This window comes from Benincasa hispida, chromosome 1 (genome assembly GCF_009727055.1).
Source record: "Benincasa hispida cultivar B227 chromosome 1, ASM972705v1, whole genome shotgun sequence".
Lineage (NCBI taxonomy): Eukaryota > Viridiplantae > Streptophyta > Magnoliopsida > Cucurbitales > Cucurbitaceae > Benincasa > Benincasa hispida.
The window spans coordinates 87,703,305-87,847,483 of NC_052349.1; the positions used below are offsets into that span (position 1 = coordinate 87,703,305).

The 144,179-nt window shown below is 31.2% G+C and overlaps 8 protein-coding genes across 17 annotated transcripts; 5 read left to right on the top strand and 3 right to left on the bottom strand.

Annotated features, from left to right (window-relative positions):
* The first annotated feature begins 12,061 nt into the window (after positions 1 to 12,061).
* LOC120070253 (zinc finger protein BRUTUS) lies at positions 12,062 to 22,762 on the top strand. 3 transcript variants are annotated; one of them, XM_039022144.1, is made up of 14 exons: positions 12,062 to 12,676; positions 13,892 to 14,101; positions 14,529 to 14,723; positions 14,799 to 15,166; positions 15,492 to 15,720; positions 15,954 to 16,122; positions 16,261 to 17,505; positions 17,610 to 17,781; positions 17,921 to 18,142; positions 18,217 to 18,354; positions 20,049 to 20,283; positions 20,390 to 20,449; positions 21,385 to 21,456; positions 22,330 to 22,466. In XM_039022144.1, exons 1-14 carry the CDS (start codon positions 12,365 to 12,367, stop codon positions 22,342 to 22,344), a joined length of 3,642 nt encoding a protein of 1,213 aa, XP_038878072.1. In that variant the 5' UTR covers positions 12,062 to 12,364; the 3' UTR covers positions 22,345 to 22,466. The 3 variants fall into 3 exon arrangements, with proteins under 3 accessions (XP_038878072.1, XP_038878071.1, XP_038878073.1); XM_039022143.1 differs by having other exon boundaries at positions 12,365 to 12,676; positions 22,363 to 22,762; XM_039022145.1 differs by having other exon boundaries at positions 12,539 to 12,676; positions 13,426 to 14,101; positions 22,363 to 22,762.
* Positions 22,763 to 32,355: 9,593 nt separating this feature from the next.
* Positions 32,356 to 33,765, top strand: LOC120086296. Its single transcript, XM_039042865.1, has 2 exons — positions 32,356 to 33,279; positions 33,384 to 33,765. Exons 1-2 carry the CDS (start codon positions 32,671 to 32,673, stop codon positions 33,456 to 33,458), a joined length of 684 nt encoding a protein of 227 aa, XP_038898793.1. The 5' UTR covers positions 32,356 to 32,670; the 3' UTR covers positions 33,459 to 33,765.
* Positions 33,766 to 34,198: 433 nt separating this feature from the next.
* Positions 34,199 to 39,124, bottom strand: LOC120086289. Its single transcript, XM_039042853.1, has one exon. It carries the CDS (start codon positions 38,658 to 38,660, stop codon positions 37,887 to 37,889), a length of 774 nt encoding a protein of 257 aa, XP_038898781.1. The 5' UTR covers positions 38,661 to 39,124; the 3' UTR covers positions 34,199 to 37,886.
* A 16,360-nt stretch (positions 39,125 to 55,484) lies between these two features.
* Positions 55,485 to 58,942, top strand: LOC120082285. 7 transcript variants are annotated; one of them, XM_039037553.1, is made up of 10 exons: positions 55,485 to 55,930; positions 56,153 to 56,248; positions 56,928 to 57,012; positions 57,086 to 57,161; positions 57,817 to 57,841; positions 57,928 to 57,977; positions 58,065 to 58,171; positions 58,271 to 58,348; positions 58,425 to 58,489; positions 58,628 to 58,942. In XM_039037553.1, the coding sequence occupies exons 1-9, from the start codon at positions 55,838 to 55,840 to the stop codon at positions 58,475 to 58,477; spliced, it is 663 nt and encodes a 220-aa protein (XP_038893481.1). In that variant the 5' UTR covers positions 55,485 to 55,837; the 3' UTR covers positions 58,478 to 58,489; positions 58,628 to 58,942. The 7 variants fall into 7 exon arrangements, 6 of the variants coding, with proteins under 6 accessions (XP_038893481.1, XP_038893475.1, XP_038893477.1 ...); XM_039037547.1 differs by having other exon boundaries at positions 55,487 to 55,930; positions 57,086 to 57,207; XM_039037549.1 differs by having other exon boundaries at positions 55,487 to 55,930; positions 58,243 to 58,348.
* Positions 58,943 to 59,498: 556 nt separating this feature from the next.
* LOC120082356 (40S ribosomal protein S7) lies at positions 59,499 to 62,228 on the bottom strand. The gene is made up of 6 exons (XM_039037554.1): positions 62,101 to 62,228; positions 61,572 to 61,660; positions 61,413 to 61,486; positions 61,199 to 61,322; positions 59,980 to 60,162; positions 59,499 to 59,793 (listed from the first exon to the last, which is right to left on the bottom strand). The coding sequence occupies exons 2-6, from the start codon at positions 61,644 to 61,646 to the stop codon at positions 59,674 to 59,676; spliced, it is 576 nt and encodes a 191-aa protein (XP_038893482.1). The 5' UTR covers positions 61,647 to 61,660; positions 62,101 to 62,228; the 3' UTR covers positions 59,499 to 59,673.
* A 19,402-nt stretch (positions 62,229 to 81,630) lies between these two features.
* LOC120088254 (transcription factor MYB62-like) lies at positions 81,631 to 83,815 on the bottom strand. Its single transcript, XM_039045409.1, has 3 exons — positions 83,556 to 83,815; positions 83,337 to 83,466; positions 81,631 to 82,434 (listed from the first exon to the last, which is right to left on the bottom strand). Exons 1-3 carry the CDS (start codon positions 83,776 to 83,778, stop codon positions 81,930 to 81,932), a joined length of 858 nt encoding a protein of 285 aa, XP_038901337.1. The 5' UTR covers positions 83,779 to 83,815; the 3' UTR covers positions 81,631 to 81,929.
* Positions 83,816 to 103,985: 20,170 nt separating this feature from the next.
* On the top strand, positions 103,986 to 105,137 carry LOC120079913 (F-box protein At3g07870-like). The gene has a single exon (XM_039034370.1). The coding sequence runs from the start codon at positions 103,986 to 103,988 to the stop codon at positions 105,135 to 105,137; it is 1,152 nt and encodes a 383-aa protein (XP_038890298.1).
* A 6,928-nt stretch (positions 105,138 to 112,065) lies between these two features.
* Positions 112,066 to 114,200, top strand: LOC120089157 (transcription factor BEE 3-like). 2 transcript variants are annotated; one of them, XM_039046573.1, is made up of 6 exons: positions 112,066 to 112,564; positions 112,670 to 112,792; positions 113,219 to 113,284; positions 113,444 to 113,512; positions 113,615 to 113,692; positions 113,787 to 114,200. In XM_039046573.1, exons 1-6 carry the CDS (start codon positions 112,196 to 112,198, stop codon positions 113,877 to 113,879), a joined length of 798 nt encoding a protein of 265 aa, XP_038902501.1. In that variant the 5' UTR covers positions 112,066 to 112,195; the 3' UTR covers positions 113,880 to 114,200. The 2 variants fall into 2 exon arrangements, with proteins under 2 accessions (XP_038902501.1, XP_038902504.1); XM_039046576.1 differs by having other exon boundaries at positions 113,640 to 113,692.
* The last annotated feature ends 29,979 nt before the right edge of the window (positions 114,201 to 144,179 follow it).

The window sequence follows — 144,179 nt, forward strand, 5'->3', positions numbered from 1 at the left end:
TGCACTATATAATAAACCTTCTAACAATATTGTCGTCTCTTCAATATGTATTTCATGATATTTCTCTCTAATAATAAAATATAGATGTAGTTACAAAACTAACCATTAGTCCCAAAATATAAACATATACAACACAAAGAAAAAATATTTGTAAATATGGCAAAATCTAGATCAAACTCCATGAGTCTGTCAATGATAACACCTATTGCTAATAGAGTCTATAAGCGATAGAATCTATCATTGATAGATTTTTCTATATTCATCATTATTAGAAATGTTGACAAACACTCGATTATTAACTCTAAAAGTGTTATCCATTACAATTATCCTAAAAATCAATCATTTATTCTACATGTAGACGTAATTCACATACTATTAGTGAACTACATAAGTTTTTGTATCGATTTTTACTATTTACATTTTCTTGCTTTCTTTATTCATGAATTTTATAAAATAGGTTATATTTAAGTTGACAAATGAAGAGACAAACTATGTATTGGAGCTAATTATAGATAAACAATTTTTTTTGCTGACTTTTTACTTACAAAACGATTGGATTCTAAAATTTTGAAGGTAAATTATCGAAAACCACCAAATACTTAGTATTTTACGATATATATTTTATGAGTAACGAAAAGTTTAGATATTCTATCTACTCTCTTGCTTTACTCCATTAATTAATAATTAATTATCTTAAAAATCGAAAATTCAAATCTTAATATCTCTACTTATTGAAGTAAAAAGATAACACTAAATAGTCACATTAACGTATTAATATTATATATTATGTTATGTTTTTCACAATTCACGCTAATCAATTACCAGTAAATGTTGAAGTAGACTGGTTCTCTCATATGGGAGCAAGATTTTCCATTGTGGTTAGTTGAAGCTTGTTGACATAGACAAGCCAATTCTTTAATATTCATTAAAAAAAAATCATGAAGGGAAATATTTAAATTATCCAAAAAGTAACGATGAATTGAAGCAATCAATAAATACCTTTTTAGGGGATGAGAATTTTGGAATATTGGAGTGTTTGGTTGCAGGGTTGGCTTGGAAGGGCTCGTGGGGAAGTGGGTTGGTCACGTGCCAACGTTGGCGGTGGCATACTCAGCACGCACCTCTTGTGTGCTCCCAACTCGTTCATCAGTTTTAACCTTCCTTTCATTGGGTCAAATCTTTAATGACTATTAAATTAGACTTTTTTTTTTTTAATTTTACTTTACTGCTTTAATTATTGTGATTTAACGCTTAAGATAAAGTATTGCTGTGAGATATTTTTCAGTTTTTTGTATAGGATCGAGAAGTTTAATGCTAAATTTTGTATTTAATGTTGTAACGTGCCCCCACATTTGTCCAGATTTTGACACATTAATTGTGGGGAGAGAGAAATTTTTGGACAGGCATGGACGTTTATAATGATTTAATTAAATCTTCAATCAAAATATATATATATATATATATATATATATATATATATATTATAGTGTTAACTAATTTTAATTTAAGAATTCAACCATTGTATTTAAGAAATATTCAAATCATTATAAGAATTGTAGATGAAATGAGCTTAATTTCTAAAAACTAAAACAAAAAATCAAATGGTTACCAAACAGAGACTAAATTGTTAGTTTATAATAACAACTAGGCTTACTTTGGAATTTGTTCGATTTTACTAACGGTAATTTTAAATGTTCAATTTTAGTATTTCTACTTTTAATAAATCTAAAATTTATTTACATTTTCCCTGTAAATTTTAGAAATATATTTATATATTTTAAGAAACTGAATTTAAGATTTATTGAAGATATATAGACTAAAATTAGACATTTAACTATATAAAGACTATAATTGAATAAAATAAAAAAACATATGGACTAAAATAATATGTTAACAACAAATTTATTATCCTTTCAATTTTTTTTAGTACAATAGAGTTGGACAATTCGAACCATGGACTTTGTAGTCTCTAACATATCTTAGATGTTAGTTGAGCTATGCTTGCTTTAACTTAAAATTTTACCTTCTTCATAACTTCATAGTATTTTAAAATTTTATGATACTCTTAATCTAAAGTTTTTATTTAGATAACTCTTTTATTTGTTGAGAGATAATTCAAAGAACTCATAGATGGTAACATGAATGTAGCTTTTTCCTATTACCCTTTTGAGATTTATTTTGTGGAAAAGTTTTTCTTTTTCAAAAAGCGTAAGTATAAGAGTAATTTTTTAATGGTAAAATTGTTACAAATATTTTTAAATATAGAAAAATGACACTGTTTATCAGTGATATACTATGATGGACATCTATTAGATGTGGATAAATAGCGATAGATATCTATCGCAATTATAGCGGTTTATCACTTATACACAGTAATATTTTACTATATTTATAAATAAATTGACTCATTTTGCTCTATTCGAAAACAATCCTAAACATAACTTATTAGACTTCATTTCTAAAGTTTTTTTCAAAGAAAATAAAATAAAACTAAGATTTTAAATGTAAACTGAAATAGTATTAGAAAAATAACAAATCTCTATACGATAACCCATTATGATTGATATATTATCCCATCATTCTTTTCTTAAAAGGAAATCTGAATAATTATATGGATAAAAATTTATTAAAAAAAAAAAAGTGATCAGATTTGTATCTTTACCAATTAGAAAATTAACGAAGAGATTAAGAAAAACAAAAGAAAAAAGACCCGACAGTTTCCCAAATGACGTTGGAGAAGAAGGTCAAACGTTACTTTTTAAAAAGAAAAAAGAAAAGAAAAGAAAAGAAAAACCGTTTTATGAATGATTAAGATAAAAAAACGAGTCCTTTCCGCTTAATGCCAAATATTGGAGGGGAAATGTCATGTGTGCACATTTATCCTGATTTCATACGTTTAAATTATTATTTTTTTTTTCAAAGTGAGTTTAATATCACACAACCATAATTGAGATACCTATCTACTTTAAGAATCAAAGATTACATTTTCATCTTTGCAGTTATTGAACTAAAAAAAATGAAAGAAACAGATCGAATAAGAAATTCAAATCTTTGACATCTTTATCGAAATTTCATTCTTTAACCAAAATTTTTAAAACACTGTGTAAAAGAAGGAAGATTAAACTTCTAAATTTAAAATTAATAGTAGATACTTTATATTAGATAAGTCATGCTCATCTTAACTACATGTTTTAACAAATTGAATTATACTCGAATTAACTTTAAATTTTCATTTTTTTTTTTTTGTTAATTCAGTTGAATAATTTTTTATTTATATTTCTTTTCTTTGGATGCTCATTGTAATTTTTTTAAAAAAAAAATTATTTTTGATATACCTAATGGCCAAACATTGTTATATTGAATAAATTTTCATTTACAAAATTTCACATATATTTTATAACTATTTTATTTCTTCTTCGTATATATTTTACAAATAAACATTTTTTTACCCTAGTGTTTTTTTTTTCTTTTTTCCTTTTTTTTTAATCTCACATTTACAAAGATACTTTCCAATTTCTTTTTAGGAGAAATGGAGTACAAAGTAGAATTTTAGGACCTATTTGATAGATAATCTGAAAACAAAAATTTAAAAATATTAAATAAAAATGGAATTGTATTTCATGTTTTCAGATATGTGTTTGATAGCAAAATTCAGAATTTGAATTCTAATTTAAATACTTGCAAATTAGCTGTAATTATCTACTGAATATTAGTTGATAATAAATTGTTTGTAATTTATTTATGAACATGTTTTATGTTTAAAAAATATATAAAATTATTATTTTGTAATAATATATAATTTATGAGATAAATTGAAAATTTTGTCCCTATGGTTTGTAAGAAGTTAAAATTTCGTTCTACGATTAATTTGAATTTATCCCCTATAATTTGATAAAAGCTTCATAGATAGTCCCTATGGTAGAGATTATTTAAAATGATTTAACAAACCATAGAGATTATATGTGAAGTTCTATCAAACCACGGGAACTAAGATCTAAATTTTAAAATCATATGGACTAACTTTTAACTTTATTCTAACCATAGGGACAAATTTTAGAATTTAACTTAATTTATAATATATTACATAGTCAATATTTTGAGTTCTTAAAAATTGAATTGAGTTTATAACATGATATATACTATATTTCTAAATGTTTTAAACATTATTTAATATAATTATGTATTTTAAATTTTAAAATAGATATAATGAAAACATAAAAATGTTGTTTTCAGACTTTACATTGTTTGGATCACATAATCCGAAAACAGTTTTCATAAACAAAATTCGGGTTATCTACTAGACACATATTTACTAAATTCAATAAATCTGAAAACATAAAACAAAATCTGGATTGCGAACCAAACAGACCCTTAGGTTTCAATTAGAAAAATGGCAAAACTAAAATTGAATAAGAATTTTAACAAATCTGTTGTGGAGCTGGTAATCTGACTTTTTCTAATTTCTTATTTGTCATCAATATGATATGTAGTACATACAGTGTAATTGTTGAAGACTGAGTTATTAACATTTATATATATGGTGTAATTATTAAAGTTATTAGTTTTCAATATAATCTGATTAAAGAAAAACCAAAAAACAAATATACTTTGCATTTAAACGAATAACCCTTCATATATGGTTTTTCTCCCCAAATATCTCTCTTCGAATAAATCTCCCAATTTGATTAATATCGCTCTTTATTTTGCATATTTAGTTTTATCTAACTAGTTTTTTTCTTTTCTTTTCTTTTTTTTTTCTTTTTATTACAAGATTCAATGTTTGACTAAATCTTTATTTATTTATTTATACATATTGTCATTTATTTGTTTTCTTTTTTCTAATGTATTCGTTTGTATTCTTATCATGTTTTATTTCATATTATATTAATATGAAATTATGAGATTTAACTGATATATATTTACACAAATAGTGTAATTGTTATGTGAAGTTATAAGGATTTTAACCATCATTATTTCATGCTTCCTAATTATAATGCTATATTGCATCTTTCCAAAACTATATTGATCTCAATATAATATGGTAATTAGCTAATATACATTTACCAATGCAATTGAATAGTAATACAAAATTATTAATTTTAACTAATTTACCTTTACACATAAGTTATGAGGTTTCATGTAACACCCCCAACCTTTCAAAAATAGTTATTTTCAATCAATTCAAATTTAATTATGGATTTTGACTTTCTTGTTTGTTTTTTAAATAAGTGTGAATCCGATAAAATCAAAAGTTGCTTAATTTGACTTTAATAGATGTTCAAGATCTAATAAATTAAAGGGTAATTGCACAATGCAGTATTCTTAAGGATAATAACAACATTTTAAAAAGATTACAAATATAGCAAAGTCTATCTGTGATAGACTTTTATCGCTGATAGACTCTTATCAGCAATATAGTCTATCACTGATAGAATCCTACTAGCGATATAGTCCATCATTGATAGACTATCTAAATTTTATCATATTTGTAATTTTTTCATATTACGCTATATCTGTTAATACTTTGTATTTGATTGCTATATTTGCAACTTTCCTTAAATTAAGTTTACAATATATTAAATCAAAATATTGTAGTTTTCAAAATCTTGAATTAGAGATTTTGAAGGTAAGTTTCATAATTTTGGAAGTTTAATGTATTTATTTTAATTTTAAATTTTTATAATCAAAATTGAGTTTATTGGAAAGATTATCTTATAAAAGGTACGTGAAGATATCGATATATTTGAATTTTATGATAAAAAAGAGAAACTTATTGTTGTTGTTGTTATATAAAGATATTTGAATAAGTTTTTTAAGGTTAAAATAACATATAAAAAATAAAAGGAAGTTAAGAAATGGAGGAAAAAAATCCTTAGTTATCTAATAGCCGCACAAAGCCCCCTTTCCTTCTTTTCATGAAGAGTAACACTCTTTACTTCACACCATTATCCCTGCCATTTCGCTCGACTGTAGTCCACCACACGTCGTCGTTTTTCCTAAAACCATCATCGTCACGGAAGTTAGCTTCAATAAGTGTCATGGATCTTCCTATCTCATTCACTCACTTTTTCTCATTTCCTCTTTCACATTTCAAATCTCTTTTTCACCGCTATTTACCAAACATCATTGCAATTTCCGTTGTATGGTTATAAGAGGAATCGACCAACAGTGTTTAGGTGATTATTAGGGGCTTTTTTTTTTTTTTTTTAGGTTTTTGTTAAAGTTTTGGTTTTTATGTGATATGATTGGTTTCAATTAAATTAAGGATTGTTTTGGAGTTTGGTGGCAATTTTGGTTGGTATCTAACAAAGGGTGTTCGAAGACGTCCGATTTAAATATAATGCAATATTACAGTGTATTCTTTGGATTTGATTTTGTTTGTGATGGATGATTTTTTCAGGTTTAATGTATAGGGATAATTTGAATATTTGTTAATTAGTATTTTTTATTTTAAAAATCGTTTTGCTATTTTTACGAGTGAAAACTTTTTGTTAATTTTCCAAATGAAACCTTAAAATTTTCTATTTATCTTGTCAGCTATTATTTTTATTAGATGGAAAATCCAACATGGGCTTAATTATTGATACTACACCTATGTTTGGATTAGCATATTTTTAAATTTAAGTATGGTATAAAAAATATGTCAAAGAGTTTTAAAAAATACATGATTATAACAATATAGGAAGAAGACTTCCATTCGTCTGTCACTCCTCTCAGCTCTTTTAAACTAAATTCGGATGCGATTGCTTTAGCAAGTGATATGGATGTTGGGGCTATTGTTCATTATTCAAACGTGGAGGTCATGCTTATTTTGGAAAATAATTTTTGGTTATAGAGACCAATTGGATTTACTGAAGTCGTTGCCATATTTGATGGAATAACTCGGACTATTGAAGTTGACATATTTTTTTTTGGGCTAAGACTGATTTTCTTATCATTTGAAAATATTTTGATCGAAAATACTAGATATAGGAATGAGATTGAGGTTTTTATTGACTCTATTCGTGATTTATATTGTAGTGGTTTAGTTCTTGGCTTCCTGCTCATCAATCACTAGAGTAATTATTTTGTGGCACATGAATAAACTTTTCATACTCGTAGAATTGGATTCTTCGAAGTTTGGATAGAAGACGATGGAATATGCTCTTCTTTCTAATTTGTATTCCATTTAACATTTTGTTGTTAAAAAAAGGAAAAAAAAAATCTACGAGTAAACAAATCAAATATTTAAAAATAAAACCGTCAAAGTCTTCAATCTCATCCACTCTCCTTCTGTAAAATAAAAAAGTTGATAAAGAGAATATGGTTGAATAAACGAGGTGGGTGAAAAATGCATGGATGAGGCCTCATTTTCTCTCTCTCAATGTATATATCTTTAAGAAAAACTTATCTCAAGCATATTTGTAGAAAATATATAAAATACTGTCATTTTAAATCTACTTAATTTATTTTATATTATTGTCCATACAAGTCATACATGTAACATTATTTTAATAAAAAAATGCATTAATCATATTATCATTTAAACTAGTAAAAAAATCAATTAATTTGAAATAAAGATCTTAAATTGGAATCTTGTACAATATTTCCTTTTATTCAATTTTGTGGACTACAAAATGAAAAACAAGGAAAATCTAGTTCAATTAAATGTAATTGAATGAATAATTAGTCAACATTGACCTAGCTCAATCGGCATAAAACTTATACGAAATCAATTTTGAGGTAAGATGATCCTTTCTCTCACTATTATATATTTTAATAAACAAAGAATGAATACTTAAAAAGATAATATAAGCAGTTGATGCAATATTTATATATATATACCCCTACGGTCATTTTCATTAATATTGTGGTTCTTAAGTCATGCTTTGTATTTGGTATATGAATATGCTAAAATTTTCTTTTCATTTGCTTTTGCTTTTATCTATTTTTTATTTTTTGTTTAAATAATGCTATTAATTGTTGTACACCATATATTGGTTTGGAAAAACAAATAAAATGTTAAAAAGAAGAAAAAATTACCTTATTTTCTTTTCTTAGATTTGAGTTTCGTCATGTGAAATTAATTATAATCATGTTTAAAATCAATCATAAAAGATGATCATATAATTATTTATTTCTAAAACCAATGATAAATTGGATCATTCTTCTTAGAAAATAAGTATATTCAATTATTCATTTGCATTTATTTTTAAATATCTTTTGGTTACATTTATGTACATTATTTATGTAGTACACTCAATTTTAAGACGTATCCAAAATTTTCCAATAAAATAACATACTAAAATTCAAAGTACTATACTAGCTCTTAACTTATAAGATAAAGTTTGGCCAAGAGAATCAAAATGTAGTAATACTATATAGGTTTGACCGTGTACTTCTTTCTTACCATTTTTTTAAAGTAAGAAGTTGCGAGGAGGGGGGGGGGGGGGGGGGGGGGGGGGGGGAACTACCACTATTATATCCAATTTACATGAAATGCCCCCCATCTTGTTAAATTTTACATGGTAAGAAGATTATGATAATATGCAAAAGGTTAAAAAAAAAATACATTTGGTTCCCAAACTTTCATGAAAGTAACTATTTAGTCTCTAAATTTTAGGTGGTAATAGTTTAGTCCCTGTACTTTTAATGTAAGCAAATTAAATTGTTACATAGTAAACTTCAGGGACTAAATTGTTATAAAATTGAGAGTTCATAAACTAAATCGTTACAAACCAAAATTCATGAACTAAATTGTTACTTTTATGAACGATTAGGGATTAAAGTGATTTTTAACCTGTGTTAAAAGTTGAAAGCCACAAACCTTTATGTTGACGACATTGAGCAATAGTTATATATATATATATATATTAGAACAAGAAAGTTTATCATGTAACAAACTGTAGTTGGACAATGATGTAAGTTGCACAAAGATAATCGCAATTATGCAATATCATCCCTAAATTTGTTGAGAATCACATGAAGCCATGCCACTTTCTAGTTATTTAAATTGGTATATAATAAATGACATTCTATTTTATTGATTATAATAATTTCAATTTATATTCTTGAGCTTCAATTCACCATATATTATTACCTAATACCATTATTTGTTAAATTGTAAGTCAATTAATTATTGACTAAGAGGTTAGAGATTCAGATATCCCTCTTAATTCCATCTATTGTTACATTTAAAATAGAAAATAGTTATTTGTAGATATTTGATTTACATAAACACAAATAATTATTCTTAAATTATATGTAAATCCGTTATGATATAAAATTGAAAATAGTTTAACCATGAAAAATTATCACATACTAATTGTATTATATAATTAAAAAAAACATTTATTTTATCTTTCTAACCAAATTTCTCTAGTCATCTTAACCAACACCAACTTGTTTATATAGATCTCATTTATTATTGGCAAATCTTTATTTCATACACATGGTTTAAAATTATTCAAATCCTCACGTTGCTTGTGGTATAAAGTCTCATAAGGTAGTTGCCCTAGTTCTTTCTTACCAAAAATATTTAATTTTATTAAAAAAAATGTTAATTTGACTTCGTTTTTGTTTGTTAGGTGGACGATCTTGCATAATTTTATGTTTGATTTTCTTTATTAGAAATTGTAAATTAAAATTAGCTTCCTATTATAGAATTGTAGAAAAGTACGAGTAACTAATAAGAAAATAATAAAAATAAATAAAATTTAATAGATTAAATGGCATGTTATAAAAGATAGATACTTCATAGCTTGAAATCAAAGGTAAATGCTATAAAACCAAAGCTAGGCTAGAAACAATGAGGGCAAGAAACAATTGGGAAAATACTTATTGTTTGTCATATCAATATGTTTTTAAAAATACGGTGGACTCACTAACATTAATGGGGTCCACAAATATTTACCAAGATAGATTTATAGTGTGAATATAAAGAATATGATAATATCGAAATATGAAAAATTGAATAAGACGAAAGAAAAAAGTAAAAAAAAAAAAAAAAAAAAAAAAACTAATGGATAAGATTAAGAGCAAAACAAAAGCAAAAGCTATATAAAATAAATACCTAAAACAAATATTCCAAACTATTATGGTCACATATATTTAAGAATGAATATGAAATGGAAATTACTTTTTGTACTTTTTAAAAGACAAATATTTGGGCAGGCTACAATTATCAATATGTATCCCATTCATTCTCAAATTAATACCTACCATTTGGTAAAAAAATGATTTTTAAATTAAATTATTATTTTATTATCATTTAATAAAATGATGGACTACATGGAGATAAGTATAGCCAATACTGCATTTAGTGCATGTTTGAGAATTATTTTAAAATCGTCAAAATCACCTTTGTCATTTTTAAAATCACTCGAAAATACACTTTTAATCACTCAAAATTAATTTAGTTTTAAATTTTATACTTTTAAATGCAATTTTCATATCATCAAAATTAGTTTTGAAGGATTAAAAACATGTTTCAGAGTAACTTTGAAAATGACAAAAGAGATTCTAGTCATTATAAAATCACTCATAAACACGTTGTCATTACTTTTTTTAAAATCACTTCAAAACATACTTTTAATTATTCAAAATCAATTATGATTTAATAAAAATTGCATTCAAAAGTTAAAAAAAAAAAAAAAAAAAAATTAATTTTATGTGATCAAAAGCAAGTTTCTAAAGGATTTTAAACATCGTAAAATTGATTTTAACCATTTCAAAATTACTTCTAAATAGGTATGAAATTGATAAAATGTAAGATATATACTTCTCATCTTTCAAAAATCTTCTTTGACAAAATTATACGAACTCTTTAAAATATTATTTTTATTAATCGAGTCAAGACGAATATTTAAATAGATTATTCGAATCAATCTACCTTGCCCTTGGCCCTATGTTTTTGAAACAAAAAATGATTGATTTAAATCACAATGACATGTGTCAAAGTATTTATTTAAAATAGTATACCTCAATTCTTTTTGTTTTCGACTAAAATTGTAAAAGAAAAAAAATCCTCTATGAAAAATTGTACCGATGGCCCTATGTATTTGAAAAAAAAATGATTGATTTAAATCACAATGACATATGTCAAAGTATTTATTTAAAATAGTATACCTCAATTCTTTTTGTTTTTAATAAAAACTGTAAAAAAAAAAAATCCTTTATGAAAAATTGTACCTGCGACCCTCACTCATTTTCTTTAAAAGATTAGTTTTATAACATTTTGCATATGATATTATGAAGATGAAAGTATATAATGAAACATGTTGTGTATGCATAATAGTATTCCATTCTTATTCTCGATTTTGGTTCTTTGCTATTCACTGTGATCATTAGAGTATCTTCTCCTCACCAATAACCATTAATTTTCTTTTGCCTCGTGTGATCTAACATGGAAACAAAAATTAGGATGGAGGAAACAATGGTGGGAATCGAATTGGGATACAATTTTTGAAGAAGACGATAAAGTGATAGAGCACCATTACAATGCAAAACATGAAATTGAAGACATTGTAATACAATTTAGAGGTCTAACTTGTATCTAAACTTTTGATCAATCACTTATAAGAGAAGAATACTAAAAATCAATGAATGAGGAAGTAATGATGGAAACCAATAATTATTGGTACGTGATAAAAAAGAAACTTAATATTATACGTACCATAATAATTCTCGTTATATAATTTCACTCGCTAACGAAGAAAAGAAAAGATTTTAAAACTTGTATTTTTTAAAAAAGTGGATGAAATTTCACTTAGACTTTTCGCCTCTCGGAGGAGAGTACTCCTAACAAAATAAATAATTTTTTTTTAAAAAAAACCTATCTTCCTAGTAATTTTATTACCACATTTGTTCTGTTTTTAAATACAAAAAGAAATTTTAACAATCTTAGGGAGGAGGAGGCGAAATGTCGTGTGTGTAGTGGCGAAGTATGAATCAGGCAATCATCCGTCCACGTGGCAGGTACTGGTATCACGTGAGCGGAAAGAGGTGACATCAGCATCCACGGTGGCAATGTTTGGGTCCACGTATCACCGAGCCGGGTATAAAAGGCTTCCCTCTCTCCAACCCTTTGGCCAGAGTTGTTTATTCTTATCGACAGCACCGTAAGTTCGTAACCAGGCCTACCCTTTCTTCTCCGTTGAATAATACCAAACAGATAATAAAAAGATTTAGAGAGAGAAAGTTACATGAAAAAGGCGAAAGAAAGTAATTGTAATTCAGATTGAGGAAGAGAAACCAAGAGCTGCAGCAGCACAGAACTGGGAGCTGAAACCATAGTTGGAGCGAGGAAGAACCGGAACGAGAAGAGAAGGAGTTGGATAGGTCAAAATTTAGAGAGAGAGAGAGAGAGAGAGAGAGAGAGAGAGAGATGGTGACGCCGTTGACAGGGCTACAACACAGGGACGGTGGCGGAGGAGTGGCTTTTTTGGCTAATTCTGTAAATAAAATGGATTCCGCTTCGTCTCCGTCGTCGCCCAATGATTGTTTGAGGAGCTCCGAGCCACAGTCTCCGATTCTTATTTTCCTTTTCTTCCACAAAGCAATTCGCAATGAGCTCGATACGCTTCACCGGCTAGCCATGGCCTTCGCTACCGGCCAGCGAGCAGATATTAGGCCGCTATTTGAACGATACCATTTTTTGAGATCGATTTACAAGCACCACTCCAATGCTGAAGACGAGGTAAAATTTCTGATCCATTTCCGTACCGTTTTACACTTGTACATGTGTCGCTCATTTTCGCCTCGTTTGCTTCTCTTTGGAACCTAGCATTATCGATTAACTTCCTTTGAATGTCTGGCTTCTTTTTGTTCCGTGCGGTTGCCGGTTAATTCGTAGGAGTCGGAAAGGAAATGCGGTAATTGAACTTGGTTGGTAATTGAAAATTTCTGCAGAATCAGAACTATAAATCCACTTTGTTAATTTCCTCTGTTTTTTTTGGTCTAGTTCAGTGGTACATAAATCGTTGCTTATGCGTGATAATTTGTTGAACATGTGAAAATTGTGCAGTAGATCTCATTTCCTGTTAAAGACGATTCGACCTTGTGTGACAATCTTCTTTAGGATAATTACTGGATTCTGATGTCCGTTTTGTCCAGTCCCCAGCTTAATTAACCTCTCTTCGTTGTCTGTCTATACGATATAAGTCTGTCAATAAACAAATTGTTCTTTCGAAGGAAAGTAAAATTGAAGAATAACTGAACGTAAGAGTTTATATTGTATTGTCGTGCTCTACTTTCCTGATTTAGATTCTTTTTGTGTTCTTGTTTAATTGTTTAGTTGCATTCTGGGTTCTCTAATGCCTTTTGCTACTTTGTGGAGTTCGTGAGTGGAAATTTATCTTTGTATTACATCAATCTTCACTTTCAAGAATGCAAAAAATTGAAATTGAAAACGTATCTGGTATGACTGGTGTACTTCAATCAAAGCAGGAGCTCTGCTGTTGTCTGTAAGGAAGTAGTTCAACTGAATGTAGTTCGGAGGGGGATGATAGGAATACTGAGGATTCAACAATAATGAGCTTGTACATTAAATTAAATATGAAAGGAGCTATCAAGACAAGAGTCAGTTGTTGGATTTTTTTGATTTGACTAGATATGAATTTCTAGTGGCTTTTGCTGCCTCCTGCTTGAAAAAGGAGTGAGTTAGAAGAAGCTGTCTTACAAAGGCTGCAATGAGCCATGGGATATTATTTTGCAACATTGAGCTTTTTATCCTATATTTTATAAAAATGGCCATGGGGTTCAAACACCCCTTCTGTGAGAGAACAGCTGGATTAACAGAAATTTCTGGGATGGATTATCAGGAATGTTACAATGTTCTTATTTTCCTCTGTTCATTTTCTTCCCACTTGCTGTTACAATCCTTACTTCTAAAAACATATATCTGGACTTGCAGGTAATTTTTCCTGCCCTTGATATTCGCGTGAAGAATGTGGCACAAACATATTCTCTTGAACACAAGGGTGAAAGCAATTTGTTTGATCATCTTTTTGAGCTTCTTAATTGTAATACACAAAATGACGAAAGCTTCCCAAGGGAGTTAGCATCCTGCACTGGTGCCTTAAAGACATCTGTGAGCCAGCACATGGCTAAGGAAGAAGAGCAGGTACTCTATCATGGCAGTCCATGTCTCTTCATTATTTTGTGCAAATCTCTGACCAGTTAGTTCCGTCTTAGAAATGCAGTGTTTAATAGCAGTGAAAATCTAAATTCCGTTGAAGCAATACATGAATTTTGCACACTCAACCCTCAAGAAACAGTAGATGCTGTTAATTTATATTACTAATTATATCTTACCAATTCACGTTCTTACCAAGTATGTGTACTAAAAAATATGAACTTAACATATAATTTATCTGGTGTGATTAAAAGGGACTGGGTGAGAGATGTTTTAGTGTCTGAAAAAATTATTTCAATGGGACAGGAAACTACTATGCTCTATGAGTTGATATACTTTTGGCTGCATGTCCAGTGATACATATGCATTTTTTCTGATATATATTCTGTGGAGCTTCACTATATTCATTTTCCAGGTATTTCCCTTGCTTATAGAAAAGTTCTCAATTGAAGAGCAGGCATCTCTCGTTTGGCAGTTCTTCTGCAGTATTCCTGTGTACATGATGGCTCAATTCCTCCCTTGGCTTTCATCATCTGTTTCACCTGATGAATTTCAGGATCTACAGAAATGCTTGATTAAGGTAGTCCCTGAGGAAAAACTTCTCCAACAGGTAAGTTTTACTTGGGTTCTTTATTCTGATTTGCCAATTTTATTTATAGCCGATTACTGATACTCTTTATTTAAGGTCATATTTACTTGGATGGAAGCGAGAAGTTGTGACGATCTATCAACAAGTTGGTTTGGTGATTCTCTAGTTGGACATCATACAGATCCTGCTACTGATACATCAAATCATCAAACCGAAAATGTAAATTGTGCTTGTGAATTGGCCAGCCATGGAAAAAGAAAATACTTGGAGTCAAGTTCTGAGACATCAGATTATGTGGCAACTCATCCAATCAATGAAATACTGTTTTGGCATAATGCCATCAAAAGAGAGCTGAATGACATAGCTGAGGAGGCTAGGAAGATACAACTTTCTGGGAACTTCAGTAATCTATCAACTTTTAACGAGAGGTTGCAATTCATAGCTGAAGTTTGCATATTTCATAGGTATATTATTCTTACTCTTTATTGCACAGATAGTTGGAGTATGCCAGAGAAAAATTATAGCCCAATCTCATAAAAAGTGCTAAAAGAAAGAAATTGTGGCTAGGGAAATAAATGTGAAATAATATTTTATAATTTGGCTATAATTCTTTGAAAAAGTTCTATAATAAGGACGTACATATACTTCACAACTTTGATATGAATTGGATTTTCATTTTCAAATGTTATTTCCTGCAAATTTTTATTGCACACAGTTCATATTCATTCAACTATTTTCTTGAAATTATTCAACCAAACTTATATTACTCACCCTCTTTTCTCATCACAGTATTGCCGAGGACAAGGTAATCTTTCCTGCAGTAGATGGAGAGTTTTCTTTTCTCCAGGAACATGCCGAAGAAGAAAGTCAATTCAATGAGTTTAGGTGCCTGATTGAAAATATTCAAAGTGCAGGGGCTAGTTCTACTTCAAGAGCTGAGTTTTATGTGAAGTTGTGTTCTCATGCTGATCAAATAATGGATACCATTAAGAGGCATTTCCATAATGAAGAAGTTCAGGTGCAACTTCCTGGTTGATATGGCATCTTCTTGCAATTTTATTTCTCCATTTTCGATGACTGGCTTATACCGTGCAACAAGTTCCTTGTACTATTACTCTAGTATTACACAAACATCAGTTTCCATGAAAGAATAGAATAGTGCCTTTATAGATGATAAATGGGATAACTTGAAAATGAATATCTTGTATTTTCTGAAAAATGAGTTGCTGTATTGTTTCCCTTGGCTTTTAGGTTCTTCCACTTGCTAGAAAGCACTTCAGTTTCAAGAGACAACGGGAATTATTGTATCAAAGCTTGTGCATGATGCCTTTGAAATTGATTGAACGGGTCTTGCCATGGCTGGTAGGATCAGTGAAAGAAGTTGAAGCTAGAGATATACTCAAGAACATTCAGTTGGCAGGTTTGTTGATGTAACTACTTTGTTTGTTCTTTTCAAGTGCCAAACTCTTGAAATTTTGATTGCAGATGTTTATTATATACGTTTATTGCTAATATTAGCATTAGTAGTGTTCTGATAGCATATAATTCTCTGAATCAGCTCCAGCTAAAGATACTGCTCTGGTGACTCTCTTTTCTGGTTGGGCTTGCAAAGCGCGTAATAATGGTTTGTGCTTGTCTTCAAGAGCAGTTGGCTGTTGTGCAGTTAAAAGGCTTACTGACATTGAAGAAGACATTGTTCAATCATCTTGTTCATGTGCCCCTGCATTGGCTGCAAGGGAAAGTCCAAAATCAGATCCCGAAACTAATGGTAATGTCAAGAGGCCAGCCATACGAAATGTATCAATGGCATGCAGAAGCTGTGATGGCCGTATTGCTTTGGAGACTGTTAATATCCAACAGCAATGTTGTAGTGATCAGTCCTGCCATGTTCCAGCTTTAGGAGTAAACATCAAGAATCTGGGGTTAAGTTCTATTTTCACTTCCAAGTCTATGCGATCTTTATCTCCCAGCTCTTGTGCACCATCTCTCAATTCCAGCCTTTTTTCATGGGAAACGGATTGTGCCTCTTCTGATGTTGGGTCTGCAGGACGTCCTATTGATACTATTTTTAAATTTCACAAAGCTATACGCAAAGACTTGGAATATTTAGATGTTGAATCTGGAAAACTTAGTGATTGTGATGGAACATTTCTCCGGCAATTTATTGGAAGATTTCGCCTTCTATGGGGGTTATATAGAGCCCATAGTAATGCTGAAGATGATATCGTATTTCCTGCTCTGGAATCCAAAGAGACATTGCACAATGTAAGTCACTCGTATACACTAGACCATAAGCAGGAGGAAAAATTATTTGAGGACATTTCATGTGTTCTCTCTGAGATTTCACTCCTCCATGAAAGTTTGCATGAGGTTCCGTTGGATGAGAGTTTTTCCAGAAGTATTGTTGGGTCTGTTAATGTGGTGGGGAAGGATTGTAACAGAAAATACAACGAGCTTGCTACAAAGCTTCAAGGAATGTGCAAATCTATAAGAGTCACTCTGGATCAGCATATATTTAGGGAAGAACTTGAACTTTGGCCGCTGTTTGGGAAACACTTCTCCATAGAAGAGCAAGACAAAATAGTTGGCCGTATCATTGGAACCACAGGTGCTGAAGTTCTCCAGTCAATGTTGCCATGGGTAACAGCAGCACTTACTCAGGACGAACAGAATACTATGATGGATACATGGAAGCAAGCCACAAAAAACACCATGTTCAATGAATGGCTCAATGAATGTTGGAGAGGGACTGCGTCGTCTACTTTAAATGGTGAAACATCAGAAGCATGTGTTGCCGGAAAAGGTTTGTGGAATATTCTATTGCTCTCACACTTATTTAGACAATTCCTCAATTGTTTAGTAATGAAGAAAAATATATATCACCTATCTCTCTCTTTCCCCTTCCAGATTCTGGGCTCATTGAGAGCTTGGATCAGAATGATCAAATGTTCAAGCCTGGTTGGAAAGATATTTTTCGCATGAACCAAAATGAACTTGAATCAGAAATCAGAAAGGTTTATCAGGATTCGACTCTTGATCCAAGGAGAAAAGCATATCTCGTGCAGAATCTTATGACCAGGTATGGTTTGATATAATATTTTATCTTAAGCGTTTTGTCAACTATGTTTATCTTACTCCAAATTGAATAGTACATGTTCCTATACTGTGTTACTATGCTGATGAAGGTAAAGTTGATTTATGCTATTCTTTTGAATTAGTCGCTGGATTGCTGCACAGCAGAAATTACCTCAAACAAATGTTGAAGATAATTCCAATGGTGAAGATGTAGCAGGACGAACAGCATCTTTTCGCTGTGCTGAGAAAAATGTGTTTGGGTGTGAACATTACAAAAGAAACTGCAAGCTTCTTGCTGCTTGCTGTGGGAAGTTATTTACCTGTCGATTCTGTCATGACAATGTCAGCGATCACTCAATGGACAGGTATTATTATTTCAGGATTTAAATCACATTCAATTGGTATTTTGCCCCTCTGATATTTAGTCCCATGTTTTTAGGAAAGCAACATCAGAGATGATGTGCATGAACTGTCTAACAATTCAACCAGTTGGGCCAATATGTACAACACCTTCTTGCAATGGATTGTCAATGGCGAAATACTATTGCAATATTTGCAAATTTTTTGATGATGAAAGGTGCAAACTCTGATACTTTTATCATTTTAAGGTTTATGATATTATACATGTGGCTTGATAAGACCTCAGGGGAAGTGATATTGTCAAGCAAGATAGCTAACAAATAATGTTCATATTAACAATTTTGCACATAATATCAGATACAACTGATTGTGTGGGTGCGTGTGTTTTTTGGTTTTATTTTTGTTTTTGTTTTTGTTTTTTTTTTTGTTTCTTCTTCTTCTTCTTCTTTTTTTTTTTTTTTTTTTGAAAAGATACAAATGATTTCTTTGATTGTTAATATTTCATAAAATTTTCCATTCTCAAAATTGGATTCATCGTTTTTTCCCCATTCATATACTTGCATGCTGCAAAGGGGTTGATAAATGGTCACTGAACTCAGATTCATAATCCTACTTTAATGCCTAGATGAAGTGGGATTATATTAGGGATACGTAGAATTTGGGATTAAAAGACTAATTAGGGATACGTAGAATTTGGGATTAAAAGACTATCTTACAATAGTTCTTAGCAGGGCAGAAAGGTATAGCTTGTTGGGATGTTACTTGAGAAAATTTTAGGTTCAATACCTCCTTATGAGTGGTGGATGTCTAAGGCCTCTTGTATTATCGGTTAGATGTTATTCTTTTAGATTTGAGACTATTTTTTGTTGGTTTGGGCTTTTCTTTGGGGCTGTCTTCCTATATGTTCTTGTATATCCTTTGCATATGTTCTCGATAGCCTTCGTACGTGGCTGACAAATAGGCAGTTCTTAGCCGACTAAAATGTTTGTGGATAAAATTCTTGGTTGCTGACATTTGTGAAAAAATGAAGGAGAAACTAATCTCTTTTACTCAGTAGGTAGTTGAGTGAGCAGTTTTTAACTTGAAGAGTTTTGGCTAAAGTAAAATGCCTATCAACCGCCCTAAGAGGCGGCTCCATTGGCAAGGGCTTGGGGTCCCTCTGTCATACCGGCTTAAAAGGTCCCAGATTCGGACGGGTGGGCGAGCTTAATACCCAAAGTCCTTGATGTCTCTCTGGGCGGGTGTGGGTGCCCCCAGGTATAAGGAAGCAAAGCTCCAACTCCCAGTTATATATTAAAAAAAAAAAAAAAAAGAAAAAGAAAAAGAAAAAGAAAAAGCCTATTGACAGGAGTCAGGAAATCACCCAAAATTTAGATGACAGAACAATCAAAATCGTACGGACATTATATTCAAACATAGGTACAAAGATACTCAATTCTAATCAAACAAGACTAACCTAAGAAAGGTCTTATCTAGTACCAAAATGACCAAACTCAACTAAGCTTAAAATATTAGCACCCACTAAAGTAGCCGGAGCTCCCACCTAACCACAATTTTTCAGAAAGCTAACGTAGGTTACTAATTTCACCGTTGATTCAACTGATGGGAGTCCTGTGAAATTGTTGACTGCCTTACATGATGTCTTTTGTGGCTATATCCTCTTTCATCGGATTGTACCAATGGAAATTCTTTAACTCATACAGTTTTGTTGACTCTTGCCTTGTAGTTTCATTTCATCAAAGAATTTCATTTCTTATTTAGTTTTCTAATAAAGTGTTTTTAGAAGAACATGGATCTAGCTAGATCTTTTTTTCTCTTTCTACTTTCTTAAAAGTATACTACTCTCTTTATGTTAATTATAAATTCCTAAAATTTTACTGATGAATTCTCATCGTCACAATTGTGCTCCAGGGCCGTGTATCATTGCCCATTTTGCAACTTATGCCGTGTTGGGAAGGGTCTTGGAATTGATTTTTTCCATTGCATGATTTGCAATTGTTGTCTTGGGATAAAGCTGGAGAGCCATAAGTGCCTGGAGAAAAGTTTAGAAACGAATTGTCCCATCTGTTGTGATTTCTTATTTACATCCAGTGCAACAGTCCGACCTCTACCCTGTGGTCATTACATGCATTCAGCTTGCTTTCAGGTTTGAATTATTTTCTTATGGATCCTGGATATTTAAATGAACTTTGGTTATGTTGGTGTGGTCTTCTGTAAAATGAGTTTGGAATATTGATGTTTGGCGTTTGTAGGCTTACACTTGCAGCCATTATACCTGTCCTATTTGTAGCAAGTCCTTGGGAGATATGGCGGTAAGGGAATTTTCATTTATTTTTATTGATTTATTGTGTTTTTTTTGTCTCACATTTTTTTNCTCTCTTCCAATTTTTTTAAATTTTGGGGTGCGCTTAAACCACTTAACTTTGTGCAAGGATGAAATCCTTAAAGAGAGGTTATTTTTAGTTCGGGTAATTCTGTAAAGAGCAGATAGAGTAATAGTTGTTGAAAACGTTGATTGAAGTTTGAAATTAATATCAATTCCTTCCAATTTCTGGACACCTCAACTTTTCAATTCTTACAAACATCACCTTTTTCCAACTTTCACTTCGCACCACCATATCTTTTGCCGCAGCTCACTATCTCTAGAGTTTTGATCTGAAAAATGGTCAGTATTTGATTTTATTCTGTGAAGTGTCGCATCACTCCACTTAATATCATGTAAAGTATTATGATGTTGTTTGCCAGAAAACACGGATAAATAACAGTGTAATCACAAGCTAAGGAGATATTCACATTTAGTTCTTCTTTTAGTGAACACTGAGACTGTTTATTGAACCAACGAATATCTGCAAAAGGGAGGGTAAGGTGATAGGACATCACCGCAGCCCCGTGGCTAAATCTTGAAATATGTAAGAGCTTCCCAATTTAAAGCGGCAAAGATGCCCACAGTTTTTGGTTTTGTTCGCTGATTGATCTACTGCAAGTAAAGATTTTAAGAAGACATTTCTTGTGTAAGGTTAGGAGAAACAAACTTGTAATGTGGTTTCCTCTGTTCATAAATTTCTCACATTTTATTCGGTTTGGGGGTTTGACTAGTTTTTTCTTTTACGTGTCAAGTTTGTTTAACTTGCGTTGATGTCTGAGATGGAGACTTTTAACATCTTGCTTTTATGTTGTCATTTACACGTAAGTCCATATAAAGAAAAATTGAATAAGATTTTCATATTGTTTTGCCGCACATGCTCAGGTTTATTTTGGCATGCTTGACGCCTTGTTGGCTGCTGAGGAGCTGCCGGAAGAGTACAGGGATCGTTGCCAGGTACATTCTGTTATTTCTTCTCTGTTTGGAATTGGTTTGAGAGAGCTTTGTGGCTTTATTGTTCTTACTCGACTATGTGACTACATCATTGCACGAAAAATAAAACCACGAATTCTTCCTTGCTCCCGACACAAACAACAAACCCACAAGCAAAAATGAAGAAAGTTGTTCACTTTTAAACCCTTTTACTTTTGACTGAGTAAATCTCATTATAGTTTTGAAATTTTAGTTTCATTCCAATTAAGCTAACTGTGCTCTTCCTAGGAGGTACTTAGTTTTCTTAAAGCTAATCGCATCGGTGAATTATATCAAGGCGATGCTTTGATCAAATATAGCAATTTTAAAAGGTTTCAAAGCCAGAGGTTCCAAATTTTTATTTTTATTTTTTTATTTCTGTTAGGCGGGCTGATCAAAACCTCATACCTTGAGGTTGATAATACAAGTTTATACCAGTTGAATTATGTTCTTGTCTATATTAGGAAAAAAAAAAAAGAAAAAAAAATTACCTACCATTTTTCAGTTACTGGTTACTAATAATGCTGCTATTGCGGAAAGAAATATTTGACAGAGGAGTTGGAGAATTTTAATTGGGAAATTATTTCAAATGGTAATACTCTTGAAAATATTTACAAGATACAACAAAATTTTAGAACTATCAATGATAGACGCTGATAGACACTCTATCAGTGTCGATTGTCTATCAGCGTCGATCAACGTCTATCATTGATAGTTCTAAAATTTTGTTGTATTTTGTAAATATTTTGATTTATTTTTCTATATTTAAATACAACCCATTTTAATTTGGGGGTTAAAGAAAAAACTTATAGCTTAGTAATTTTTATGATATTGATATTATTTGAGATTTATGTTAAGGTACAAGTAGTGTAATGATGAATTGGAATCCAGGACATATTGTGCAATGACTGTGAGCGGAAAGGCACATCGCGGTTCCATTGGCTATATCATAAATGTGGGTTTTGTGGATCATACAACACTCGGGTGATCAAGAATGATAGCACATCTGCTGATTGCCCCGCTTCCAATTAGTGAGAGATTTCTTTTACGGTGACAAAAAGTATATATTCACGCCTTTTTATTGCTTTCATTTGTACATATTGATGTCGATCCCTCTCCACCAGGAAACTGGTTTTTTGTTACATCTAATATACACACAACACGTTGTTCATATCGGTCTCTATGTAGATGTCCTTTTTATATGGCTTCAAGATTCATCATCCGAACTGTAAAATTGAATTTACTTTGAAAATTCAATATTCATAGAACAACATCATTGTCTATGTGTTAAGAGTATCAGGTTCATATGTGGTGGTTAGATTCTGGGTTGAAATCGGTAGTTCCTCGACAGTTTTTGTTTGTTGCTTTGCTTTTCGTTTAATTCTTATACATTTATAGATTATTATAGATAATGAGTTCTTCGGCGGAATATGTTTAATTGCTAAATGCTCAATGCGAGTTATCTTTTTCCATAAATAGATTTGTGTCGTCGTGGGACTAACTGTACCAAATTCATGTTGAGTCACACCAGCGTCCCACCTCAATTGACTCAAACTCTCTGTAGTCCCTCAGAGGGTTTTATTTCATTTATTTATCCTCTCTCTCTCTCTCTCTATATATATATATTTTTTTTGGGTATTACTAATTTGCCCAAATTACTTGGGTTTTTTTTAATTATTTAATTATCTTTTATTTTTCCTCCTCCTCTTACTTCTTTATAATAGTTTTATTTATTTATTTTTATTTTTTATTTTTTTATCTTCGTTAATGTTTTGATTTTTTAGTCAAACTCGGGAATTTGGTTTAATAATTATTTGGTTTTTAATTTTAATAAGGTAAATTATAAACGGTAGCAAAATAACACAAGGAGATTTATAAATCTAGTAATGATTTTTTAAATTTGAAAATTTAGCACAAATTTAAAATTTGAATTTTCCCCCCTTTCTTTAGTAGGGGTCATATATGAGAATCTAACATGAAAGAAGAGTAAATCTAGTCCAGTTCAAAATTATTTACAAATATGGTACGATTTTAACTTTTATTAGTACTTATCACTAGTCGAGGTCTTATCATTAATAGACCTACTAATGACTGAGTTTATCTAGATTTATCTTTGATGAATTTGTTTGGTAGACTTATCATTAATTGAGGTTTATCTTTGATGGACTTATCTAATAGACTTCTATATCACCAATTGACGTCTATTAGTGATAGAAGTTCATTATTGATTGTTTGCAGGCTCGTTTAACACTATGTTTACTATCAGTATATTACATCAAAAGGATATTAAATTGACATATAAGAATGGTGTTATTCTACTTCATTTATTTTTATGTGATTTATTGCCTGTTCATCTTTTTTTATGTTTATTATGGGTGAACATTATCAATAAAATAAAAATGCTACTATTATGAATATTATAATAGAAAATAGATGTCCATTGCTTAGTGTCCTAAGGTCATGTGTCACCATTTACGTTATTCATGTGCCATGTAGTTATTCATGTTTGGTGTCCATTAAGTTCACATCCTACTAGTCATTTTGTTTATAAATAGTAGCATTTGGTGGATCTTAAAAATACTTACATTGATGATAATTCTACTTCCACTAATTTCCATATTATCGAATTTCATGGTTTTGGTTATTTTATGTTTTAATTATTTATTTTATAATTTTAGTTTTTATTTATTTATTATTATTATATAAAAATATTATTATGTTATATTTTTCATATCTATATTCCCGTTGTGTTCCTCAATTTTTTATAACACGTTATCAACACGAGCTCCTATCATTTTCTCCGTTAAAGGTAGGTCCTAAAGGTATGTCGGTTTTTCCCTCTTCATTATAATTAAGAAATTAAATGTTATTTTGCATATTTAGTACATATTAAATTTCTAATATAAATATAATATTTTGTGAAGTGTTGCCATGACAAACCTTACAAAATTAGAATTCACAACCCTTGACATTAATGACAATAGTTATTTATCATGGGTGCTTGATGTCGAAATTCACCTAGATGTTATAAGCTTGGGAGAAACAATTAAAGAAGGAAATAAGACATCTAATAAAGACAAAGTGAAAGCTATGATTTTCCTTCGTTATCATATTTATCATGGGTGCTCAATGTCGAAATTCACCTGGATGTTATGAACTTGGGAGAAACAGATAAAGAAGGAAATATGACATCTAATAAGGACAAAGCGAAAACTATCGTCATCGTTTCCATGAGGGATTGAAAATAGAGTATCTTACAATAAAAGATCTCTATATCTTGTGGAAAGATTGAAAAGAGAGGTATGATCATAAAAAAACAGTTATTCTTCCTAAAGCTTGTTATAAGTGGATGCATTTGAGGTTACAAGATTTCAAATCAGTAAGTGATTACAACTCTGCATTATTTAAAATTAGTTCAAAATTGTTGTTATGTGAGAGAAAATTACTGATTCTGATATGTTAGAGAAAACATTTTTTACATTCATGTCTCAAATATGCTCCTGCAACAGCAATATCGAGAAAAAGGTTTTAAACAGTATTCTGAATTAATTTCATGTCTTCTCGTGGCTGAACAAAATAATGAGTTATTGATGAAAAATCATGAATCTCGACCAACCGAAACAACACCATTCCCGGAAGTGAATGCTGAATGCTATGAATTTTAATAATAATTGTGGTCGCGATCGAGGTTGTGATAGTGGCAGACGAAGAAATAAGTATTATTTTCGTGGTGGTCATTTTAATCATTTAAATTTCAAAATGATCACACAAAATGATGATCACAAAAGAAAAGCCTCACAAGATAAAAGTTCAAAGAGTGTTGAAAATAAATGCTTTCAATGCGGAATGACTGGGCATTGATCACGTACCTGTCGTACGTCAAAACACTTAGTTGACCTCTATCAAGTCTTGGAGGAAAAAGAGAAAAATGTTAAAAGCAAATTTTGCATACCAGGATAATGACATATTTGACAAATCCCATATGATAAATTTGGATGTGACGGACCTCTTTGAATCTCCTGAAGAGAAGATTGATACAATTGGTGGCACATCAAGTATTTTTTTTTACTTTGAGAATATCTAGACTTAATGTTGTTGTTTTATTTTATCTTATCTTCATGTTCTAATTAGTAACTTTTGTATATTTTAAGTTTTTTTTTTATTGTAATTATTTTCTTTTAATGAAGAAACAAGATCATTTTAATATGTTAGGTGTTTCAAAAATGAGCAAAGAAGATCTATGTTTGGTAGACAGTGCAACTACACATACAATACTTACAAATAAAAAATACTTTTCCAAATTGACAATACTGAAAGCAAAAATAAATACAATATCATATTCTGCAAACTTGATCGAATGTTTTGGAAAAACAAATATTATTTTGCCTAGAGGAACAAAATTTACAATTGACAATGCATTGTTCTCTAGTCAATCAAAGAGAAATTTTCAAAGTATTTAAGATATACGTTGCAATGGTTATCATATTGAGACTCATAATAAGAATAATATGGAATATCTATATATCATATCTACGGTCTCAAACAAAAAACATATATTGAAAGAGTTGTCTGCTTTATCTTCTGAATTATATTATACTCATATATGAGTAATTGAAATATATGCAACAATGAACCTGAAGTTCATGAATCCAAATATATTTACAATTTGGCATGACTGATTGGGTCATCCAGAATCTATAATGATGAGGAGAATTATTGAGGATTCAAATGGACACCCATAGAAGAACTAGAAGATTCTTCAATCTAAAATGAATTATCATGTGATGTTTTGCTCTCAAGGAAAATTGATAATTAGACTATCACCAGCTAAAATGGGGACTGAATCACCTATATTTTTAGAACGAATTCATGGTGATATATGTGGACCCATTAACCCACCAAGTGGACCATTTAGATATTTTATGGTATTAATAGATGCATCCAGCAGATGGTCACACATATGCTTATTATCAAGTCGAAATCTTGCATTACAAGATTATTTGCTCAAATAATTAAGTTAAGAGCACAATTTTTTGATTATACAATTAAGACCATTTGTCTTGATAATGATGGTGAGTTTACATTCCAAACTTTTGATAATTATTGTTTGTCAATTGGGATAAGTGTTGAACATCTTGTAGCTCATGTTCATACACAAAATGGTTTAGCAAAATCATTTATAAAACGTTTGCAATTAATTGCAAGACCGTTACTTATGAAAGCTAAACTTCCTTCATCTGTATAGAGATATGCTATTTTGCATGCATGTCACCTGTATGCATTAAGCTAGTAACTTATCATAAGTACTCGCCATTACAATTATCTTATGATCATGAACCAAATATTTTCCATCTGAGAATTTTTGGATGTGCAGAATATGTTCTAGAAGTTGGAAAAAGAATGGAATGCATCGTTATTGTCTCATTTAGATCCCCGTACAGATCAATGTGAACTTGAAGTTCAGAAAATAATTCATTTTTCAAAATATAGCAAATCAATTAGCAGATGCATTTATAGATGCAAAGAAAGTAACTAAGTGACATATATCAGCTGCAAATATTCCATAAAAAATTGATATCCCAACATAACAAGTTGTGACTAATGAGTATGAAACTCGTTAGAAGCGTGGTAGACAAGTGGGTTCCAAAGATAAAAATTCTTGAAAACGAAAAATAATTAATAGTGAAAAAGACTTGGTTGAGGATGTAAATACCCATAAAGAAATCCTCGACATGACTAGTGAGGAAGGTGAAATACCTAAAGATAATAATGAAATTTCAATAAACTATGTCATGACAAAAAAAGATGCAATCGAACTAATGTAATTATTGACAATATTTTTGCGTATAATGTTGCTCTTGATATTATATCTGAAAATAAGAATCCTGAACCAAAATCTGTTAAAGAATGTCGACATAGAAAAGATTGACTTCAGTGGAAAGAAGCAATCAAGGCAGAATTAAACTTACTTTCAAAATGTCAGGTTTTTGGATCTGTAGTCCGAACATCAGAAGATGTTAAACTTGTAGGATACAGATGGGTATTTGTGAGGAAAAGAAATGAAAATATTGAGGTCACAAGATATAAAGCAAGACTAGTTGCACAAGGTTTTTCACAAAGATCTGGTATTGATTTTGAGGAGACGTATTCTTCGGTGGTGAATACAATTACATTAAGATATTTAATTGGCTTGACTGTGTATAAAAGTTTGGATATACTTCTTATGGATGTAGTTGCAGCATATTTATATAGATCTCTTGATAATGATATTTATATGAAAATCCCAGAAGGATTTAAGGTACCTGAAACATATACATCAAATTCTCTGGAATGGTATTCAATAAAGTTACAGATATCACTATATGGATTGAAACAATCAGGACGAATGTGGTACAATCGCCTGAATGGATACTTATTGAAAGAAGGATATCAAAATAATCCAATATGTTCGTGTGTTTTTATAAAAAAATCACAATCATGATTTGCTATTATAACTGTATATGTTGATGACTTGAATATAATTGGAACTCCTGAAGAGCTATCAAAGACAATGGAATATCTTAAGAAAGAATTCGAGATGAAAGATCTCGGAAAAACAAAATTTTGCATTGGTTTGCAAATTGAGTATTTAGTAGATAGAATATTTATTCATCAGTCAACTTATACAGAAATTTTTTTGAAAAGATTTTATATGGACAAAACACATCCATTAAATATTCCAATGAGAGTCCGTTCATTGGATATAAAGAAAGATATATTTTGACCTCGAGAAGATAATGAAGAACTTATTGGTTCTGAAGTACCATATCTTAGTGCAATTAGTGCACTTATGTATCTTGCTAATAATACAAAACCAGATCTTGCATTTTCAATAAATTTATTAGCTAGACATAGTTCTTCCCCTATAAAAAGATATTGGAACAGAATTAAACATATATTCCATTATCTCCGAGAAACAATGAATATGAGTTTGTTTTATTCAAATAAATCAAATTTTGATCTAGTTGGTTATGTAAATTCTGGATATTTATTTGATTAACATAAAACTAGATCTCAAACAGGTTATCTGTTCACATGTGGAGGAACTGCTATATCATGGCGATTTTTGAAACAGACTATAACAGCCACTTCCTCAAATCATGCTGAATTCTTGCAATTCACAAGGTTAGTTGAGAATGTATATGGCTAAGGTCAATGACTCAGCACATTCGTGAAACGTATGACTTGTCTTCTAATAAAAACTTTCTAACAATATTATACGAAGACAACACAACTTGCATAACCCAAATCAAATGAGGATATATTAAGGAAATAGAACAAAGCATATTTCATCGAAGTTTTTCATACTCATGATCTTGAAGAAAATGACGACATCACTGTACAACAAATTTGTTCGAACTTATTTTCAAAGACATTACCAACTGCAACTTTTGAAACATTGGTGCACAATATTGGAATGTGGCGACTCAGAGATATTAAGTGATATTTTCATGAGGGGAGTAAATATATTGTATTTTTTTAGGAGTATGTATTATATGAAATATGTACTATTTTTCCTTCACTAGGATTTTTCCCATTGGGTTTTTTCTAGTAAGGTTTTAATGAGACATATTTCATATATATATATATATATATATGGACATCTAAGGGGGAGTATTATGAATATTATAATAGAAAATAGATACCCATTGCTTAGTATCCAAAGGTCATGTATCACACCATTCATGTTGTCCATGTGCCATGTAGTTATTCATGTTTGGTGTCTATGTAAGTCCACATCCTACTTGTCACCTTGCCTATAAATAGTGACATTTGGTAGATCTTAAGAACACACTTACATTGGTGAGAATTCTATTTTCACTAATTTCCATATTATCCAATTTCATGATTTTAGTTATTTTATGTTTTAGTTATTTTATTTTATAATTTTAGTTTTTATTGATTTATTATTATTCTATAAAAATACTATTATATTATATTTTTCATATTCGTATTTCCATTGTGCTCCTCAATTTTCATAACAGCTACATCAATGATATTGAAATTTTATCTTTCGATTTTTTAATTATTTACTGTTAGATCGATTACTTATATTTATATACCTTACCAATGACGGGAAATAGCACAGACACACATCAATGACATTAACTTTCATTTTCAATTTGTAGTAGTTAATATGTTCATTTGCTATTTATTCTATTGCCAATATACTATCAAAATATAAAGCAACACTAACTAATCTAGAAAGTTCTTGAAGTATCAACAAAATGATATAAATATGTAAATTAGGATTTTCTAGAATTATGTTGAAATATGTAAATTGTAAATATAACATAAAAGTAAAGATCTACAAGTGTCCTAGGTAGGGGTGTTCAAATAATCCGACAACCCGAACAATCCGGACTATCCAATTCAAAATGTAAGGGTTGGGTTAGGTTAGTTTTGTTCTTGGGTTGAGCTGAGTTGGGTTGGGTTGTGGGTTGGCCAACAAAGAAAATTGGGTTGACCCANTATATATATTACTCTTTGTTTAAAGTTTGATTACTTTGTATTGATTAATTTGTGAATTTTTAATATTTATTTTTTAAAATTATTATGATATTTGTCTTGTCCAAAGTTTATAGTAAATATCATAGATATTTGGTATTTAGCATTTTAATTTTATGATATCTTATTTATTAGTCATGTGTTGTATATAAATTTATATATTTTTCATTAAAAATAAAAATAATAAGTTATAACCTGACAATCCAACCCAACCAAACCCGAATTTTAAAGGTTGGGTTGGAAACTTTATTTTGGTCATTTGGGTTGCGTTATGTACACATCTAGTCGCATGCTTTCTTTAAATTCAAGGAGAATTCCTTTAGATTAAGATAAATAAAAAAAATAACTAGATTATTTACAATCCAAGAACAACCTAAAAAATCTTTTTACTTGGACTTCAAGAATTTCATGCCTATAAATATGAGGTGTGGTCCCATGTGTAGGGGCGGATTTAGTCAAGGTCTAAGGGGCTTGAGCCCCCTCAACTTTATGTTTTTATGTATTATATGTATTACAAACTACCATGGTAGTTAAGCCTAGCGGTAAATATATCTTTTAACCTTTCTTTAAACCTAGTTTCAAGCCCCATTCTTTACTGCTATCCATATGTGAACCAAGTAAAGCAAGAAAGTTAGAAAAACTTAGAGTGAAAAGTGAGTGAGTGTGTCTTGAGACAGTGAAAAAATATTCTCTCAAAAGTGTACTTCTTTGTACCTTTTTAATAAAAATTTCTTCAAAGTGATTCTCTGTTTCTTTTGTTTCTTCAACATCTATAATGTCAAGGATTAAAAATGTTATATCAATGATATTGATCCATTTTTCTTTATTTTAGTGGTTGTTTACGTATCATCATTCATCAATATATTATACCAAAGATCAAAACATAATAATAGTAAACTTAATATTAACAACAAAAAAATTGATATCAAATAACAATAAATTACTAATAAAAATGTATCACTAACATGTCATTTTTTGTTATGTATATAATTGATAGATAAATATCAATAATAAATATATATCATTTGTATCATTAATAGATATATAATGGATAGAAATGAAAATGTTCTATCAGTGATAGTAATAAAAAAAAATTGCCAAACATGTAAAAATGGTTGTTAATATGCACGAAAATTAATCTATCAATGATAGAAAGCTATCGCAAATGGAAATATTAATAGGCTATCGATAAGATATATAATTTTGTTAATCAACAATTGACATAATGTTATATACATCTATAAGTGATAAAGGTAGAAATGGTTTATCAATGATGCACATAAAAATAGTTTGTTAGTGATAGACTATTAAAATGATCTATCGAAGACAGTAATCTATTACCTATAAACTATATAAATGGTATATCAATGAATGACTCGAGAATTTAAAAAGTTTCATATTTACAAATTATTTAAATTATAATTTGTTTAAGAATTGTTTTTCAATCATATACATTAAAAAAATGAACCAATAGATTGATTTTTAAAATAGTATTTCAAGAACCTTTTCTATCTAATACTATTTATTTCATGTCACACATTTGTTTTTCCTTAAAAAAAAAAAAACTTGATAATTCGCTGTACCCACATAGAAATGTTTATTATTTTTACCAATTCTTTGAACGAAAATTTTAGAATGGTATTTCTGTAAAAATTAAAAAATCAATTCAAGTAAATATATGTGTCAACCATCATAAAGCTTAACTACCAACCCTAGCATTAAAACTTTTTATTCCTTCACTCTACATATTTATAAATAAAAAATAATAATAAATATTTGTAATACTGAGATAAATTTTATAGGTTAAAAATCATTTTTAGTCCCTAGACTTTTATAAAAGTAACCATTTAGTCCCTAGACTTTGGTTTGTAACAATTTAGTCCTTAAACTTTCAATTTTTTTTTAATAATTTAATCCCTAAACTTTATTATGTAACAATTTAGTCCTTATATTTTAAAAATTAGCATTAACATTTAATGAGATTTCTTGTTTAAATAAACTAACAAATAATTAGAGACTCATAAAATAATTAAAGTTGAGATCTAATTTTGATAATATTTTTTTTACGTTAAAAACTAAATTGTTACAAAATTAAAAGTATAAAAATCAAATGGTTACATATTAAAGTTTAGGGACTAAAATGTTACAAAATTGAAATTATAGAGACTAAATTATTACAAACCAAAGTTTATATACTAAATTTTCATGAAAATTTAGGGACCACTGGTGTTTTTTAATTAATTTGATTAGAGTTATATATATATTTGGGGATGAAATTTATTTGAAGAGTGGGAGTACAATATAAAATTTCACTTTGGCGTGTGAAGTTTTGAAGTTTTGCATACCGTTAGGAGCCACATGTTACATCTTTTTCCCCCGAAAAAAGAAAAGCTTGTGTGAGTAATGGCATTGCCAACATTTTACTCTCAGCCACACCCAAAGCCTTTGCCCGTTTCTTTTAACCGACCCACCTCTTCTCCTCTCTCCCTTTCATTCTTTAAGCAATTCTTTCCGCCATTTCCATGACCTCAAGCTTTTCTCAACCCCAATTGCGATTCTCGCCTCCTAACTTCACTAACAAGGTTCTTCAATTCAAGGGCTCCTCTATTTTTCACAGAATTATCGTAGCTTAGCAAGCTCCAAATCAAGCTCATGGCTATGCCGCCTGATAGATCAAACCCACTTCACAACTTCTCCTTGCCGTATCTCAAATGGGGTTCTCAGAGATTCCTCAAGTGTATGAAGGTTTCTTCTAACTCCAGCCCTTCTACCCTTGATCATCCTTCTATTCAACGCCAATCGAAATCCTATCAATTCCGGGCCAGACCCATCAATTCTAAGCCCGTGAACTTCACCAAGCTTTCTTCTCCGATGAACCCAAATCATTCCAAACAGAAACCAACCAACGATCGAAGCAGTTCCATCGAAATCATGCGAGAGAAGATCATGCTCGATATTAGGGAGGAATCGAAGAGAATCAAGTTTTCAATTGCTGATGAAGGGGGCGAGGATGAATCCGCTGCGGCTCGGCCGTGGAATTTGAGGACTCGCAGAGCAGCATGTAAGGCTCCTCAAGAAGAGAAGAATCCGGAATTGGGTTCATCTTCAACCAAGGCTATGATGAACAAGAAGGAGAAGAATCGAACTGCGTTATTTGTCTCGTTGTCGAAAGAAGAGCTTGAAGAGGACTTTGCGGTGCTGGTTGGTAGACTACCGAGGAGACCAAAGAAGAGGCCAAGAGCTGTACAAAAGCAAATGGATGTATGAATTTGGAATTTCTTTCCATTGTTCTTCTGAATTGTTTCATTTTTTTTTTTTTTATCATGGGGTTTGAATGGTTATTGATTTTACTCATAATTTTGTAGGCACTTTTTCCTGGGCTGCTACTGACTGAAATTACTCTAGATTCATATAAAGTTGATGATGTTCCTGAAGCTTGAAAGGTTCCATTGCTTTCTGTGAATTCCCATTTGGGAATTGGATATGCAGGTGAGATCATGAAATCATTTTGCTGTTGTGGTAACATATTCTCAGTTTCTGTTACAATAATGCCAAAAAACAGGATGTGTAAATAATTAGCAAAATAAATGTTGAAGTAATTGTAAATTTTGTTTGCCAAGTTTCTTAGTTGTTCTGCTCACTGTATAACTCTTAACTATCTGAAATGCTATGCAATGCAAGGCATATTTGGTTATTGGGTAAGGTAAACTTTACCTCTATTCAATGGGAGAAAATTTCTATTAAGTACATATTACCTACATTGTTGCACTCTATTTTATTATGAGAAGTGAACCCTTTATGTATTCTTTGTCAATTGCTTTGGTGGTGGCTTTAAAAGCCTGACATGAAAGGTAAAGCCATTTTTTTCAATGGAAGGAAACTAATTTCCAAGAGCAATGGAGTTCCTTAATTTATCGTTATTTTTTCTTTCCATATATGCATTTCTGTGTGAAGCATAAAGAATGTTCATTGCTGCATCGCTTTTCTTTAAAAATTGACATTCTTGATTTCTGAGTTGTTCTATTTTCATTTCTTGCTTGCATCCTGGTGCTTCATAAAGTGCATAATACATTCCCTTTTCTCCTTCTTATCTTTATTTGGGGGTGGGGGAGGAATAGTTGGTACACATTGTTGCCTCCTAGATGAAAAATACTGGGGTGTGTTTTGGGTTGCACCCATATTTTTTTTTTTTTTTTTTTCAATTCATTTAATAGTCCAACCACAGTTTGTCAGGTGGCAAACTCATCTTTTTCTTTTCCGAGTTTTTTCTGCTATGTGGTTGAGGTAAATTGTAAAGAGATAGGTGCAATCCAAGATGCACCAAAGTATTGCTCATCCTAGATATCATTTTAGCCAAGTACATTTGTTTGTAGATTTTTCAGTTTCTATAAGGTACTTGTTGTTAGACAAAGTTCTTCAAGGAGTTTACTCCACAAGGAAATCTTTTACTCTCATTCAAGCAACTGTAGTAGTCCCTTTGAAAGAGGTCTTTAATGATCTTATCAGTACCATCTTTAATCAGTTTGTCAGCAATTTGAGTGAGATCGAGTCTTTTTTATGGGAACAAAATCAATATCAGTTCACTGGGAGATCATTCAATTAGCTAGATGAACGGCTTGTTTCGAATGCTTTCCACATGCGTAAAAACCACTTTTTTTTGCACTTAACACTATATTTTTAAGTACTTGAAAAGTCATTTCAAAATAGCACGAGCATGAACTTTCTTGTATAGCTATTTTTCGAACCTTCTGCAGTCCACCAGCATGATCACAACAGCTTCTACTTCAACATTGGAGTTACCTGATTCAATTTGTTGGCCGCCATGAAGCAGCTTTCAGGTAATTTGTATTTTTCCTCCTTTTTTGGAGAAGAAAAAAAAAAGTCTATTTATACGCCTAAGCTTGTCAATTTATAATAATTTTCAACTTAGACTTCAGTTTAACAAATTGGACTCTACACTTTAGACATACAATTTTTACCTTTTATTCAATTTTCGCTAATGCACCTACTATTGTTAACCAAAAATAAAAATAATAAAAATCTTCCTAAACTCGAGAGTTTCAATAAAATTAAATTTTGCATAAAATAAGTTTAATGGAAATATCAATGTTGATGGAATATCAACATATCGACAGAAATTTAATACCATGGGTGACTTGACTCGACTGTTTATTTATAATGACTTTGTTTTCTAAAGTTAAGTTTAAGAGGATGCCATTAATTGTGAAGTAATAGTAGGGATATGTTGCTGTTAAACAGGGGTGTTAGCTTTACTGTTAATCATTCTGTTTAGTTGGTTGGCTAATTATTCATTGTCCTCCTCTTCATTAAGATAAATCACTGCACCATACAATAATTCTTAAGATGGTAGCAAAGCTTTAAAGCTTACTGTTGCAGAAATATATGAATAGAAGAAAAGGTGGCTATGGATATCCTCCGAGCTCGAGCTTGAGCTTGAGAAGTGAACATAGCCCTGAATCGTATTTGGTATGTACTCTCTGCTGAAGTCGGAGATCCAAATCTTCAAATTCCTACATGTTGCAACAAAAAAAAAAAAAAAAAAAAAAAAAAAAAAAAAAAAAAACTAAAATTGAGCTGATACAAAGGATTCAACTTTGAAGGATGTATAGAACATAGAAGTAAAAACGTTCAAAGGATTCAACTTTATAGAAAGTAGATCAGTTTTGACAGACAGTTCGAATGCATCTTGCTTACAAGTGCATCTACGAGACGAGACGAGTGATTTGTACACTTTTTGGAAAAAAAAATCCTGAAAAAATCAGCTGGAAGTTGTATGGTATTTTCGAAGAGGTAGAAAGTTTTCCGTATGGAACAAGAGAAATGAGAGAAGTAGAGATTGGAAAGCATTTGACGCAATAAATGCATCTTCATCTTTGTTGTGTGGAAGACTTATTCTGAATGCTATCTCAAAACTACAATAGTTAGTTTCTCGCTAAAAATGACCTTCTCTCGGTTTAGTTACATATCAAAGCTTCCATAACTTTAAAAAGTTATCCAATAAGTTTTTGTATCTAATATAGTTTTGAATTTAATAATTTTTTATTTTAATTTTGAATTTAGCGTTTAGTAAGTTTTTTTCTTTTATATATTAGATTTTTTTAACTGGTTGACCTAGAAGGCATAAAATTAAAAGTATAAGACTTAATGTATGCTACTTGTAGTTTGATCTGTCAGACGGACATTTGAGACTTATAATTTAGCATTTTTATAGTATATATATTAAAAATAATATATTACTTTTTCGAAAAGAAAAAAAAAGTTTGAGGTTTAATGATAGACATGAATCACATGACCAAACAAAGATGAAATTATCGCAAAAGAGATGTTATTTGTTATCACTAGTTGTCAATTCGAGCATTATTTAGTAAATAAGACATTAATTATTATATCAAAGATTCGAATGTTCGATCTTCCATAACACAATTATTGGACTATTGAAAAGGAGAATAAAAGATTCACTTGTTTGTGGAGGGAAATGATAAATTGGGGTAAAGTGGTAAAACATGAAACGTGTACCTTTTTACCAGAAGACAGACCCCATCATTTCAACCATAACAAGAGGATCAAATTTAAGAAGACATTAAGAAAATCTTGGCTTTGTTTATAATATATCCCTACGATAGAGACAGAAATGCAATTTATTTAAAAATATAAACTTTGGGGGTAAGAATGACATCAACATTATTTGAATATAGTGTTTTTTAAAATTTAAAAAAAAATAAAAAAATAAAAAAATCAATCGTTCACGGCTCCACATTATCCCGGAAATATGGGTAAAGGCCAAAATATGGGAAGTGAGAAAAAGAAGAGCAATTTTGGGTTGACTGTATTCATCTTTTTGGAGTTCATCTTAACTACACGCATAAAAAAAAATCTTAAAGAGTTTTAAAAAATATAAATAAAAAGGAGTTTTGCTATGCAACAAACTATAACAAATTGATTAGAATACTAAGAGGTTATTATAATAAGTGATTATTATATTAACAAATAGTAAACACTATAATAAAGAAGGATTTGGAATAGTAATAATATAATGAATGATAGATTATAATAATTGAAAACCAACTATTATAATTAGAACTTCAAATGAGTTAGCAAAATTAACCCACTCCATCACTTGAAATTTGGGCCAACTACCTCCTTAAATGAGCTGCAAAAAGATGGAGAGAGACCATGATGCATAAAGTATATTTCAAAAACAAGAAAGGTAGGTTTAGTTTTAGGTAGGAAGGTTTGTCAGTTCTTGCATGACAGTGTAAGCATCCTGAGTAATGGTCCCATCTTCAAAACCTTTCACAAATCAAACCAACAGAGAACAAACAACCATCATTCAAAAATAGCCCACCCCAATTTGATCAACTTTAATTTCTTGGGTGTCTAAAAGCTAAAACCAGCCATTTTTCAAATGAGAAATCTCCAAACCAAAACCAGAAAAAGGCAGCTTGCTTTTCTTTAGATTTTGAATTTCCTATCTGCTTCACACACTCAATCTTGTCCCATCTTAGGAGAAAAAAGGCATCCAAAAAAAGACACCCATCAAAAGTTTTTGATCATTAGCTGTAAACACAGATAAAAAAGACACTAAAAAAATGATCTTTTCAGAGAGAGAGAGAGAGAGAGAGAGAGTATGAACAAGAATGGCAGAGCCAACTTAGGAAGGTGCTGCTGTTTCTCTGTCTCCCAAGGTTTTGACATGTTCATATGCAAGAGAATGCCACACCCTCCAAACAAAATCCACCTTATCTCTTTCAGTTCACATATCATATGGCAAGTAGGCTTTGAGAAATCTAGCCTTTGTGTAATGAATTCAGTTACCAAAAAGCATAACAAAAAGAAAAGAAGAAAAATTACTTTCTGCTCTTCTTTTCTTTGCCTCCACGTAAAAAAGAACTCAACCCAAAGATGTTTGCAGTTTCTTTGGTGATGTAAGGAGGTGGTACATTCAAAATGGGATTCACAGAGAGATTGTTCCCCTTCCCATAAAACCCTCCCTGGTTCTTCTTCTGAGCCTTTTGGAGTTTGGAATATGAATTTGCAGCAGAGTTTGAAAATGGAGATGTAAAAAATGAGGATTTGGAATTGCCTTCTGAAACTGAATGTTGTTTCTGCAGAACAGGATTGTGGCTTTTCACATCCTTCAATGGTGTTCGTTTTGGGTTTTGCACTGAACCAGTAGAATTGCTTCTTGATAAAAGTGGTAGCGAGCAAAATGAAGTCTTTCTACTGTCATATGTAACACTATTACTCCTCCGAAACCCCCAGAAAGATTTGGACCGAGTCTTCTTCTCAAACTCAGAATTCACCCCATGAACTAATTCCTCTGTATTCTCTTTCTTTGAATTCTCTGTTGCTACAACAGGAGGAAGAGGAGGAAGTGAGGAAGGTAAAATTGGACTGTCATGTTGATGGCTTCGTTTACTGTGCACAAACCTGTGATGATTCTGAGTGGGAATGATGACGCCATTGAAGAAGAGCTCATCAGCAGAAGAAGATTCATACTCAAAGCATCCGCTGACACAAAACTCAAATTCAGAAGATTCACGTGGCTGGATGGGCAAAATCTCTGAGAGGACAAGATCATTTGACAGTGAAATCCCAGGTGGGCATTTTGTCGAACACATGGTGGGCAATAGAGTTGTAGAGAGAATTTCAGTCAGAAATGGCAGGGGGAATCATATGGGTTTGGAAAGAAATGGTTGAAAATTGAGAATCAACCAATTGGGTTTTGAAAATCAGAGGGCAGAGAGAAAATAACAAACACAAAAACAAAAAGCAAAGCGACAGGTGTGGGGGATCGAACGAAGAAGCAGAGTTGCAGAGATGGAATGTTGTAATGGAAAAGAAAATGAAGAAGAAAAATGTCGTTCTCGCACACTGCCAGAGGAAGAAAACAAAAGAAAAGGCGTGGACAATAACTGATGAATCTGCAAATTTGGAGACGAAGAAGAAAAGGAAGGTGGAGAAGAGAGAGAGAGAGAGAAAGAAGGGAGCGGTTAAATGGAGTGGGGAAGCTTCTACAAAAGAAGCGTTATTATCACCGACGAAGACCCAACAAATAATACAATCTCCTCTTTTCCCCCATGCCTATCCAAATTTCACAATTTTATCGTCTTTTATGAATATTTCAACAAACAACAAAATAACCCAAATAAAAACGTTTATCCTCAACTTATTTATAAATATACCAAAATCACTCTCTATCTTAATAGACATCACTATATTTGAAAATATTTTCAACAATTTTATTATTTAAATTATCATAGTCAATAAATATTTTTTTTCTTAAAAAGTTAAAAGGTTTATTATCTATATAATATTTATATTAGTGATATTTCAAATTTTAAAACTTTATTATTTTAGTACAATACGAAATTACAAAATTGTATAAGGTTGAAAAAGAAATTTGATCTTTATCATGGAGTTGTTTGAGCAGTTGCCGTTGCTGCAAAGTACAACAAAATCAATTATAGAGTCATTATTTGTTTTCAGTGTTGGAAGTTCTTTTTCTTTATTTTTAAATTTATATTTTCTTAGTTTAAAAAAAAACAAGTATATAAATTAAATGTTCTTATTTTACTTTTAATTTGGTTTAGTTTGATTCAAATTAGCTAAACTTATCATAATTTAAAATTAATAAATAGTGATCATCATTATTTGAGATGCTTTAGTTACCGTAGAGTTTTTGTTTTTTAAAAAATTAGTGTAGAGTTTTAAACAAAAATCACTTAGCTTCTATATTAGTTAATATATTATTAAAAAAATGAAATTAAAGAAAGAAGAAGACTAAGGCCTCCTTTACCAACTCACAATTAATTCATACTCTGTTGCAATTTGGCAATTGGATGAGATAACCTTATTTTTAAATTAAATTATACAAAACACAGTTGAACTTTAGGATTAAGTTAATTTTAATTTATGTCATACGAACAAAAATAAATTATTTGTGCCTTCTCAATTTTGATAATCTTTATCTAAATGTTTAAATTTTCAAATGCTAGAAAAGAAAACCTAAATAGCTTTTTTTCCCCTTCTTGAAATAATAAATGGAAATGAACGTGATAGATAATGTATAGAAATGTAAAGGTTTATGTCATTGACGACTCAAAATTAGTTATAGAAAAGATTTAAAACATATTTCCATATTATTAAAATTGACTTTAGACTAGGGGGGTTTAAAAAATCCAGTAATCCGACCCTACCCAATCCAAATCGCAAGGGCGGTTGGGTTAGATTTTATTTTGGGTTGGATTGGGTTAAAAAATTTTAAACATATTAAATTCGGGTTGGGTCTCGGGTTACCCAATTTCATGGTTGGGTAGACCCGACCCAACCCGGATATATATATATATATAATGAAAACATAAAACCGGCAGATCGTATAGCATTACTCAGCGATCGTGTAGCATTTGGTAAGCCGTCGTATAACATTGAGTAGGTGATCATATAGCATTGGATAGGCGATCGTTTAGTATTTTGTTATTCAACGATCGTGTAGCCGAGCTCAGCGATCGTGTAGCATTTGGTAAGCGATCGTATAGCATTGGGTAGGCGATCGTATAACATTTTATTACTCAGCGATCGTGTAGCATTTAGTAGACAATTGTATAGCATTGGTAGGCGATCGTATAGCATTTGCCAATTGGTAAGTGATCATATAGCATTTAGTAGATGATCGTATAGCATTGGTAGGCAATCGTGTAGCATTTACCAATTGGTAAGCGCAGTGGCCCAATACGGCCCAACCCAAAAATTTTGGGTTGGGTTGGGTTGACCCTCCAAAAATGAACTAATAGGATTCATTATTAGCCAACCCAAATTTTCGGATTGGTCCACAAAATTCTCCCAACCCGGCCCAACCCGAACTATGTATACCCTTACTTTAGACTAATTTTTGGCTTCTTTTGAACCTTAATCTCAAATTAATTAATTAATTAATTAATATTTTGATGGTAATAAATATACTTTTATTTATTAACAATTTGAGTGTTTTGAAGTTTTCATTACATAGAGCTCGGAACAACGGTTCCAATGCAATTTGAATCACTCAAATAAGAGTTCAAATGAAGAAAATATGATCAAAACAAGCTTAAAGGAAAAATATCAAATTGATAACATGACAGAATTTTTCTCATCAAAGTGGACCAATTGAAAGGTACCACTTGTAGCATGGAAGGAAGACACGTGGTGGGTTTTTGAGATTTTGAGATTTTGGATTGGTTTAAAAAAGAAAATGATTTTAAAAGAAAAATGAATTTGATTTGATTTTATGTTTGTGTCTAACGGTAGTTTTGGACACATGGTGGATTCTTACTTTTTGTTGAGTTTTAAAGAAAAGAAATTTAATATTATTTTTTACTTGTGTCTAATTGATTCAAAAAAGAAAAATCTTCACCGTTGATTTTTTTTTTCATTTCCAAGATCTAATGACCCAAATTAAATGTGATGTTCACCAATTTCCCTCTCTTCTTAAATTCTACATCTTCTCCAAAATTAAACAACAATTACATATTTTTGCAATCCTCAAAGCCACCATTGTTATTTTCTCCAAGCTCTTAATTTTTTCTTTTTATCTTATTCTTTATCTTAGAAATAAGTCACTCTTACTTGTTTACTATTTAAGATTGATTATTTCAAAGCGATGACCTACGTAACTTGACCTTAATCCTGAGCTAGCTATGAACTCCTGTTTATTCGAGATTATCCTTAGATTTGCATAGGTGAGGATTGACTCAACAGCACTGACTCAATAAGCCTTTCATTTTAGGGGTAAGACCGGATAGATTTTTGGGACATAAAGTGCAATATGGAATTCACTCCTACTCGCTTTTAGGAATAGTTGAGAGGTTGTTCCCGTAAGTGCTGACTCTAGATCTTGAGCAAGGAGCCTCACCCTCTCATTGGCCCGAGAAGGACACGATTTAGTGATTGAATCACAAATTAACTGTTCAGGACTTAAGGAACAAGATGTGAATTTGGGGGTAAAACAACTTTTGTCCCAACCGTTATTACAAACAACTTGTGAAGGGTTGACTTACTAATTATGGTTATTATCGAGTGGATACAATTGAGGGGAGTGCAACTACTGGACTTTAGTAGGGTGATCCGGTAGCTAACGGATGTTGGTTAATTCGGGTTAAAGAATTTAGCTGGTTAATCTTGGATCGTTGGAGCCCATGATCTATAGGTCCATTAGGTCTCCTTACTAGCTCACAAACGGATTAAACCTTAGGATAGAGTGAAGAGTAAATTGGAAGTATTCAAATTTGAATTAAGGGAATTAATAATTATATACGATATAATTACACGTTTCATTTTCGAATTAAACGAAATTGGAGAATTGGATAATATTTAAATATGATTTAAATATTAAAATTATATGAATGGGGATTCATGTATGTAGAATTGGTGGTGTAAATAATTTAATATTGGATATTAAATTATTTTAATTAATTATTTAAACTAATTTTATTTAAAATTAATTATTAAAATTTTTGAAAAATTAAAAAATTCAATTCAATTGTAGTTTTAATCTAATTTCTAAAAATTTAATTAAAGAAAATTGGATTTAAACTAAAAATTTGAGAACCCCAATTTAGTGGGTTTCTTCATCTTTTGACACTCACAGTTCCATTTTAATATACTCACTTGATGTGGATTTGGTGTCAATTTGTTGTGTAATTTAATTGCACTAATTAAGGTAAATAAAACTCAGTTGATTCAACTGAGATGGAGGTATATGCAAAAGAAAATTCTGCTGAAATTTTGTTGAAGAAGTGTTCTTCAACTTAAGAAGAAAAATTAGGGATCTCCAAAATTCCTTAAATCTAAGCTCATTTTGAATCACACAATTCAATTTAAGATCCGAAAAAATAGTAGGGAAGATCAAGTGGTGGTCTACTACACTTTTGGAGTCAAGATTGAAGTAGAATTTGTGGATTGAAGAAGGTCTTCAAATGTATATCAAAAACCCTCTCTTTTATCTTGTGAACATGCTTTCTTAAATACTAAAATTGATGAATTAGAGCACTTAATGATTTTGTTTGTTTTTACTAATTGCATGCTTTCTCGTAATCGGTATTCGAGCATGATTTAAGCACTCAATTCATGTTAATTTCAGCTTTGTGGATTATTTGCATAGGTTGTATGAAATGGTTGCTAATATGGATAATTTCAGTTTTCGCATTAAAATTCTATTCAATTAAATGTTAGTTATTGTATTTGTTTCTTCGTTTGTGGCCCTTAATGTGTGATTAAGAGTCTCTAAATTTGATAGAGTCAATAGAGTTGTAATTAGGTTGTATTTGAAGAAAGAAGCAAGAAAGGTCAGTTGCAGAAATTCAAGAATGAAGCTGCTACTAGGCAGCGGTGCAACGTTGCCCACAGAGCGTTGCAACGTTGTTCTTCATTTGCCCATGGCGTTGCAACCCTGGAGTGAAACGTCACAATGCTGTTTATTCCAGCCCAGATTGAATGCGCGCGACCTGACTTGTGGTTCAAGTGAACCAGTTCAGCTAGTTCAGGTCAATGAGGTCTGGTTCAACTCCATTTTGGTCGTTCAACCTTTTTTGGTGATTTGAAGGTTCGATTCGAGTCGGTTCGTGAAGGCCTAAAGATTTTTGGAGGAGTTTTTAATTTTTATTGGAATATTTTAGGCTTTTTGCTTCCTTGAAATTTCAAAACTGGTCCATATCAGTGTGTGTTTAATTATTTATGCATTATGAATGTATGTTATAATTAAATAAATCTTGTATGTACATATAGTATGCCATGAAGATTTAAAATCCCTGCATTGAAAGTATGTTATAGAGAATTATAATATATAGTATGCATGTTTAGGGTTTCAAGTGCTTAATATAAAGTATTATATTAAATCCCGAAATGCTTAATGAATGATATGGATGTTCAACATGTCTATTGTTTTATAGTTTTTACAAAAACTGAATTAGATATTTAAAATCCATAACAAAGATAAGATGTATGCTCACCTAAGGTTAACAAATAACAACTTGTTTTAATAGTTCAAATAGATCATTATCTTGTAAAATTTGATTACAAACTCAACAGGTCTATAATCCAGTCTAAGGATTGAGGTATTTAAGTTGACGGTTTACAGAACACCTCCTACTTGGGGATTATAACCGAATAATTGAGCATTGTTAACCCGATTTTATGAGCATGTGTGAGCGTTGTAAGATTTTAAAACTAGTTTATCACCTAGACATCGTAGGTTAAAATCCAAATATAAACGTTATACTTGGATAATCACCAAAACTTAGGTTGTCTTATTAGTCGGAATATACCTAAGTAAATGTTTTCCCAAAACAATGGAACATTTCAGTGGGAGATTGATAACATATACGATATGTTGTTCTTAGCTCTCATGTCCTAAGAGCTCACACCGTGAGATTCATGCTTGGCTTTGTGTCACCCTGGGAGTGACCTCCATTTGGAAGTATTTGTACGGGTCAATAGTAAGGTGAATAGGGGAAGTAGTTCATAGTAGGTGGGTGAAGGATATGTGTCAACGTATCCTGCAGTCTCTTCCATTAGTTTGAACCGTGAGATTCCTATGTTGTACCTGCTTGTCGTTTTTATGCGACATACACTAGCCGTTCTACGGCAGTTATCCCTCGAAGGGTTGTAACATGGGATTCAGAACAACTTAAACTCCATAAATGAATAGGATTTCTTAGGTCGATTCTCAAATTTGACTCTCCAATTCGGTAGCATCGTTGGGGCTAACCTTTGAAGTCTGGAAATGGAGGGTTACATTTACGAGAATTACTAAGTGTTAGTAAGTTCTTGACCGAAAATGGTAACTAAATGACTATAGAAATACGAGTTATTCTGGAATTAGTATTTAGTCAAGAATGTCTTGCTTCAGTGAAGGAGTATTTGACTGCCCCTTGATAGCATCTATTCTAACTCACTAAAGTATCATTGCAAATAAAATAATAAAATTTGGGTACATTATTACTTTGCTAAAACATGATTGGACTTAAAAGAAAATCACTAATAGATTGTTTATACTTTCATAGATGACTAGCTCATTAATACAGTTATTGGCTTTTGAGAAACTTAATGGGGAAAATCAAACCTGAATACAATACTGGTAATAGATGATCCGAGGTTCGTTTTAACTGAGGAATGTCCTCTTAACCCCGACTCAAACACAAACTGAACTATTCAGGAAGCATATGGCAAGTGGACAAGGGCTAATGATAGAGCCCAAGCCTATATTCTTGCCAGCATATCTGATGTTTTGGTAAAGAAACACGATCACATGCATACCGCAAAAGAGCTTATGGAATTTCTGCAGAGGATATTTGGACAATCGTCCTTTTCCCTTAGACATGATGTCATTAAGTACGTTTATAACTTCTATATGAAAGAAGAGGCCTCTGTTAGAGAAAATGTCCTTGACATGATGGTCTATTTCAATGTGGCAAAAGTAAACAAAGCTGTCATAGACGATAAAAGTCATGTAAGTTTTATTATAGAGTCTTTTCTGAAGAGCTTCTTATAGTTTCACAAAAATGCAATGATGAACAAGGTAGAATATAACTTGACCACTCTTCTCAATGAGCTATAAACTTATCAATACCTCTTGAAAACTAAGGGACGGGAAGAAGAGGTAAATGTTGCCACTGCAGATAAAAGAGGGTCGTCTTATAATATAAAATCTGACTACTCTTCTTCTTCTAAGAACAAATGTGTTTAGATGAAAAAGAGTAAAGGGAAGTGGAAGGCTCCTACTGACCGCAAAGGCTAGGCTAAAGTTGCAGATAAAGGAAAGTGTTTCTACTGCAACGAAGACAGGCACTGAAAGAGAAACTGGCCGAAGTACCTTGCGAAAAAGAAAGTGGAAAAAGCAAAACAAGGAAATTAGTTTTTGAAGAATGCTCGTAGATGAAGAGATGACTCTCAAGATTGTGAATAAAGGAATCTATCTTGGAAAAATCAATGGGAGTTATTGAAGTTGTTTTTCAAAAGGTAGATCCATTATATTAGATAATATACTTCTTAATGTAATGAAAAGTCTTGTATCTATTTTTTGTAAGAACATTTGTATATAAGTATCTTTTGACATAAATGAAATGCTCATAAGAAAAAGATGTTTTTTTAATTTTTTTTTTTCTTATAAAAACTTCTATGTTAAAATCGACCAAAGCAGGCCATTTCAAATATTTAGATATTTAAAACGACTGAAAAACAAAAGGTAAAGGTTACTTCAACACTTATCTTTGGCAATTAAGATTTGGTCACATAAATATTAATATGATTGAGAATGGTTAAAAGTTGTCATCTAAATTAGTTAAAAGACAACCTTTTAGCATTATGTGAATCTAACCAAAAGATCTTTTACAAAGAAAAGGTCTTAAGAGCCAAAGAACCTTAGAGCTCACACATTCAAACTTCTATGGTCCAATGAATGTCATAGCACGAGAAGGGTATGAATATTTCATCGATTTTATTGATGATTATTCAAAGTACGGTTTTATTTACCTAACTTGATCATAAGTCTAAAACACTTGAAAAGTTCAAGGTGTATGAAAACTTGTTAGGTAAAACAATTAAGACACTTCGATCAGATCGAGGTAGAATGTACATAAAAATTGAGATTTCCAGAACTATTTGATAGAACATGGAACCCAGTCACAACTCTTTCAAGAAGAAAAACAGAACCCTATTAGACATGGTTCGGTTGAAAGATGAGTTATGCTCAGTTGCCTAAATTGTTTTGGGAATACACAATAATGATTGTTACATCATTCCATTAAAAGCATTTATGAAACTCCACATGAGATGTGGAGAGGTCATAAAAGGTTGTTTATGACATGTAAAGGTTGTTTATATATTTTCATAATTTGGGAACGACCGACACATGTGTTGGTGCCAAATCCTAAGGAATTGGAATATCGTTCAAAATAGTATACCTATCAGTAGGCAACCCAAAAGCAGTATACTTCTTCAACCCAAAAGAAAATCAAATATTTGTTTTGACAAATGTTACTTTACTTGAAGAAGTATACATGAGAGATCATAAATTATTGTATCAAGTTTCCATAGTAGTTATAGAAAATCAACAAGAGTTATTGATTAAGTTGACCGTAAAACAAGAGTTGTTAAGATTGGTCAGATGCATCTTTCTCAAAGAGTTGAGAGTGCCTTGATATAGTGGGAGGGTTGTGTGACAACCTAGCCATAATATGAGTTTAGTAGAAATTCAAGTCACCAATACTTGGTGATAGCATCAAGAATCAAGAAGTATATTGTATACTTATTGGTTTACAGAGGTCCTCTCGACTATCGTGTTTGAGGATCACCTAATGAATCTAAGACTACAGGTTGTATAATCTAGGGCAAGTGGGAGAAAAACCCATAGGTGTATGATACCTAGTAAAGACAAACTATGGGTATGTCATGCCCTAGTTTATTGTATTTCTCTCTAAAAACTCAAAAACTCAATATTATGTGCACAAATGTGTGTTACCACTAGAGTTTTAGTCCAATTGCTCATTTCGTTTATAGAAATAATCTAAATCCAATAAACTAAGATCTATGGCTATTACATGAGTACTTGAACTTTATGTGTAGACATAATGAAGGATCTCTTACCGAAGAGTTCCATGAGCGCATTCGGATTGCTCCGATCTCACCGTGAGCGAAATACACATTATACATTCAAAACATATAGTTATGCAAAAAAAAAAAAAAGTAATTATCGGCATGCTAAGAACAAGATAATAATAAGGGAATGAGTTGCCATACCAGTTGAAGACAGTCTTCAAACTTCGGAACTCAATGCAGCAGAACCCTCCACGCGATCTACCAATGCCCAACAGCAGCGTCAACAACAACAGCACGAATAACCGCACGAACACGAACGTTGCAGGGACGACACCACCAGAAAAGAGCCCCGAGTATTCTCGAAGTGGGAACCCAAAGCGTGGTCTTTGGTGAATTTGGTAGAGGAAGGAGGAAACACGGATCGTGTAGGCGATAAACAAGTAGGAGGAAAAATGCGCTATCGTATAGCAAAATGCTTATTATTTAGGAGAAGCTACACGATCGTGTAGGTTTTATTGAATGGTCATTTAGGAAATGGTATACGATCGTTTAGCAAACTCGACACACTATTCGATCGGTTAGAGAATCTATGCGATTGTGTAGAAACTAGTGTGCGATCGTTTAGACGCGAGGTAGACGAAGAGCAACTATTGTATAGGCTCTCGATTCTTTTAAGCGATCGTTTACGATTTCACCGACGCATGCTCTCTGTTTTTCTTTTGAACGACGATGAACCATCTTTTAAAAAAATGAAATGATTTCATTTTTGTTTATCGATTACAATAACCGACGCATCCCACGTCCAAACGTGATTTTTGAATTAATTATCATATAATTAACCAACTAAAATATTAATAAATATAATCATATTATATTTTTAACCTATAGTTTGATATCACATATCTACTATAGTATTTTCTCCTCTACTTGATATAAATCATATTTATATCTAATTTCCGCCAAAATAATATATCTCATACATTTAGCCAATTATATCATATATAATTAACCAGTCCGATTATATCATATATAATCAAACTTCCTCTTGTCAATTTGAACATTTCGAATTAACCCAAACACTGGTTCTCGACTTTATATAAGCTATCTAGGGGACCTAATGGACCTGTGGCTCGAAACTCCAACGGTCCGTGAACAGCTGACTAAACTCTTTAGCCACGAGATCCACCATCCGTTAACTATCAGGCATTCCACTAAAGACCAACAGCTGAACTCTTCTTATCATAGATATATTTCTGTGTCCATCAGATATAACCAATCATGAGTATGATGACGATGCTCGTAAGTACAATTGGGCCAAATTACCGTTTTGCCCCTGTAGTTACATCTCACTCCTTAAGTACCATTGATTCTTCTAATGAACAATACAACATAGTCCAACTATGTGTGAACACCTCTAGAGCCAAAAGAAGATGTGTGGCACCACATCGTTCAAGGCCCGGAATCAGTCCTTAAGGGAGCTATCTATCTACTTACCTCTGCCTCGGAGAATGAGTGAATTCTATCTTGTATAGCTGACTTCCCAGCTCCCAAATCAGATGAATCCCCAAAATGGTAGGTTTGAATCGGCGACCTGACTACTCACACCCATACAAATCAAAGAATCGCCCTCAATGGCAGGAATTCCCAACTTACTCAGGATTGAGGTCATGTTACCTATGGTCATCCTAGTGAAGTGAAGTTTCTGTCATGAACGATGTTATATAACGAGACATTAACACTTTGTGATCAAGTCTTATACAAACTTTTTGTATAGGACGCCCCCGTTTGCATGTCCTCAACACGAATGATCAGGATCAGACCATTTGTGACAAGTCACAACACTTGTGACCATTCCACAAGGCGGGCCGCATCCGCAGCGTTACCAAAATAAGGTTTTCCTTTTATATCCATATACTACAGACCATTTTGGTTATCATTCAAGACATGATCCACTTGTATGTCACCATATACATGCTTGAGTCACATACAGATAACCAGGAATTTTATGTTTATTGGTTTGTGGTAAAGCAAATAAAACAAGCTAATGAGCAAAAATACAAGATGTGAAGTAAATATCATATATTAACAACACAAATGTTCGTACAAACTATTTACAAACTACAGGACACGAGACTTTAGGGCATCAACCCCAACACATAAGAGTGGATCAAGTTAAAATAAATAGCCACAATTGTCTATAGTATATGGATAAGACTGGATACCTTATTTTGGAGACACTATAAGATGCGGCCCACTTTGTAGATGTTACAATTGTTGTAAAGTGCTACAAACGAAGTGATCATGATTCGTTCATGTTGAAATATGAGAGTGGAGGCGTCCTATGCAAAGAGTTTGTATAAGATGGGCCAAGAAATAAGTCACTTTTACTTTTTTAACGTTGTTTACTACTTAAAACTGACTATTTCAAAGCGATGACCTAGGTAATTTGACCTTAATCTTGAGCTAAATATAAACTCTTGTTTATTCGGGATTATCCTTATATTTGCATGGATGAGAGTTGGCTCAATAAGCCTCCCATTTCAGGGGTAAGACTGGGTAGATAGCTGGGGACATAAGGTGCAAGATGGAATTCACTCCTATCGGCTTTTAGGGATAGTAGAGAGGTTGTTCCCTTAAATGTTGACTCCAACTCTTGAGCAAGGGCCTTACTATTGGCTTGAGAGGGACGTGATTTAGTTTATGGATCAAAATTGTTCATTAGAGGATCAGTGGGACTTAAGGAACAAGATGTAATCTCAGGGGTAAAACAACTTTTGACCTAGCCGTTATTACGAATAACCTATGAAGGTTTGAGTTACTGATTATGGTTATATCGAGTGGACACAATTGTATCTACAGTGAGGGGAGTGCAACTATTGGGCTTTAGTAAAGTGATCTGGTAGCTAACGAATGTTGGTTAATTCGAGTTAAAGAATTTAGCCGGTTAATCTCGGATTGTTGGAGCCATGATCTGTAGGTCCATTAGGTCCCTCTGCTAGCTCACAAATGAATTAAACCTTAGGATAGAGTGAAGAGTAAATTTGAAGTATTCAAATTTGAATTAAGGGAATAAATAATTATATACGATATAATTACACGTTTAATTTTCAAATTAACGAAATTGGAGAATTGGATAATATTTAAATATGATTTAAATATTAAAATTAATATGAATGAAAATCCATGTTTGTGGAATTGGTGATGTAAATAATTTAATATTCGATATTGAATTATTTTAATTAATTTTATTTAAAATTAGAAATTTGAATTTTTGGAAAATTAAAAAATTAAATTCAATTTTAGTTTTAATATAAATTTTCTGAAATTTTAATTAAAGAAAATTGGATTTTGATTAAAAATTTGGAAAAGCCCCAGTTTAGTGGGTTTCTCCATCTTTTGATACTCACAATTCCATTTTAATCTACTCACTTGATGTAGATTTGGTGTCAATTTGCTATGCAATTTGATTGCACTAATTAAGCTGAATAAAACTCAGATGATTGAATTGAGATGGAGGTACATGCAAAAGAAAATTTTGTTGAAATTTTATTGAAAAAGTGTTCTTCAACTTGAGAAGAAAAATCAGTGACTTCTTCTCTCTAAAATTCCTTAAATCTAAGCTCAATTTGAATCTCACAATTCAATCTAAGGTCCTAAAGAATAGTAGAGAAGATCAAATGGTGGTCTACTACACTTTTGAAGTCAAGATTGAAGTTGAATTCGTAGATTGAAGAAGGTTTTCAAAGGTATATCAAAAACCCTTTTTTTATCTTGTGAATATGCTTTATTAAATGCTAAAATTGATGAATTAAAGCGCTTAATGATTCAGTTTGCTTCCACTAATTGCATGCTTACTCCAACAAAGTCTACTCTGGAGACTTGACTTAATCGATCAAATTCATCATGCATAGATGAAAGGCTTGACTTAATCGACCGTTGACCAAAAGTTCAAGGCGCAAAGTCTCTTCTTTCCAAAATGATTCCTATCGAACAATTGTGAAAAAGTAGGCCAAGCATATGGACGGTATTGGTATCAACCAATTTTTCTCAGGGGTCTTAAACACACCTTAACATATTCGATCAAGGAAGGATGTACCATCGTCGAATATTGTTTGTTTCTCTTTTGTTCATGAGATCTCCATGATTGACATCAACACCACATCATAATTGGTTAGTAATTTGATCGACAATTTTTAATCGGAATTTTCGCACTCTAATCTAAATCGATTTCTTTCTTTATGAATGCAATTATTTAGATAAAGTTTTTATCAGTCTAGTCCCCACTTTCTAAACTGATATTTTGGATCTAGAACAAGAAAAAGTATTATTACAGAACTTTGGGTAAGTTCAAAAGCGAGTTAGATGGTTTGGCTAATTGATTTTCAATGGAAGTGTATTTCTTTTTAAGTTTAATATATTTGTTGGGCATAGTTTGGAGATTAATTAAAGTGTATTTTTAGGTCACGTAAATATCTCATTGGAAGTATTGCAAAAAAATTTCAAAAGACCTTTTATGACTACAAAACCCTCATCTGAATTATCGTGTAATGAATTTTTTCCTTTGCACGTTTCTTTTATCATACATCTTTATTTTCTCCTAAAATATCTCTCATGTTTTAAATCATCAAATCATATTGTTATTTTTTTCAAATATCAAAACTAAACCTTTTTTTTCATATATCATTTTATTTATTTGTATTAAATTTTCAATACCTTTTCAACTTATTTTATATTTTTACATTTTGATTTTTTAATTAGTTTGAAAATTTTATATAATCAAATATCAATTTTTTTTAATTAATTTGAAAAATTTAGAGCGAAGAGTGAAGATAGACCAATCACATTTAAAATAGTAGGGTGAAAGAAACTATGGTTGCGATGATAGATTCAAAGACAACATTCTATTCACGACTACACTATTATTAGGAGTTGAGGTCGGTGATGGAGGTTGTGTCGAAGGAGTTGAGATAGAAGAAGATGGAACTGGAGTAATCGCTAATAGCTCCGAAGGAGCAATAAATGAAGCCGATGGAGAAGGTTTCAAAGTCGAAGTTGATGGTGAAATATTGGTAGAAGGAGTAGGAGTCATGTTCGACGAAGCAAGGGAAGAAGACATAATTCAAGTCGGATGTGTCGTCACTGTTGGTGGAGGAGCTGATATCGGAGAGGAAAATGGTGGCAACTTGGTTGGAGAAGAAGTCGGTGGAGTGCTCAGAGCATGGCCATCCGATAGTCTCTAGATCTTTGTTTTAATTATCGTGTAATTACGAATATTTCTTAATAAGTCAATTGCAATCTGATTTGTATGGTTGAGGGTAGCTTAAACTTTTATTCATTCGTTTATGTTCGTAGATAGGATTAATATGCTTTTTTAAATTTTACACGTCAGCTGGCTTGTCATATCAGCTTTTAGAGAGAGATTTATTTATATATATATATAGGTAAGTGAGAATTTATAATTTCGTTAAAAAGAAGTATCTTGAGTGCAAAAAGAACTCATATTTGACAAAAATATAGACTTTGTTTCATGTTTGGGAGGAAAGATTTGGACAACCCTATAAGTTGGTCCAATGTCTAAAACTTTCATAATTTAAATCAATCAATCAATAGTCATCGGTAAAATAATATCACATTCATTTACTCTACTAAAGTTGTCCTTTAATTTTGTTTCATTACATTATCAAAATTATTTACCATAGACTAGTAGGAGGACCACTAAAAACATAGTCAGAAATGTATTAAAGTTATATACTAATAATTGTTCCATAAGTTAGAAACATTTTTCAGACTTTTAATTTTCCAGTGGAAAAGAGAAAAATTAGTAAAAATAAAAGTAAATTTAAATTATAAATTTTGTCATTCGAGTCGAAAGTTTGTGTCTTTTTAATTTCTAAATTATCAATTTTTTTTTTTTTTTTGAATTTCCAGATCTACTAGACACGAAATTAAAAGTTTAGAATTTCAAATGTATGTTTGATGAACCAAATTTAAATTTAGTTTCTAGAAGATTCGTAAAATTTAATTTAAAAAATTTGAAAGCTCAAGAACTAAATTATATTTTGAAAGTATAGACAAATCTTAGTAAAAAAAGTTTAAAGAGCAAATAGATTCAAACCTCAAAATTTAAAGACCAAATATGTAATTCAATTAAGTAACAGTTTGGTTCCCAAATTTTAGTTTTTAACACTTTGAGAACCTATTTTTTTATAACAATTTAAGTCTCCATATTTTTCATGTTGTAAAAATTTGGTACATAAATTATAGCGTGTAATAATTTAATTCATTTATTTGAACTTTATAAAAATGTATCTCCTATATGGTGGAAAAATATATTATTATTAAGATTTAATTAAAATTCTAACCTGAAACAAAATGTGTTTCACCAACTATAAAAATTGAGTCTTTACATTAAAAAGAAAAAATGTAATTGGTCTTGATGGAATTTTTTATGGTAAAAATTAAATTATTTAAAACTTTAAAGTAAAATTGCTAAATTAATACAAAATTTAAAGTACTAAGCTAAATTGTTGCATATTATATAATCCATAGACCAAATTATTAAATAAAAACAAAAATAATGTGTTTTTTAATCTTGTGGTATAGTTAAGTAGCCTCAATGAGTAATCCTTCATGAATCGAGCTTATAAATTTTTTTTTATTTGAAATCTTATCTTAAAACATATATAAGAGAAAATTAATTTTGTTAAAAAAAAAAAAAAAAAAAAAAAAAAAAAAAAAACTGGTAAATCTTTTATTAGAATGATATGTGTTTCATAAAATAAGGAAAAAAAACTCATTATAGATTTTATATAAGTGGAGTAAAAAGGAAATTGATCTAAAACATTAGCCAATTAACCATATTCTTCCTATATCACTTTCTATTTGTTGTTGGAAAATAATTGAGCTACTAAAAAAGAAAACATATCTGGTTGGTATAGGTAAATTTCATATTTTCATCATCCCTCTTATTTAAATTTGATCTCGACTTATTCATGTATCCTCTCTGACAACTAGTGACATTCTTCTGATTTAAAAATGAATACGAAAAAAGGTTGGGCCATTATTATTTTTTAAGATTTATTTGAAAAATGATTTTTTTTTCTTTTTTTTTTTTACTTTTGGTGTATGTGTTTGTTCACTTTTTCCCCCTTTCCAATCGACCATCCTTCAACCGCTCCTTTCCACTCCTTTCTTTAGCCTCAAAAGTGAAAAAGTCCAAGATTATATATGAAAAGAAAATTAGTACGAAAATGCATAAACAAAAGAAAATTGTATTTCTTATTTTATTTCCTCTAATCTTTACAAGTTAGTATGTATAATGTGAAATATATGTATACATATATATTTAATTGTAGTTTTGATCTCTTATTCATTCTTATAGTTCTACCTTTTTATTTTTGTTATATCGTAAAAACTGACCACTTTTCAAAATATCGATTCTAATATTTTAACATAATTAAGCCGTAATATATTTCTTCTTCCATGGTTGAAAGTTCAAATTTCTTTATTCTCCTGCAAAAAGAACAACTCTAATTTCTCTTTAATAGTGATCAATAAAGATAGTGAGCTTTTAATTTAAATTATAACCGGCTCAAAAAAATGATATTTTAACTTTTTATTTCTCTTTAAAAAAAAAACTTTCCTTTGACAAATTCAATTTTGATAGACCAACAACCCTGGGTCATAGATATTAAACAAATTCTATTCTCATAGGCAAGTCAATTGGAGAAAAATAGTATTATAGTCTAAAAGAAATTAATAAATTAAAGGCAAAAGTTGTTAAGATTAAAAAGAAATCATAAAAAGTCGAATTTCCTCATTTAATTTAATTACTAAAGAATATTTCTAACAATAATATTAAATGTTCGTAGATATTTTTAGTTTTTTCAGTTTTTTTTTAAAAAAAAAAAAGAAAGAAAAAGAAAAAAAAAAAAAAGTTGACTCCGGTTTGAGATGAAGTCCCCAATGGTCTCCTCCGTTGTTCAATCCTCGTCGGAATTGTTAATCCTCTCTCTTGTTCTTCAGCTCCGCCTTCTGACGGCCTATCACTGATCGGAATCAACACTCTCTCCTCCGCCAAGCGTCAAACGAAACGGCATTTTCAATCTTTGCTCTCTTTGTAGATCTCAGTCTGCGAGTTCAGCTAGTGAAGATCGATCGAAAACGAATCAGACAAGCCGAGTTTCGGATTTCTCTTGATTAGTTGAATATTTTCGAATTCCTCGAAATGAAACCTAATTGGGAGCTTAAGCACTGCTGCAATCACGAGCAAGTTGTGTTTCTGATCACCGTGTCTGTTTGTACAGTTGTTATACTAGCGGTATCTCTCTTAATTCACTGAGACTATTATTTCCTTCAAATTATTAGATCGATTGAAATATTTGAATTGTTTATAATAAGTTAGTGTTTGTTTAAATTGGAAAGTTGCAATTACTTGATTACCATTTATTTCAGTAACCAGGGGAATTTTAACGTTCAACTTAAAATTTTCACTTCAAAAGTAGTGTTATCGTTTTTTCTTTCTCTTCTGAGGTTATTTTAGCTCTGGAGGACGATACTGCTGAAACCATTCAAACTTGTCACGGTGTTTCTTCATGAGGCAAGCCATGCCATTGTTTGCAAGCTTACTTGTGGTCATGTAAGATGCTAAATGAATATTATTTGTCTTTGATTTTGAGTGAAAACAAGTAATTAACTTCCTTTATCATGTCAATTCTAAAGTTTTCATTGATGCTTTACTATTTTGGATAAGGAAACCCTGGGGCATTGCAAGGATTATTATGTTATTAGTACTTTTTGTGGCTTTAGTATAATTCATGTTGATCAGCTTATTTCATTATCTTTCTTGGTCTTGCATTAGTATATGAATTCTTTTATCATCTATTGTAAAATTTTTTAGACATTTTATTTAATATGCAAGTCTACTGTTTAGTTTATTTATCTCACTATCACCATGCCATTTTCTGGGCTTAAGAAATGGAATCATCAGCAAGATGTCCATGTTGCATTTGTCCATAATAAACAGAGTTTTGGTTTCTGTCTATCCAAGTTTATTATCCTGTAAACTTGGATAAAGCTGATGAGTTACCTTACACCTATTGAGCTGATCTAAATTGATCTTGTTTAGTCGTTAGGCGTTTGAGGTTGTACACTTCGAGTAATATCAGAGAAAGCCACTTTTCCTTGTAATCTTTGGCCTTGCAAAATATTGCTATGCGGACCCTTTGTTAATATAGGTTGACTTAATCTCTCACCAACATGCCAAAATTGTCATTAGTTAGTGTTATCAGATGAAGTTAACTGCTTCTAGTTTCTAGGTAGAAGGAATTCAGGTTCATGCTGATGAAGGTGGAGCTACACAAACTCGTGGTGGCGTGTATTGGTTGATCTTGCCAGCCGGATGTCTCTCTCTCTCTCACACACACCCCACATTTCATGTGAATGATACCAGCTGATTACACTATTTTCATTGTAGATATTGGCTCATCATTCTGGGGGATGCTCTTAATACTAGCATCTACAAATCTGCTTACTTCCAGAATAGCTGCAGGGTGCTTTCTTGTTTCTCTTCTTGTAGTACTTTGTGTAGCTAAAAATGTAAGCAACTTTTTTTATACCTTCAATTTATCTTTTAAATGCATTAGTTTCTGCATCTAGTTGTGTATTTGTGCTCTTACCGGAAACTAGAAAAGTAAAATAGAATCCACAGAATTTGGTTTCATGGGAAATGTATTCTCCCTCTAGTTCCCCAACCTTTCTATATTCGCTGTTTTCAAATCAAGGTTTCTAGCCTGACCTTTAAATGCTAGAGGCTACGTAGAGAAGTTGGGCGATGCATATATTTTAGGTAGACAACTCACTAGTTCCTTCTAATCCAATCTTATTTTTAGCTTTCTTTTGTCTTTTTTTTAGTACAATAGGGTGAGGAATTCGAATTTTTAACAGACCTCTTAGTCACTAACATATACTGTAATTTTGTTGAGCTTTGTTCGCTTTGCAGCATTTTAGCTTTTCTGATATAGCATATCTGATGTATCATACTATATTAACTCCTTGTGTTGTGGTTGTGCGTATTATGCTTTCCTCTCTTCTGCGGATAAATCATAAATGTCGTTTATTTTAACTTGATGATATGTCCGTCGGTAATTGATAATAATAGCTAAGCTTATTGACTATTATATTTATGTCCTTTACGGCCTTTTGCAGTGGACACTACGCGGACTGTGCATTGGTGAGTGTCAAAGCCTATAATACACATAACTTGTTGGCTGTAAGCTTGTACGTCCGTTATGAAATATTCTCACCTTGTGCCATTAGGATTCATCATTTTTCTTGGTGTCATCTGGGTCCTGCAAGAAACAACGAAAGTGCGTGTTCTTCGTTATGTAATCCTCTTTATTGGTAAAATTTATCTCCTTTTACATCACTCCAGAATTTCTTTCATTTTTGTGCAGAAGCTCATTGTATGCTTCGTTCAAACTCACAATGAGATGGAGACAAAGACTGACCATTTTATTTATCAAAACTGCAGGTGTAATGAACAGCCTGTTCTCAGTTTACGGTATAGCTTCAAAATACATTCCACTTTATCGATTGTTACTGCTATATTAATTGTTTTAATGTTCTTTTTAGATATTTATGATGATCTAATATCCCGAAGGGTTCATTCAAGTGATGCTGAGAAATTTGCGGAAGTGTGTCCTTGCCCGTGTAACGGTGTTGGATGGGGTATTATTTGGTGAGTATCTTATATTATGGTATCATCAATTCATATTTCCAAAGGAAGATGCTTATAATTGAATACGAAATGTCAGGGGTTTCATATCATTCATCTTTCTTTGTGGAGCTATGTACCTTGGTCTTGTGATCTTGTCTTGAGGTACAGTCAGCTTCTGCTACATGACTTTTGATTTAAAGAACCAATTATAATCCCAAAGCTCGATATTTGACCACGTTCTTGCAATGGCTGAACTAAAAGAGATCTTGATTTCCACTTAACATGCTAGTTTTTTGACAGCGTGGCCAGGTTCAGCTACTTGTATTGGTGAAGAACAACTCAACTAATTCTTTGGCTGTGAAGATATGTACAGCCTGCAGTTTTCTTAGAGGGGAACGGACATTGTGGGAATCTGCCCTCATTTTATTCAACACTTAAAAGAACTCCGTAATTTGAATTCTATTGATCCACAGAGTTAAAAAAAAAAAAAAAAAAAAAATTGTTGTCATTGAAGTTGAATGAGAAACTAAAAGAAAAACATTTTACTGTAATTATACTTATAATCAAGTATAAATGCTCTTGTTGATTGCTCGAACTGTGTAATTTGCTTGATAAGGTTCTTATGTTGAACGCTTGTAATAAGGAACAATCCGAATTATTAAGAATATTTTGAAAATAGAAAAAATAATGAAAATGGATACATGGATTACAATAAATAAAAATAGAGGATCTCAACAAAAGAACAATAATGATAAATTTAAAAATAAACAACGAAAACCGAACTGTAAGTTTTCACTTGCAAATGTGATTGGTCTCTTTAGAAATATACTCGAGGCCACTCTTAGATTTAACATCACAAGCTTCCTGAAATGACCAGAATAAACTTATTTTGAAGGGCTTAAAATAACATTTTTTTTTAAATTAAAAACACATTTTAAACTTACAAACCAGTAATGTTACACAAGACAACAAAGCAAACCATTTCACTGAAATCAAGATATGGAATGACAAAATCAAATATCGTGAACATGAATAAATTTGAGGTGTGCACTCGGGCTACCTTTTTATTTTGTTTCATCTTTGCTTTGTGCATGTAGAGAGCCGGTTTTGGAGGATTGCCATGGTTGAAACAAATGAAATTCAAAAAAGAAAAAAGTAGATAGAATGTCACTAAAGCCGGAAAATTAATCCAATGTGATAAAAGAGTATGGTTCACAAGATCACAGATTAAAAAAACGAGGTCTCAAAATCTATTACTTGGAATCAAAATTGAAAAGCTCCCACCTGATTGCAACCCTATCATAAATAAACATTAGGAGGAGGAAGTGTGCAACACATGAGGTGTCTTAAGCCTCAGTAATTGGGTACTCAAAAACGACGTCTTTTCCAGAAAGCTTCCTGTAAACGGCAGCAAAGCTCTCCAATTTGTACTCAGTGTTATTCCGTTCTTTAGGGTCCAAGAACACCTGCAAAAGTTTAAATGATTTAAGTCTAGATCATAAAGAATACAAATATATCATCCTCAGGAATAATAACCATAATATATCTACGAGACAATCACAAAATTAAATCAGAAAACAATTTTCCATCATTCCTTGATTAGAAACCTGCTGAGAATTTTCATTATCCAAATAATCACACAATGTATTTACCTTCATGATCTTTGATCCATCAACTCTGTACCTAACACGCTTTCCAACAATCTCAGCAGGCAATACAACATCCTCGAGCATAGCCTCATGCACAGAAGTCAGAGTACGGGAACGGGGCCTCTGAGATGCTGATCCTTTCTTAGGAGGCCTCAAAATCCTCCTAGTAGCGATAAGAATTACATCCTATCATAGAATAAATATGGTTTATGAACAAATAGAATATGAACATGCAGAGGCAACAAATATGTAAAACACCATTAACACAAAACAAACTTATGCCTTATTTGAATCAAGGAGGCTCACACCTATGAGGATGCTCAAATTTGAAAAATAATCCGACGAGTACAATAAATTTGTCTCGAGAACAGATAGAGCTCGCACTAATTTATTTAATGCCAAAAAGCCCCTGAGTGTTGGTTAGCTCACTAATTTATTTAATGCCAAAAAGCCCGAGTGTTTTGGAAACCCAACCATCACACTACTTTACCACAATCTCTTAAAAGACAAAAATTAACATTATTAGTTAGTAAATAAATAAACCCAAAATTAATTTAGACCTACTAATAACTTAATCCATTATGTTCATTTATAACGATTACCTTTTTTATTTCCATCCATTGATATAATTGAATTTGAGGCATACACTCACCCTTTCATGAGAACATTGCTGGAAGCCGGTATGAGACGAAAATAACATAAATAATAAAAACGACCGATCAAATAAAACTGGTTCTGATAGTACTATTGCTAATAAATATCCAAAGTGATATGCAACACAATTTGCTTGGCCAGTTGATTGACCTAGGAAGCAAATTAGCGCATCTGTGTCTGACACGTGTTGAACACATATCGAACACTTACTAGTATAACAAATGTGTTAGACATGCATAGAACACTTGTTGAATAGAGTAAAAAAACACATACATAACAATAATAATAAAGTTTGAGTGTGGACATAAAACTAAGTTATTTAAACATATAAATGCATTATAAAGATGATGTATATTTCTTTATAATGAATGTTTTAACAAATGTGTTCTTGCAGTGTCGTGTCCTAGACTTCAAAAAAAAAAATGGCATCTCTTGTGTCGTACATGTCTATGCTTCTTAGATTATAACCGAATATACATACTACTTGGCTGAGGTGGCTAACTAGACATAATTAGTAGCGTAATTAAGAAGTCACCATAATTTTTTTAAAAAGAGGTTCTCTACTTACTTTTCCACTAAATTTTTTCTCAAGCTCTCGAACAAGCCGAAGGTGAATCTTGCGGTAGGCCTTCCTCAATCTGTAAGGGACATAGACCACAACTGCCTTGCGGTTTCCAGAAACATCAACTTGACTGCAATGACGTTATGAAATATTAAATTCACGAGAAAACAACAGCCTAAATGAAAAAAAAAATGCACTATTATCTATCCTTCCTTCTTACATTGCAGAATTAATGTAAAGATCCTTCAGGTCACTTTTAAGCTCGGAGTTGGTGTTTTCCAAATCAAACAATGCCTAATAAAGAGATGAAGAATAATAAGTTCAGACGAACACCAAACACTGTCAAGGTAAGCAATCGGCAGATAATTTAATAATTCACCTGAGCAACAGTTTCCTCAAATTCTGAGGGTTCGGCATCATTATCCTTGTGGATCTTCTTCCTCGCCGTGTACATACTTTCGAGTCAAGCTACAAATCATGAAATATAAATACCTCAGCACAATTTTTTTTTCCGAAATTTCGAAGAACCGTTAGCATAAAATAAAACATAAATTACCAATAAACGATGGAGACAAACGAGATTAATTTCACAAATACGAAAATAAATATGGAAAATTACAGAACAAAACTATCTGCAGTTGAGCATTGATACTCATTGAACTCTAACATTAACGATACAGCTTCAAGTAAGCTAAGAACAATCACAAAAAAGAGAGCAGCGCATACATTGAGACCTTAAAGCTCCCGAGGGGAAAAAGTACTATACCAAATCCAATTTTAGACTATCCATATGGCTGCAATTTCCCGAGTAATTTCAATCAACAAAAGCACAAACGAGAAAAGAATAAACACAATGATGCTTGAATCAATGTGCAAAGCAAATTAAACGATCAGATTCAGATTGAAACCTGTAGAAGCGCTGTAGGAATGCAAGGAACGGCACCAACCGAGTATGGAGAACTAAAAACCCTAGAAAACCCTAACAATTTTTAGCGAGGGAGGATGGGCATATAAAAGGCCCGACTGAACGGTTGAGATGGCTACTAAAATAATCAACGGCCCAGATATAGTATTCCGGATCGGGTCGCTAATTTGACCCGTTTGAGAAAACAATTAATTATTAATTATTAATTTATGAAATCTTAATCAGCAGCGTGCATCTACGAAAGTAAGGTCCAATTGTATTGGGCCTCGCGGGCCAAGTCTTTTGTAGTACTGGACCCTTATCTTTCAAGTGGGCCGAATTAAGGCTATTTAGATTAGATTGGGCCGAGCCCTAAAACGTCTATCCTGACCCAACCTCACCTATAACAATTTGTGCGTACCTAGCAACCACATCGAAATACTTGAAAAGTTGGAAACTGCTAATATATTAAAAAAAAAAAAAAAAAAAAAAAATCCAACTTTCAAAGTTTATTAGTGATAGATCATATTTTAGTGATAGATCATAGTTTATAAATATCATATTGTAACACTTAGTAAATTCTCCTGATTCTTGCACTAAAGTGCGCTAGTGATGCGATTTCTACTTAACGGATGTTTTTTTAAGAGCTTATCACGTATATGCAATTCCATGTGTTTTTCTTTTATTATGAATACGTGTACATCATTTTAATCCTAATTATTCCAATTTTAAGAGAACAATAACTTGTATTTCAACCATTTGAAAATTTTTAGAATGAATTTTATGTTTGGAATTAGGCTTTAAGGGTTGTATTTAATTTGGGATTGTGTCTTATGATTTGATTTTAAGGTTTGTGAAAGCAAAAAGGGAGATTAGTTGTTAAAGAGCTTCTGGATTAGTTTTCGAAGCACATCAGGTAGGTGGAATTATACTTTGTTTTATGTCAGTATCTTGTTTTACTTAATCAATTATAATATGCCGCATGTATATTTCTACGAATTTTATTGTATTGTAACGAGCTTTGGATTGATTATGTTATTGTGATTTTGGATGATAGGCATGATGCTTTGTTAAATATACTATTGAGAAACATGCTTAATTGTTAAGTTGTCTATAGAAATATAATCTTTCAACGAGATTTCTAATTAAGTTTTAAATTTATAATTGTGAGAATTAATAACTTTTTGACTTTTTATTAAATTTGATTGTAGTTCAAGATTACTAATTATGTCTTAAACTTTTTGTTTCTACTTCAAGGTTATTTCAAAGTGTTTGAACTTAAATATTTTGAGCAAGATTGATGTTTATTGTTTATTATACTGTTTATTTGTATTTTTCTACTTCTAATTAAGTTTGATAGTAGATCAAGCTTTCTAATTAAGTCATAAGCTCTTTGTTTGTAGTTCCAAATTATTACTGTGTGTTCAAATTGAGTATTAAGGTTCTTGTAAAGGTAAGAACATCTTTTATGAACATGAAAAATATTTTGTACTATATATTATGAGTGTTATATGTTGACTATATTGTTGAGTTGTTAGTAGATGGAAAATGTAATGATATCAATATTTTGAACATTATATATTTTTATGATTAATAAATTCAGAGAACATTAAAAATGGATAACTTGTGAATTTTGCTATAATTGTGACATCAATCATTATTACATTGTTGAGGCTCACAGTCATATCTTTGTTTGGCACATAAAGATTTAATTCTACCGACATGACTAAGAGTACATATGTCCACACATGTATGATATTGTTCACTTTATTGACATAATATAATCATAGCTTCACTTTTGGTTTCATCTAAAAAAAGCTTCATGATGGTTGTCTTCAATTATATATACAATCTTTCTTTTTATGATTTATTGAGGTTGCATTCCAATAATTCTTATAGTTTCGTATACTTATATAGCTATGATCTCTCTCTTTTTGGTAATGTAAGATTTTAATTGCATAAACATATAAGAGTAATTGGACCTTAGATATTATAGCATATGAACATACCAGAAACCTAAGTATTGATTCCAATGTCCAACCATAAGCTGATAGTGAGAAAATTACATCTAACTATCTCAACTTTCTGTGTACACTATAGGGGTGTTCAAAAAACTGTATGACTAAAAAAAAATCGATCAACCCAACCCAACCCGTGCAGTTTAGGTTGGATTATCAACTCATTTGGGTTAAGTTGGGTTCAAATAAATGAAAATTTTATGGGTTGGGTTGGGTTGGTTCATGCGTTCACCTAATATAACCCGAATCAACCCAAATTTATTATTAAATTTAAAATATTCTTTTTGTTACTTATAGCACACTTATTTTTTCATATATTGATTTTAATTTTATTTAATTTCAATATTTTTTGAATAATTTATTCTTCAACAACTCTTAAAAGTATTTTCTTTGCACTTTAGAAAGAAAATTTTCACTATATAAATTGAAATTAAATAGTTAATCTTAATTCAATATATGAGAATAATTAAATTAGATTTTTACATATTTACGTTTTGTTTCTTTTTAGAACAAAATTTTAAATAAATGACACGATTAACCCGAACCAACACAACCAAACTATTTCATGGTTGGGTTGGATTGGATTCATTTTTTAATAAAAGTTATTTGAATTCAAAAAATTTACAACCCGAACAATTGGGTTGGGTCTAAAAAGTCTTTCATTTTAACTCAATCCAACTCATCTCATGAATATCCCTGATACGCTACATGTGTTGTATAATTAATATATTGTACATAAGAAAAATGAAGCACATAAACAAATGCATAAAAATCAAATGTTTAAAATATTAAAAACAAGGGGAAAATAAAGTATCTATAATCTATAATTATAATCTATATAAAAGTACGAGTGTGAAAAATAACTTTTTTTAGACAATTTTACCTTCATATAATTTGGTAATGTCTTAATTAACCTTATTATACTCTCTTTTTCAACTACCTATCTCCTTCTATCTCTCTCATCTAATACTTATACCTCTGTCCAACTCTTTCATACTTACACTTTTTTTTCCTTAATTAATACTTTCATTACTTCTCTTTATCTCTCACTTGTTAATTCACATTATTCCCTCTTAATCTTCCATTCGTTCATCTATTCATATCACCCTTCTCATTAACTCTTCAATATCTCTCCCAAACCTTTCACTATCTCTCCAACCCTTCAATTCTTCCCCCCTCTCAAAGGTTACAATAAAAAACAAGAGGTGAAATCATCTTTGTATCCCACCTAATTATTCTCTTCTTTTAGGGGTTGTTTGAAGCGCTATGATGATATATGTTGGAAATAGCAGGACCCTCAGAACGATTAACTGTAAGCCGTCAAGGCACGGCGATCAAGCAAAGAGCAAAACTTGCAAAACAGAAACTCATTATAGGTCTCACGAACTGTTGAAGGCCTCACCTTTTATAGGTCTTCAGCATCAGAACGAACCACTTTAAAATTAATCAACGAACCATTTTAAAAATAATAATAATAATAATAGTATTTTTTATTAAAGATAACCATCACACACACCTCGCCTCGCTCGACAGGCGGCGGCGTGCGTGTGGGATGTCCATTGAACCCACATTGGTCTATCTCCTCACTCCCTCCAAAACAAGGGTACCCCTTAGGGCCCAAACCTAAAACACAAGGTTGGATTACATAAATGAGACTTCCAACAGCAAATTTTCCAATGTGGGATTCTCCAACTAACAAAGTCGGTTCCCTCTTTGTTTTGAAAGTTAAATTTTCACCCAATAATTCCCCACTTGGAAATTTAAGCAAAAGGAAAAGAGAGAAAAGATTTTCATCGAGCAATTTCAATCTATACAATACTGTGCATAAGCAAAAGTGTCTTACGACTTGAACCTTTACATAGTGTAGATGATTCAAAATATACTAGAGTAACCCTTGATTTTAAACTCTATCTCGAACAGCATCTCACACAGAATGTCATTAGGGTGTAGTACGAAAGCCCATGCTTTTAAGGCCTAATACGTGAATCCAGGTTTAGTGAATGCTCTAGACAGTTTACCTAAAAGCTCCATAGGAAGTGGCCCTCACTTCCACATTCACACAGGTGAGTCTATCAAGGGTACTCCTGTAGTTGGGTACCCCACTTGTCATCAAATATATATCTCATTAAGAACTGAGTTCAACATTTTCTTACGCTTTAAGATATCATGCTCAGACTTTAAGTCATAAGAACGAAATTCTGTGTTTAGTTTAGCATGATTCACTATATATCACTCGTGATCAGTTATTACCCATTGAACCTGTTTCTTGTTATCTCCAATCTATAGGTTGGGTTTTCCTCCCGGTGATTCATCTTTCGATAGGCATTAGTCCCATCCTTTCTAAGGTTCTGAAAACCTTTTCTCTGGCCAGTTCTTTTGTCAAAGGATCTGCAAATTTTTATCCGTCCGTATGTGATCCACTCTAACTGCACCAGTAATGAAAAACTCTCTAATGGTACTGTGCTTACGACGTATTTGACGTCTTTTTCTGTTGTAGTAACGATTCTGAACTTTTGCAATTGTTGCAGTACTATTGCAATGGATCAATATGGCTGGTATCGGTTTTTTCCATAAGGGAATTTCTGATAGCAGGCTTCTAAGCTAACCTGTTTCTTCACTAGCTGTCGCTAGTGCTATCATTTCTGACTCCATCGTAGATTGGGCTAAAATAGTATGTTTTTTGAACTTCCAAGAGACAGCTCTACTAGCTATATTAAAGATATAGCCACTTATAGCCTTTGAATCATCCGAAAAAGAGTTCCAACCAACATCGCTGGATCCTTCCAGAATAGTGGGAAACTTTTGATAATGTAATCCTAGGTTTTGGGTTTTCTTTAAGTATCTCATGACTCGTTCTATAGCATTCCAATGCTCTTTACTAGGTCTGCTTGTGTCAAGCCTAGTGCAATCGGTAGCGATCTAAAACTGCCTATGATGCTTGCATACTTAGATTGATTAACACTGTCATCAGTGTTCTTGAATAACTTGACACTAGGGTTATAAGAAGTATAGGCTGGTTTACACTCAAAGTAATTATATTTCTTTAGAATATTTTCTATATAGTGAGATTGATCTAAAGAAATTCCCTTTTCATACCTATTTACTTTTATGCCTAAGATTACACTAGCTTCTCCTAAGTCTTTCATATCGAAGTTCGCACTCAATATTGATTTTACATCATTTATGACGTGCAAGTTCGATCCAAAGATCAATAAATCATCTACATATAGACAAAAGATAGTGCAGAGGTTATTATCAAACTTATGGTCGATGCATTTGTCACTTTCATTGACCTTGAAACCTTTAGACAGGATAAGGTTGTCAAATTTTTCATGTCATTGCTTAGGAGCTTGTTTTAGTCCATAGAGAGATTTGTCTAATTTACACACCTTATTTTCTTGACCNAAACTCATTATAGGCTGAGTCGCGGAGCTCGCTCTCTTTAAGACGTTTCGCGGCTCTGCCCAAGTGTGCAAGCAGGTCTAAAAATTGCCACATCGTCCTCAGGATAAAACAACCAAATGAAAACCGATTGGAAATGCACCGTTACCGATCAGAATGTACACCCTTTCTAAACTCACTGCTCTGAAAGCTAAGATGGAGGAGGAGAGGAAAATTAGGTGGAAATTTAGAAAAATGAATTATATGTCTCACGAACTGTTGAAGGCCTCACCTTTTATAGGTCTTCAGCATCAGAACGAACCACTTTAAAATTAATCAACGAACCATTTTAAAAATAATAATAATAATAATAGTATTTTTTATTAAAGATAACCATCACACACACCTCGCCTCGCTCGACAGGCGGCGGCGTGCGTGTGGGATGTCCATTGAACCCACATTGGTCTATCTCCTCACTCCCTCCAAAACAAGGGTACCCCTTAGGGCCCAAACCTAAAACACAAGGTTGGATTACATAAATGAGACTTCCAACAGCAAATTTTCCAATGTGGGATTCTCCAACTAACAAAGTCGGTTCCCTCTTTGTTTTGAAAGTTAAATTTTCACCCAATAATTCCCCACTTGGAAATTTAAGCAAAAGGAAAAGAGAGAAAAGATTTTCATCGAGCAATTTCAATCTATACAATACTGTGCATAAGCAAAAGTGTCTTACGACTTGAACCTTTACATAGTGTAGATGATTCAAAATATACTAGAGTAACCCTTGATTTTAAACTCTATCTCGAACAGCATCTCACACAGAATGTCATTAGGGTGTAGTACGAAAGCCCATGCTTTTAAGGCCTAATACGTGAATCCAGGTTTAGTGAATGCTCTAGACAGTTTACCTAAAAGCTCCATAGGAAGTGGCCCTCACTTCCACATTCACACAGGTGAGTCTATCAAGGGTACTCCTGTAGTTGGGTACCCCACTTGTCATCAAATATATATCTCATTAAGAACTGAGTTCAACATTTTCTTACGCTTTAAGATATCATGCTCAGACTTTAAGTCATAAGAACGAAATTCTGTGTTTAGTTTAGCATGATTCACTATATATCACTCGTGATCAGTTATTACCCATTGAACCTGTTTCTTGTTATCTCCAATCTATAGGTTGGGTTTTCCTCCCGGTGATTCATCTTTCGATAGGCATTAGTCCCATCCTTTCTAAGGTTCTGAAAACCTTTTCTCTGGCCAGTTCTTTTGTCAAAGGATCTGCAAATTTTTATCCGTCCGTATGTGATCCACTCTAACTGCACCAGTAATGAAAAACTCTCTAATGGTACTGTGCTTACGACGTATTTGACGTCTTTTTCTGTTGTAGTAACGATTCTGAACTTTTGCAATTGTTGCAGTACTATTGCAATGGATCAATATGGCTGGTATCGGTTTTTTCCATAAGGGAATTTCTGATAGCAGGCTTCTAAGCTAACCTGTTTCTTCACTAGCTGTCGCTAGTGCTATCATTTCTGACTCCATCGTAGATTGGGCTAAAATAGTATGTTTTTTGAACTTCCAAGAGACAGCTCTACTAGCTATATTAAAGATATAGCCACTTATAGCCTTTGAATCATCCGAAAAAGAGTTCCAACCAACATCGCTGGATCCTTCCAGAATAGTGGGAAACTTTTGATAATGTAATCCTAGGTTTTGGGTTTTCTTTAAGTATCTCATGACTCGTTCTATAGCATTCCAATGCTCTTTACTAGGTCTGCTTGTGTCAAGCCTAGTGCAATCGGTAGCGATCTAAAACTGCCTATGATGCTTGCATACTTAGATTGATTAACACTGTCATCAGTGTTCTTGAATAACTTGACACTAGGGTTATAAGAAGTATAGGCTGGTTTACACTCAAAGTAATTATATTTCTTTAGAATATTTTCTATATAGTGAGATTGATCTAAAGAAATTCCCTTTTCATACCTATTTACTTTTATGCCTAAGATTACACTAGCTTCTCCTAAGTCTTTCATATCGAAGTTCGCACTCAATATTGATTTTACATCATTTATGACGTGCAAGTTCGATCCAAAGATCAATAAATCATCTACATATAGACAAAAGATAGTGCAGAGGTTATTATCAAACTTATGGTCGATGCATTTGTCACTTTCATTGACCTTGAAACCTTTAGACAGGATAAGGTTGTCAAATTTTTCATGTCATTGCTTAGGAGCTTGTTTTAGTCCATAGAGAGATTTGTCTAATTTACACACCTTATTTTCTTGACCATGGAAAACAAAACCCTCAAGTTGTTCCATGTAAATCTTTTCTTCAAGTTCACCGTTTAAGAAAGCAGTTTTTACATCCATCTGATGTACTATGAGGTTATAAAGGGCAGCGAGAGAGAACAGGACACGGATAGAGGTAATTCTAGTGACAGGGGAGAAGGTGTCAAAGAAATCTACATTTTCTCTCTGTCTAAAGCCCTTCGCTACTAATCTGGCTTTAAATTTGTCAACAGTTCTATCAGGTATAAGTTTCCTCCTTAAGATCCATTTGCACCTTATTGCCCTACATCCTGGGGATAAATCTACTAAGTGCCAAGTCCTATTTGACTCAAGTGAGTCAATCTCATCATTTTTGGCTTCTTGCCATAGGTTGGCATCTACTGAGGACAGAGCAACTCTTAGATCTTTAAGGTCTTTTTCTACATTGTAGGTCAGGAAGTCATTTTCAAAATCTTTGGTGGTTCTAGCTCTTTTGCTTCTTCTAGATTTTGGGTCAGTTTCCTCTCTAGGGTTAGGATTTTTAACTAGGGTTATACCACTTGAACCAGAGCCTCCACTATTCCTTGATTTAAAAGAAAACCTATCTTTAAAGAAGTCGACATCATTTGACTCAATGATCACTTGGTTCACTAGATCATAGAACCTGTAAGCTTTACTATTTAAGGCATAACCTATAAAGACACACTCGTAAGCTGTGCTGGCCAACTTTCTTCTTTTTGGGTAAGGAATCCTTACAAAGGCTAGACAATCCCATGTTCTAAAGTAGGATAAGTTTGGTTTCTTATTCTTGAGAATTTCGTAAGGTGAAGTTTTATTTTTAGATTTCGGGATTCTATTTAGGGCATAACACATGGTAAGGATGATTTCACCCCACCAATAAGACGCAGCTCCCGAACTAAGTAAAATAGCAACTACTAGTTCAGCTAAAGTTCTATTTTTCCTTTCGGCTTTTTCATTCATTTCAGGAGAATAAGGTGCATTCTTCTCGTGTATTATTCCATGTGAGTTAGAGAATTCATTAAAACTGTCCAAGTCGTACTCGGTTTTCCTATCATTACGAAATCTTTTAACTTTTCTATTAAACTGATTCTCTATTTTAGAAACAAAAAGTTTGAAGGCATAAAAAACATCACTTTTTTTTTTCAGCTGGTATACAAAAGAAAAATCAGAGCAGTCGTCAATAAAAGTAATGAAATATCTTTTATTGTTCCTAATCAATATGCCATCAAATTCACAGATATCAGTTCTCTCTGTAGTCACACATATATATTGGATCTAATGTTATTTCTCTTTGTAGTCACACGTATATATTTTGCATACATATTTGCATGTGTATTTTTCTTATTTCATTTTTTTAATAGGAGAACTAAAATTGGAACCACCCACAACATAACTTAATACTTCTTCAACCACAATAATAACAAATGTCTTATTTAAAATCACATGAAAGCTTCATTATTGGATGGTTTCTTGATGACTATCGATCTGAATATTGTTAGTTACAACAATTGTCACCAAATTATGATAAATGATTAATCGTTTATTGTACTCATTTTTTGTTATTGTTGGTTTATAATTTTTTTCTTCATATAAACTATTTAAAAATTTTAGTTAAAATATATTTTGTATCCTTATGCATATTTTTTTAAAAAAAATTATATAAAGAAATTTGACATGCGTAAGTCTTTTATTCATTTATATATAATGAGTTCATGAGTATTTTACAAATCATAGTTAAATTAATACTAAATTTGAAACAAATTCAAAAATTTCATATATGTCATATAAAAATAACAACACTCGCGAATAATTTTTATACACTAAATCTAAATTACTAAAATATCCCTTTAATTTGGAATATTAATAAAAGAACTAAATAAAACCCCTTTCAAGTTCAAATAAGACAAATATAATGCTCAAACATTTTCTGGACACGCATGAAATAATTAAATATAATAGTTTAGACATCAAAATATACATGAAGATTAATTTTTAAAATATATTAAATATAAAAAAAATTTAAACATAAATGGATGAGTATCATTTTTGTTGGGTCTGTTTCTGTGAATTAATGAAATTTAGTCCAAATGATGAAAGTGTATGTGAGGCCTTTTTGTTGATCCAAATTGTGAGTCCAGTTCTTTTGCCCCAAAAACTTTGGTTGGTAGAAAACTTGGCTATTATGTGCCCACGATTTTCCAACTGATGCCTTACATGTGGTTTGTACCACTGCTCTTTGTCTGATGGAAAAATGAAAGAATTACTTTCTTTATGATGGATGATTAATGCATAATTAATTTCTCTCTCTCTCTTGCTCTCTGATTATCTCATTCTCTGCCTTCTGAGTTCTTTTACTTTCTTCTAACCCTAGTGCCTTCTTGTTTGATCTGTGCGACTGCTTTGAGTATACGATGGAAGAGTTATATAATCGTGTAGATGATGGCAGAAGGAAATGGTAAACGATCAGTCGTTCTTGTAGACGATGTGAAGAAAATGGTAAACGATCATTCAGTCTTGTAGACGATGAGAAGATGGGGAAGGAATGCACAACGATATACGTGGTTCGGCTATTAAAGCCTACGTCCACGGGAAGGAGAGAGTTTTATTGAAGCTAAGTCACAAATTCTTTTTCTTTCACTGATTTTTCAAGTTCTTCTTAAAGCTATGTATGTTGTTGTATTTAAAATTTGTAAATGATGAGTATTTATACTAATTTCTGATACAAGTAGTTACAATAACTAACTGTAAAAGTTAAAGAAATGTGAAATAGTTCTTGAATGTTGAATGTATGAGCTTATAATCTTCAAATCTCCACCTTAAGCTCAACATGCAAGCTCTTCTCCTTTTGGATTTAACATGTCTTCACCCTTTTTCAGGAAGCAGAAACCCAATCTGACCAAGACAGTTAGCAAGCTTGAGTTTACTCACGAGTTTGATAAGCATGTCGGCTGCGTTCTCGGTGGTATGAACTTTAGCACCTCAACTTCTCCTTTCTCTATTTTATCTCTTACAAAGTGATACTTGATATCTATGTGTTTGGTCCTTGAATGATACTAAGGGTTTTTGGAAAGGTGAATGGCACTTTGGTTATCACAATAGATTTTAACTATTGTTTGATTAATACTAAAGTCCTTCATCTATCCTTTTAACCACAATACTTCCTTTATTGCTTTTGATAAAGCCATGCATTCTACTTCTGTGTTTGACAATGTTGTCATTGACTGTAAATTTGCTTTCCAACACAACAAATTAGGACCAAATAAGAATAGATAACCTGTTAGAGATCTTCTTTTGTCTTGGTCACTTGCAAAATCTAAATCAACATATCCATATAGCTCTAAATTTGATTAATTAGTACTTTGATATGTTAATTTCGACTGTTTAAACCATATTAGATATCTTAAAATCCATTTTGTTGCTTCCCAATGTCTTTTCCAGGGTTAGACATGTATCTACTGACTAGACTAGTGTTGTATGATAAGTCCGGTCTAGTAGATATCATTAAGTACATTAGACTCTCTACTGCTTAATTGTAAGGAATTTATTGCATTTGAGTCAAATGTTCTATGCCTATTTCTTTTGGTGAGTTTTCAGAGGAAAGTTTAAAGTGTGTAGCAATAGGTATGGTGACTGGTTTTGCATTTGTCATATTAAATCTGTTGATTACTTTTTCACAGTAGCTTAGTTGACTAATGGTTAGGGTTGAGGAAGTTCCGTCCCTTTGAATTTCTATCCCAAGGATTTTTCTAGACTAACCCAAGTCCTTCATGTCAAATTCTCTCTTTAAGTGATTCTTGACATGAGCTAAATCCTCCTTAGATTTTCCTAGTAACATATCATCAACATAGAGTAATAAATAGACTTTGTCCTTATAGGTAGTAGAATTAATATAAGAACAAATATCATAGGAACTTCTTTGAAATCCAATACTCTCTATGTAGTCATTAAACCTTCTGTACCAACATCTAGGGGATTGTTTTAGACCATATATTGACTTATTTAGGAGACAGTACAAGTCTTCCTTTCCTTTTTCCTCAAACCCTTTAGGTTGTACCATATAGATAACCTCATCTAAGTTTCCATGTAGAAAGGCAGTTTTAACATTTAGTTGATCTAGTCCTAGATTATACTGAGTAACTGGAGATAAAAGTAGCCTAATATAGGTTTGTTTCACTACTGATGAAAAATTTTTAGTATAGACTATTCCTTCCCTTTGAATAAACCCTTTAGCCACTAACCTTGCCTTGTACCTAGGTTTTTCTTCTTTGGTAGAACCTTCCTTTAGTTTATATATCCATTTAGAGGCTATAGGTTTACAACCTTTAGGAAGAGGAGTTAGGGTCCAGGTATTATTGACAGTGAATGACTCCATCTCTTCACACATAGCTTGAATCCAAGACCTAGCATTAGGGCAGTTCACTGCCTCTTCAAAAGTGGCTGGTTCTTGGTCATTAGGAGCTATTGTGGCATTTAAAACTAGGTTCATATAGGTAGTTTCAGTATACCTAACTGGTGGAACTATCACTCTTCTTTGTCTATCCCTAACCAAGGAATACTGACTTAAATCAGGTACAACTTCAGTATTCTCAATGTTCTCATTTGAGGCATCCTCTTATTCTTCTAATTCTATAGGAGAGTTTTGGTTAGTGGAAGAAACTTTAGGTGACTCCACCTCAATCCTAGTAGTATTAGGGTTATTAGGAACTTCATAGGATGTCTTTTATTTTTGCATAAACATTTCTTTTTCTCTGAAAGTGACATCTCTGCTTATAACAAACTTCTTCTTAATAGGATTCCACATTTTAAATCCTTTTACTCGCTCAGAAAACCCAAATGTGAATTAATGAAATTTAGCCCAAATGATAAAAGTATATGTGAGGCCTTTTTGCTAATCCAAACCGTGAGCCCAGTTATTTTGCCTCAAAAACTTTGGTGGGTAAAAAGCTTGGCTATTATGTGCCCACGATTTTCTAGCTGATGCCTTACACGTGGTTTGTACCACTGCTCTTTGTCTAATGGAAAAATGAAAGAATTACTTTCTTTCTAATGGATGATTAATGCAGAATTAATTTTTCTTTCTCTCTTGCTCTCTGATTATCTCATTCTCTGCCTTCTGAGTTCTTTTACTTTCTTCTAACCCTAGTTCCTTCTTGTTTGATCTGTGCGAATGCTTTGAATATACGATGGAAGAGTCATACAATCGTGTAGATGACGGCAAAAGGAAATGGTAAACGATCAGTCGTTCTTGTAGACGATGTGAAGAAAATGGTAAACGATCATTCAATCTTGTAGACAATGAGAAGAAGGGGAAGGAATGCACAACGATATACGTGGTTCAACTATTAAAGCCTACGTCCACAGAAAGGATAAAGTTTTATTGAAGCTAAATCACAGATTCTTTTTCGTTTACAGATTTTTCAAGTTCTTCTTGAAGCTATGTATGTTGTTGTATCTAAAATTTGTAAATGATGAATATTTATACTAATTTCTGATACAAGTAGTTACAATAACTAATTGTAAAAGTTAAAGAATTGTGAAATAGTTCTTGAATGTTGAATGTATGAGCTTATAATCTTCATTTTTAACTCTACTTTTCTCTTATTACCACACCTCTCTCCAATTTTATATTGTCTCCCTCAATTCAACAATTTTTTCTCTCTTTTCCATCTATCTCTGATACTAACTTTTGATTACATTTCCTCAATCAAATTACTCCTCGCTAAAAAAATATTTTAAAAATTATTAATTTCAGGATGAATTCTAAAGGTTTTGTCGATTTATTTCAAATATTAATTTTATTAGTTAATTTATTTCAAAATTTCTTATTAGATACTCATATGTTCATCTCCACTTTTATTATCATATTCCTTTTAGTTAGTCACAAGTATTAAATTGGTTAAGCAACTATTTTAAAATAATTCTCTCAAATGAGTTTTATAATTAATAAAGGTTGAATATAAAGGCCAAAGGGGTTAAAAAGTATAATTTATTTTAAATCATAACTAAAAATAGAATGTCAAAAGTTTTAAAATTTAAAATTTTTGTAATTTTTTTTACACTTTAAAACGGTATAAAGAAGTAATATGTTGTTCGTTATAAGGATAAAACATCTTGTATCTTCTCTTAAATTGTATTTTTTCTTCTTTTTCAACTCCATTATTCTTAGTTTATAGATTATAGTGTGGTAGTTTATAATAGCCTACCACATTAAATTTTTGTATTAATTACAAAGTAATGTTACCTAAGATTTATGTAGCGTTTTATTTTGATAATTATGCTTACCTAAGATTTATTAGCGTTTTATTTTGATAATTATGCTTTAGTTTTAACTTACACATCGGTGGAGAAAGGTTATATGACAAGCGGAAAAAAAAACTAAACTTAATTGGTGAGATATTTCTTTAATTTATTAATAATAATCCATCTTTAATTTAATGTTTTAATAGTTATACTAACTTTTTTAAAAAATATTACTATTAAAATATTAAAAAAAAAACCCACAACGTGTATAAAATTAGCATGAACAAAACCAAAGAAATAAAAATGTTTAAAATATTAAATTGAAGGTTAAAAATCACTTTTAGTCCCTAAATTTTTATAAAGGTGATAATTTAGTTCCTAAATTTTGGTTTATAACAATTTAGTCTATAAACTTTACTATATAATAGTTTAGTCATTGTACAGTTTAGTTTCCTATCGTAGAAATTAGGGTAAAGATTTAATGAGATTTCTTGCATAAATAAACCCATAAATTAATTAGAGACTCAAAATTTTTATAAAATACAAAGTCTACATCATAAAATAATAAAATTGATGAGTTTTTTCACATTAGGAACTAAATTGTTATAATTATGAAAGTACAAAGAATAAATTGTTACATACTAAAACTCAGAGACTAAATTGTTACAAAAATGGAAAGTATATAGACTAAATTATTACAAATCAAAATTCAATGACTAAATTATTACTTTTATAGAATCTAGGGGTAAAAGTGTCTTTTAACCTAAATTGAATTAAATGTGAAAATGTTAATCTTCTTTTTTTTTGTTTCTATATCCATTGTAACATTAAAATGAAATTCTACCAGCATTATTCGAAACCTTCCTTTTAATGGCAATTGAACGGTTGCAATTGCATTATTATTATTTTTTAATATAATATATAGTTTGTAGTGTTAGGAATTATTAGAAAAGCCAAATTCAATTTAGTTAGTAAGAAGATTTTCGATGAGTTTGGTACTTCTCAAATCTTGACTAGTCAAACCGACTATTAAAACGAAACCTAAGTTTTAATCATGATTGATGGCTTCATATCCACTACAATGTAATTAATTAATCAATCAATCAATCAATCAATCAATCAATCAATGTATGCGTATAGCCACCATATCTAGGTTAGTCTACTGCTAGGCTTGTCATACATAAATAATTTGAAAGCTGGTTCATTTTATTGGTTAAATTCAATGTAATCTCCTTTATTATCTTTAAAATACTACCTATAATTAAATCTAGAAAATTCTAGTTAGCCAACTTAAAAAACATGGTTCCAAATTGATTTAAACAAATATTCTTGAGTCTAATCGAGTAGTATGAATTTTGAATCATGTCGAGATAAAAAAATATAAAATTGTATAAATAAATAGTTAATAGATTTTTTTTTAAAAAAAAATAGATATAGGCTCATAAATGTGACAGTATTTTTTAAAAAAATTTAAACACAAAAGATAATTTAAAGCTTACCCAAATAAAACACAAAAAATTACATTAAAAAGTAAGATAACTATAGAACCACGTGTAATAAGACCAAAGGCAATCAAATTCCAATGAGGAAAAAGAAGAAAAGACAAACGCAGCTTTTTTTTTTTTTCTTCTTCTTCTTATTTTAAGAAATTATTCTATGAGACATACGGGTGTTCAAAAAATCCGATGTTCCAAAAAAATCGATCAATCTAATCCAACTCGTATAATTTGGGTTGGGTTATCAACTCATTTTGATTGGGTTGGGTTCAAATAAATGAAAATTTTATGAGTTGGGTTGGTTCATGGGTTCATTTAATATAATCTAAACCAACTCGAACAAACCCGAATTTATTATTAACATTAAAATATATTTTTTATTACTTATAACACAATTATTTATATAATTTTGATTTTAATTTTATTTAATTCCAATATTTTTTGAATAATTTATTCTTCAACAACTCCTAAAAGTAATTTCTTTGCATTTTAGGAAAAAAAAATCACTATATAAATTGAAATTGAGTTGTAAATCATAATTCAATATATAAAAATAATTAAATTAGATTTTTACATATTTATGTTTTGCTTATCTTTAGAACAAAATTTTAAATAAAGGACCCGATTAACTCGAATCAACCCAATCCAAATATTTCATGGTTGGGTTAGGTTGGGTTCATTTTTTAATAAGGATTATTTGGGTTGGAAAAAATATACCATTCGAACAATTGGGTTGGGTCTAAAAATTCTTTGAACTCAATCCATGAACACTCTAATGAGGCATGTATAAGAGATAAATACTTCATTGGTTGTCAAAATTCGAACAAAGAAAATAGTATAAATTTCATATGATAATAATAGTATATTTGTTTTATAAAAAGAAGAATGTGTGGCCTACAAAATAGAAAAGATTTATACACATGTGTGATATTTGTCACACACGTTCCGATACTTAAGCTAGAGACTGAAACATTAGTGCAATAAGTTGATAATTTGTGAGTGGAAAATGAACTTACTTTCCCTAAAGCAACTACAATTATGTGTTTATAGGAATAAATGGCTTAGATTATTTTCCATAGAGTTTTTGTGTTATATTAGAATAACTTAGATTATTTTCCATAGAGTTTTTGTGTTATATTAGAATAACTTTTATCTCCTCAAGTCGATGCATACGGGACATGTCTCATTGGTGAAAATGTTATTTTATATATATATTTTTTATAATGTCGTTTCCATTTCTATTCTATATTGATATATCTTTTTTTTTAATCCATAGTCCAATAATTCTCTCCCTTTTGAGGTGATAAAAAGAAAGGGAAGACACCCGATTCCATGAATCCATTCACTTGGGACGAAAAAAATTAAATAATAAGATGGTGGCGCTGTCATCTCCCGACTTTTCCTTATTGACTTTCCTTTGATTTATTATTTAACCTTTAATTTCATCACGTTCCTCTTTTACTTAACACCTACTTGCCTTCCACACCAATTCTAATATTATGTCACTTTGGACCATATGTTATTATTTTTTAAAACAAAATATTTCCCTTTATAACTAAATATATGCATTTTATGCTAACCTAAGTATGTCATGCATTATGTAATGTCTGTTGTGACCTCATAGAATGTCAATTGAAATTTCAAACTATCTGTTCAAAATCAACTTTACTGCTATTTCTTTCTTTGTTTTGACTGTGTTGCTTAGTTTCTTTGTAGATTTTATTTTGTATAATTTATAAACTATTCTAATGATAAGTTTTTCCTTTTTAATTAACTAAAATAAGACTTCTCCAAAGGCTGCATCTTGGTGACATTAGTATATTATTGCTAATTTGACAATTACCTGTTTTAGATTTTTTCTGGACTTCTAATATATAAACAAAATGTAGACTATTTTTCTTATTTAAAATAATGTGAATTACTAAATACTTTTTTTTAATGTAATATATTTAAAAGAATTACCATTTTAGTCCCAAATTTTGAAAAATAGGTATGTTTGATCTCTAATTTTAAAAATGTACTTTTTTAATCGTAAGTTTATAAAAATAAGTTTATAAACTGATCTTTGGCCAAAACTTGGGTTTTTTTAAAATATACTCTTTTAGTTATTGAGTTTTTAAAAATAGATTTAAAAAGTCTTTGAAGTATTTTTTGTTTGATTTTTTAAAAATAGTTATATGATATTTAAAATTTAAAAAAATCGTTTTAGAGAAGATGTGATTTTTAAAAATTATTCTTCTAATTTGAAATGGTTGTTTTTAAATATAGAAAAATAAACCAAAATATTTACAAGATATAGCAAAATTTTAGAACTATCAATGATAGACGTTGATAGACTTTTATCAATGTCTATTAATATCACGGATAGACACTGATAAAAGTTTATTAGTATCTATTAGTGTCTATCAATGTCTATCATTGATAATTCTAAATTTTGTCATATTTTGTAAATATTTTCAATAGTGTTACCATTTGAAATAATTTTCCAATTTGAAATATCATATAATTATTTAAAATAATAATTTAAAGTTATTTGAGAAACATTTTTAACCTATTTTTAAAAAACAATAGACTAAAAATTTAAATTTTGAAAATTCAGAGACTAAATTGATCTATTTTATAAATCTAATGACTAAAAAAGTCATTTAAAAAAATAAATAAAATAAACACACATATTTTTTTTAAAACCGGAAGACTAAAAGGTAATTTTCCCAATATATTTTATAGAAATGGGGGTTATTGAAATTACATGAAAAATATTAGAAGTATTGACCACGTGTAAATATAAAATGTCATTAAGAATCAAAACATAACATTATTGATCAAATTTTGTTTATTAAGCCAGACAATTCTTATGAATTTAGTAATTTTTATATAGTTTTCTCTAGAATATTCTTCATTAAATAATTTACATTCTATACACCATACATTTATAGATTTAATAAAGTTAATCAACACTTTTGTCAAAGGTAAAAAAATTGCTTAAAATGCAAGCTATACCAAGACTGAGAAAGTAGTCAATTTGAAAACAAATTGCAAAAAGAGTTCTCTCTTTTAAACTAGAAAGGAGAATTTTATAAAAAGAACTTTATAGATGCTTTGAATAGTATGAGAGAAGAAAAAAAGTTATGAAACTAGAATGTAACATCATTTTAATGAAGAGTGATGTATCACTGTAGCTTCTGATGTGATGTGTGATAATAAAAGTAACATCTCTAATTACTTTAAATTATATATTTTTTATTTCAATTACCCCACTAGATGTATTTTATGAATTATATCATGGACTCATGGCTTTGCAACTGGCAATTAATATTCTAATTTATTTCACATAGTTTTACTTGTTAAAATCCAATATATTATTCTTTAGAGAAATCATAAACCCAACTAATCTGATATATACTCCATATAAATCGAACTTTTATTCATGGATATGAAGAATAAAAATGTTAACTTAAATTTTGATATGTGATATTTTGACTTAATAAATAACAATATTTAAGTTACATTTAATATTTATTTTATTGTTAATTTAGTTATTTATAGTTAACATTTTTTCTACTATTATATCAATATGTAATATCAATACCTACGAAAAATAATAGGTCTTAAAATAAGTGTAATTTGTATGAAATAATAGTATCTAATAATGAATATATGACATAGGATAGAATTGAATTCTCACTCCTTTTTAATATATATATATATATATATATTGAAAAGGAAGCACGTTTAATTCTTACTCTTTTTTATTTTTTATTTTTAAAAGGAAGCACGTTTATTACTTTTTATTCATTGTTAGATATTATTATTTCATACAAATACACTTATTTTAGACCGAAAACAACAGGACCAACTACGCAACCTACCAAATTCATCATGTAAAGAAACACTAAAATTTATTCCAAAATGCGATGTTGCTTTGACTTTGAGACTTTTTGAGTTATTGGATAGGACCTTATATTATATATCAAATGTATTTGAATAATAATCCAAAAATTGTTCATGATATATGTCACTGTCAACATCACAATCAAATGGCTTTCATCAAACTCATCTTCACATAGATAAGGTCCATAGAGATCGACATCCCCCACTATTTTAATTTGCAAATTAAATCTCAGTAATTTCCATATACATTAGCATAACTTTAAAATTTAGAAAAATGTGTTTTAAAATAGGCTATAAACTATAAAAGTGTATACTATTTGCATATCATGAATTTATAATTTAACAAAAAGAATCAATTACAAATACTTAACCAACCAAATATTTTAAATTAATACACATTTGGGAAGTTAAAATATATTTGTTATATTTCACAGAAATAAATTAAAAACAAAAACAAAATAAGACGTTACGTTTATCTTTTTTAAAAAACCCAATTAGCTGTTTAGTTTCCAATTAGAATTGCCACAATCCGTCAAAGTTCCATAAGCAGCCGCCAAAAGAATCGTCGTCGTCAATCCAATCCGTTAATTGCAACCCGGAATCGCCTATTGGGTAATCAAAATTCGCCGCCGTCGTCTGTCCGCCGCCGTGGTTCCAAGATGGGACGTCGGATAATGGATCGGAGACCTGCGATATATCCATAGATTCCGAACTGGTGCTGTTTCGCTCCTTGTCGAAATGGCGACGGTTACCATCGGTTGCCGGCACAGAGTCTGAATCGGAAAGTTGAGGGGTTGGACTTGTCGCGGCCGTGGTCGGCGGAGGAGGAGAAGAAGAAGAAGATTCGTTTATTTGGTGGAGCAATCTGGGGATCCAACAGCGATGGATAATGTCTTTGAATTCTGGGCTGTTGATGTTGATGTTGAGAACCTTTGCTTGTTTTTGCACTCTTGTTCTCCAATAATTTTTTATTTCATTATCTGTTCTTCCCGGTAATAGTTGTGCAATTTTTGACCATCTAACAGAAATAAATAACATAAAATTAACAATTTTATACACTAAAATGAGACGTAAATATATTATGTAATACTTTCATCATTTTAAGACGTAAAATATTTATGTGCTCTTATATCTATCTCTGTGTATTTTAAGGAGTTGTCTAATAAAAATTTGCTACATGATAATTTTTGTTTTTTGAAAAAATATATTTTTTTTAATTTTTTCAGTGTGTTCTAAGTATAAGACTAGGTGCTAATCATTGATATTTTAAGATTATAGAGAAAATATTACACAATCTAATTGTGGTTTCACACAATATTATCATTTCTCAATAGAAAAAGAAAACTTCATTAGAGTCTTTGAGGAGAAGAAATGCTAGGTGAAAAAAAGTTTGTTCCTCTCATCTTAATAAAGTACAATTAATATTGGTTTTAAATATAAAGCTTGAAATTTGTTACATAAATCGGACAAGAAAGTTGTGCTCGAAGAAAATTCTTAGTATTGTGATAATATGAAAAATTTTCTAATGACATGTCAAATAAAAAATAAGAATTTAAATTCTTTATATTCATTATTTAGTACGTCATTAAATTATTTAATCATTTATTTTATGATTAGAAGGAGTTGATATTATAATATTATTTTTTTTTTTCTGTAACCATTTTTTGTCTAAGCCTGACAAAACCCAATAGCAATATGCTATGCGTCTAATTTTTTTAAAAGAAAAATTAAAATTTTTAATTTTATTTGTAATGTATAAGGAAAAGAGAGTATTAATCACCGCCCTATCAAACGGTATAGAATAATCAAATTATTTTGAACCTAGCTCAACCTTTTTAAATATTTTTTAAAGAAAAATTTGGAGAGAGAAAATCAGGTTAAACCAATAATAAAATGAAGAATTAAATATAGTAAAATTACCTATTGCCCCATCTGGAATGAAGGTCAAGAATTAAAAGCTGTTCTTGAGGAGAAAGGTTTCCTCTCTTCACATCAGGTTTTAGATAGTTAAGCCATCTCAATCTGCAACTCTTCCCTGTCCTTCTAAGCCCTTTAAATAAATAAACCCCACAATAATTTTAATTAAACACATTCAAATTTATCTTTTAATTATTACAAAAAAAAAAAAAAAAAAAGAACCTGAACGAATAGCAAGCAAATTCCAACGCCCTTCACCATGTACAGAGATAGAATGAATAAGTAGAGAATCTTCGTCAACACTCCATGGCCCTCTTCTAACCTCACTCTGATCATCTTCAATAACAATAGATGAACCGCTACTGCTCTGGCTCTGACTCTCGCTCTGGTTCTGGCTCTGGCTCTGGCTCTCGCTCGGGTTCCGGTTTTTACAAGGAGAAGCCATTGAAGAGCACAATTTCTTCACACACACCCTTCTACTATTTATATAAATAACAAAAATTTAATACAATATGAGTTATTTCAAGTCTGCTAAGGAAGGGCTAAAAAAAAGCGCAGTATTTTTCACGTGCTTAAATTCCCATGCTTGACTATATTATCTCTTTTAATTCTATCTTGAATACATATATCTTGTTTATGAATTGATTAGAATATAATTAAGGATGAAGATTTTATGATGACGATATGACTGTAAAGACTGCATGTGCATGGGCTTGCTTTAAGGAAAGTGAAACGAAGCCCAAAAAGTGTTGAATAGTTTTAAGAACAAAAACTACATGGAATCTGATTACTACCAAGTCAAAAGAAGAGGCTTGAATTTGAATTTCTTTTCTTTTCTTTTTATAATTTTGGATTTTAATTAGTTTGTGGTGATTAATAGACAGAATTAAATTACTGATTAATTACAATAGGTTGTGTGTTTAACTTGTGTTGGCGGTTCCATTTGTGGTCAAGGAAAAAGCCTAAATGAATTCTTCTTTCTACAAATATTTAATCTTTGTAGGTCTTTTTAAGTCGTAATGTCGTCCATTTTATCAGATATGATAGCTATTTTATTTTATTTTTTTAATTACTAGTTGTTGCCTTGTTGGACAGATTATTCTCTCATCGTTTTTTACTCTCATAATTTGCAATAAGTTAAGCTATAGGATAATGTTTAAATTCTGATGCCATAACTTTATCAACAAGAATATTGCCTAATTGACACTCATTTTTTTTTAATTAGGAAGTTCAAAACCTAGCTTATATTGATCCACATTTGTTGTACTTATTTGGTCGATCAATTTTAGATAACTCTTGTTTTATTTTTCTTTTTTAATGTTTTTTTTAACCCAAAAAAAAAAAAAAAAAAGTTTTGTGTAAGACGAGTTTACTAATAAAAAATTTGAAACTCCAACTTCTCCAAAGAAATAAGTCTTCAATTGTTAAGCTAGGGACATATTGACTTGTCTTTTTAAGCCATTATTGTAATTTAAGAATATATTTTTGTTGTGGGCTAATTTGGATCAAACAACAAAGAACAATTAGTTATATAGCAATAATTACACTATCATTTAGAAAAATAGCAAAAGGCAGAATCCTTTTGAATTATAGCAAAACACTCAAATTTCTAAAATCCTAAAATGCCTTCATCGTCCTTTTTAATTGCAGGGTTATTAAGTCGACATCTTTATTAATGAGATTGTAATTAATTATGCAACTATATATCCTATCAAACTTTCAACTCAACTAAGATCATCATTTCATGTGGAAAATTTGTCATAAATCTTGCAATTTAATAGTTATTTTTGAATTTTTGAATCTTGTATATCAACTAATTTTCAAATTTTATTTTGAAATTTAAAAAATCATTGTATATTCATTATTAATTGAGATTTATTATTTTTATTATACTTTCTATTAATCTTAATCAAGATTTTCGTGTTTAAAATTATTTTGAACGTTATATTTATCATTATTTTATTTCAAACATAAAATTTTAGAATACAACACGTAGTCCTAGTTTTTTTCATCCTCTATACCGAAGATTTTCTTGTTATGGTTGTTCAACAATTAAGAGTTTTGTTCAAAGTGAGATGAAAACAACCACTATCATGACTTCCGATTTATTGAAGTTTTTGTTACTTCGAACACATTTTTTTCAATTTTAATCTTTTTTTACCTATTTTATTTCTTGTTCTCAATCGATGAGAAGTCTACTTTAGAGGCTTGACTTAATCAATCAAATCTGCTGGTGCATAAATGAAAGGCTCTTCCTAACCAGCCATTGTGAAAAAGTAGGCCAAGCATATGGACGGTGTTGGTATTAACCTGTTTGCCTTGGGGAGCTTAAATCAACCTTGACAAATTCGATCATGTACCATCATTGAATATTGTTTGTTTCTCTTCTATTCATGAGATCTCCACAATTGACTTCAACGCCACACCATAACCATAATTGGTTAGTAATTTCACTTGACGATTTTTAATTGAGATTTTCATAATCCAGTCCAAAGTCGATTTCTTTCTTCATGAATGCAATTATTAGATAAAGTTTTTATTAGTTCAACTCTCACTTTTTAAACTAGTATTTTGGGTCTAGAACAGGAAAAAGTATTGTTATAAAATTTTGGGTAAGTTAAAAAACAATTTAGATGGTTTGGTTAATTGATTTTCAATTGTAGTGTATTTGTTTTTAAGTTTAGTGTATTTATTGAATGTAGTTTGGAGACTAATTATAGTATATATGTAGGTCATATAAATATCTCATTGGAAGTATAGCCCCAAAAACTTTTAAAACGCCTTTTATGACTACAAAACTCTCATCGGAATTACAGTATAGCTAATTTTTTCATTTGCACGTTTCTTTTATCAGCAAGGATGAAGGTAGGATTCAAGTCGGAGGTATCGCCACTCTTGGTGGAGGACAATTTTGGAGAGGAAAATGGTGGCAACTTGGTTGGAGAAGAGGACGGTGTGGCATTCAGAGCATGGCCAACTGATAATCTTTAAATGTTTGTTTTAATTACAGTGTAATTACGAATATTTCTTAATAAATCAATTACAATCTCATTTGTATAGTTGAAGCAGTTTAAACTTTTATAAATTTGTTTATTTTTTATTTTTAATTCGTTTTGTCAAATTTACAAATGAAATGTTGATTTTCTATTTTTATAAATAAAAAATTAAATCCGTCATTCTCCTTATTAGCCCTAAATAACAGAGGAAACAACAACACCTTGGGCTAAAGGGAAAAGCCCAACAAAAAGCTATGTCTAAGGAAGAGAGGAAGCATGGGCCGAAACTCATGCCACGAGGCCAACCCGAGAAACAAGCCCACGAGGGGGCGCCATGCAAGAGGTCCAGTCCAAAAGAGGGGAATCAGATAAAAAGTTGACTAAATCTTTGGTAAAATAAAAACTATATGAACATGTTCTACGTTTTAATTTCATTAATAAATTTTACAATATTTAATTATCTGTAATATATTATATTGTGCTCATTTTAATTATAATAAAAGTGAAAAACCTTATAATTTGAAACAATACAGGTATGAAAAACGTCATATGTGATTTGGACCGAATGATATAATTAACATTTGGAAACGACAAAGTCAAGAATAAGTATGATATAGGCTTAGAGTGGCAACTAAAGACCAAAATGGACATAGAAAAAGGAGGATGGCTTGGGTTCGTCATTGAGCCTTGCCAAATACCCAATAAGCCATGCGTCCAAGAGATCATTTTAGATTCGAAATATGGTCTAACGAAGATGCTCGACCTCGATCAAGACTGAGGACGATCCTAGCCAAACACGAAACCAGACACACCCCTTGACCCGTGGGGTTATTTAATTAACCTAAGACAACTATGAAACTCTAGGAAACAACCAAGTTCAACTTTGTCTATAAAGACATCATTATAACTTCATATAAGTTATGTCGAGTCTTACTCCCTCCTTAGCTTCTATATTCTTTCACTATTGAGTAGGCATCGTAGTGTGTATGGAAAACGCTATACTAGTGTGTAGGTTTTCTATTTTGCAAGCCACATTTTTCTCCCCTTTAAACAAATTTATGTTGTTGTCACGTGAATGTCGAGTACATTTCTCTTATCCAAAATTTGACATCAACAAAAGGTTTTATCTTTCTTAAATGTAATTACATAATAAAAAAAAAATTAGATCTAAGATTTACTGAAAAAATTAAAAACATTGTCCTCATAATTTTACCATCTATACCAAAAAGTTCAAAAACAATTTTCAAAACAAAAATGACCGGAACCTATTTACTTAACCATTATAATTTCGAGTCTGAAAATGATAATACAAATATCTAATAATACGAGTCAAAATATGGATCCAAGTATGGTTTTATCAATATATATCTATGATTTTTATTTGATAAAATTGTGATTATTTTTTTTAGGACTGGGAAGAGAAATAACAAATTTTGAAGTTTCATTTGGAAAAATGGTAAAAATGTTTCAAACTTATAAAAATAGCAAAATAAATTTATATAATAGAAAACACTAATTGGTAAAGGACACAACTACCCTAAAACAACAAAATTAAGCATAAACGATAATGCAAAAATACATCGCTTCAAATGCAACATGAATACCACAAATAGACTCTACTAAACATTCTAGAACCACAAATACACCACATCTAAAGACTTCAGAAATAGCAAAAATAAAAAATAACCCAATATGGTCGCTTCTAGCTATCTATAGAATGCATGTATGTGAGGGAAGATGATGACTAGGCGATGGGGTCATTAGAAATTTATAGATGTCTACAACAATGGACTGCCTCCAAGGTGGGAAAAAGCAAAGTTAATTATATTAGTAAAGTTGATGGCAAGTGAGTATTTGAAGGAATTGCAACTTCAGAACGATGTGACTATTGAAAATATGATTGCGTTTGACATCAAACCAGTTGTAGAGAGTTTAATCGTCTTCATTCCATGTGACCATTTTGCTCATAAAATCTTGAAAGCCATCTTTAAACACTAATAATACTAGAACGTCATTGTTGAAAATGATGTTCAAAGTATAACCAAAAACATGAAACATGTGTGCGAGCAAAAACGATTGCGCGATCTGGCGAAGATGGTCATCAAAAGCTAGCCAAGACGATGGAACTCAAGAAAGGGTTGCTGAACCAACAATCCTAAACATCAGAAAAGAGATTTCGAAGGTGGCTAAGTGCAGAAGATGAAGAGGATGAGATTTAGGGTTTTTTGTTATCTTGTTTTAATAATAATAATAATAATAATATGATGATGACAATATTAATAATAAACTGAACAAAAAATACATTGCACATATTTCAAATATTTAAAATTTAATTCTCATTTATGTGTTTCTTTTTAAGTACAAGTTATTTTTACGTGTTTTTATATGAAAAATTGAAAACATCGAAACTATGAACGAAAACAAAAGATCAAATTAATTTGATATAGTGAAAAAATATTTAGATACAATTGAATTGTAACAAACATTTAAATAAATCGAAAGTTAGTTGGATAAAATCAAATTTGATAATAAAATATAAATTGAAAAAAAATCAGAAAATTTTTGTTTATTGTGATTAATTCGATAAATAGTTAGATAAAATTTAATGTGATAATAAAATATAAATTCAAATATAATTTGAGGAGAAAATCAGGAAGATCTTTGTTTATTTACAATTATACTGCTCCATTTTCATTTAAGTTTCAACAAGTGTATTTATAACTCCATCAACTACAAAACGTAAGAAAGAAACCTAACTCGTTGTAGAGGTATAACGAAAACACCAAGATTGCAAAAATGATTACTTATTTGTTTGTTAAAAAGATAAATTAATGATATAATAAATAAAGGGTGATTAAAAAATACAAAAAATGATAAAACTTAAATGAATCATACAGTTTGTTAGATGATAATATATATAGAATATTAAGTAAAATCCTAATTAGGATAAAAAAAAATTAATCCAAATCTAAAACAATAAAATAACGCAAAATCTAAAGATATATTATAAATTAAAATCAAAATTGTGATAAACAAATTAAAGATAGATTGATTATGAATATTTTCGAAAAAAAAATGGTGATAAACAAATCAAAGATAAATTGATTATGAATATTTTCAAAAAATGGTTAAATCAAATAAAAACATATAGCCAATTTGAATCAATTAGATGAGAAAAAAATAAGGAAGACTTTGATTTATTTTAAATCAATTCGTGAAATAGTTATCAAAATCTAACTTGAACATTAAAAATAAATTCAAATTTTAAAAGAGGACGAAAATTAGGAAATGATGCTTATTTTCAGTTTTGAAATTGGATATGTTAGATTATAATATGATTAATTTGGTTATGGATTAATCTCTCAAATTACATTGTATTTATATCCGGGTTATTAATTAAGCCCTCAACTTATACCATATTTATATGTTGGTTATAAATAAAGCTTTACATTTGCATTGTATTAAATATGTATAATTGAATCCAATAACGTATACAAAACAATTTAAACCTAAAAAAATATGGAAAAATATATAGTTAATTTATTAAGAATAGGTATAAAATAACGAAAAACAATTCAAACATTTGAACAAATTTAAAATTTGATTAAATAAATGAAAATTGATAATATAAGGATATTTAAAATATAAATTTAGTAGAAAAATATGAATATTCAAGTCAAGTGAGATTATTTCGAAAAATGGTTAAACATGATCTAAATTAATAATAAATTATGCATTAAAATGTTAACTAGGTAAGAAAAATCACTATTTTGAAGAAGTGGAGAACTAAGGCATCTGCAATTACGTGTATACAGAACTCCATATTGTTTACGTCAATAACAAAAACTACGAACTAGATAAGGATAAAATTGGTATTTAAAAATTTGTGACTGTGTACATGTCATGTGAGTTACCGTAAATCTTATTATTTATTAATTTTACCATTTTTCAAAATCAAATCTTAAAATTTGCCATATGCTCCGATTCTTTTTTTATTATTGCATCTCAAAGTAACATCTCCGATTTATATTCGTAAGCATACAACGAAAGGTGAAATACCCTTCTGTCTCCCGGATGATGAATTTGACTTTAATGTAGGTAGATAAAAAAGTCCAAGCCCAATAGTGGCCCAAGTAGAGATCATAAATAGATACCGCCCATAAAGACAATTTAACGGAAATGACCACAAAGGAACTCTGTCTTTTTATTAGTTCATCATTTTTACCTTTTTTTCTTTTTTCTTTTTTACAACTGTGTAGGTGAATTCATACCTCTCATTTTTAGTCATATCAATTGTTGTTGAATTGTATTTATTTTGATATTTTTACTTATTAATTCACCATAACTCTTTCAAATTAATAATGAAAAACAAATCTAGAAGTGGAAAATTTTGTAATTATTTTGAGAAATCAATCGAAATAGCTCGACGTTGGAGTGGAAAATTTTGTAATTATTATTAATGAACTTAGGATTAGGAAAAAAAAAAAAAAAGACATTAGCATAACCATTATGTTAGTCATTAGATCAAGAGATAGACGTCGAACTGCAAATCGTCACCCAACTAGCCGCACGCCCCTTCCAAATCTACTCGTGCTGCCAGCTGCCAGTTGCCACTTCCCATTGGGTGCCGCTTCCGTGAACCGTTGTGTCTCTTCAGATTTTGGTCAGATTTTATAGGTATTTCGTTGTTGAGTTTTGGGTGGTGTTGATGACTTCTTAAGTATTGATCTAAGATTATGTTTACCCAACATGTTTGAGCTTTAAACTCGATGTTTGGAGGAATTTAGAAATCGAAAGTAGGCCATCCAACATTTTTTAAGGTGGTTCTTGGTGGATTTTGGTAAGTTTAATGCTTTGTGCCCTTTTGGACTAAAAATAATTGTTGAAGATTAAGTTACTAAATCTTAATTGTGATCTATGTTCAGGTTGGATTGCTTGATTGAAGTTCGAAGTGGTTTTGAGTCAAAACATGTATTGGATAAGTAATTTGGAGCTTTGGTAAGTTAAATGTGTGTTTTGGAATGAGTTCCCTAAAATTGGAATTAAGTTTGTTTATGTTTTGTGTTGGGGGCTTGATCCAAGTTTATCTAAGTTAGGAGGAAGGTTAATTTGCTTGTTACTTGAGCTTAATTTTGAGGTAAGTAATGCTATTATTGGAATGCATTTGTACCAGGCGCCCTACTTTAGAAATACTAAGTTATTTAATGGATTTTAGAAGCATGATTTGGGTTGAGTATTTTCTATGATTCATGAAAGGAACAAAGATTATGAGTATGTTAGAACTATATGGTATGTTATGATTTGTGATATGGGACCTTTGATGATATGTATGTTGCATGTTAGATAACCAGTAGAAATTTACCATCCTATCACTTTCAGGTTATGATATCGTGAACCTACTAGTTCACTCCCATATTATGATACCGTGAATCGACGAATTCACTTCCATGTTATGATACTATGAACCTATGGGTTCATTCCCATGTCATGACCGTGAGCCAGTGGGTTCACTACCACGTATGATTGTGCGCCTCTGGGCCACCAGATATGCATGATAGGATGAAACAAATTATTCACTTAGATGACCATCCAAGACCAGTTGCAGTGCATGTCCCACTAACCATAAAGCATTCACTATGTGTAATTGCATAGCCTGACCTTGATAATAGAGTTACTTACTGAGCATTTTTATACTCATAATTTATTACGATATGTTTTTCAAATAAAGATAAGGACACATTAGTGAACGACAAAAAAGTATTCGTGATAGTGCTTTGGACCAGACAGATGCTTCCACCCAATTTTCTATGTTTTTGTTGTAAGTCTTTTGATGTTTGAACTTATAACTTTTAGGCCTCGATTTGTTTGTGATTCGGAAATTTGCTTTCGAAAACAAAGAATTAGTAGAAAACAAAAACAAATTCTTCTTTTTACAATATCCGAAAACACATTTGCCAAATTAAAATTTTGAAATTTGAATTCAAAATTCAAAATTTGTGTTTGGTTGTGAATTTGAAAAATGCGAGAGAAAATTAATTTGTGTTGTTAAAATTCATTATTCTAGATAATTAAAAGCAATAATTTATTGTTTTGTTATTATAATGAATTTTTGTTAATAAGAGAAATAAAAATAGTGGGAGAGATTACATGATGGAGAAAAGTATTTTGACTTGTGGAAATTTCAAGTGATAAAATGTGTAAGAGAATAAAAAATTATTTATGAGAAAATAATATAAATAATTTCCTATCGAGATAAAGTAAAAAAAAAAATCTTTATTGAAAAGAAAGATCTTACAAATTTATAGGATTAATGTTGATAAGATGTTACACGATTTAAATTAGTGGTATATTCATATTCATTCATATATTTAACGATAAAAAAACTCTTCACTAAAAATTGATAAGAGATACAATTTGTAGATAGAAACAGACTTTTCGACTCTGAAGAAAAAATTTATAATATTCAATTTGTAACTTGTGTAGTTTGACATAAATGCACTAAGTGTACTTTGTATTCATAATTTTTGAAAACAAAGAAAATGACAATTTATTATTTTTGAAACTTAGCTATTTTAAGCATCATTTTTTAAAATCATTTTTTTGGAAACAAGTAAAATCATTTTTGAAAATAAGTATACCAAACACGTCTTAATTGTTTTTCTTGAATTGTATCTCACGAATTTTGAAAACATAAAAAGGAAAATAAATCACGAACCAAACGATGCCTTAGCATTTTATTCTAAGTTTTTCCCCCTTTAGTTGGTTGGTTTTTCTTAATAATCTTCTCTTTTCTCTTGACAAGACTTTTCACTATTTAAACTATGAAATTACAAAATTTAATGCTTAAATTTTTTAAAAAGATACCTCAAGACTATTTTGTATTAGAAATCTTTCGGAATTGGAAAAATTACAATAAATATCCTTTTTTTCCCCTAGAAAGTACCTCTATATTTTAGAAAATTACAATATTACTCCTTAAAGTACATAATAATTTTCAAAATATCCTTCGAAATATTAAATTTTTTTGAAACTTAAAATTATGTGGCTATGACCAAAATGACGTGATGATCTAAAATTTCAGTCAAAGTCATGGCCATACCATTTCATATTTTAATTTTCATTCAAAATTCTAAAAAATGCCTACTTTCAAAGGTATTTTTGAAATATTTACGAAAGTATACAAGTAATATCCAACTTTTGAGAATATAGAGATGTTAAGATAAATGACAAGTTTAAGGATATTTTTATAATTGGAAAACCAGTGAAAAAGCAGCCATTTCAAAACAAATGACAAAGTTTTTAAAAATTGGAATGTTTTCATCAAAATATTTTATCATTAAAAAAATATTTAACATCCATATACTCTATTTAAGATTTTCTAATTTATATACACTAACTAACCTTAAATGTAGGTGACTAAAGATCTTTAGAACGTGAATTTTGTTGGTGAAGTCAACATGAGTATAACTTAATTGACACTATGTTTGTACTATCAACATTGAGGTTAGAGGCTCGATTCCCCTACCCCTTCTTTCATACAATACCTTTGCGAAAAAAAATTTGTTAGTAAAATTTCAATAACAAATTGATATAAATTTTATTAAGTTTAAATAATAAATATCTGATATAAAAATTAAAAATAATAAAATAGTTAATAGCCAAAACTATATACATATGTATTTTATGTTAATTAACAACAAATCTAAACTGAGTTGTACATATTTGAGAATCTTTGGAACACTTGAAACATAAATTTAGATGGCGACATAAATTTTGAATCAATATATTTGTTGCCATATTTATGCCTTAATTTATGTATTTAGACTATAGATTAGGAAATGAGTTAATCAACGTTGAGTATAAATTTCTTAGGTAAGCCTCAAATCAATTGATAGAACTTATTTAATTAAATATCTTGCCCATGGTATCAGAGCTCTAAATATTTTCTTATTATGTTGTTCAACCATGGCCTCTCTATCTCCGTTGACGGAGATAGACCAGATTCGTGTAGACCATCCCAATTTGTCCCAGTACCTTGCATAGCTTTACGTGAACCACGCTGTGCCACTCTTGCCTCAATCTGCCACTGGTCTCCAACTTGCGCAACTTTAGATCACACCGCACTGCTTTGTCCCATCAAGCATCACTATCAGCTCGTGAAGTTCAGCTCGATCCGGTCGAGGGTTTCTCTATCTTGCCCATATTTCAGATCCGCGCACTAGATCTGAAGCCCGACGCCGACCACGCTACCTTATTCAAACTTCTATGCTGAAAATAAATAAAAATAAAATCATTCATCTCTGTTTAAATTCGTTCGTAAATCCATACTCATCCTTATTTAGATCCATCGTGCAAATCGTCCCGTCGATCATGGTTCTACCGACATCCACCATCAACTACGCCACGCTAACAAGATCCAGATTTGAAAATCAACGCCACTTGTACCAGATCCGTTCGTGGGTTTTCCATCCGTCTAGATCCATATTGTTGTCTCCTTGCCTAGATTCACACCTCTCCGCCCTGCTTCGTCCAAGCCACGTCGCCTCGCTCCGATTTGCCACTATCCCTGCCTTAATCTGCGTCGTGCCGCCCAAACCCATCCACTACACCCTCTAGTGCCCTCCACCGTGAGCCTCATATGAGGAAGAAGAAGGAAACCACGCCCATATTTTGTATGGCCTTTGGTTTGATTTGTCCAAACCAGTTCGGTTTAATGTAATCGAATCAATTTGATTCTATTGGTTTAGTTCCTTAGCTTAATTGGGTTCATTTGATTTAGTTTGGTTCAGCAAAGTCAGTTTTAGTTTTGGTTCTTTTCATGGGTTTCAACCTCTGTTTTTTAGTTTATCAGTCTTTGGGTTCTCTATTTCATTTTAAATCGGTGGTTTGTGGGTTTTGTTTTCAAATCTTTAATCTCTGTTTTTAGCTCAGATGTTCGTAGGTTCTGTTTTAGTTCTTTATGTAAGTCTCTTTTTCCAACCCAGAAGTTCCTGAGTTCTTATTTACAGCCTAGAAGTTTTATGTGTTTTTAGTTCTTTGTGAGTTTTTGTTTCCCACCTAGATCTACGATTTGATTAAGAAGTTTGCTTTAGTTCCTGTCATCCAGTTGCTTCAGTTCATCGTTCACAAACTCATGTTGTCTCTACCACCTTGAGTTTGAGGGAGGGTGTTGCCATATTTATGCCTTAATTTATGTATTATGCATATATTTAATATAAGGCTATAGATTTAGGAAATTAGTTAATCATCCTTTAGTGTAAATTCCTTATATAAATCTCAAATCATTGATAAAAAATATTCAATCAAATCTCTCGCACAATACTTTTGATAGGAGTAGTATAAACTATAATTTTTTTACCTGAAATTAAAAGATGGAATAATAATATAAATTATCAACTAACTCAAGAATAATATCTTTGATGAATACTGGTTTTTTTGGCATGCTTGTCTAATTCAAGGTTAGAGATATATATGATACTAATACCTTTGTTTTAGATCTTTTGAATCTATCAAATTTGATCTTGTTGCTCATTGTGATTGTTTTCATGTGTAGTTCTCCTAACACAATGAATAACCATGTAAATTCAAACACATGAAAAAAGAGTAAATTTTTTTATTCAAATAAATAAATAAGATATCTAAGATTCAGATAAAATTGAAACTATAGAAATCTAATCAAAGATCTAACTGAAACTAATAAAATAATAATAATATAAAATTTCAAGTACTAACAAAAACTACTAAGAGATCTGTCCTGCAAAACACCACAAACATACTCAAACAATAAACCGTTAACCAATCCCCGGCAATGGCGCCATAAACTTGTTGACATAAATTTTAATCTAAGCTACAAGTCCATGTCCCTATTACCAGTTCCCCGGCAACGGCGCCATAAACTTGTAACAACATTTAAGTTTTAAAATAACACAAATATTGTTGGGGTTGATGGCTAAACTCTCATAGGGTCCTCTAGTTTGTAAACACCTGTATGAACAAGTGCTTGTGATGTAATAATATGAGATATTTTCTTCACTGTTGTCTATGAAACATAAGATGTTTTATTTGAATTTACCACAAACCAATAAACTAAGATCCCTGGTTGTCGTTATAATTTAAGCATGTATGTGGAGACATACAAGTGAATCACGCCTTAAGTGATAATCTAAATGGTCTGTAGTATATGGATATAAGAGGGAAACCTTATCCTGGTGACACTACGGATACGACTCGCTTTTTAGATAGTTACAAGTGTTGTGATGTGCTACAGATGGTCTGATCCTGATCATTCATGTGAAGACATGCGAGCGGGGTATCCTATACAAAGGAGTTTGTATAAGACCGGACCACAAAGTGTTTAATCTCGTTATATAACACCGTTCATGACAGAGACTTTATTTCACTAGGATGACCATAGGTAACATGACCTTAATCCTAAGTGAGTTGGGAACTCTTGTTTATGAGGGCGGTCATTTGATTTACATGGATGTGAGTGGCCAGATTGCCGACTCATCTACCACTTTGGGGATTTGTTTGATTGGAGAGCTGGGAACTCAGCTACACAAGATGGAATTCACTTATTCCCCGAAGTAGGGGTAAGTAGATATATTGCTCCCTTAAGAGCTGATTTCGTGGCTTGAACAATGTGGCGCCACACTTTCTCATAGCCCACGAAGTGTTCACTCATAGTAGGACTATGATGTATTGTTCATTAGAGAATTCAGTGGCACTTAAAGAGTTAGATATAACTACAGGGGCAAAATGGTAAATTGGTCTAGCTATACTTATGAGCGATTTGTGAAAGATCATCGTATTGTTGTTTGGTTATATCTAATGGACACAGAAATATATTTGTAGTGCGAAGAGTGCAACTGTTGGTCTTTAGTGGAATGCCCGGCTGTTAACAGATGGTGGATATCATAATTAAAAAGTTTAGTCAGTTATTCACGTACCGTTGGAACTTCAAGCTACAGGTCCATAAAGTCTCCTTGGTAGCTCAGTGGATTTAAGTTGAGATTCAGTTTTTAGATTAGTTTGAAGTGTTCAAATTAACAAGAGGGAATTTGATTATATATGATATAATTAAATTAATTTAATTATATGTGATATAATTGATTTGATGTATTAGATACATTAATTGGAGGAATTAATTTAAATATGATTTATATTAAATAAAGGAGAAAATAATTATGGTTTAAATATTGCATATGATATAATATTAAAACTATAGGTTATAAATATAATATGACAAGTTAGTTATTATATTTATTTATAATAAAAACAATTATTAGATAATTGTTTGGTTGGTTATTCTTTCCTTAACCGATTGTTAAGTCGGAAGTTTCTTTCAGTTTAATAACCGAAGAAATAAGTGAAATTTGTTTTCATTTTTTACAAGCGCATCATATTTGATCGGGTGAAAGAAGAGCTATACGATAGCCCTTTGAGAGAGCGAACGACGAGCGAGTTTACTAGACGATTGCTCCTCGTTACCAGACGATTGAGTACCCAGTGTCTATACGATAGACTTAAACCTTTCTCCCACTTACTCGATTGTATACATCCTCCTTCCCTCTACCAAATTCACAAAGAGTCCACACCTCCTGAATTCTCACACCGAGAATACCAAGGTAACCGAGTGGTAATGTCGAATGTTGCTGTTCGAGGATCGAGGATCGAATATTACTCGATTGGGTTTGAGAATCAGATAGTTCATGATTTCACTAGTCATTGCGTTCGTGCTCGTGATCAAGTTTGCATGGACGCGTGACTAGTGTAGATCGAGGGAACACTTGAAGAGGAGTTCTTCAAAGGTATGTTACTTGATTCCCTTTGTTTTTAATTGAAAAGCATGCTATAATTTACTCGATGATGCATAAGTGTTCTTGTATGTTTGTAAATGCTTTATTCTTTCACAATGGGTTTGGAATGATCTTGCTTCCGCTCAATGGTTCTCTTGAATAAGAGTTCCCTCAACGATAACATTGGATTTCAGAGCGGTGTTTAGAGAGACCCAGACTCTCCTGACTCCAACTGAGGCTAGTTTTCTTTTCCCTTCCTATTTTATTTTGTCCTCGGTTTTTATTTTTATTTTTACTTTTCTTTTATTTTTCATTTTTTGTTATTTTTAGTTTTAGTTTTTCTAACTTTTTGTTTGTTTTGTAGGTTTTCTTTTGTAGTTTTTCTTTTCTTTTTCTCTTTTTGTTGGCTTCTCCAGAGCTTAATCAAGTAAGAAAGAGATGCCCGACCACCACCATCCTGTGTGCGCTTCATTTTCAAGGGAAGTTTTCTATTCCCTTGTCTTTATTTTTATTAAGCTTTGTTTAAAATACATTTTAGACAATATATTAAGTTGGGGGTGGAGTACCTGTTGGGTAGTTTTTATATAGCTTGGGGTCCTTGAGCGCTATACTCGGACAATGTTGTTTACTTAATTGCTTTATTTGCTTGTCTGTTGTGTTGTTATCATGATAGTTTATGACGCACTCTTCTTGTGATGAAATTTGCATGAAAGAACGTTAGGAATGCATGATCATGATTTTTAGCCCAAATTTTAAAAAATTTCTTGCCTCTTGCATCTTTAAGTCATTTCTTTTGCGAAATTAGTGTATTGCATGCTTAGAATTGGGTCATCTGGTTTATACTTCTGTTGTCACCCCAGTCCACCTTTGACCTAGGAGTGACCACACTTTTTTTAGAACAAAACTAGATAAAATGGATAAAATAGGGCCTACTATGAAATAAAAAAATAAAAGAAAAAGAAAGGAAAGCAAATTAGTTGCAATTCTGAAAATTAAAAAAAAAGAGGCATTTGTCGATGTGCCTGCAAAAAAACAAGGAAAAAAAGTGTGTGTGTGTATGGATAGAGGTGAAAAGAGCTACCTCCGACATGTCTAGTTAGGGCCCGCAGGAAAAGAGTGATAGGTTCCCGACGGTGGGGTGTGAAAGCTAACCCTCTAGGTAAAATAAATTCCCTTTATGTTTTGTGTGTGTGTGTTTAGGCACCCTTATCTTAGTATTGCCATCTTTTTTTGCAAGTGTGGTATGTCCGAGGTTGATAATCGAACCAGAGTAGGGGAAAATAGGATGAGGACCTTTTAAAACTTTTTCGGGCTGTGCAAGCTTAACTAGCAAAACTCTAGGCTCACTTATGCATGAATAGATTAAGAATCATTCTTAAACTTGTGCTTCGTTGATTGATCATAATTGAATTTCGTTCTTGATCTCAAATTTCATTAGATTTGATTGTTGAGATTGGAGCAACAACATTGCGAATTAAGCTAGCATATATTTGATTGATTTATATTCTATTTTATGTGTTTCTACCTTGCTCGGGATGAGCAAGAATTAAGTTGGGGGTGTTTGATAGCTCTAAAAAAAGCTATTGTTCCTAGCTTAATTCGGGCTCGTTATCAGATTTTACGTGTTTATTTCCCTATTTTGGAGATGATGTGAGCTTTCGGGCTTCAAAGGTGTCAAAAAGTCTGAAATGCCCTTGTTTCAGCGTCGCAACGCTTGTGGGTTGGCCTGGCCTGACGCTCGTCCAACACTGTAAGACAAAATGGGTAGTGTTGCAATGCTACGAGCTCTGACGGACGAGGAGTCGCACGCGTGCAAGTGATCGTCTTCGATTTTAGGTAAAAAAAAAGTGTCATTTATGTTTTCAGTATCATTAGGATAGTTTTTCGTTTTATTTTGGATGATGAAAAAAAGTTTTCGATTTGTTGAGTAGTTCGGGTATATACAAATTTTACTTTTGTTTCATAGTCCTTTTCGGGAAATAAACGACACCGTAAGGGGTTGAATATTTTGGAATCACCCCAAAAAGCCTCCTACCAATGAAGATAGTTATTCTCACTTATATACCCATGATCACTTCTTTCTCTAACCAATGTGGGATTTTGTTCGCACTCCTAACAATCCTCCCCTTGAACAAAGTACCACATTGAGCCTCCCCTCAAACAAATCCGTTTCACTTCCAACCATGAGAGCTTGCTCTAAATCCCAAAGCACCTCCCGTTCATCTTGGTCACTTGCTCTTCATCTCGAGATACGTCACTTCATCCCGAGTCAACTTGCTTTTCTAACCTGAGGCACATCTTGTTCATCTCAGGTCAACTCCATGGATCATACTTGCTCTTATCAACCCAGATAGAGCACAGATAAGGCTCACTAAATTTCTTTGTTCATTATCTGAGAGGATTTCATCCACACAGTTAGATTTGTTCACTAAATTTCTTTGTTCATGATCTAATAAGTTAGAGAAAAGAATAAAAACTTAGTAAAATGAATTTAGAAATAAAAATTTAGTTGAACAGATACAAATGGAGTTTTCGAATTTCTTTCTAAAATTTAAATCTATAAAATAGAATTTAGAAAATATTCATAAAAGAATATAAAGAAAAAGTAAATATTTTGAAGATAAAAAGGTTATTAAAATTTTCAAATGTAAAGGAGATACAAGAGTCTAACATAAAAAATTTTAGAGTGTGAAACAATGTTTTATCTTAAGATGAAGAAAGATTTTAGATTAAAAAAAATATCGATAATTTAAAAAACATGTATTAGTTATATCAAACATATCAAACTAATGCATGGACGAGAGAGAGAAAATTACAGATAATTAAATACATTTTTGACAAAAAAAACTGGAAAACGAAGAAAACTACAAAAGGGTAAGATAGATTTAAAAAGAGCCTAAAGGGACAAATAAAATTAAGTTATTTTTATAATACTATTTTATTTTTCTTATGACATAAAATATTATTTATATTACACGTTGATTATGGGTACATTTGAAAATCTTGGATGTAGTTATAGCATAAATAATTTAATTGATGAATCTGTTTTTGCTTTGCTTATTATATTGTAGTCTTAGAAAATGAAATATTTGTATATATTATATCAAGTATTTGCATTGAACATTTTTTAGGCAATTAAATACTATTTAAAACTTTAAATTATAACTATGATATTTTTAGTGCAACACATGTGTTCATTACTAGTAATAAAAAAAGGGTTTTTTCTCTTCCTACTCTTACTTTACCAAAGTTGAAATAAAGGTATTCGACTAGAAAATATAGCAATGTCACATATGACATGTCTGCAATTTCAAGGACAGACAGAAAATAAAGCGATAAATAGAGAGAGACATAACGCAAAGTTTGGTAATCCAATTCAGTGAAATACAACCTACGTCTGGGGGCAATATGCTCGTGGAAAGATACTTATACTGATATGAAATTAATCAATTACAAATTGTACTTATCTATAAATGGATGACAAAAATAGTGAGACATGAATACCTCAACTCAAGAGAGGAGTACTTAGGCCTCTCTTAAGTGTGACTAGACCTTCTACCAAGGAAACTTAATCTCCCTCTAAGTATTTGAATATTAGTATGGTTTCACTTAGGCTCCCATAAGAGTAAGTTTACCTCTCAATAGTAATCTTCCCACGTAAAGAACTTAGCCTCTCTAAATTAGAAAATTCCTTCTCATGCAATGAAGAAATCTTAGACTCGCAGATAAAAAAGAAACAACCTCTCAACGACTATTGCTGAGACAAGAACTCCTTCAAGATTGATTGAAATTCAAAATCTCTTATGTCACGTTCGACTACACACACAAACGAAACTCATCAAAATAAAGATGTTCAATCAAAATGACAATCATAGCAAGAAAGCAACTTGCTCTTTAAAAGATGCAGCGAAAAAAGAGCCCATTCAATATCGACATAATCATAAATAAGGAAAGAATCCACCCGACAGAAGAAAAAATAAGGAAAAAACAATTCTGCAGAAACGACGACTCACAAAACATCCTACAAGACATACCCAGACCAACCAAACCAGCAAGCACCAGACACCCTTTAGCTATCAATTTTTAAGGTAGAAACCCATCAACACAAGCACAAACAACAATCCATAGCAGCAAAACCAAACCAATTCAAGCATATTTGTCAGCCGAGTCCTCCACCCCTTTTGATGTAAAAGCGCCACCTGCTTCAGTTAACCCATATCGATGCGGTGAATAATTACATATTCTTCTTAAATTATTAAAATATTTATTTTATTAAATAACTTATATATATATATATATATAACAAAAAAATAATTATACGACAAATAAATAAGTGAACAAATTCGGATGACATAGGTTTTCACTTCCTTTCGAATTATAATTAAAAACAAATAAGGGGCACATGCAAAAATGACCAAATAAATTACCCTAAATTACCCTTATTAGGCCCATAATCCACGTATATATTGTTTGGGAAAATGACAAAACGAAGTTCAATTCATATATAAAAGATGCATACATTTGATATAGTACCGATTACGTAAAAATCTAATTTAATTGTTTTCATATATTGAATTAAGATTAACAACTCAACAAAAAAAATTGGAATTAAATAAAATTAAAATCAATATATATAAATAATTGTATTATAAATAATAAAAAATATATTTTAAAGTTAATAATAAACTCGGGTTGGTTTGGCTTATATTAGGTGAACCCACAAATCAACCCAATCCATAAAATTTTCATTTATTTGAACCAAACCCAACCCAAATGAATTGATAACCCAACCCAAACTGCACAAATTGGGTTGGGTTGATCGTTTTTCGGGTCATCGAGTTTTTTGAAAATCCCTAATCAAATATAGTTAATACACTTACAAAAGAGCAATACTAGGTTGCACCTAAGTAATATACTCCCCATTTCTTTCTATGCATAAAAAGTAATTCTTAATATATTTTTTAAAAAATTTACCATGTGACCGTTTTAAATTGGATGCAAGTTGTACCATGCAGCCCACTAAGTTTTTTTTCCCCTACAAAATAACACATTTGATTCAGATTACCACATATTGCAAATTTCCAATAAATAAATAAGTAAAATGAGATTTTATATTTGTGAAACTGTTAAAGGGCATAAAAGTTATATCTTATAAAATCTGAATTATAGATATAGGTTTTTGAGTAATTTAAAGAGAAATCATTTTGAAAATAGGAATTGGGAGTATCTACGTAATAAAATATGTGCAAAACTAAAAACTAAACAAAACAAAATTGGATTCATGGATACTAAAAGTCTAAATTTAAACTTTTATACGAAGATTTGATTCTAAATCTAAACTTTATACGGAAATTTGGTTATTATCCCGTTATCCCCTCGCCCAAATTCAGGTATTTAAATCACATCAATTCATCATTATTTCTAATAAATAAATAAGTGAAATGAGATTTTAAATTTATAAATACTTCTGTTTAAATTTAAACGTTTAAAGGGCATAAAAGTTATATCTTATGAAATATGAATTATAGAGGTAGATTTTTAAGTAATTTAAAGAGAAATCATTTTGAAAATAGGAATTGGGAGTATCTACACAATAAAATAGGAGCAAAACTAAAAACTAAATTAAATAAAGTAGAATTCATGGATACTAAAAGTCTAAATTTAAACTTTTATAGGGAGATTTGATTCTAAATCTAAACTTTACACGGAAATTTGGTTAGAGTGGTTTTTATAGTTTAGATTATCCCGTTTTTGCTTCGTCCTAATTCATCCTAATTCAGGTATTTAAATCGGATCGATTCATCATTATTTCTAAATTAATTAATTAGCAATTTCTTCATAAAAAAAAAAAAAATACGATGGAGAGTATGAAGTTAGGAAGGGGGCTTCCACGGCGTATTGTTCGTGAAATCTTCTCTAAACTTGTTATCTCGGATTTGCCCAACTTGAGACTTATCTCTAAAACTTGGAATGATATGGTTTTAGATTATGCAAATTCCTCTCATCATGAATTCCTTACAAATGCCTTCTTTCTCAGCACATGTGATAATCGTCTTGATCCACGCAATCTCAAGATGCATTGTATCCGTTTTGATACTACCAAACATTTGGATGTAGATTTTGATTTGGAATCGGAATGGACTAAATCATCCTCATTATGCTTTGATGGTGAATGGACCTTTATGGCCATTATGAATTATTGTAGTGGCCTGCTACTTATTTGTAAGTGCGCTAATTACACTCGTTGTGATGGCATATTTAATCCTATGACTAATGAGTTTCTCCAAGTTCCTCGAGGTCAGTTAGATAATGATATTTATTACTTTGGATTTGGTTTCACCACTACAACGAAGCAATATAAATTGTTTAGAGTTTGTGACTCATTTTCTAGAAATTGTGAGTTTGAATCTGGCTCCATAATGGATGTTTTGACATTTAGTAGAAGTGGAACCAATGCTAACCATAATCAATGGAGGTATCTCCATTATCTCCCTCTTGACATTCATAGTAATGGTGCTTATTTAAATGGATTCATTTATTGGATAGGAAAAGAAGAAGAAAAAGAAAATGAGTATGCCATATATGTTCTCGATGTTGAAACTGAAAAAATTGAATTGAGTATTGTGTTGGAAATTTGTCCTCCCTTGTGTACTTCTAAGGTGGGGGGCATGCAACAATTTAATGATAGCGTTTATGCAATTTTTTTGATCAATCAACCAACTGGTAACTCCATTCAAGTATGGAGGATGCAAGAGAAAGATTTATGGATTAGAGAATTTGTGGTTGATGATATACCAAATGATTGGAACGTGCTTACTCTCATCAAAGCCTTTGAAGATGGAGAGATATTGTGTATGGTTAATTTTGATTTTTTTTGTTGGTATAATCCTTTGACTGGGAGGAAGAAGATCATAACTAAGAATGAAAAGAAGATTAGATACGTGTGTCAGATACAATCCTTGAATTTTGGTTATCTCCCAAATATTTTGGCAGGAGACCCGCCCGCCTAATTAGAAGAGATGAGGAGATTATGATTGTTAGGTTATGCTTTTCTTCATATTCTTCCTTGTAGGAACAATGAATTCCAACATTCTAAGATTTATGATTATTGCTTCTTATGCTTCTCATTCGGATTTAACTTTATTTAATTTAGTTTCATACATAAAAAAGCATTGAAATGCAACCTCAATATGCATGTACATACATATAATTGTCATATCTGTACATATAATTGCCATATCTGTGATACATTTTATGCATCTTCATATAGAAAAAGTTAAGTGAAAGACAGAAAATTATTACCATATGTCCTTCTAGGTTGTGGGTCTCTATTTTTATTTCATATATTTTGCATTCTTTACTTTCGTAGAGAAAGAAGGTATAGAGCAATGTTTCAATTTTAAATTTCATATATTGTCTATAACTTACTATCATAGAGAAGGTTTAGAGGTTGTGTTTTATTTTTTGAAATTTTGTATACGCTCTATTCCTTACTATCATAGAGAAGCTATATTATATTGGCTTATCTTTATGCACAAATGTTTTTTACGGGTGCAATTTTCATTTTAATATTGTTACTTTTTTTTTTAATAATTTATTGATTTCACAATAATTGAATTATTCATTTTTTGAATTGATTTATTTCCAAATCTCTTTCTTTATTTAGATTGAATTATTGGTTTAGATGATGTGTTTTTCGGTTTGAATCTTTTAATTAGATTATGCATTTAAATAGTGTGTAACTGTATTGGTTGGCAAAAAGATATATTTACTATTTTAAAAAATAACTAGAGTAGATTTACCATTTTAAATAACTACCCATATATTTATAAACATAAAATAGTTGTAACTAAAAATTAAATATTTGGTAAAATATAAACTACATGAACATATTCAACGGTGTACTTTATAAATTTTAAACTTTTACAATATTTAATTATCTAGAATATATTATATTGTACTCATTTTAATTTTAATAGAAGTGAAAGGTTTTTATCTTTTTTTAAATGTCATTCTGAATTTAAAATATTTAAATCTAAGATTTACTGGAAAATATAAAAAAACGTTGTTATTATAATTTTACTACTTACTTAAAAAAAGGTCAAAAATAATTTTCTAAATAAGAATGATCGATGTCTATTTACCGAACCTATTATGATTTTAAATCTAAAAATGATAATAAAAAAATATAGTTATACAAGTCAAAATATGGGTCCAAGTTTGGTTTTATCAATATGTTACGAGGATTATTGGTATGTTGTAGTTTAATATTTATTTAATTGTTAATAGTTTAATTTTCTTGTAAAACTATAAATAGTCACTTTAGGATTTGTAATTGGAGAAGTTTTTTTATTCTTAATTTTAATATAGAACTTGCTCTTTGAAAGAATTCTCTCTTTAGGGATGGCTTTTTCTTGCTTGGTAATATGTATCATTAATTTTTGTTTTAAAAAAAGAATTAATATTACATTTCAAAGTAAGTTCAAGTTATATCCATAAGTATAGCAATAAAAATGGTGAAATAACCTTTCATCTACCAGATGCTGAATGGCACTTTAATATAGGGCGTAGGCTGATAAGAAAGCCCAAGCCCAATAGTGGCCCAACTACAGATCCTAAATAGATATCGGCCCATAAAGAAAGCTCAACTTTATGGAAATTCACTCTTATCTCTTATTAGTTGATCGTTTTTACCCTTTTTTTTCCTTGGTACTTGAAAAAAAAAGTGTACGAAAATTTGTCCAGTCACATCTTTTAATACATGTCAATTATCTTAGAATTATGCTTATTTTAATATTTTTACTTATTAGTTCATCATTTTTCTTTTAAGAAAACAAACATTCATTAATCAACTATAATGTCTATGAGCTACAATTTTCAATGTCTCACATAAGAATAACAGAAGTAAGCCAACTTAGAGACAAAGACTCCCACTAACCCATTGCCCATCAGTCATAGCGCACCTGTTAAAGTGTGAGCTGCCATATTAGTAGAATGAGGGACGAAATTAACACTTTTAATACAGGTTTTATTCATTCATTCTTGAATCTCCTTCAAATTAACACCCTGATTAGACTCAATTAAATTATTAGAATGAATAGCTTTTCCAAGAGATTGACAATCCAATTCCACCCAGCAATTTGAAACACCTCGTTCGCCTAGCATTTGAAGCCCAAGGAGTAGCAAGAGCCTTAGTCAACAAAACATCGAAGCCTACATGTAAGCATGGTTTTGGAACGTTTTTAATATTTTTTTATTATGCAGTAACTTTCAGACCTAATATCCTAACAAATTAGGTTATTCATGAAAAAAAATGATGCTAAGTCATTCCTATATAATTGGACCTATTTAATTAGGCTATTAATATAGAAACTCCTTAAGTTTTAAAATAACCCATAGGAACTTATTTTTTGCCACACTATTTACATGGACATAACTAGAATAATTGATATATAGTTTCCTCTATCTTTACATTGTTGAAAATGCAACCAAAATCCCATATTGCTTAAATAAGGAGATGATCATGGGTATGATTGAGGATGACTATCTCCATTGATATGAGATCTTTTTGGTGCTTCTAAAAGCAAAGTCATGAGGCTTTATACCAAAAGTGGGCAATATCATGGATTGTTGTCTAAAGAATTGACCATATTGTTAAGACATATACATGTAATACAAATGCAGCATCTATAAATTATATATATTTGCAATAGATGCATATCCAATTTAATGGGTTAACCCAATCTTTTTCAGAAACCTAATTAATATTTAAAGACCTATAGAGTCTTTTTCCAAATTTGAATACATCAAAATATTTGTTTCTCCTAAATCTGAAAGGATTGAGATGAACAATTAAAAATAATGAATTTTTAAAAATTTATTAGTTAAAAAAATGTCAAAATGTGACAGGTTAAAATATGAAAGCTCCAAACATTTCTACTTATTGTTTTTGAAATTATCAAAATTAAGAGAATGGATAAAAATACGATGAAAAAGTAACTTTCAATTGATATGACTATGATAATTATAATATAGAAAGAGATCCACATACCAAAACAAACAAAGGGAAACACGAAACTGTTATTTGATATGGTATAGGAACTCGTTTTCTCTCCCTCTAGCCCCATTCATTAAATAGCCATTTGTCTCATATTTCTTCTTAGATTTGGTTTTATATCAATGTCACTAATTACATACATATTAAGGAAACATTATTGATAATAGCAATCATTTGCATGCATTTATCATGTATAATTCCTTCCTTAATCATTATCCAACATATATAATATTCCCTAAACTTTGATTAAGGATTATCATTTGGGATTGATACCCACAATAATTAATTCCTTCAAAACATCTCAATCATAAAGCATAGCCATTCCCATCAATTTCATTTTCATATTGGTAGAAACAAAACAAGAACTCTTTAATGCTCATCCAAAACAACACCTTACCCTTCCAATATATTCAAGGTCCTTCCCATAATTAACCCTATAAGCCAACTATTTAACAAATAGTCCTTAAGAAAAATAATAATTTAAAAAAAAAAAAAAAATAATTTTGGATAATGAAAGTGTTGTAAAATTGGTTTACAATATTTCAGTGTTTGGGTAAATTGAGATACAAAAAAAAAAAAAAAAACTATTAACAAATAGTGGTGCCACACTAAAGATGAATTGCTATATGCACCTTCTCAATATGGATACATTAGGCAAAAGAGTGGGATGCTTCACAAAAGTCAAAGAAAGAGAGATTCAAAATTTTCATATTTGTCCTCCATTACTTCTTATGGTTTGATTCAAAATGGAGAAATTTCAAGAAAAAAGCAACTGTAAGTTCTTAATGGGCTTTTTGCCAAAAGTTCAAACAATTTCCTCAAGACATTAAATATATAAGAGGGAAATAAAAAAGGGCATTTTTCAAACCATATTTGACATTTGAAAGAGGCAAAATTTTCAATTAATAAAAGGAATATGACCTTTTTAGTCATAAGTTTAGAAGATTATGTGCATATCGTATCCGAGTTTTAAAAATGTATTTTTTAGTCATCAAGTTTTTAAAAATGGATGCGTTTAGTCTTTGAATTTTCAAAATATAACTTTTTAGTCCTTGAATTTGTAAGGATACGTTTAAAAAGTATTTAAAGTAATTTTCTTAATTATTTTAAATAATCATATTTAAAATAATGAAAAAATATTGAAAGAATCTTTTAAACCTATTTCTAAAAATTCAGGGACTAAAAGGATATATTTTGAAAATTTATGGACAAAATACACCTATTCTTCAAAATTTGGAGACTAAAAAGTTACATATTGAAAACTTATGAACCAAACGTACCTATTCTCCAAAATTCGAAGAATTAAAAAAAAAAAAAAGAAAAAAAAAAGGTAATTTTCCCATTAATAAAACCAAACTCTAGCCTTAGGGTTTGCAATAAATCCTTCCATAACTATTGAAATCCTAAGTTTGTGATAATTTGCCAGCTAATGCACACAAGCCATATGTAAGCCATAACTTTCATCTCCATTCTACTCTGTTTCCCACCATTTTTGTTCTGAAGTTTGGGTTAAACTGGTCCTTGAAAGGGCACAAGTTTAGAAGACAGTAAATATTGCATTAATTTCAAAACTACAGTGAAATTAATTATCCCTTTATTCTCACTCTCATTCTACTTTCAAGAACCATTGATATAGATAGTGACCCAAAAAATCAAAGTTCAAACCTTTCCATATCCTAAATTTGAGGGCCATTCATTTTGAGAAAATTAAGCTGTTTGGAGAATCAAAAATTGTCTTTAGAATCTTTGATTTTGTTTTGGAATCAATTCTATATTTCTAGAATCAAATATTATATTGTTCGCGTTATCTAGTTTATGCATAAACTTACATAAAAGAACATATTTTCTTTTCTTATAAATTCATAGTTCAAATTCTATTTAGTTTGTACTCAAATAAATCTATTTAGTTTTATTGCATTTTTAGTTTCTGTTCAATGTTTGTCTCTGTATTTTTAGAAGGCTCATTTTCGTTTTGTTAAGTTCATTTTAGTTTTTATGTTATTAGAATGACCTTTTTTTAATTCGTTTTGTATTATTAGAATGACATTTCTTTTAATTTTAACACTTTAAAAAGCGAACATTTTATTCCCTTATTTGCATAATTGTAACCTATTCAATATATGGAATTTTATTTTGTGTATTATGTGTTTAATGGATAAATTTGGATTACTTTTTCAGGTGTTTAATTTAAACAATAAGTCAAAAAATTGAATTGTTTGGCAACAACTCAAAATAATTTTTAAAACACTCTCAAAATTCATTTAAAAAAAAAAATTCAAATAAAAATGATTTTTTTAAGAATATATTTTTTTTATTTGTAGTCAATCCAAACAAATCCTAAATTATGATAGGAAAATGAGATAGAAAGAAAATAAAATAAAATAAAGATCAAATCAATTTTTTTTTCAAGTATAGAAGATTTAAATAAAAGTTATGATTAGATACGTACACTAAAATAGATAAAAATTAAAAGTACAAGAGTTAAGAGAGACAACATTTTTTAAAATTGAAGCACTAGAAATGAAAACAAGATTAAAACCTGAATCCACAAAATTCTTATAATTGAAATTGGTGCAGCCTGTGCAAGATTATATACATTATGCACCACTAAAACCATACTCGATACACTATTATTGCACAATCCTTATGTATCAACTTTATTTTACAAAACCATATAACAATGGTTTCTATCTATTTGTCTTTGGTATCTAAGGATTGGACATTAATATATATTTGCTGTAATACACACATAGATATAAAAAATCAATGATTAGATACAACATAGATCACATCTATCGATCCATATAATTCTCATTTTTTATATGGAAGAAAAATAATAATTCACTTTTTTTTAAAAAATTATTTTGTCACATGATAAATTTTAATTAGACAATTAGGTGGGATGCATAAATATGAGTGCAACTGAGAATACACTCAAATATTTTTCAATATGTATATGTGTATGTACGTAGGTAGGTCGGTTTTTCTACTTGTTCGACTTTTTGTAAATTTTTAAGTCCACAAATAAAAGAAGTGTCGAAGTATTGATATAATTAGATTTAGCTTAAAATACTATGTTGGTCAATGTATTTTGGATTTCATTTCATTTTAGTGTATATACTTTCAATAAATCTTAAATTTAATCTCGATATTTTTAATAAACTTTAAATTTAATATTTCAAAAAGATATGTGATTAGATTATTAATATATATATATATAAAGGGAAAGCTAATAAAAGACCATTTTTAACTCAGAAAAAGTCAATAATAAACTAACAACATTGACTATATTTAAAATTTATCGAAAATATATAGACGAAATTAGAATAGGTAAAAGTACTCGAACTGAAATGGAACAAATCCCAAAATAGAGGGATCAAACAAAAGTAATATTTCACTCTTAAATTTATTATAATCCATTAGCTAAAAGCTCTTGGTTTCAATATTGTATTTGTTCAACATAAAGAGCATGATTGTCACAAATATTAACATATCCGTTGATACATCGATATATCCATAAATCAAATAATTTCATTTCGTTATTATAGATTAATCAATTCTACCAATTTTTTTTTTAAGTATATGAATAAAACCTAACAAATTATCATCTATTAATCTTGATGTGAATATAAATACCAATAATAAGATATAAGTAAAAGCAACTCAATTACTCATTTTAAAAAAATTTTATCTCAAAAAAGAAAAGAAAACTAAAAGGCATGACGTGGGGCCATATTTGTTGTTGGATTATATATCTCCTGAGAATGGGGCCTACTTAGGGGAACACAACCATAGAAGCTGGTCTCACCACGTGGCCACCCACCAAATGCCCCCCTCTCTTAGTTTAAATGTAACAGTTTCTTGATATTAACTCCAAACTTACAATCCCTGTAATCCAAAAACAATTCCCTTTCTCTTCTTATTATATATAAATATTAACATCCCCTCAGTCCCTCCTTCCATTATCCTAAACCACAGTCTTCTTCTTCTTCTTCTTCTTCTTCTTCAATCATGGCAGATCTTGATTTCACCTCCTCCTTCCCTCTTGAAGATCCAAATTTAGAGCTAATGGCTTCTCACTTTTCTCCTTCAATTCCCAATTTCACTCACTTCTTACCATTCTCCGCTACTACTACTACTACTGATATGTTTTTCCCTTCTCATCAAACCCCAACAAATTTTCCCGAAACTACTTCCTTCACTACTTCCCCCGTTTTACCATCTCACTCTGTTTTGCAATCTCACTCTGTTTTGCCATCTCACTCTGTTTCTACTCATCACTTTCATGATATTAACAAGAGAAAATCTATGGATGTTTCTGAAAGTACTTCTGGAATTTCTACTCCCCAAGTCTCTGAAACTGGGTTCAAGACTAAATATGTATGTATTTATTTATACGTTTAGTCTGTAGTACATCTCAATTCTTTTTTATTATTCATGACGTTTGTTTAATGGAGTTTGCTCTGTTTTCTTTGTTTGTTACAGAGCTCTGGGAAAGGGAAGAGATTGAAAAGTATAGAGAAAGAAGAGGAGAAATCTACTAGAGAAGTGGTTCATGTTAGAGCTAGAAGAGGCCAAGCCACTGATAGCCACAGCTTAGCTGAAAGGGTAACTTTAAATTTAGAAAAAAAATTTACTTAAATTGGATGTTATAATCATTTTTGTTATTTTTAAAATCTTTACAAAACATAATTTTAATGATTCAAACCAAATTTTATAAAATTTAATATTAAATTGATTTAGAATAATATAAATATATCTTTCATAACAAAAAATGATTTTAGTAATTTTAAAATCACTCCTAAATACGCACTTAATTACACTTACATCCCATCTAATATTAGATCATACAAAAGTTTGCAACAAACTTTTTTTTTAACTGAATTTTTAATTATTGCTCTTATTATTAATATTTGCATAAACTTAAACTTTTCTTCCCTCTTTCTATTGTTAGAAAGAGAAAGGTTTTTTTTTTTTTTTTCCTTTTTGGTTGTGGGTTAAGGAAATATGGATTAATTGTTGTCAATCAATCAGGTGAGAAGAGGAAAAATCAATGAAAGACTGAGATGCTTGAAAGACATTGTCCCAGGATGCTACAAGGTAAGAAAAAGAACCTAAGCATATTCTTGTAATTTAAAAATAATAATAATAATAATAAAATGGCGAAGAAATGTGAAGAATCTTGTTCTTTCTTTATTTTTATGGGTAACTTTAGGAAGAAAAAAATGTATTGAAACTAAATATTCAATGGAATAACAGACCATGGGCATGGCAGTAATGTTGGATGAGATAATTAATTATGTCCAGTCTCTGCAGAATCAAGTGGAGGTGAGTTAATTCTTCAAACTATACATATAAATGAAAATATTCCTTTTGTTTTTTTTTTTTTTTTTTTAAATATATAAATTCTTGTTATTTTTTGAATTTCAGTTCCTATCTATGAAACTTGCTGCAGCTAGCTCTTTCTATGACTTCAACTCAGAGGCAGATGCCATATCAAAATTACAAGTAAATTAAAATGAACCTTAAATTTTAATTACATCTCTAAACTTTGGATTATACTTCTAATTAGTAACCAGGGTTAATTTGGGTATTTTTGCAGAGGGCAAAGGCACATGAAGCAAAAGAATTGGAGAGATTGATGAAAGAAGGATATGGAGGAATGGCTTGCTTCCACTCAAATTTGCCCCTTTGACTTCTATTTCTAGATGTCAACTTCTCATTCCTCAAAACAAAACACTAGGAAAAAAAAAATCATCCATTTCAACTTGTTTTTCTTTTTCTTTTTCTTTTTTTGTTCAGATTTTATAGATAAATTTGGTCCTCAATTAATGATAGTGTACTTAATACAATGGAAATTTATACTTAAAAAATGAAGCTCATTCCACTGGAAATTCTACTGTATGGAGTCACTAGTGTTAAAGAAAAAATATATGTACATTCCATAATATAAGTTGTACAAACAACAATACCCAAGCCTAGAAATTATTCTTTATATTTTGTTCTTTCAGAGAAAGAATAGTAAGGTTGAAGGAGGTGAATTCAAATCTATTATGAATACTTAATTATATAAGAATAATCAATATGGCCCTCTCAAACTAATTTGAATTTAATTTATTTAATTTTAATTTTGTTTAGGTATGTTCTTATTTCTAAGTTCAATGTATCCTTTTATCTTTAATATAATATATCATCTTTTAGATTTTTAATTTTGTTCACAATCTTATAAAAGTTATCGCTTTTAAGAAATGGTACACTTTCAAATTTTTTATTTTATTCTTTATGTTTCAAAATTTTTCCATCAAATTTTTATTCAAATAAGAATTATAGTGCTAATAGGGCGTTCAAAACGAATATTATTTCCCAATACATTATAGAGTTTTATATAATTTTAGAATTCTAATATGTTTGGATAATTTTAGTTATACAACCTAATTTGGTGTAAGGCAAATCCTATTTAACTAAGGAACTAAATGATAGGGAAAAGTCAAAATGAATTAGCATTTGTTGGGGTGTGATTTTGAGGAAGAATATTTGTAAAGTGATTAAAATCTTAAACACTAAAAAAATTCATAATCATTTGTTAACATTTTTCTAAATTGGGAAAACTTTTTCTAGAAGACATATATTTGTGTTAAAGACGTTGACATGATGATTAATTAAATAAATCCATATCCTAAATTGAAAATTAATCGAGAATAAAAGGACAGTTCCTTCTTTTTAGATATGAAAGGACAACTTGAAACTCTCTCGAATGACAACAAAGAGAAACTTGCTATGCATTGAATTATTAACATTTTTAGAATTAGAATATATATCTTCAACCCATATTAAAAAAAAAACCCTATTCTACTTTTATGACTAAAAAATAACTGTTTTTCTTTTTTGTGTTAAGGATTTTTTTTTTTTTTCAAATTGTCATGATATTTATGCCAATACGAATATAGTTCAACCGACACAAAATTTGTATTATCGATTTCAAGGTTAGAGATTCTATTTTATACTTCACATATTGTGAGAAAAGACATATTTTTATAGGTAATTGTTTTAAATGGCAAAACTATCGGAAGTATTTTAAAATATAGCAAAATGTCACTATTTATCAGTGTAGACATCTATCTGATAGACAATGATATTTGGCTAGATTTGTAAATAAGTTGACTCATTTTCCTATATTTGAAAATATCATATGATAGACTCAGTGTATGTGTATGCGTGTGTGCACGTGTTATGTGATGTGCATTGTACGTGGGCATGTGCATTCACGTGCGTGCGCGCGTGTGTGTATGCCTGTGTGCGTGCGTGCACGTATGCACACGTGTGTATATGTGGACAATGGTCATTATGGATGTGGTGTTTGAGTTAGGTCTCAATTAGTAAAATTCTTGACCTGTCACAAAGCCTCGCATTGATGTGCTGCTTGCCAACCTACACTACTATAGTGCCCAAACTATTATTCAGTTCAAACTTGAGGCAAATTTGTAGGGGTGTAATGTATTCCTTTGATTGGGATGTATGCCTTAAAGCCTTGTAATTAATAAGTTATTCGAAATAATGGTTGGTTATTTTATATATGCAATTATCCATTAAGGAAAGATACGCAGTTATTTTATGTAACTTAAACAGTATGTGGTAGATATGCAGGTGGATCATGTTCAAGTAATAACATAAAGTCTATAGTATATGGATAAAGTTACAAGAGTTGTAAGTGTTACAAATGATTTGATCCATATCGTTCACGTGGAGACATGCGAGTAGAGGTATCCTATACAAAGAGTTTGTATAAGACGGGACTGTGAAATGGTTAGTCTCTCTTTATAACACCGTTAATTAAAGATATTAACATTTCATAAAATGTCCATAGATAACTTGACACTGAGTGAGTTATGAACTCCTGTATATGAGGGCAGTCATTTAATTTGTATAGGTGAGAGTGACCTGACTCGCTGACTAAATAAGCCTACCATTTTGAGGATGTGTACGAGTAGAGAGTTGGGAACATAGCTTCACATGATGGTATTCACTTCTTCCCATCTTTAGGGTAAGTATATGAATTTCTCCCTTAAGTGTTGAATTCAAGTCTTGAACAATGGGACCCCTCCCTCTCATTGACCCAAGAGGGTTTTGTTTTTGGTAGGATCATAAACATGTTATTCATTAGAGGACCAATCAGACTTAAGGAGTAAGAGGTAATTACAGGGATAAGACAGTAATTTGGCCTAGTTGTAGTTATGAGCAATTCGTGAAGGGTTCACTTACTGATAATTGATTATATTCATGAAAAAAAATATATCTATAGTACGAATGTTGCAGTTGTGGATCTTTAGTGGAGTGACCCGCAGTTAATGAATGTTGATTACTTTAATTAAAGAGTTTAATATAATATCGTATCATTGAAGCTTCTACTAATATGTAGATCCATTAAGTCCCCCTGCTAGCTCATTAAGGAAAAACAAGGAATATTTAGTTTTGGAAGAATTTGAACGGTTCAAATTATAAGATAATTTATATTGATTGTATATGATACAATTAATATAATGTAAGTAGATACATTATATCATAAAGTTAATTTTGAATGAGATTCAAAATTAAACTATATAATATGAGAGAATAATGTATTTGAATAAGATTCAAATATTAAATAATATGAATGAGATTCATATTATAACTATAGGCTAAATCTAATATGAATGAGATTCATATTAAAACTATATGTTAAATTTAATATGAATGAGGTTCATATTAAATCCATAGGTTAAATTTAGTATGAATAAGATTCATATCAAAACTATAATATATGAGAGGAAAATACATTTGAGTCATTAATTAAATATATGATATTTAGTTAATTAATATTAGTTGATTAATTAATGTTTATTTATTTTAATTAAACTAAATATGATTTAATTTAATTAAAAAATTAACTCCCCTACGGTTAATGTGGGTTAATGTGAAGAAGGGGAGTTATCTCCCTTTTCACCGCAAAATATAGAATAGTTCTATATTGGTAAAAGGAAGAAGATTTGTTCTCTAACACTCACAAAAGAATCCTCTTTCAACTCACTCAATCTCTCATCACTTACACAGTATTTGACAGAAATAGTTTTTTCTGTAAAAGTGTAAAATTCTTCCCAATCTTCCAAAAAGGTTCCCATAAATCATTTCCTTATTGGAGAATAGCAAGGAAGATCTTGGTGGCGGTGTCTTGTGCGAGACTAGTTGCTGAGACTGTAATCACAATAGAAGATATTGAAGAAAGTCTTCAAAGGCAACTTTTCTTCGAAAATCTTCTCTGTATAAAGCATACTTAGTTAAATATGTTTAAAATTTTATGTATTTTCCTAAATATTCCATATGTAATTAAAAACACATGCATTCACGCGCTTTCACTACTAGATTCGATCATTTTACCTTTGGGGGAGAGGGATCCCTTCCTCCATTTATTGGTGAAGATATGTCATAATTCTTCTATCGCACCTATCTTCTTAAACCACAATAGTTGGAGGTTTTACACTGGCACTATCTCTAATCTAAACTGCAAGTGGATCAGGTCTAAAAAGATTTTGGTTAGGTCAAAAGGACCTTGACGTTACTCATTGTTCACCTCGACACGTTGAAGTCCAATGATATAGTAAAAACAATGTCTCAGATGACTTGTTATTCGACTCATAACAAAACATTTGATACCAACATAACATAGTTAGTCATCTATTTTTTTTAGTACAACAAATACTCCAGTTAGTTAAAGTATTATTATCCCAGTCTAACATAACCCTTTTTTTTTGTTTTTTTTTTTGTTTTTTTAAAAAAAGAAGCGTTGGGTGGTTAATACAATTTCTAAACAGGGGGAAAATAAAATTTCAATCCACCTTTTCCAAATGAACCTGTTTTATTAATTATAATTTATTTTGAGAAGGTCAAATCAACATATTGATTTAACATCATCTTTTGGCAAAGCTTACCACTTTACACTCGGAACCATTTAACATATCGAAGTGAAGATAAGCTACTTTTCAACCTAATTTAAAATTGAACTGACATCCATCTAATATGTTTTTAAATACAATTAGTATTGAATTCATACTTTTTATGTAATTTTAAAAAGGAGGAAATTAGATTTTTTTTTTTTTAATAGACAAACTCATCTCACTTGAATAGTGGTTCAAATCTCCGCGATACAAAATCACTAATATCATTTTGTACAACAATAATTAAACATGTTATTGTTTAGTAATTTAAAAAGATAATAGAAACAATATCAAACTATTTATAGAAATATCAAAATAAAATCGTAATGGATACTGATAGACTTCTATCAGTAATAAATTTTTATCTGTTTCTATCATTGATATCACTGATAAACACTGATGGACTTTTATAAGCCTCTATCAATCTTTATAAAAAAAAATTAAAATTTTACTATTTTATGTAAATAATTTCCCTTATTTTTCTTTTTTAAAAATCCCTCTTTAAATAATTCATACTAAATATATTATATACTCAATAGAGGTGGTCAAGGATATAGTCTATTCTTAATTAGACAACAAATGCATGAAAATTGTCCTTTACTGATTTTTATCAAATCAATTTATTCTTAAGTCGGCCGACCTAAATGTGTACTTTAATAAATCTTTATTTTTCTAAAGTAAATATATATACATTCAATTGATAAAAAATGATGAAGAAGTCACAATCTTAATCACATGATAAGTTGATATTATTTTTCAATGGCTAAAGACCACATATATAATATTCTAATGTTTTAAATAAAGTTAAATTACACTGCCAATAATTGTACTATTGTTGCTTGTCATCCTCCCCACTTTAAAATCTCTCACTTTGTCGCCCATTATATTCATTATTTATTATTTGCTCATTATTGTTTATAATATAAATCTTTTTATAAATATATTTATTTCATATATATAACACGATGAATCCAAGTAGCAACCAAACATTCAATTATGGATGAATATGTAATGTACGTTCATATAATCGAATTTCTATAACTTATTAAAAAAACACATTATTGTAAATAATTTTGAGATATAATATATCAAGGTGAATTTAATCTTTTCACTATAACGTTGGTTCTAAACAATGCTAACTTTTTTTTGCCTTTAGATTATTATTATTATTATTAAGACAAATTTCAATTTATACCCCTAAACTTTAGGGATTATATCAATTTAAACCATAAACTAAAAATTGTATCAATTTAAATTCTGAACTTTGGGATCTATATCAATTTAAACCTCAAACTAATAATTATATCACTTTATACCTTGAACTTTCATGAGTGCAATTTAAACCTTGAACTTTCATAAATATATTAATTTAAATCTTGGATATTCATAAGTATATCCAAATAAAACACAATGGAGGGTTTAAGTTGATACAGTTATGAAAGTCCATGGTTTAAATTAATACACTTATAAAAGTTTAGAGTTTAAATTGTACGATTATTAGTTTGGAGTCTAAATTGATACAATCCTCAAAATTCAAGATTTAAATGGATACAATAATTAGTTCAGGATTTAAATTGATACAATACCTAAAATTTAGGGTATAAATTGATATTTGTCCTTATTATTATTATTATTAAGGTAATTGAAAAAGAAGCATCCTAAAGTATAATTGTAATTGCAATTAGATATTCAAACTTTCAGTTGTAAAAGTGGATTGTTAATTTTCCTATAAATGTTCAAATTGGACCATCAAATTTACAATAGTTGTAGAAATTAGAACACCATATGTTGAACCATCAACTTATACTATTGTTACAATTTATACAAATATTTAAGTTTGAAACTCCAATTTTAACACTTGTATAAGTTTGAGTGTTTAATTTTTACAACTAAGGGAGTGTTTGGGGCATAGAGTAGGTTATTACAATCTGTGGTTTATAATAAACTGTCTATTTTTATAGTCTGTATTTGGGATGCAGACTACTATAATCTGGTTTATAATAGTCTGTATTTGGGGTGCAGAGTATTGTAATCTGTCTTATAATAGTCTATCTTTGGAGTGCAGGTTATTATAGTCTGAATTATAACAGTCTGTAATTTGAATGTAGATTATTTTAGACCATGTGTAACTTTTTCTACTACCATCTTTTATAATACTAATAATTATGCATATGAAATATCATATTTTGAAAATATAATTAAGACTATATGTTCCACCAATTTATACAAAATTAATTTGATTGTAATTTATGCTAAAAGCTAACCACCATTTTTTAAAAATAATTTTGGGAGGTACCTTGGTTAACATGGCCAAAAAGAAAATAAAAAAGTATATTACTTTCGGATGCAATTCATGGGTTTCATATATAAACCTCTCTTTTCTGGAGGTACAAAAAAATGTAAGACAAAATAACTAATTCATGATTGCATGATTAAAATATGACCAGGAAGATTTCACACCAAATGTACTACAAACTTAAATTCATCATTGAAACAAAGTAATCATTGTTCATTATTGAAAAGCAGTCCAAAACACAGATTGATCAAACATTCTCTTCAAGGAGGAGGTTACAATAGTCAACTTCAGGGTAGTGGGAACGGATAAGAAGCTTCTTGTATCTTGCACACTGCGGAATATGATTTGCATAAGCTTCACCCTCTGTCGGTTATGCAATTCAGGAATATTTTGGAGTTGGTATACGATTTTCGCACGTAGTTTGTCTTCGGTTCCACGCTTCTCTTTCGATCATTCTGCAATTTCCTTTAATTGGTCATTTGCGAACTCTATCGTATTCCTAACAATCTCCGCTGTTTCATATTGATTCCCACTTCGCTTCCTCTTACTTTCTCTCAAAGCATTTCCTCCAGTGCTTCGACTAGTACGTGTTCCATGCATGTCATCTTGTGACATGTTCATTCCCTGACTAGATATCATGGGGATGTTCGGATCCTGTGATTCATGAATAGGAACACCATCGTTCATATGGTTTGGCACGTTAGACTCGATGTCCGCAAAGGTCTTTGACCATCCTCCCATAGCCCGATCCTTGTCGAAGACGTAGGCTAGATCATCATAGTATGGGAGCGACTTATGTAGAAGTCCCTTTACTGTAGGATGACTCTGCATGAAGGGTGAAATGGATGTTATGATTATGTTACCAATATTCATAAATCAATTTAGATAAAATTTCACCTTCACTCATTCATCAAATAACTCCTACTTTGCAGTAATGCATTGGAATTTCTCATTCCAGCCGAATCCACTACAAGTCGATCCTCTCATTTTTGTGATTGCTTGGTAATTTTTTTTTTCCAGGAATTTGACTTGAAAATCTATAGTTAGTGATCCTTGGATATTACAACCGGGCAACTTTTTAGCCACCAAATGTTGTAGTGTGCCAAGTACCCAGGTCGAAACATCCCATTGTCTGATCTCCATCCACTAGATGCGACCAATGCCACCAAACACTCGACAAGCTTCTCTTCTTCCTCTTTAGTCCAAGTATGCTTTGAGACTATTGAGGAATTTGACATTCTAATATATACACGTACATATTCTAATACAATTAAATAATAAACAAAAATATGAAACATAATTAATGGGTAAAGTGAAGTACAAAATATAGTAAACATAGTGACAAAGTTGAAGGAACTCTAATGGGATAAAACCTTGAGTGGAAGCGGATCGACCAAATTCCATTTTCATTGAATACAAAGTTTACAGTAAACAATTAAACAAGATATGCATTTGTTTCTAAATTATAGCATGCTTTAGAAAGAATTAAAGGGTTTCAAGAAACCTTACCTTTGAAGACCTTTTCTTCACGTTTTCCCTCGAACAAATCACGAACTCCTTGAAGACCTTCTTCAAGATTAACCTCGAACAAAACTGGACACTACCACAAAAGTTACCTTGGTATTCTCAGGGTGAGAACCCAGGAGTGGTGGGCTCTGATTATTTTGGATTTTGAGGGAAAACTTAATGTGTAGGAGGAAAGATTGAGAACTCTCAAAACTCAAGACAAAAAACACAGAACTCTTCTGTATTTTTCTTCACTATCTCAATCGTCCAACACTATTGTTAACAAGAAGAATAATAACTTTTCTTTTCTACCTGCCATAAAATAACCAATACCCATTTACGTGGGTGGAGAGAAAAGAATGGAAAGGAAATAGTAACTCCCTTCCTTATTATTAAAATAATAATAATAATAAATATGAATATGATAACTAACTTATCATATTATATGTATATATATATATATATGTATGTATGTATGTATGTATGTATGTATGTATGTATGTATATATATATATATATGTATAATATAACATATAACCTATAGTTTTAATATTGTATCACATACAATATAAACTATAGTTTATTTATCTTTTATATAGCTATTAATATAAATCATATTTATGTTAAATTTAACAACTATGAATCCAATTCATAGAGACTATATTTGAATCTCATCAAATATTTATTTCATCCCATTAAGCTATAATGTATCAAATACATTATGATAATTATATCTCATATAATTGAAATAATTTTATTATATCATATATAATTAAATCCCTCTATTAATTTGAAAAATTCAAATTAATCTAAAACCGATTCTCAACTAAATCCTATTGAACTACCAAGGGAACCTCATGGACTTATAGATTGAAGCTCCAACGGTACATGAACAATTAATTAAACTCTTTAATTACGTTATTTACCATTCGTTAATTGTCGGGCACTCCACTAAAGACCGACTGCTATGCTCTTCGCACTACAGATATATTTTTGTATCCGTTGAATATAATCAATCAATAGTACGATGACCTTCACAAATGGCTCGTAAGTACAGCTAGACCTAATTACCGTTTTTCTCCTGTAGTTGCATCTAACTCCTTAAGTACCACTAATCCCTCTAATGAACAATAGATCATAGTCCAACTATGACTAAACCCCTCTCGGGCCAGGAGAGGGTGTGGCGCCACATTGTTCAAGGTCTGAAATTAGCCCTTAAGGGAGAAATTTATCTACTTACCCTGCCTCAGGGAAGAAGTGAATTCCATCTTGTGTAGTTGTGTTCCCAGCTCTCCAATCAGACAAATTCCCAAAATAGTAGACTTATTGAGTCGGCGATCTGGCCACTCTCACCCACACAAATTAAAGGATTTCCTCATAGGCACGAGTTCACAACTCATTCAAGATTCAGGTCATGTTACCTATGGTCATCCCGGTGAGAAGAAAGTCTCTATTATGAACGATGTTATATAATGAGACTAAACATTTCGTGGTCTGATCTTATACAAATTCCTTTGTATATAATATCCTCGCTCGTATATCTATACATGAAGGATCAGGATCAGATCATTTGTAGAACTTTATAACAATTGTAACACCTACAAAACTAGTCATACTCATAGTGTAATCAGGATAAGGTATCCAACCTTATCCATTTACTATAGACCATTTTATCACTTAAACATGGTCCATTCGTATGTCTCTACATACATGTTTAAGTTACAAAGATAATTTTGGATGTTAGTTTATTGGTTTGTGGTTAATGAAACTATATATTTTATGGACAATGAATAAAATATCAAATATTTTATTTAATACATAATGAATTTGTTCACAATATTACAAACTATAGAACCCTACGAGATTTAGGGTATCAACCCCAACAAGAGTTTCGAATGAAGTCATTTCACAACATACGACAAAGAAAATAAGCATGCTAATTTATTAGAGAAGCATAAAGGCACTACGTGCCACGCAACTCCCATTCAATAAACATTTGTTACGCCAATTCATCCCTCCATTGGGTCCATTCATTTGAAATCTCAATATAATTGATCTCATCCTCCCAGTTGTAGCAAAGCTTGAATCCACCTCATCCAAATCTTCGGTCAGTTCACTATTAGTCATCTCCTTATTGATAAGATTGTGCAAAAGGCAACACGTCATGATGGTTCAACATTGGATTTGCACTGGGTAGTATGATTTTACTTGCAAGATTGCCATCTACCCTTTAACAACCCGAACGTTCTCTCAATGACATTCCGTGCAGAAGAATATTTCATGTTAAAGAATTCTCGTAGAGTTTTCGGTGCATTACCTCCTCCATGCCACTCTGAAAGATGATATCTTTCGCCTTTATATGGAGCCGAAAAATCCTCTGCATTTGGGTACCCGACATCACATAGATAATAATACCCTGTTGAATGTCCAATCATTTTAGACCTTATATTAAAAATACAATGAGTAGGGAGAGATAGTATATATAGCTAGTTACTCTTTGGAACCTTCAGTTCGTTAAGTCGTGATATTGCATCTTTGAGAACTCGAGAATCAGTTGCAAATCCTTCCCACCCTGATAAGACGAATACAAAGTCACCATTTGTATCACACACACCGAGTAAATTTATTACAATTTCACCCTTTCTCATCCTATACCTTAGGCGATCAGTCGTACTGACATTTACCTTGATGTACATGCCATTTAATGCACCCAGATTATTCTACAATGGAACAAAATAAGAAATATTCATGTGCATATGTTCACCTAACAAATAAGTCACGTCAAACTAATGTTGGTGTAGTTGAACTATACCTCAAACCATTTCCATTGTTGATATGTACACGAGTTTGTGACCGACAAAGTTTTTTTTTAACAACACGTCATGTAATTGTAACACTACTAATAAAACGGTGTTAAAATGCCTAGAAACAGTCTCACCAAATCGAACAAATTCTCTTTGAACTATCTGGTTCTTAACGTCGTGGGCTAAAATATGTAAGAACATGGCAACCATCTCCTCTAGATTTATAACTTCAATTCTGACTAATCCGCCAGTTGTCTTAAGTAAATGACACAAAATGACAAAACATCTTCTATCCATTCTTATACTTTGACGAAAACATAAGTCAGATTCATGAATGAGTCGAAAGTATGTTAATTGTCTAATATGTTGTCTATTGTCATGTGATGTATTTTCTATCTTCCTATGGTCATTTAGTAATAACTCCAGTGTTAAAAGTAACTGACGTTGTGAAGTTGTGAATGTTATTAGTATCGTAACTAGTTTCGTTGGGTCCATTATGTGCTCAAAAAATTGGAACTGACCCTGAAAGAAAAATTTTAGATCATAAAATAATTACAATACTGATATTTTTGTTATCTTTTTACGTTATTTTAAAAACAAATACACTATCAATTGGTACTATATTTTTTAAAACAAATCCAGCAAATTGACTTTTTCTTATCTTATTTTAGAAGCGAATTAAACTATTTTTTTTATACACTATCGATTAGGACTATTTTCTTAAAAAAAAATTTTTAATCTTCTTTCTTTCATATTATTCTAGAACTATCTTAGGTACTACTATTTTAATCTGTTGAGTCCTTTGTTAGTACAAACAAATTTAATTAATCCAAATTTTCAAATAACTTTAGTACAATGGTTGAATTATTAGTCAAATTTCCAAAATAAAAACCATTTTTTGAAAGCTACTTTTTTTAATTCTCAAATTTTGCCTTGATTTTTTAAATCATTGTGGATTTTAAATTATACAGAAGTTTTGATTTCTTGTTGTTCAATTATCCATTGATTTATGGATTTGGGTGGTTTTGATTTGAATTTGAGACTTATTTTAATTAATCCACAATTCTAGGATTTCAAATAACTATTTTGTTAGGTACAACTATTTTAATTAATCCAAAATTTCAAACTTTAGTACAATGGTTGAATTCTTAGTCAAATTCCAAAAATAAAAACTATTTTTTGAAAGCTACTTTTTTTAATTCTCAATTTTTTCCTTGGTTTTTAAAATCATTTGTGAAAGGTAGATAATAAAGAAAGAAATTTGGAAGTGAAAGTGAATTTTTTTTTTTACACTAATATTTTATATTACTTTTTTTAAAAAAATTATTATAGTCAATCATCCAAACATAGAAACAAGTATAGAGTAATGTTATTTATGCAAACATAAACCAGATTTATAAAACAGTCATCCAACTATAAATTCATCCAAACAACCATATATTACTATTTCCATCACACAAATAGCTATAATTAAGAATATATGAATATTCATCCAAATTACTATAGATTCATGTTAACGAACCTCATGCAATGCTCGAGTATGCTAATAGTCCACCCTGAAAAGAGAACACAAAAAGTAATGATTAGCAACAAATATAAGTAAGATAAAGAAAAATGTGTATACTAAACCCCGAAAAGGATTACATAAACCATAATAAAGACAGATAGTTATCACCTTAGCAAAAGAAAGTTGGTAAACAGTGTTCGATCCAACTGATTCGTAATAAGACCAATCCTAAAACAAGTTACAATAAAGAACGTTAGTATTATACTTAAGAAGCTATAATAGGGAGGCACTCGTCAACACCCGTGATAAAAAAAATGTTGGATAAAGAGGGAGAAGACATACCATTTGTATTTACGAAGTAGATGGAATGTGTTTGTCCTTATACTTGAAGGCAAGTGACAACATAATTATAAAGTACAAAAAAGAAAATAATAATAATAATAATGGAGTAGGGTCCAGCCTCAGAGTTATGAAATTCATTAATTGAAACTTGAATTTCAGATAATATCGTGAATAATGATAAATGAGAAATCAACAATGTAGATAGAAAGACCAAAAATTTATTTTAAATCATAGACAAACAATGGTAAATTACTTCATTCAAGGAAGAAAATTGAAAATTAGAGATGAACAATAGAGACAATAGAAACTAAAAAGATGTAAAGTTCATAGAAACACGGAATAAGAAAATGTTGGAGACAAGAGAAATGAGATACCAATTGCATTAAGCAAGTAGATGGAATGAGTTTAACCTAAGTTGAAATGAAGTGAGACTTATATATATAGTTGTGTGAACTATTGGTCCATGAATTTTTTTTTATGTGAAATGCACATATAAATAAAAGTCAACGATTTTGACAAAAACGTACCCAATAAACAGTAACTAATAACCACTGTCAATAAGTATACAATAAACTATCCGAAAAAGGGGATATAGTAATGATGAATACAATAAACAATACCTAACAAACAGAGACTGAAATGAACAAGCAGTGGACAAATAGTTACCAAAATTTACGGAAATGGCCAACCAATGGACAAACAGAGGCCAAAAGTGACAAACAATTAACAGACGACCAAAATGGACATAAAATGGACCCTAATTTAAAAAATGGACAAATAATTAAACCAAGAATGAACATAACACTATAGACAACACAGTGAAAATAACCTAATCAAAATCCATTCTTCTTCATCAGTATAATGCAGAACATAACATATAAACAACACAGTGAAAATAACCTAATCAAGTACCAAATAACATAAAATTCATCAAATAACCTAATCAAAATTACCAAAATCCATCAAATACCCTATAAAATCAACAAACAGAGACGGTAATAGCAAAATAATGAACATAAAACGAAATTCAGAGCATAATTTCGAAGCAAAATAATTTGGAGCAAAACAATGAACATGAAACAAAATAATTGACAACAGTGGACAAACATAAAGCACGTTACAAAATTTTGAGCTAAAATTGAAAAAAAGGGGACCTCATCATCGGCTAAGAAAGAAAAAAAGAAGATTACCTTCAACCTCCTTCCTATCAAGTTCCAGATCTCATCCTTCACACCCTACGACTCTCCAAATGATAGCCCTCACCCCCACCAAGCACAATCATCTCTCAACCAAACAAATTAGGGCCTATTTCGATAGAGTGAGAAGATTGAATAAAGCAGAAAAGGGAATCAAAGGTTTGGAGTGGCAAGAGAGAGAGATCATTTGGAGCACTGAGAGAGAGTGATCGTTTTGAGCGACAAGGGGAAGATACATGATTTAAAGATCTATGAAGGGTCTAGAGAAAAACATGCAAGAAGAGAACCACTATCTACAAATCAGGTTTTGATGGCGATGGAATTAACGAAGATGGAGAAACATGAAACCAGATCTGAGACGACATTGAAACCAGATCTAAAGTTGGAGAAGTAAAGAGAGAAGGAAGAACAGAACCAGATTTGAGCATAATGTTTGATCGGACAAGAACGGAGACAAAAATGACGAGGGAGGAGAGAAGATGTTGCAAATAGTGAACGATGTTGATCGTTGGGAACAATGTTCTCTAAGGTTATCAGTCTGAAGATAAAATTGGAGCTCCAACAAAAAATAATTGGAGCCCCAAGTGTGGAGTGGGCTATCTCACTCCACTCTTGGTTCCAAATAGGCCCTAAAAGTTTGAGAGTATAATTAAATTGCAACTATCACCGCATACTTTTGGAGTGGTTTTTTTGTTTTAATTTAAATCTAACAATGTCCATTTAAAAAAGTAATAGATGTGGTGATCAATTGAATTGTTTTTTTATTGGTGACGTTTCGGGTATATTTAGTACTTTCTTACATAACCATTAATTTTTTAAAAAAATTAAGCTAATTATTTAAAGTGAAATTATTATCATCTCCTTTTTAGACAAAAAAAAAAGTAGATACTTTGAATGACCAATGTAACAATAGAGTTCAATGTTACAAAGTAGCTCATCCTCTTGAGGTTAGAAAATCAATCCCTCATCCCGATGATTATTATACTAAAAAAAGGTTAAAACATTAAATATATGTATCACGGTCCCTTTTCTGAGATATTTGGTATATTTTTTATTGAAAATATGTAAAACAATACCATACAATTAGGGGTGATAATCAGTTTTGGGGCCAATTAAGAACGAAATTGAACTAATGGTTTTACAAAAAAGAAATGCAAACTAATATCCAATAAAGAACAAAACCAATAGATTGATTTTTATTTGATTTCATTTATTATCAGTTTGGGTCTCGATTTTTTGTATTTTTTTTCCAAATCTTTCTTTTTATTTTCACTTTATTTTGAATTGGTTTCATTTTTTAATTTTAAATTAAAATTGGGATTATTTATTTTTTCTATAGATTGAAATTGTAGTGAATCGAATCTCGAACGGAAGCATTAGGATCGCCTTGCATTCGATTTTTTAATTTTATAAGAAACAAAAACAACAAGCTACAACAGAATGTAATGGACAAACATAATACTTAGCATTCATTAAGAAAGGAGAAACAAAGGAATGAATGGTTTTTACCTTTGTAGACTTCGAAGCTCTCGAAATTCCTCTTGTTCTTCACAGGAACTTCTTCTCAATGAACACCGATACTACCACAAGAATAACGTTGTTGTTCTCTAGGATTTCAAGAGTTGGATGAGTTGTCTCCAACCCTTGGAAGATGAAGAGGTGGAGAGATTGTAGAGAAAGTGTAGAGAGGAATTAATTTGGTGGCTAGGTTTATTTTTTTATTTTTTATTTTTCCCACAAAAAGCTTGCCCTAAATGGGCTAATGAGATAAATTTATATGGAGAAGGGTTTATCCCTTATTTTCCTTTTTACCCTTGATACTGATTAATTAAATAACCACTTATTTAATTAATTGGCAGATTAATTAAATAGCCATATATTAAATCTACCTTAATATAGTTAATTAATTAATATATATATATAAACATCACATGTTTATATTCTTCCAACTCTCTATCATTTCTTAATCAATTATTAATCATTGATTAATCAATTAAGTAACTATATTAAATCATATTTAATATATAGTTAATTAATATATAAATATCACATATTTACATGTATACATCTCTTTAGGAATCCAATTCATATAAATCTAATGTTTGAATCTCATTCAAATATACTCTCTTACATAATTTGAATTATAGATCACATCTATAATTAATTATATATTAAACACATCAATATACAATTTCCTCAACTGATTTGAACAATTCAAATCATTCCTCATTAATATACTTTAGTGACCAATAAGGTGACCTTATGGACCTACAGATCAAAAGCTCCAACGATATGAAATTAATTGGTTAAATTCATTAACCAAATTAATCAATATTCATTAACTGTGGGTACACTCTACTAAAGACCCACAGCTGCACTCTTCTCGTTGTAGATATATTTCTGTATCCACAGATATCGACCAATAACAACAAATTAGTCCTTCATAAAGTGTTCATACCATTAACTAGGTTAAATTATCGTTTTACCCTTGGGTTATCTCTGTATCCTTAAGTACCAATACTCTTTTAATGAACAACCTGTTTATGGTTCAATCATTAAACAGTAACTCCTCTCAGGCTAGTAAGAGGTAGAACCCTTTGCTCATGTCCTAGAGACACCATTTAAGGGAACACTCATCTACTTACCCTAAAGTTGGGAAGAAGTGAATTGCATCTTGTAATATTATGTTTCCAGTTTCCCACTCGATCTTGTCTCCAAAATGGTAGGTTTATTGAGTTGGCAAACTTTCCACTCTCACACATACAAATCAACGGACAATCTCTCGTGAATAGGAGTTCAGAATATACTCAAGATTAAGTTTAAGTTTCCTAGGTCATCCAATTGAAATAGAAAGCTAACTAGTCAACGATGTTACATCTAGTGGTTACTATTTCATAGTTCGGTCTTATGCAAACTCATTGCATAAGATATCCCCACTCGCATGTCACCTACACAAACGCATTGGATCATTGTGTTTGTATCAAGTACAAAGTGAGTCGTATCCATAGTGTCACTAGGATAAGGTACCCAACCTTATCCCTATACTAAAGACTCTTCATACTGTTACTTGAACATTGATCCCGTTATGTCACCATATACGGTTCAAGATTCATAAGACAACCTTGGATGTTAGTTTATTGGATTTAGGGTTATTAAGACAAAATAAAATACAACACAATCAATCACATTTATTGGAATAACATCGATAACTCTTTATTGATGACGGTTAATTAATTACATGAGTTTTAGGGTATAAAACCTAACAAACTCCCACTTGAACTAAAATTCTTGTCAGTGGATTGTACATAATGTCAGTATCCAAAGCAACGAGAATGGTAAATAAATATTATAAACTAAGACATTCATATACCCATTACACATCTCCCACTTGCCCTAGATTATACAATGTACATGTCTTGCATACCTAGATTCTCTAGATAACTCTCAAACACTTTACTTGAGAGAGCCTTCGTAAATGGATCAGCAATGTTGTGTTCCGAAACGATCTTTATAACGATCACTTCTCCTCATTGCACAATCTCCCATATCAGATGATACTTTCTCTCAATATATTTTCCTAGTTTGTGACTCCGAGGTTCTTTAGAGTTGGCTACTATCCCACTATTGTCACAGTATAAGGTGATAGGGAAGTCCATGTTTGGAACCACTTTCAAATCACTTAGGAACTTCTTTAGCTAAACTGCTTCCTTTGCTACTTTAGAAGCAACTACATACTCAGCCTCCATAGTGGAGTATGCAATATATCCTTGTTTGATGCTACGTTATACCACAACTCCCTTATTTAGGGTAAACACTAATTTTGATGTGAATTTTCTAGAATCCTTACCAGTTTGGAAATCAGAGTTGGTGTATTCCGTAAAGATCAAATCCTTAGATCCATACACCAGCTTGTAGTCCCTCGTTCTCTTAAGATATTTGAGCATATTCTTAACCGAAGTCCAGTGGTCTAACCCTAGATTGGACTGGTACCTACTGACTTTTCCCATTGCACGATCAAGTCTTAAGTTGGGGGTGTTTGCTAGCTTTAAAAAAGAGCTAAGTTTATGGCCTTATCTTTCCTATATTTAGGTAATTCTTGTGTTATATTTGTCTTATTTTGTAGGAGAATTTATCCCATGATGCAGCTAATCAAGCAAAAAGGAAGGAAAAACCAGGAGTCAAATGCAGCTAATCGAGCTGAGATGACAAAGGATGGTTCTGCCCTGTTTCAGCATTGCAACACTCTTCAAAAGCCTAAGTTCAATGCTCGCTCAACGCTTGAAGGTTGTAGCATCGGGTATAGGGCAGTGTTGCAATGCTGCCCCGAGCATCACAATGCTGCGGAGTTAGAATATCGCCACTGTTGCAACACTAGCTGACACTTGACTCCAACATTGAGGGACAAAATGTTCAGAGTTGCAACACTTTTCTAGAGCATTGTTATGATACGAAGGTTGACGGAAATTCAACGTCGCACGCGAAACCCAGCATCAGTGGGGAGCTCTATGACGCTTCCTTGATGCTCCCCAATTTGCGTCACAGCATTGCAACATTCTCACAGAGCATTGTGACATTGCGGCAAGCCTACAAATATAATGTTCGGGTCAAGCATTCACAAGAGAGACCTCAGGAAATCAAAGAATAGACCAAAATTAAATAGTAAGTCCGAATTTGAGAGCCCGTGGAGTCAAATTGCTGAGTAATTATCACCATAGTCAGCCTCAGTTCTCTTTCGATCATTGTAATTCTGATATGCCTTTTGGAGGCTAGGTAATTTTCTTAGGATAGTTTGTACGTCTTAATTCCTGAAGGATTGCTAGTTAAGTTTATTGAATTGTTGTGAACCCTTTGGGTGGATTTGTTTTAATTTTAATAGAATTTCTTTGAATTGATTTGATAAATTAATTTATTAAAGTTCATGTATGCAAAATTTTCATAGCTTATGTAATATTGATTGATTAAGTTGTACATATTATGACTGCATGTTAGGGTCTAGACTTTTCTGACCAAACTCATATATGCCCTAGTATAATCCTTCCCAATAAATCATGCTATAAGATATGACTTTTTCGGCTTGTAGTATGTCTCAACAATTGAATAATTTCGTAATGTTTTTAAGTTTTAACTTGTATGTTACTAAGAAGAAAACGTTTTAAATTGAATTAGTACTGATTTGGATTTTTATCAAAATTGGCTAATTGGGCTATTAGATTTTCTAATAGGTTGAGGGGTTCACAAAATTAGTAAAATTAACTAGTGCCTAATGATAGAAAACAAAAAGTATACAAAATAATCCCAAGATTTTTCCATCAATTTGATTCAACCTTTTTTTGGTGATAATTCCTTTTTTTTTTATTTGATTGTCAATTTATTTCACAAAACCGTCCCCCCTCCCCCCCACGTGGAATTCTTAAATTATCATAGCTGATCAATAGTCTTTTTGTAGATTCGACCCCAATCTTAAGATTTCACTTCGTTTTTGGTACAAGTCTTGGATCGTTGATTATATAATCTTTGCTCGGGTCGGGGGCGTGTACGACGACGCCTTAAAAAAATCTTCAATAGGTGATCAGCTATCCCTCCCCTGAGTTAAAAAAAATCTTAGCTAATTATTAACACCAGAATAACTTTGATTCCTTTAGTTCTTAGCTATCGTTATTCGATCAAGGATTCATTAACTAGCTTAATTCATCTCGTAAGTGTGACCCTACCATTTTCGGATCCCAGATGTACGCTTCAACATTCTACCGTAAGGAAAGATAACTGTTGAAGATTAACCTAACAAATCCTATCTCTTACTTGAGTTTGCGTTGTTCCGAATCATATGATCAGGCCCTTCGAAGGGATTGTCGCTTCAGGATGACACACAGGTGGACCATAGGACTCTTGGTGCAACCTAATGGAGAAGACCGTAGGATACATTGACACACATCCTTCTCCCACTTATTAATAAATATAAGTTATATCGAATATTTTCTCCATTCACCTATAGGTTATATTGAATACCTCAGATTTTTATTAATTAAATAAACTATTTGTACAATACAATTACAAACTACAGGACCCATGAGATTTAGGGCATCAACCCTAACAATTCAAATATATCCCTCTTACATAATTTGAATTATATATCACATCTATAATTAATTATATATTAATCACATAAATATACAATTTTCTCAATTGATTTGAATAATTCAAATCATTTCTTATTAATATCCTTTAGTGAGCTAACAAAGGGACCTTATGGACCTACAGATTAGAAGCTCCCACGATTTGAGATTATTTGGTTAAACTCATTAACCAAATCAATCTATATTCGTTAACTGTGGGTACACTCCACTAAAGACCCACAACTGCACTCTTCTTATTGTAGATATATTTCTATGTCCACAGATATAGACTAATAACAATAAGTTAGTCCTTCACGAGTGTTTGTAACACAAACTGGGTCAAATTACCATTTAGCCTTGGGTTACTTCTGTATCCTTTTGAAGCAATCCTTGTGAAGGGATCCTTGAGTGGAAGCAGATTTTCCCAAATTTCAATTTTTACAGAATTCTAATTTTACAGATGAAAAGAAAAATTATGCATTCACAAATACAAATACAACATCCTAATTTATGAATAAAATAAATGGGGTTTAGAAAACCCTTTCCTTTGAAGACTTTCTTCACAAATTCTTCTCCTCTGTGTAAATCACAAATAGAATCCAATAATGGGCTAATTAGACACTACCACTTGGGAACCTCAATATTTTCTGGTGAGAATCCAGGAGGTATGGGCTCGAGTGATTTTGGATTGAGAAGGGGAGTTTTTTTTTAGGATAATTGCATTTGGTAGCATTTTTAGGAATAATAACCAAGTGTATAACATCATTTAAAAAAATTACAAATATAGACAAGTCTATCAACGATAGACTTCTATCGTTGATAGACTCTTACCAGTGATGGTCTATCATTGATAGGCTCTACCAATATTATGTTATATCTGCTAATATTTTGGGTTTAATGTCTATATTTGCAGCTTTTTTTTTTATTTTTTTTTATTGAGAGGAAGGAGGAAAGAGCAAGGGATTGTATTCTCTAGGATGACAAAACTGTTTTGTGTTTAATTTTCAGGAAGAAGAAGACAGTAGAAGCCCGAAGCCACTCATGCACATTGTGAGAGAAAAAGGGGGAGGGAGTTACAACTCCTTCCCTAAACTGTAATTATAATTAAATTCAAATTAAAATAATAAAATTAATTTAATTTTAATAAAAAAACTTTAGTGTATATATATATATGATAACAACTTTATCATATTATATATATTAAACTATATGTTACAACAAATAAAACATATAACCTATAGTTTAATATTGTATCCAATACATTATAATCTATAGTTTAATTTCTCTCATTAATGGCTTTTAATATAAATCACATTTATATTACATTCAACTATATGAATCCAATTCATGTAATTAATACTTGAATCATATTCAAATATTTATTTCCTCTCATAAATACTTAATATTATAATATATCAAATAACATTATAGTAATTATATCATATATAATTAAAATTAAATTAATTATATCATATATAGTTAATTCCCTCAATTAATTTGAACAATTCAAATTAATCTAAAAACTGATTCTCATTAAATCCTGTTGAGCTACCAAAGGGACCTCATTGACCTGTAACTTGAAGCTCTAATGGTACGTGAATAATTAATTAAACTCTTTAATTAAATTATTCCGCATCTGTTAACTGTTGAGCACTCCACTAAAAATCGACAATTGCATTCTTCGCACAACAGATATGTTTCTGTGTCCATTGGATATAACCAATCAACAGTACAATGGTCTTTCACAAATTGCTCATAAGTATAGTTGGGCCAAAATTACCATTTTGCCCCTATAGTTACATCTAACTCCTTAAGTACCACTGATCCCTCTAATGAACAATAAATCATAGTCCAACTATGACCAAACCCCTCTTAGGCTAGGAGAGGGTATGGCGCCACATTGTTCAAGCCCCGGAATCTGCCCTTAAGGGAGCAGTTTATTTACTTACCCCGACTTCGGGGAAGGAGTGAATGCCTTCTTGTGTAGCTATGTTCCCAAATCCCCGATTAGACAAATCCTCAAAATAGTAGGCTTATTGAGTCGACGATCTGGCCACTCTCACCATACAATTCAAAGGACCGCCCTCACAGGCAAGGAGTTCACAACTCACTCAGGATTCAGGTCATGTTACCTATGGTCATCCTGGTAAAATGTAAGTCTCTATTATGAAAAAAATTATATAATGAGACTAAACATTTCGTGGTTCATCTTATACAAACTCGTTTGTATAGATATCTCCACATGAATGATCAGGATCAGATCATTTGTAGCACTTTACGACAATTATAACACCCAAAGTGGGCCATACTCGTAGTGCCATCAGAATAAGATATCCAACCTTATCCATCTATTATAGACCATTTAGGTTATCACTTAAACATGATCCACCCATATGTCTCTACATACATATTTAAGCTACAAGATAACCCTAGATGTTAGTTTATTGGTTTGTGGTTGATGCAACTAATTTTAAAATAAAACATAAAATATTTTATTACAAAAATAAAATGTTTGTATATTAAAATTAAAAATTATAAGACCCTACGAGCACCAATCCCAAAAATATCCCACTTGACCTAAAGCTATTGAGATGTACAGTGTAAAAGTCAAACTATAGTACAAAGTACACAATACAATAAACTAGGGCACAAACTGCCTAGTATAAATCTGCCACTTGCCCAAGTCTAAATGTGGTCTATTCCATAGACCTATACTCTGTAGGTGACCATCAAACACCTTAGACATGAGGGTCTTTGTAAACAGATCAACAACATTGTGCTCTGGAGCTATCTGTAAACGATCACGTCCTCTCGATGCACAATCTCTCGAATGAGATGATACTTCCGCTCGATGTGTTTACCTTGCATGTGGCTCCTAGGCTCTCGGGAATTAGCCACAGTACCACTATTGTCACAATAAAGTATGATAAGCTTTGATATGTCTGGAGCGACTTCTAGATCCATAAAGAATTTCCTTAGCCAAATAGCTTCCTTAGTAGCTTCACAAGCCGCTACATACTCGGTCTTCATTGTGAAGTCAGCAATGCACTCTTGTTTGGTGCTCCTTCAGACTATTGCTCCTTCGTTTAAAGTGAATACTGATCCTGATATGGATTTCCTAGAATTCTTATCGGTCTGAAAATCAGAATCCGTGTATCCAGTAAGGATCAAATCCTTATAACCATACACAAGCATGTAGTCCCTCGTTCTCCGTAGATACTTGAGGATGTTCATAATGGCGGTCCAGTGATCAAATCTTGGATTAGACTGATATCTACTAACTATCCCTACCGTATAGAAAATGTCAGATTTCGTACATAACATCACATACATCAGGCTGTCAACAGCCGAAGCATAGGGATCCATCTCATCTTTTCAACCTCTTGAAGTGTTTTAGGACATTGTTCCTTAGACAATATAACTCCATGCCTGAAGGTTAGCAAACCTCTCTTGGAAGCTTGCATTAAATACTTGACAAACATTTTGTTAATGTATGATGCTTGAGACAGAGCTAGCATTTTATTCTTTCGATCTCGAAAGATTTGAATTCCAGAAAAAACTGAGCCTCCCCTAAATCTTTGATTTGGAATTGGGTTGCTAACCAGTTCTTAACTTCAGTTAGTAGACCTATATCATTCCCAATGCGTAGATGATAGTATAACACTAGGAAAGCTACTGAAGTATTGATGATTTTTTTGTATACGCAATACTCATCAACATTTTTATCAAAGCCATAAGATTTGATCGCAGTATCAAACCTTATGTTCCAAGATCGAGAAGCCTACTTCAGTCCATAAATGGACTGATTAAGCCTGCAAATCTTTTGCTTTTGACCTTGGGTTATGAATCCTTTGAGCTGCTCCATATAAATGGTTTCCTCAAGATTGCCATTCAAAAAGGTAGTCTTCACGTCCATCTGCGAAATTTCATAGTCATAATATAAGGAAATGGACAGGAGGATCCAGATAAATTTTAACATGGAAAAAGGTGACAAAATCTCCTCATAGTCGACTCCCTCAACCTAGGTATAACCCTTTGCCACTAGTCTAGCCTTGAAGGTTTTCACATTTCCATTAGCACCCCATTTTCTCTTATAGATTCATTTGCAACCTATAGGTTTTACCCCATCAGGTTGATCTACAAGATCCCATACTACATTGAAGTACATCACTCCATTTTGAGATCCATAGCTTTGATCCATTCATCTTTATCAACATCCTTCATTGCCTTCTTGTAAGACAATGGATCCTTAACATCTCTGTCAGCTACCAAAGCAAGGATTTTAGTTAAACCCATGTAACAAACAGATGGGTTCGAAATCCTCCCACTACATCGAGGTTTCCTTAACACTTAAGGTGGATTTGACCTACTAGATGATCCAACTTCAACAACTCTTATTGAGGTGTTGTGTTCTTCAGCAACTCTTGTTGAAGGTTCAGTAGTTTCTTTGGAAAGTTCATTGAACACAATTTTATTGTGGCGCTTGTGCTCTCTTATGTGGTCTTCTTCAAGATAAGTAGTGTTTGTCGATAAAAACACTTTTTTTTCTTTTGGGTCGAAGAAGTAACTACCTCTTGTTCCTTTGGGATAGCCTACAAATAGGCACAATTTTGAACAAGATTCCAGTTTCTTAGGATTAGCCTCAAGCACATGTCTAGGGTAACCCTAGAGTCTAAAATGACGTAAACTAGCTTTATGACCATTTCATAACTCAAAAGGTGTTATGGTAACATTTTTGGATAGAACACAATTCAAAATATACGTTGTAGTCTCCTCTGCATAACCCTAAAATGAGTCAGGTAAGAAAGCGTAACTCATCATAGATCGAACCACGTCCAACAGGGTTCGATTTCTCCTTTCTGATACACCATTCTGCTAAGGTGTACCAAGTGCTCAGAGTTGAGATACAACTCCATGTTCTATCAAATAGTTTTAGAATGTCAGATCCATAAACTCTCCATCTTGATCAGATTGAAATGTATTTATTATTCTATTCAATGCATTTTCAACTTCAACCTTGAATTCTTTGAACTTTTTAAGAGATTCAGACTTATGTTGCATTAAATAAATGTACCGATGTCTTGAATAATCATCAGTGAAGGTGATGAAATATTTGTAACCTCCCCTAGCTTTTACATTCATCGGACCACAGAGGTCTGAATATTCCAGCTCTAGAGATTCTTTGGCCATGTGACTTTTCCAGTAAAAGGTCTTTTAATCATTTTACCTTTAAGGCAAGACTCACATACTGGTAAATAATTTTCTTCTAACTCGCTTAGAAGTCCATTCTTCACCAATCTCTCAATCCTATTGAGATTAATGTGTCCTAGTCTTAGGTACTAAAGTTGGGTATTTTCTTTAGGAGAAATTTTAAGTCTTTTATGTTGAATTACCGCAGTTTTAAAGATTTTAGTGTTATGGAGTGCCTTAGTTTCTAATGGTTTTAGCACATAAAGGTTGTTTTCCAGTTTTGCAGAACAAATTTCAGCACCATTTTTTGAAATAAACACTTTATTTACATTGAAGCTAATACAATATGACTGTTCAAGCAAAAACTTTATAGAAATTAGGTTCCTTTTAAACCAGAAACTACATAGACATTTTCTAGTAAAATGAATTTATTCTATAAAGTCAACTAGAGACCTCTCATTGTCACAGCTGAGACGACGTACCCAGTTCCAACCTGCATCTTCATCTCACTAGCATCAAGTTACCGCTAGGAACTAATTCCCTGAAATGAAGAACAAAATGGTTAATGGTGCCAGCATCTATAATCCAAGTAGAATCATCATTCTCCACTAAACATATTTCCAAAACAAGCAAATCATATTTACCTTGCTTGGCCTTCTTCTTTTCTGCTAAGTACTTGGGACAGTTCCTCTTCCATTGTCCCTCTTTGTTGCAATGGAAACAGATTCCCTTTGAAACCTTGACTTTCGTAGTTAGAGTTAGAAAACATGCAGCGGAAGCAAAACGGATCATTAAGCATTCTAATTCATTAATTTTGGCTTTGAATTAAGCATGCTCATAAACTAACAAAAGGGTTTTATTCTAACCTTTGAAGATCTACTTGAATCTCAAATTCCAGCTGCAATTCTCCTCCAAATCTTATTGTGGATCACCACAAAACCTCCCCTACAATCCTCTTGGTACCTTGGATTGAGTTGTTGGACTCAAAATAAGCTTGGATTAAGGGAATAATCAAGAGGAGGTCACTGGTTTTCTGGTTTTTCACCTCTTGAAGAACAATTTCTTCAACCATAGAATCTTAGTAATTCAACACAAATTGCATGCCCGAATTTGGTTGATAAATTATTTATTTATCCATGAATATCATGCAAATCAATTGCATATTTGTTCAAAACCTCCTACTTGGAGGATCAAGTTGGAATTTGAATGGAAAGATGACTCAAAGTGGGAAAAACCCACTTTGAGATAATTCAACATTTTCTCTTTAATTTGAAAACTATTTTTCAAATTAAATCTCAATTTTAGTGTTTCAATTAAATATCAAAACTGAAATATTATTAATTTTAAAAAAATTAATTTAAAATTAATTTTTTTAATAAATTTAATAATTAATAATTAATTAAACAATTTAATTAATTTAATATCTAATATTAAATTAATTTAACACTAATTCCCCCATCATGAATCCCTATTCATGAATTTAATATTTAAATCATATTTAATGATTAATTAATTCTCTAATTTCGTTTATATCCAAAATTAAACGCGTAATTAAATCCCATATAATTACTAATTTCCTTGATTCTCATTCGAACGTTTCAAATTAACTTATCACGCTACTCTAAGGAAAATCCATTTGTGAGCTAGTAGGGGGATTTCGTAGGCTTATAGATCATGGGCTCTAATGATCTGAGATTAATTGGCTAAACTCTTTAGCCCGAATTAATCCCTATTCGTTTACTACTGGGTTACTCCACTAAATCCCAGAGTTGCACTCCCCTCGCTGTAGATATATTATGTCCACTCTAACCATGATTAGTAAGTTAACCCTTCACATGTTGTTCGTAATAACGGCTGGGTCAAATGGTTGTTTTACCCCCGAGATTACCTCTTGTTTCTTAAGTCTCAGTGATCCTCTAATGAACAATTGGTTTGTGATCTGATCATTAAACTGAGTCCCTCTTGAGCCAACGAGAGGGTGGGGCCCCTTGTTCAAGACTTGAAGTCAGCACTTAAGAGAACAACCTCTCTACTATCCCTAAAAGCGGGTAGGAGTGAATTTCATCTTGCACCCTATGTCCCTAGCTATCTACCCGGTCTTACCCCTAAAAGGAGAGGTTTTTTTAGCAGGCGTTGTTGAGCCAACCCTCACCCATGCAAATCTAAGGATAATCCTGAATAAATAGTCTTAAACAACAACTTAGTGAATTTTCAGGATTAAGGTCAAGTTACCTAGGTCACCGCTTTGAAATAGTCAGTCTTAAACAGTAAATAGAGTTATAAAGTAAGAGTATACAGGACGTCCCCACTTCTCATGTCATGACATGTAGAATTAGGATCACTTCATTTGTAGCACTTTACAACTTTTTGTAACGACTACAGAGTGGGCCGCATCTAATAGTGTTACCAGAATAAGACACCCTATCTTATTCATATACTATAGACCATTTTGACTATTTACTCGAACCTGATTCACTTTTATATCTCCACATAAAGTTTAAGTACTCATGTAATAGTCATGGATCTTTTAGTTTATTAGATTTATTTCTAAAACGAAATAAGTTATTCATATATTCAATAATAACATAGTGAATTTTCAGAATAAGTTTAATTGTTTACAAACCACGAGTTTTAGGACATAAAACCCAACATTATTTTGAGCAACTACTGGTGGGTTAGTTTTCCCCTTTTCACTTTTCTTCTTCTTCCACTTTTTTGTGCTGGGGGAAGAAGGTACAAACTTTGTTCCAAAGGTCGAACCTCTGTGGAACTTCTTAAAGGATGAAGCAATATTTGTTTCACTCTTCTGTCATTTGCTTTTCATCAAGGACTAGAAGGTCTGTAACTCATTGAGGAGGGTGGTTAGGTTGTAGTCAATCTTGTTCAAAACAACATTGCTGTGGAAGTGAAGGAAAATTTCAGGTAATGATTTTAAAATGAAGCTAACCTGGTTGGCTTCATCGATGACGGATCCATTCATCTCCGCCACGTTAAAGTGGACCATTATGTTGAGAACATTTTCTCGAACAGATGCCCTTTCTTGCATACAGGCATTGAAGATATGTTTAAGAGCATCATGTCTGAGCTGGTTGTCCGAACAGTCCCTTTAGAGACTCCATGATCTCGCAGACTGTGGGCATGAGCTCATGCTTCTTTGCTAAGACTTTAGAAAGACTCGTTGAGATATACACTCATGCCTTTTTATTTGCCCATGTGCAACACTTATATGCTTATTGAACATTTCGAGCAAGATTTAGAGCTGGAATGGGAGGATAATCCTCCATAAGGATGAAATGAAGGTCATCAATTATAAGAATTGTGTTGATTGTGCTTTTCCATGAAATGTAGTTTTCACTCGTTAATTTTTCTGTGGTGAGTAGATTTAATGTTGCGGAAGTCATATTGGTAAAAGACTGCTGAAACCATACAAATTATTTATTATTAGTTTATTTGCATTAAACCAACGAGACAACCAATCAATTTTAGCAAAATAGTCTATTGTACTCTAAGTGATATCTATTTTGCAATGATGTTTCAATGAGTCAGGACAAAAGTCACTGAAGGGTGATCAAGTGCCCCTTCATTGAAATGAGACATTCTCAACCAATAGACAGAACAACACCTTGTTACCGTAACTATTAGTCACCATTGTTTGGTTCATAAGTGTAACCCCTCATTTTAGGTCCTAGAGTTCTGCCCCAATGAGCCAACCATAGGGAAAAATCGATTGGGACATGAAACTAAAACAACCCTATCCATGATTGGAGTTTGAATAAAGCATCATGCAAAAAGCATAAAGAAATGAAACATTAAAACCATACATTGAATGATTTGACATTCTTTAGAAAATTATAACATTTATAAATTTAACCTAAATTGGTGTCATGCTTCATGCAATTTCATTTCATTACTAACATATATATAACGTTTATATAATAAAGTAATGAAACATACAATAGCTACTAACATACAAACTACATATTATAACAATTATAATATAAATGATGCATGAATATGCTATTAATGCATGCATACATATATTATAACATTTATACTATATGATACATGAACATGCTATATAATTTAAATCGTGTGTAAACATATATTATAACACTTATAATATAAATGATGCATGAAAATAAATTCATAACTTATAGTGAGTTTTAATCCTATATGACATATAATATGACATATATATAAGAATAAAATATACATCACATGTACATTAAAAGAACATTTAATGGATGAGGATTAGACACCTAAAAGATAAATAAAAAACAAACTATTACATAAAACATATCCATCCGGTTCAAAATAGGTGAACCGGGCCTTGAACTACTCGAACTGGATCAAAAACTAGTCCAGATGACCCCAAAACGCCCGAACTAGAGAACCCACGAACCGAACCGGATCGACAGACCACGAACCATGCACGAACCGAGTGAAATTTCCATCTTCGAGCGTCGTAATGCTATGCCCATCGTTGCAACATTACGGAAATTTCATTCTTCCTACCGCATCGCAGCATCACAACGCTAGGGCATAGCATTGCAACGCTGCAGCAAGTCGCCCATTGTTTATCAATAAAAAGAAGTGGAAAATGGTCTTTTTTGGTAGCCTTATTCAGCTTTCTATAATCGATTCAAACGCACCATTCTGACATAGTTCAAGTGAAAATGAATTCATCTTTGTCATTCTTTATCACAATCATCCCACCTTTCTTAGGCACAACCTACACAGGGCTTACTTAAGAATTGTCAGAAATAGCATATATGATTCCTGCATTCAAAATCTTAAACACTTCTTTTTTAACTACCTCCTTCATTGCGAGGTTAAGTCTCCTCTGGGTTCCACTGAAGGAGTAAAGGTGTCTTCCATCAAAATTATGTGCGTATAAATAAAGGGAGTAATACTTTTAAGATCCCCAATAGACCCACCAATAGCAGACTTATGCTCCCTCAAGACTTTCATCAACTTTTCTTCCTCAACAAAATTCAAATAAAAAGATATGATAATAGAGGAAGAAGAATCGCCTAAGAATGCATATTTTAAATGAGGAGGTAAATGGTTTCA

Coding starts and splice junctions, on each gene's coding strand:
- LOC120070253 (XM_039022143.1), top strand. CDS start 12,365: ATGGTGACGCCGTTGACAGGGCTACAACACAGGGACGGTGGCGGAGGA. Junction 17,782..17,920: donor GTGCAGAATCTTATGACCAG/GTATGGTTTGAT, acceptor CTTTTGAATTAG/TCGCTGGATTGCTGCACAGC. Junction 21,457..22,362: donor AGTACAGGGATCGTTGCCAG/GTACATTCTGTT, acceptor ATTGGAATCCAG/GACATATTGTGCAATGACTG.
- LOC120082356 (XM_039037554.1), bottom strand. CDS start 61,646: ATGTACACGGCGAGGAAGAAGATCCACAAGGATAATGATGCCGAACCC. Junction 61,487..61,571: donor TTGAGGAAACTGTTGCTCAG/GTGAATTATTAA, acceptor TCTCTTTATTAG/GCATTGTTTGATTTGGAAAA. Junction 60,163..61,198: donor AGAAAAAATTTAGTGGAAAA/GTAAGTAGAGAA, acceptor ATTCTATGATAG/GATGTAATTCTTATCGCTAC.
- LOC120082285 (XM_039037547.1), top strand. CDS start 55,838: ATGAAACCTAATTGGGAGCTTAAGCACTGCTGCAATCACGAGCAAGTT. Junction 57,208..57,816: donor TACTTTGTGTAGCTAAAAAT/GTAAGCAACTTT, acceptor GGCCTTTTGCAG/TGGACACTACGCGGACTGTG. Junction 58,172..58,270: donor CAGCCTGTTCTCAGTTTACG/GTATAGCTTCAA, acceptor AATATCCCGAAG/GGTTCATTCAAGTGATGCTG.
- LOC120086296 (XM_039042865.1), top strand. CDS start 32,671: ATGGCTATGCCGCCTGATAGATCAAACCCACTTCACAACTTCTCCTTG. Junction 33,280..33,383: donor CTGTACAAAAGCAAATGGAT/GTATGAATTTGG, acceptor ATAATTTTGTAG/GCACTTTTTCCTGGGCTGCT.
- LOC120088254 (XM_039045409.1), bottom strand. CDS start 83,778: ATGGCTTCTCCTTGTAAAAACCGGAACCCGAGCGAGAGCCAGAGCCAG. Junction 83,467..83,555: donor TTTGCTTGCTATTCGTTCAG/GTTCTTTTTTTT, acceptor ATTTATTTAAAG/GGCTTAGAAGGACAGGGAAG. Junction 82,435..83,336: donor CATTCCAGATGGGGCAATAG/GTAATTTTACTA, acceptor TATTTCTGTTAG/ATGGTCAAAAATTGCACAAC.
- LOC120089157 (XM_039046573.1), top strand. CDS start 112,196: ATGGCAGATCTTGATTTCACCTCCTCCTTCCCTCTTGAAGATCCAAAT. Junction 112,565..112,669: donor CTGGGTTCAAGACTAAATAT/GTATGTATTTAT, acceptor TGTTTGTTACAG/AGCTCTGGGAAAGGGAAGAG. Junction 112,793..113,218: donor GCCACAGCTTAGCTGAAAGG/GTAACTTTAAAT, acceptor TCAATCAATCAG/GTGAGAAGAGGAAAAATCAA.
- LOC120086289 (XM_039042853.1), bottom strand. CDS start 38,660: ATGTGTTCGACAAAATGCCCACCTGGGATTTCACTGTCAAATGATCTT.
- LOC120079913 (XM_039034370.1), top strand. CDS start 103,986: ATGGAGAGTATGAAGTTAGGAAGGGGGCTTCCACGGCGTATTGTTCGT.